This window comes from Salmo salar, chromosome 28 (assembly GCF_965601325.2).
Source record: "Salmo salar chromosome 28, fSalSal1, whole genome shotgun sequence".
In the NCBI taxonomy this organism is placed as follows: domain Eukaryota; kingdom Metazoa; phylum Chordata; class Actinopteri; order Salmoniformes; family Salmonidae; genus Salmo; species Salmo salar.
The window spans coordinates 19,235,390-19,379,568 of NC_138318.1; the positions used below are offsets into that span (position 1 = coordinate 19,235,390).

General features: G+C 42.9%; 2 protein-coding genes across 3 annotated transcripts; both read right to left on the bottom strand.

Annotated features, from left to right (window-relative positions):
• Positions 1–295: 295 nt before the first annotated feature.
• On the bottom strand, positions 296–117,036 carry ttyh2 (tweety family member 2). 2 transcript variants are annotated; one of them, XM_014179816.3, is made up of 15 exons: positions 116,578–117,036; positions 86,518–86,690; positions 59,863–59,974; positions 48,231–48,451; positions 43,894–43,989; positions 33,319–33,391; positions 23,792–23,861; positions 23,579–23,634; positions 5,613–5,705; positions 5,427–5,519; positions 5,118–5,260; positions 4,461–4,652; positions 4,156–4,234; positions 2,779–2,805; positions 296–2,050 (listed from the first exon to the last, which is right to left on the bottom strand). In XM_014179816.3, exons 1-15 carry the CDS (start codon positions 116,704–116,706, stop codon positions 1,970–1,972), a joined length of 1,638 nt encoding a protein of 545 aa, XP_014035291.1. In that variant the 5' UTR covers positions 116,707–117,036; the 3' UTR covers positions 296–1,969. The 2 variants fall into 2 exon arrangements, with proteins under 2 accessions (XP_014035291.1, XP_014035292.1); XM_014179817.3 differs by lacking the exon at positions 2,779–2,805 and having other exon boundaries at positions 116,578–117,035.
• A 3,917-nt stretch (positions 117,037–120,953) lies between these two features.
• rpl38 (ribosomal protein L38) lies at positions 120,954–122,995 on the bottom strand. The gene is given in 5 exon segments (NM_001139696.1): positions 120,954–121,075; positions 121,671–121,793; positions 122,028–122,088; positions 122,753–122,779; positions 122,987–122,995. Coding segments are annotated over 4 exon segments (213 nt in total). The 5' UTR covers positions 122,756–122,779; positions 122,987–122,995; the 3' UTR covers positions 120,954–121,049.
• Between the last annotated feature and the right edge of the window lie 21,184 nt (positions 122,996–144,179).

The following is a 144,179-nucleotide window of genomic DNA, read 5'->3' on the forward strand; positions in this document are numbered from 1 at the left end:
ATTTATTGGATTTCAACCACCGTTAAACCTCATTGAAGAAGAAGCCCAGGACAGAGTTTTGAAAAAGGATGGTTTGCACAGGAGCTCGGTGTAACCCAATGACTATGTAAAATTAGATTTGCCTTGTACACCTGTGTGGCTAACCAAGTCGTCCTTACACTTACCTAAGGCTGATGGTCTTTCACATCCAATTAATTATGCAAAGTGTCAGTCAGGTTAGCCACATTTCATTTTGGGACTTGAAAAAAATATGTGCATAAGGCATTCGTAGAACGAAGATACACCAAACACAACATGAGAATACTCAAAAGTATTTTATTATTAATTCACAATTATATCCCATCTCTGAGGATAGATACACATCAAGCACCACTCTCAATGGTTGTAGACAGCGCTACTTCACATGCATTCAAACGGTAAAAATGAACAAAACAAACAAAATAATATTAGAAAATCCTACAGAATTAAACATTATCTGACGATAGCTCAAACCGGCCTGTTCATTAAGAGTATGATGATATGTTTTCTCAAAATGGAAGAAAATGATCATTAGTAAGGTTAAAACGGCTGTCTAAACACTATTTCTCTCACCATGATAGTTTGCAGCCGCTTCCAAGTCATGACCAAAACTCAAGTCGATATGGTACTATTACAATACACTTCCAACCTAATGCCATCATTTAACAACGGCCTCTGAAAAGAATATCTGACATTATGGCAGAGCAATGCTCTCCTAAGGGCTTTATTGGTTTAAAACAAGCTACAGATATCGCACAACCAGTGGCACATTAGGACAACCCTAAAATGAATGAAAAATACTACAAAATAAGACACAACAATCTGTAAACGTACAAGGTATTTACAGAAGTCAACATACAGTATAGTTTAAATACCAATCAGTTACTGTATGTGGACAAATAACATTTGTAACATGTCTTAGTCGTTGAAATGATGGCTCAAAACATAAAATCCCGTGTCAGACACCGTGCAGGATTTATTGAATGGAGGAGAGCAAACAACACAGAGGGGTATCTGCGAAAGATCAGTGCTGGGCAGGGTCACTATCCCAGGCCCTACCATACAGTCAGGGTTGAGTTTGTGCTTCACAAGGTTTAGGTCTTAACTGTATGTGGAAACATATAACTAATATTATGGCATATGTTGTCTGTTGCCTTGAAGGGAAAAGGAGGACCCTCCGACAGTCGAAATTACAGTATTCAGTTCTAAGAATGTGAAAATGTAATTTCTGATGTCTTTGTGCTTGGCCAATTTCAGATATCAACAGAATGGTATGGTTCCTTCTTTTGATTTGAATAATTAATGTATTGTGGCTGGTTCCTCCAGATAGTTCAGCAGTCCACATCAAGTCTTTGAAGAGGCCAGGTAGAGAATGTCTTTTAGCAAGAGAGGAATAGTCACAAGCAGTCATAGACTTACAGTAGATATACTGTAATTACAGAAAATCTGTTTAGGAGAATAGGGAGTGGTTATATGCCCAAAAACATGCTTCAATTCTTAAAATATGTTTTATAAGACGTTTCACTTCAAAATAGATGGATACAAATCATTCGTTTCTGAACAATTTAGATCATTATTAAAGTAATTTCTTGTAAAAGTTGCTTTTGTCTCGTCAGAGTGAATGAATCAAGCTAGTGTTTTTAAAATAAATCCTTATTACAAATAGAATGAATAGAATCATATAATAGAATATGGGCTGGAGTCACGGTGACTGAGACATACACATTATGCTCTGGGGTTTGGGATGGGACAACTGTGTGTGTGACACCTTTCCTCATATCAGGCCTTGGTCCAGTCCAGTGAGTTGGACGAGGATAGGGTCCGTGCAGCAGCCACAGAGTCACACACTGCTGGAGTAGTTGTTTTTGTGTGTGTGCGTGTTCGCCTGTTTGAGAACCCCTCTCGGAGATGGCAGAAGTGAAAGAGAAGAAAGATCGAGGGAGGAGCAGCTCTATGCCTGGAAATCATTCCCAAAGTGTCTGATCTGGTCCTCAGTCATGGACAGGTAAGTGGCCCTCATGCTGGGGGAGTACTGTAGGGGAAAACATAATATCACAGGACGCACAATTAGAGACAACACCGGGCGACTTATAGTGAATGAAACACACAACAGTATAGAAGAACATAGTACTCTTTCAGATCAGTATCTAACCAGCGAGACAGGAAGGAAGGGTAGGTAGCTAGGGGAGACAATACTGTGTCTATGCCAAACATTGATTGGACTGAGAGTCAGACAACACTGTAGGTCCCTTCTTATGGATCAAGCCTTCTCAGGCGGTAGGTGAGACAAGGGGCATACCATGACTCTAGAATTCTATAGCACCAGACCAAGCATAACGACAAGCCTGACGCTCGGCACCTTATGGCGGTAACAGCTATAGAATTACACAGAGGGAAGGTTTGCGGCATGCACACATAGGGCTGCCGATGTGTCTCTGAAAACATGTCCCAACCCAGGGAGGAGATGTGAGGATAGGGTACACCACCACACTCCCAACAGCACGGGGAAACAGACCTGACTGGGTCAAACATACAACTGGAATGATGACGATGATGATGTCATGAGGATGATGTCATGAACAGTAAGGTTTGCAGTTCAAAGCCATGCCAGAGGTGAAATAGAAAATGCAGTTCCAAAATGAAAATGGAGGTAAATAAAAAAGAGATGATTTTAAACGAAGGCAGGGGGAAAAGCAACTGGGAGTCTAGCTTGTCCTTCAGACAGTAGAGAGGTCCAAAGAGGAGCAGAAAACAACTTACTCTGTTTCTAAATTGCTGAGTGTATACCTCCAAAAGTTGATAAAAAAAATAAGGAAGTAAGAAATTAAATACAAACAAACATATAAACAACAAACAAACAAAAAATATCAAAGAAGCTGTTAGCTGAAAAGGTAGAGTGCACGCTTTGCAGAAAGGTAGATATGGGTCCAGAAAGGCACCACATGACATGACATAATCATCACAGCCAAATGGTAGTAGAGAGAGAGGGCAGGGGAAAGCACAGAGGTAGATACGGTTTAACACTTTAGAGTTCGTCCCAAATGGCACCCTATCCCCTATATAATCCACTGCTTTTAAATAAATAAGATGTGTTGGTGCCATGTGGGACTCAGCATTAGTCTCAGGTAATAAACCTTATTTTCAGTCAAATATAAAAACGTCATCCCGTGGGAAGGATGGCAGGCAGCTACAGTAGATACCCATAATATATGAGATGCGTGATATCTGTCTCTTTATCAAATTTAATTAGGCACAGCAGGCATTTTGAAAGGTTAAGCTTGATGGAAAATGTATTCATCCTAAAAACGTGGCCTGTCTCCTCGACAGGAAATGAGAATAGATCTAAAGAGCTGCCACTACGAGGCAATAGAGGGGGGTGAAAGAGAGAAGGAGAGAGAGAGATACTTTAAGAGAGAAGGAAAGTGACCAAATAAGGACTAGCACCTGTGACATCCTCCCCTGGGCATTGGTCTAAGTAACATGCTATGTCCATGTTAAACTTCTCTTTCACTGTCCTACTACTTCGGTTATGAGTCAGCAATCTACAGTTATGGTAGATAGACAGGTAAAGGCACAGAGTTAGCAGTGTGCTCTCTGATATGTCATCAAAATGATGACCATGATCAAAAGCCTTACTGATGGATTTCAGTATTGGAAATGTATTATCATATGGACGTCATATCTTGAGAAAAACTCTCTCGTCACAACTCGTGAGAAACAAACTACAAGACCAACTTCAAGTCAAAGTAATGCTGACTTGAGAAATTTAAGGAAGGCATCATGCAGAGAGAGCATCATATGGGAAAAGGACTCAAACTAGAGTTAAAGAGCAGTCTGAGCCCCAGCTGTCAGGTCTTTACCAGAGATGACATTGCAAACAGAAAATAAACACAGGAACAAGTCCTACAATTAAATAACAGAACAGAAATCCTGGTGATGAGAGAGAGATCAGTATTACAATGCTGATTGACTTGAGAGTATGTGGGACAGTGGCATCATGGTTGGGATCAATTTCAATTCAGTCAATTCAGAAAGCAAACAGAAATTTCAAATTGAAATTCCAATTCTCCCCATTGGAATTGACCCCAACCCTGAGTGACATCGCAAGAAAGACATGGCCTCTGGGACCCAACGCACCGAGGGGGGAGGTGAGCCTCTCCCGATCAGAGGAACGTTCTCGTACCGCTGGTTCCCCCCGAACAGCGCCGACTGGTTCCTGAGAAGGGAGAGCGAAGGAGAGAGTTAAACAAACATTCCCTATCACCCAAAAAAGTGGCCACAGCACAAGAACATAGCACTTCGGGCCAGTATGTCATCTTAGCGATCATGATGACTACATTTCATAGTTAGCTTTACTTTAGCTTCAGTATGTTCATACGTATAGCACACTAGACTGTGCATTAGCATACACTCCACACCAGGCCAGGGCTGGACTGACTCACATGTACTCTGAAACGGGTGCATTGGACACAGCCTGTGCGGCAGGCGGGTGGAGGCTGCTCTGGCTGCCCATACTGCTGCTGTAGCTGCAGAAGCTGTGCACGTTGGTGGCATGGTTGGGGTTGTGGGTCGTCATGCGTCTGGCCTGAGGGTTAAATGGGTCCTCCTCGTCTATATCATCATAATCCCGCTCCCTGAGAGAAAAGAAAGGCTGGAGGTCAGGGGCATAGATTTTGAGGATGATTTAGTGACTTGGTAAGGTGTATGTACAGTATATAGTTTTACTCCATGTGTAAATCTGTGTTGTTGTTTGTGTCAAACTGCTTGCTTTATCTTGGCCAGGTCGCAATTGTAAATGAGAACTTGTTCTCAACTTGCCTACCTGGTTAAATAGAGGTGAAGTAAATAAATAAATAAATAAAATAAACACAATGGATGTTTACACTCTTGTTCTATAAAAGGGCGATAGAGAGAAAGATAGTAACTGTGATTCTTACTAGCACTGGTTTTCCTATTCTCGTGATCATGATATGTGGTTGTCTTATCTACTTTAGTTGACTGGATTGATTGCAAAATGCTCTGGATAAGAGCGTCTGCTAAATGACTCAAATGTAATGTAAATGTGATGAAAGAGACTCGGTGGGAGGGCCCCTCCTGACCTGCTGGCGATATGTGTCCATGCCCGGGGGATGGCACACAGCATGGCACAGAAGGCACAAATTGCCAGGATAGAGAAGAGGCATAGGTACAGCAGGCCCTCCACCCCGTCATAACACACACCGATCAGCGCATCCAGGTAGTCCTACAGCGTGGAGGGAGGAAACAAACAAACACACACACAAACACATTTGCAGATAGCAGACAATATCTCTCTGAGACATGTTGTGAAGTGAAGAGATGTACACAGCAGAGCCACTGTCACAAGGAACTAGGTCCATGCAGTGGGACTCAGTGGTGGTGTCCTGTACCTTGTTGAGCCCTCTACAATCCAGCAGGGCAGTCAACTGGTGGAGGCTAGCCTCTGAGGAGTTGAGCAGGTGCTGGATGCCCATTAGGTCTCTCTGTGGAGAAGACAAGTGTAGGATTCAGTACTCATAAACTTCTATGCTTACACAGACGGGACGCATTATGCCACAGGAAAATTCAACACTGACCTCAGCGGTGGGGAAGAGAGGCACAGCGAACTGCAGCAGGCCCTGTATTTGGATCTGCATGGTGGTCAGAGACCTTTGGAAGATGGTCAGAGACTGCAAACACACACACACACACACACACACACACACACACACACACACACACACAACAACATGCCAAATTATGGGTAGTGTACATTTAAAGGGATAATCCACCCACAGAAATAACAATCATGAAACTCCTGTCAGGTTGGTAAAAGCCGATGTTCTATCAATGGGTAAAAATGATTTAACTTCTAAGTGGCCCATCTGTGAAATCAGGAAATCGTGTAGAACGCGTCATTGCTACATGGTTCTCCTCACTAGAGATAGGGGATGACACACTATCACATTTCATAACGCTTTTACGACAATTACCTGCACTCCAAGTCGCCAAATCAGCCAATAGATGGTATGGACCTACTTGTATAGAGCACATCCATCAGTTTATATCGTCACGACAAAGTTTATATTTCGCTTGCGGATATTGACTTAATGTGTGTATTTACGTTTGCTAGCTTGCTACCTAGCCAGCCAGCCCAGAGTCTCTGGCAGAGAGCAAGCTGATTTGCAACAGATTTCCACAACTATTTTTCACATGTTGCTACCAACCTTACTATAAAAACAAAATGAAAAATGTGTTAACAAAAAAATATTGTTTTCACATATTAGTGTTATTTAACACTGTTAATCATAGGAATTCATGGTTTAGGATGGATTATAACTTTAATACACTAGTGGGCTTGTCAGTTCAGCTTTTGTCCAGCATAGGGCGACAAAAACCAATCATTAACAGCAAGTTAGTCTCATCCAACAGAATCTGCACACTCTGCCCTGTGCACTCCACCCACCCAAACAGCAAGTAGACTGTAAACCACATTAATTTACCCCTTAGACACTGATCTAAGGAATTTTGGGAGCGTAGTATGAACCCTATGACTCGAACCGTACACAACAAATTCTCCAGTGTTCAAAAACAAACAAAAAAATTAACACAGAGCGTTAAATCAACACTGAAAGTCATGAGTCTGTGGTCTCATATAGACACCAGAACAGTGTTAAATTAACACACTGTGAGTGCCTTGCCTACCGAGTAAATTGTAGAGTTACCACCCATGACTTCATTGGTTAGTGACAGAGACATGGTTGTTGCATTCATCCATTTTCGGTCCTATTGACTATCCCCAAGCGAGATCCTAAGCGAAAATGTTATCATAAAACACTAAATTCTTTAACACAATACCATAGGTATTTCATAAAGCCTTATTTAGAGGGCCTAGTTTTACCTGGAAACAGGGGCCTGAAACTCATACACAATCACATTGAACCAAGACCACAAACATCATTATCATATTTCCCAGCATGCTCTAATGCAGGTTGATTTTGAGAATTGTTTGTTTAAATATATAGGTTTTCACATTTCCACAAACTTCAAAGTGTTTCCTTTCAAATGGTATCAAGAATATGCATAATCTTACTTCACATCCTGAGCTACAGGCAGTTAGATTTGGGTAGGTCACTTTAGACGAAAAAAAGGGAAAAAAAGGGGCGGATCCTTATTAACGATGGATGATCATTTGATTTCCAGTTTTTAAGTAAACTTTTTTTTCTGAAAATGATTGACAAGAAAAGTATATTCTAACCCTTTGGGTATCTAACCATACCCTCATATGCAACGTCTTGAAATGTACAGATGGACGGATTAATCATAAAACTTCTGACATCCAATTTATTAACTCTGCCCATAACTTTTGGACTTTATAGCACTCCCAGAAGGCATGAATTATTTAGTCATTGTTAGTTTTCCACTTAAGACATGTCTCTGCCGTTGTGCTGTAGAATTTGTGAATTTTGTCTCTTGTATTAAACATTAGTTTATACTGGATTAAGCGTACATTTTCGTTAACTGTAAATTTGTTAGTTATGTTCCAACACTCCATCTTACCTTTCATATGACTATCCTTTTCTGACTCAAATAGGATTCCCTCAACATTGTCAAATGTCAAAAAGATTTCAGATCGATATTTCATGATATCAAACTTTTAAGTTGCATTTATAAAATAAATTAAACATTGGTCAGCCCAAAATTGCTTTTTAATTCTGTCATGGAAATAATTGTATTTCCTATTAACAAGTCATTTACGGTTTCTATGCCTTTAGATTTCCATGTGGACCAATTTATCGGTGGATTCTGAAAAGCTGTCCAAGGATTGTTTCATAGGGGTGTGTTTTTAGGGAGTGATATTGGTTGTTGTAGAATCCATTTAATTGTATTCTATATTGGTATAGTGTTCTTAACTATGAAGTGATGTTCTTAGCTTTATCCTTTAAAAATAGACTTGTGAAAAGATTCTGGGGATGTGCATGCACATCTTCAATATGTACCCATTGTTCCTCTTTAGTGGATTTAACAATATTTTGCAGGTAAAAGCCTTGGGTGGCGAGTTGATGCAATTTAGAGAGATGTAAAACGTTCCTTTTTATTCCAATATTCTATGAATTTGATTTGCTCATATAAAGTCTGTTATGACTGTGTCTACTTTTTAAAGAATGCCTTTGGTGGGGTAAATGGCATTAGCGAAAATAAGTATAAAAACCTTGGGAGCCAGGCCATTCTAAAGAGGTTTATTCTACCAGTAAGATTTATGGAAAGATTGATCCATTTCATTAGATCTGCTTTCATGTTGTTGAGTAATAGGATAAAGTTATTTTTATATATTTGTTGTTTGTGTCACTTATTAAGCATCATAAGTATTTCATATTTTTTGTGGTCCACTTAAAGGATTGCTGTTGATCATTAGTTATTATTTTTTATTTTTTCTATTGTCATTATTTTATTTTTTTAAATGTTAGTTTTATACCCTGAGATTTTAAAATATTCAGAAAATAGTTTTTAAAAAGAGGGAATTTAGTTTTCAATATTACTCAGCTATATAATATTCAGACGAGCTATAACCTCCAGACGAGCTTCAATGCCATACAACTCTCCTGCCGTGGCCTCCAACTGCTCTTAAACGCAGGTAAAACTAAATGCATGCTATTCAATCGATCACTGCCCGCACCTGCTCGCCCGTCCAGCATCACTACTCTGGACGGCTCTGACTTAGAATACGTGGACAACTACAAATACCTGGGTGTCTGGTTAGACTGTAAACTCTCCTTCCACTCACGTTAAGCATCTCCAATCCAAAATTAAATCTAGAATCGGCTTCCTATATCGCAACAAAGCATCCTTCACTCATGCTGCCAAACACAACCTCGTAAAACTGACCATCCTACCGATCCTCGACTTTGGTGATGTCATCTATAAAATAGCCTCCAACACTCTACTCAACAAACTGGATGCAGTCTATCACAGTGCCATCCGTTTTGTCACCAAAGCCCCATACACTACCCACCATTGCGACTTGTACGCTCTCTTTGGCTGGCCCTCGCTTCATACTCGTCGCCAAACCCACTGGCTCCAGGTCATTTACAAGTCTCTGCTAGGTAAAGCCCCACCTTATCTCAGCTCACTGGTCACCATAGCAGCACCCACTCGTAGCACGCGCTCCAGCAGGTATATCTCACTGCTCACCCCCAAAGCCAATTCCTGCTTTGGCCGCCTTTCCTTCCAGTTCTCTGCTGCCAATGACTGGAACGAACTGCAAAAATCTCTGAAGCTGGAGATTCATATCTCCCTCACCAGCTGTCAGAGCAGCTCACAGATCACTGCACCTGTACATAGCCCATCTGTAAACAGCCCATCCATCTACCTACCTCATCCCCATACTGTATTTATTTATCCTGCTCCTTTGCACCCCAATATCTCTACTTGCACATTCATCTTCTGCACATCTACCATTCCAGTGTTTAATTGCTATATTGTAATTACTTCGCCACCATGGCCTATTTATTGCCTTAACTTACCTCATTTGCAGTCACTGTATATAGACTTTTTGTTTTCTTTTGTTCTACTGTATTATTGACTGTATGTTTTGTTTATTCCATGTGTTAACTGTGTGTTGTTGTATGTGACGAATTGCTACGCTTTATCTTGGCCAGGTCGCAGTTGCAAATGAGAACTTGTTCTCAACTAGCCCACCTGGTTAAATAAAGGTAAAATAAAATTTTAAAAAAAAATAAATATCAGGAGATTATCAGCAAATAAGTTTAGTTTATATTCAAGTTTACCAATACTGATACCTTATACGTTTGGGTCCTGTCCTAATTCTTTCTGCAAGCGGTTCAATTGCCAGTGCAAACAGGAGGGGGGAGACATCCCTGTCTTGTGCCCCCTTCTAAAGAAAATGTATCAGAAAATATATTATTTGTGTATATTTTTGCTTCAGGATATTTATCAAATATTTTCATAAAATGAATTATTTCAGCTGAAAAGTTGAAGGCTTCCAAAGTTTTTATTTGAAAAGGGCATTCAAGATGGTCAAATGCCTTTTCGGAATCAACAGCTATAATTGATAAATGAACATCTTTATGTTCCATTAAATAGTATGCTTTATTTGAGTTTAAACTGTAGTTGTTGGTTGTTGTCTCTCTTCATAAGTTAAGAAATTGTATTTTCTTCTTTACCTTGTAAAGATTTCTTATGGGCTTTTTCCTAAAATAGTGATTTATTTTTCTTTCATTTTAATTTCTAACTCAGATTTAAGTTTAGCTGAATATGATATTATCATTGCCCTAATGTGTTCCTGAAAAGCATACAGAATTGTGTAGTGTTGACTTTTCTCTGTCCTCTATGTTCACATTTGTAATGGTAAAGGTTTAAAAAAAAATGTTACGTATTTAATACATTCCGGGTCTTGAAGAAGTGCTCTGTTCGTTCTCCATATTCTTCCGCTAAATGTATTTTCTGTTCGTGTAATTAAGCCTGATACAGGAAATTATCCGATATCACTGTCATGGATTTTTGAACCTACTATATTTTTGAGTGCATTTTTGGAAATAAAAATGAAAAAAAGGAGTACTCTTTTGTAATTGGGAATAGTAATCTCCAGCTGTCCTGTAAATGATTGTCTGTGTCTGTCTAACTTGCTGAATGTGTGATTTAGGTCACTTGCTAAAATAATAGTTCCTGTCTGGATTTGATCTAATATAGCTTGAACTATATCTGAAAATACCAGATTTGCCCCTGGGAGGATATACAATGAAATCAATGTGTATTTTCACCATGTACTGTAAGGTATAATTCAAAATGAGAAAACAGCCTTTTTGGTCTGTGTGCTGGGATATAAGGGAAAAGGGTGTATTCTTGTTTATCAGTATGCCTACACCTCTGCTGTTACTACAGTAGGTGGCAGCATAAGCCTCTCCAACCCACCTCCTCTTTAAAGATCCCGAACAGTCATTCTGATTCCAATGCAAAATAGTATTTTGAGAGACTAAGATTTTACCCAGAATATTTTTGGGGATGTAAATGTCCATGGCTAACTACCATGGCTAACCACCAGGAACTTAGATGCAGTGTTGCAGTAAAATCATCTCAAGCTAATTCGGTGATATACAAAGCAACGCAAACAATATTGAAATTGCATCAATTTCAACAACAATTTTTTTTTATGCATCTCCCAATTTGGCATGTCTCTTGTGATGCAGTTCACAGCAGCACTGATGGATGTGTTGACATGAAAACAATGTCAGAGTTTTGAACGACCCTTCTCCCCTTTTGTTCCATGCTGGCTGCTAGCTAACACCAGACACAAATGAAAGGGGAAACATATAAGTATCTTTGCCATAAATGAATAGTGAAAACCTTTCATTATAATTGCTAACATCCTACAGCGTACACCCTTGTGTACGGGTTCGAGCCCCCGTATTAGGGTAAAACTAGGCCCTCAAAATAAGGCCTCATGAAATACTATATGTAAGGTAGTTTGTTAAATAATAACAAAAAAGTATGATAACATATTCGCTTAGGATCTCACTTGGTAAAGTCCATAGGATCGAAATGGCTGAATGCAACCATGTCTCTGTCACTAACAAATAGTCATGAGTGTTAACTCTACAATTTTCTTGAAAGACAAGGCACTCTGGAAATATTTTAATAAGGCTTCACACTAAGCAGTGTGTTAATGTAACACTGTTCTGGTGTCTATATGTGTCCACAGACCAGTGTTCCCGCTGCGTTCATTTAAGTGTGGCGCTGCGCCACGGCAGAATCATTGCTGCCAGACCAAAATAAACATTATATTTCTACCAAACATATATTCAATAAAGTTCTGTAAAGCACATTCACATTTCTTGGTAAATAGATCATCTGTCTGGGTTCAATACCGTTCTGAAGGCTATTTAGTTCTGTGAGCTGTGGCAGGCAGCAAGCAACTCAAGAAACACAGCACGCGAGTTACCAGTATGCGATACAGACGCTCTGCGCAAGAAACACAAATCACTTGAATCATTTCAGAATGCACCTGCGCGCAACTGTGGCGCGAAACACAATTAACTTGAATCACCTCAGAGTGCACCTGTGTGAGAAACTGCAAGAAAGGTACATTAGCTAGCCAACTAGTTAACTACATAAGCTAGCTATAGCCTAAAAACTCTACTAAACTTAATTTAGATCTATAATATTGCTGCCACAAATGTAACGGCAATTAGCTATCCAATATCCACAAGGATGTTGATGATAGAAACATGGTTAACTAACGTTACTAGTTTAGCAAGTTAGCTAGCTAGCTAGATTCATTGGCTGGACAGTCCAGCTTGGACTATATTAACCGGCACCCAGGGACAGAGCATCGAATGGAAAGTGTGAGGGCTCATGCAATGATGGCAAAAGGTAAAGATTGTTATATTGGATACTTCCATTTCTCAAAATGTCTTCTAATGTAAAAGATATCAGATTGTGTACTAACCATGGCTCAATAATAAGGCATTATGTCTGTTGCTGTTCACAGGCTCCTCAGTCATGGGTGCATTCGAGCCAACCACAGTGCTTGAGCATGAGGCCGTCATTGGGGTTTTTAACCTGTTAGGGCTAGGGGGCAGTATTGACACGGCTGGATAAAAAACGTACCCGATTTAATCTGATTACTACTCCTGCCCAGTAACTAGAATATGCATATAATTATTGGCTTTGGATAGAAAACACCCTAAAGTTTCTAAAACTGTTTGAATGGTGTCTGTGAGTATAACAGAACTCATATGGCAGGCCAAAACCTGAGAAGATTCCATGCAGGAAGTGGCCTGTCTGACAATTTTTTGCCCTTCTTGATTATCTCTATCCATTACAGAGGATCTCTGCTATTACGTGACACTTCCTACGGCTCCCATGGGCTCTCAGAAGGCGGCAAAAAGCTGAATCGTGGCTTTGCAGGCTCTGGCTGAAAAAAAGTAGCGCGTTTGGGTAGTAGCTGGTTACAGTACTGTGAGACTCAGGCGCGTGCCCGCGTCGACCCCATGCCTTGTTTTCTTTCGTCTGTTTCCATAAACGCAGATTCCTGGTTGGAATATTATCGCTTTTTTACGACAAAAATGGCATAAAAATGGATTTTAAACAGCGGTTGACATGCTTCGAAGTACGGTAATGGAAAATTTATAATTTTTTTGTCACGAATTGCGCCATGCTCGTGACCCTTATTTACACTTCGGATAGTGTCTTGAACGCACAAACAAAACGCCGCTATTTGGATATAACGATGGATTATTTTGGACCAAACCAACATTTGTTATTGAAGTAGCAGTCCTGGGAGTGCATTCTGACGAAGAACATCAAAGGTAATCAAACTTTTGTAATAGTAAATCGAAGTTTGGTCAGGGCTAAACTTGGTGGGTGTCTAAATAGCTAGCCGTGATGGCTGGGCTATGTACTCAGAATATTGCAAAATGTTCTTTAACCGAAAAGCTATTTTAAAATCGGACACCTCGATTGCACAAAGGAGTTCTGTATCTATAATTCTTAAAATAATTCTTATGTTTTTTGTGAACGTTTATCGTGAGTAATTTAGTAAATTCACCGGAGGTTTGCGGGGGGTATGCTAGTTCTGAACGTCACATGCTAATGTGAAAAGCTGGTTTTTGATATAAATATGAACTTGATTGAACAAAACATGCATGTATTGTATAACATAATATCCTAGGTGTGTCATCTGACGAAGATCATCAAAGGTTAGTGCTGCATTTAGCTGTCTTCTGGGTTTTTGTGACATTATATGCTAGCTTGAAAAATGGGTGTCTGATTATTTCTGGCTGGGTACTCTGCTGACATAATCTAATGTTTTGCTTTCGTTGTAAAGCCTTTTTGAAATCGGACAGTGTAGTTAGATTAACGAGAGTCTTGTCTTTAAAATGGTGTAAAATAGTCATATGTTTGAGAAATTGAAGTAATAGCATTTGTAAGGTATTTGAAAATCGCGCCACGGGATTACACTGGCTGTTGCGTAGGTGGGACGATTTGGTGCCACCTAGCCCAGAGAGGTTAAATATCTGGACCATCTAACAAAGCGGGAGCAGGCCCATCACACAAACTTCCCAGAACTGCTTGCTGAATTGCTGGGTTTGGTACTATTTCACAAAGCTCAAGGTGAATGAGTGCTCCACAATTCTGTGTTTTTGTTCATATTTCTTCACTTGATATTTAAATGTCACCAGACTTACTTCACATTGTACTTATTTACATGAAGATTGGCAAGAACACAAACTACAGGTCGCACATAATAGTGGACGGAATGTTGAAGATTCTGGCCCAAGTTGTGGAGGAGCCTATCCTACATGCCATTCAGACATCTGTAGCCATTGGCCTGGAGGCTGATGAAACTACAGATGTGGCAACTAATAAGCAGCTTGATTTACATGTCAGGTTTTATTTCAATAAGAGTTACAAAATTATTTTGAATAGTGATATTCTACAGTCACACTGCATCCATGAGTAATAATGAAATTGTTTATGGATTTGTGTATGTTTTCTAGATACATGGACCAAGAGGGACACCTTTAAAACCAGTTCCTGGACCTGGTGTCAGTCCCTGATGGCCAGGCAGACACCATCGTTGCCTGGGCACTGATGGGGCTGCGGTGATGACTGGTATGGACACAACACAAAGTCTTATGTAATACCCTTGGTAGAACCAAGTATTGAGTTTATTTGTTAAAATTAATTGGTAATTTACAAGTGAATAGGTTGGTTTACTTTAAGTTTTGACCAATAAGGTCGCTTGTTAGGCTGTGGCCAATGGGAGAGTTGACCTGGTTAACGGAAGACCTGGGAAAAAAGAGAAAGATGTTGAGAAAAAGGATGGACATTACATTATGACCATTGGTGAAGGAAAATGATAAAAGATGACGATAAAAATAGAACAAAACCCATACCTACTGAGTTTAGAAAGGATTTTAAAACTTCAAAAATGTTAAAACTAAAATGGTATTTTATAAGAGAGTTATCATTTTGTTAAGAAAGACTTAGTAAAGACTGAAGCTACCGTTTACACTATGTCTTGTGACATAGTGTATATCGAATCTCCCATTCCTCTCAACATTTTTAGAAAAAGCTGTTGCGCAGCAACTCACTGCCTTCCTGAAGACAAACAATGTATAAGAAATGCTTCAGTCTGGTTTTAGACCCCATCATAGCACTGAGACTGCACTTGTGAAGGTGGTAAATGGCCTTCTAATGGCGTCAGACCGAGGCTCTGCATCTGTCCTCATGCTCCTAGACCTTAGTGCTGCTTTTGATACCATCGATCACCACATTCTTTTGGAGAGATTCGAAACCCAAATTGGTCTACACGGACAAGTTCTGGCCTGGTCTTATCTGTCGGAAAGATATCAGTTTGTCTCTGTGAATGGTTTGTCCTCTGACAAATCAACTGTAAATTTCGGTGTTCTTCAAGGTTCCGTTTTAGGACCACTATTGTTTTCACTATATATTTTACCTCTTGGGGATATCATTCGAAAACATAATGTTAACTTTCACTGCTATGCGGATGACACACAGCTGTACATTTCAATGAAACATGGTGAAGCCCCAAAATTGCCCTTGCTGGAAGCCTGTGTTTCAGACATAAGGAAGTAGATGGCTGCAAACATTCTACTTTTAAACTCGGACAAAACAGAGATGCTTGTTCTAGGTCCCAAGAAACAAAGAGATCTTCTGTTGAATCTGACAATTAATCTTGATGGTTGTACAGTCGTCTCAAATAAAACTGTGAAGGACCTCGGCGTTACTCTGGACCCTGATCTCTCTTTTGACGTACATATCAAGATTGTTTCAAGGACAGCTTTTTGCCATCTCCATAACATTGCAAAGATCAGAAATGTTCTGTCCAAAATTGATGCAGAAAAATTAATCCATGCTTTTGTTACTTCTAGGTTAGACTACTGCAATGCTCTACTTTCCAGCTACCCGGATAAAGCACTAAATAAACTTCAGTTAGTGCTAAATACGGCTGCTAGAATCCTGACTAGAACCAATTTTTTTTTTATCATATTACTCCAGTGCTAGCCTCCCTACACTGGCTTCCTGTTAAGGCAAGGGCTGATTTCAAGGTTTTACTGCTAACCTACAAAGCATTACATGGGCTTGCTCCTAACTATCTTTCCGATTTGGTCCTGCCGTACATACCTACACATACGCTACGGTCACAAGACGCAGGCCTCCTAATTGTCCCTAGAATATCTAAGCAAACAGCTGGAGGCAGGGCTTTCTCCTATAGAGCTCCATTTTTATGGAATGGTCTGCCTACCCATGTGAGAGACGCAGACTCTGTCTCAACCTTTAAGTCATTATTGAAGACTCATTTCTTCAGTAGGTCCTATGATTGAGTGTAGTCTGGCCCAGGAGTGTGAAGGTGAACGGAAAGGCACTGGAGCAACGAACCGCCCTTGCTGTCTCTGCCTAGACGGTTCCCCTCTCTCCACTGGGATTCTCTGCCTCTAACCCTATTACAGGGGCCGAATCACTGGCTTACTGGTGCTCTTCCATGCCGTCCCTAGGAGGGGTGCGTCACTTGAGTGGGTTGAGTCACTGACGTGGTCTTCCTGTCTGGGTTGGCGCCCCCCCTTGGGTTGTGCCGTGGCGGAGATCTTTGTGGGCTATACTCGGCCTTGTCTCAGGATGGTAAGTTGGTGATTGAAGATAACCCTGTAGTGGTGTGTGGGCTGTGTTTTGGCAAAGTGGGTGGGGTTATATCCTGCCTGTTTGGCCCTGTCCGGGGGTATCATCGTCTTATTGGGTGTCCTGTGTGAATTTAAGTATGGTCTCTCTAATTATGTCTTTCTCTCTTTCTTTCTCACTCTCTCTCGGGGGACCTGAGCCCTAGGACCATGCCTCAGTACTACCTGGCATGATGACTCCTTGCTGTCCCCAGTCCACCTGGCCGTGCTGCTGCTCCAGTTTCAACTGTTCTGCCTGCAGCTATGGAACCCTGACCTGTTCATCGGACGTGCTACCTGTCCCAGACCTGCTGTTTTCAACTCTCTAGAGACAGCAGGAGCGGTAGAGATACTCTCAATGATCGGCTATGAAAAGCCAACTGACATTTACTCCTGAGGTGCTGACCTGTTGCACCCTCAACAACTACTGTGATTATTATTATTTGACTATGCTGGTCATTTATGAACATTTGAACATCTTGGCCATGTTCTGTTATAATCTCCAACCGGCACAGCCAGAAGAGGACTGGCCACCCCTCATAGCCTGGTTCCTCTCTAGGTTTCTTCCTAGGTTCTGGCCTTTCTAGGGAGTTTTTCCTAGCCACCGTGCTTCTACACCTGCATTGCTTGCTGTTTGGGGTTTTAGGCTGGGTTTCTGTACAGCACTTTGAGATATCAGCTGATGTAAGAAGGGCTATATAAATACATTTGATTTGATACACATCATTTTTCTCATCTTCAAACAGGACCACATAGTGGTGTGTCAGAACAGCTAAAGGATGCCTTCCCGTGGATGGTGTCTGTGGCTTGTTCTGCCCACCGCCTTGCTCTGGCCTGATTTGCTGACGTCCCCTATATGAACACTTTCAAGGAGCAGCTGCAGCAGCTCCATAGTTACTTTGCCAAAAGCAGTAACAAGACAAGTCTTGAAAGCTGCTTCAGTGACCCTGGGCCTTCAGTACTTAAAAGTGAAGGTGAGATTATGTATCACATTCCTTCGCTTGGCTACTCTGGTCTCATCTTGTTTACCTACTGCATCTATACTCAAAATAAATGTATTTTGCAGGAAGTAAAGGATGTTCGCTGGCTGTCCCAGCAAAACCTCAGCGCAGTGTTTGTGGCATTGGCTGAGGAGGTGGAGGTAAACCGGTGCCCAACTGCTAAGATCCTCTACGCCAGTGATGCAAACTAGTCACCTTCAGCAAAATTCGCAGTTTTTAATCCACAATAGGTAAACTACGTGATTCGTGTAGATCCGATGAGAAAATGTAATTTTTTTTGCGTTTGGGTCACTAATGGCAGTAAGCGAACCAGTGATGTGCGTTTGGAGCAATACGGTCTGTATCCAAGACTCGAGCCTGGGCTCAGCCAGTCGTTCACATAACAGAATGCAGCATGCAACTGAAGAGAGAAGAGACAACCAACTTGCTAGTTACAGCATCAGCGGGCGCTCTGGAAAGACAGCGGAGAGTGGAAAGGCAGTTTGCCAGTTACAACACTAGTGCGTCCCCTGAACAACAACGAAGAGGTAGGTGACAAGCCTAGAGACGGAGGCGAGAAGGTGATGATGCGTACTTCATGAGCTGCAACCGAAAAACAACTGGCATTTGGAAAGTTTGAGGTGAGGGAGCAAGTGTGGTAGAACAAGAATTGTTAGCATTGTTAAGTATCTTTCTACAGTAGCTGGATCAAATTCTCTGTTAGCTAGCCAGAGAAATGTTGAGCAACATTAGCTGATCAAATAATAGAATTTATGGTGTGAAAATTTTCTAAATTAACGTTTTAACATTAGATGAGGTAACGTTAGTAGCGTTAGCTCGAGGAACCAATTAGCTATAGTATTAACTGGTATACGACTCCTTGCAGTTCCTCAAGCTATAACGTTAGTTTCTCACTGGACCCCGGGCAATCTGTGTGAAATGTTAACTAGTTAGCTAGCTAATGAACTAACTACTATCTATGAAACAAATGTTTTCCCTCTATGTGGTTAATTTTCAGAACGAGAGAATTAGGTGAACATTAGGCATTGCTTGTTAAACAAGTGGATTCAGGGATCAAGTGTAGCTGGAGCTGGGCCTAGCTTAAGCTGGATGCCAATAGAGGTGAAAAGGAACACCACACACTTCCCTCTTTTTCAATAAGGTGGATAAAAAGGGGTATGCCAGATGTACTCTCTGCCTGAAAGATCAATTATTCCAACAAAGGGTCTCATGCTCTGCTGCTAGCACATTGTAGTACAGGCAGAAAGTGTACAATGTAATAACACGCAGTGTAGCCCAAAGATATTGCTTTGTGTTGAACTTGACATACTGTAACACTTTTGTGTGAGTGAGGGGGCATTACTTTTTTTGCACACATGTAGCCTTGTGCACTTAATCAATGTCTGCTATAGTTGCCACAATAATAGAGCAAAAATAGAATGCCTGTTTGTTTCATTCTATTTCTACTTTAAGATGTTTTTTTTTTTACCGAAGTGCAATATTTACATGTATGTGGTCACAAGCGTTCTATTATAAAGGCTGTCATGGCTAACTGCAATATTTGTGTATTGTTTTTTCTCTGGACTTGTGTGTCTTTCGCAGTAAAGTTTAGGCAACAAATAACATTGGATTGCTTTCCTTAAGTTTTTGCTATGAGTTTGGTTCACTGTAACCACTTTTTATTTTATACACAGACATTGATCATGTAGATCATATTCTTTGTTGTTTAATTAGTACAGTTAAAACCTGAATTTCAAGATGGGACCCAGCCTAAGAAATTAGATTTTTAAAGCATATATATCATTTTTTGCGTGTTTCAGTGTCCCAAAAATGTGTCACCTTTTAGGGCCCTCACCAGTTTGCATTCCTGCACAACGCTTTCTGTGCCACGTACAGGTAGGCCTAGATGTATTATAGATTATACTCCTCCAAATTAAATAATATACTATGTTGCTATTACTGCTTTCAGTGTCTCAAAATTCTATTTGAGTGGTCCACGATGTGGCTTTTAAAACCTGTTTTGTATTGTCAATTGATGTATCATTGTGGAGTGACAAACTTTTCTAACTCTACAGATTTGTGACAGCACTTTACCTGCTGGCGGACGTGCTGCCTCACCTGACGCGGCTTTCAAAAGTATTCCAATTAGAGGATGTAAACTTCCTGGCCATAAAAGAGCAGGTACATTCTTTTCTATCTTCATGTTCAAATGTGGGCAAATGTCTCAGTTTAACAGAGTCACAGGACAGCACTACTGAATGAAATATTTAGAACTACTGACACTTCATTATAATTACTTCAAGCAAAACAACTCTTTTGCTGCTGATTCCCAGCCCCCGGGGTCATTTCTGAGCTAACTCCACCAGGACTTCGATGTCCCAATGGGTCTGGGCGCATTCAACATCAAGGAGGAGGAGAGGGAGAGGCCAGGTGGAGGAGACCAAGACCTCTTTGGACACTGTGTTAACTAACCTCCAGACGAGCTTCAATGCCGTACAACTCTCCTTCCGTGGCCTCCAACTGCTCTTAAATACAAGTAAAACTAAATGCATGCTATTCAATCGATCACTGCCGGCACCTGCCCGTCCGTCCAGCATCACTACTCTGGACGGCTCTGACTTAGAATACGTGAACAACTACAAATACCTAGGTGTCTGGTTAGACTGTAAACTCTCCTTCCAGACTCACATTAAGCATCTCCAATCCAAAATTAAATCTAGAATCGGCTTCCTATATCGCAACAAAGCATCCTTCACTCATGCTGCCAAACATACCCTCATAAAACTGACCATCCTACCTATCCTCGACTTCGATGATGTCATCTATAAAATAGCCTCCAACACTCTACTCAGCAAATTGGATGCAGTCTATCACAGTGCCATCCGTTTTGTCACCAAAGCCCCATACACTACCCACCACTGCGACTTGTACGCTCTTGTTGGTTGGCCCTCGCTTTATACTCGTCGCCAAACCCTGGCTCCAGGTCATCTACAAGTCTCTGCTAGGTAAAGCCCCGCCTTATCTCAGCTCACTGGTCACCATAGCAGCACCCACTCGTAGCACGCGCTCCAGCAGGTATATCTCACTGCTCACCCCCAAAGCCAATTCCTCCTTTGGTCGCCTTTCCTTCCAGTTCTCTGCTGCCAATGACTGGAACGAACTGCAAAAATCACTGAAGCTGGAGACTCATATCTCCCTCACTGCTTTAAGCACCAGCTGTCAGAGAAGCTCACAGATCACTGCACCTGTACATAGGTCATCTGTAAACAGCCCATCTATCCACCACATTCCCATACTGTATTTATTTATTTATCTTGCTCCTTTGCACCCCAGTATCTATACTTGCACATTCATCTTCTACACATCTACCATTCCAGTGTTTAATTGCTATATTGTAATTACTTTGCCACCATGGCCTATTTATTACCTTAACTCCCTTATCTTACCTCATTTGCACTCACTGTATATAGACTTTAAAAAAAAAAAAAATTCTCTACTGTATTATTGACTGTATGTTTTGTTTATTCCATATGTAACTGTGTGTTGTTGTATGCGTCAAATTGCTATGCTTTATCTTGGCCAGGTCGCAGTTGCAAATGAGAACTTGTTCTCAACTAGCCTACCTGGTTAAATAAAGGTGAAATACATTTGTTTTTAAAAAGGGAGCAGTTCTGAGCTGGGTTTAGAGAGGAGGTAAAAACATTTGTTTTCAAATGTTGTTTTCAAATGTAGCCTTCCCTGTGGCTCAGTTGGTAGAGCATGGTGTTTGCAAGACCAGTGTTGTGGGTTCAATTCCCACGGGGGGCCAGTACAAAAAAATAAAAAAATAAATGCATGAAATGAAATGTATGCATTCACTACTGTAAGTTGCTCTGGATAAGAGTGTCTGCTAAATGACTGTAATGTGATGAAACCAATGTTACATCATGTGTGTTGGATAAACTACAACAAACAGCTCTTAATCACTTATTTTCTGTTTTGTGCTGTAATTAGGTAATGGATCCATATCTTGTTGGCCTCCAGGACAGCCTAGACCGGAGGTTCCAGCACCTGGAGATTCTGGGGGCCTTCAGTGTGTTGGGACCTCAGGCTGCATTACCTAGTGAGAGGATAAACACCTTTAACCTGGCCCTCCTCTCCAGACAGTTTGTGCAAGCGCCAGAGGCTGCTGTGCTGCAAGAGTGACCCTCTTACAAGCAACATGTACTAGTTGGAGCATTCACGGTATCGAATGAGTGTGACAATCTTTTTTTGAAGAGAACATTTTAGGCCAGTGTTGCCCAACCCTTTTTCCTGTTGAACTACCACTCTCTTGGCTCTTCTTTAATGCTGGACATCTTTTTGTTTTTCATGTATTTCAGGGGTTGGATCAGCTGACGGCAATGGCAAAGCTGGCCTCGCAATTTGATGAGTGGGGGCAGCTCTACCCCTGCCTTAGCCAGTTGGCAGCAATCACACTGACTATACCAGTGTCTTCCGTTAATTGTGAGAGGGACTTCTCTGCAATGAAACGAGTAAGAACATTTAAATGTGAAAGTAGATCCTCTTTGTCCCTCTCCCTTCTCTTATTGTTCTTTCTGTTATTGCAGGTCAAACAGACTGTAGGGAGAGCATCTAGCCGCCCGCATGCGGCTCTCCATCAACGCCCCCCCCCCCCCAATCAAGGAGCTCAATTACATGAGGGCGTTGGAAATCTTTTCCCAAAAGCCCAGGAGAATAAAGTGCTCTGACAAAGGCTGTAAACTATGTCAGAACTAGGTTTTTGTCAGAACCTGAAAAGAGATTTCCAACACCCACCCTGATGAACATGAATTAGTGGGCTCTAATTCATTTTCAGTCAAATGTTCCTCTGTTAATCATTTTGTCAAGATAAACTTTTCTATTTCAGAAAGAAGGTTTCTGTTGTGTTTCTTTAGATAGCTGCTGCACTCAACTTTAAAGTGCATCCTGTATACTATAATAATTTTACCAATACGTTATTGAGCTCATTTCTGTGGGTGGAAATTATATTTGAGTTTTCCTTTTAAAAAGTCACCAGAACCAAGCTTTTCAGTACTTATACATATTTTGTTTTAAGGGGGGGGGCGCTAACTTTTCCCCCACAGCTAACACATTTTCCAGAGGAAACACTGCCACAGACGCAACACTTTCAGTGTTGTTTTAACACTCTGTGTTCGTTTTGCTTTGTTTTTAACACTGGAGAATTTGCGGTGTAGATTTAAACCATCAAACAACATCTAACATCATTAATGGGTTAACCTGTCACATCACAGTAAATCAAAACAACAGTTTGAGTGTCCCCAACCATTATAAAATAGACTGGGACAATGAGTGCCCAATGGCACAGACAATCCTTAATTGAAGCGAGACAGTCAATTACCCCAAACCAGCAGCCATAGCAGCAGCCATAATTGATCTCCTTTGATCTAAACATTCTCAGAATTTGTCTCGGTGGCATGTCTATGATCCAATAACTGTGAGTGTACGTGTGTCTCAGTGAGCGATCTCTGCTTCCGTGCTCAGGTGAATGTGTGCTGACTGAGCAGGCTGGGTAACACAACGCCTGCACTCTGTTACTGCATTCTCTTCAACCTTAGGGGCATGTCTACAAGCACAGCATAACAGGATCTGAACTCTTCTGGGTTATGGAGCTAGCTGAGGCTGGAGAGAGAAAGAGACTACTTCTCACTGCCCTGACCTAAAAACCACCTCTCCTTCTGAGAGACTTGGAGACCTTGCTGAACCCCATGAGGGAGGGAGGGAGGAGGAGGAGGGGGGGAGCGACAGAGAAAGAGAGAGACAGAAAGAGGTCAGATAGGAACAGGGAGACAGAAAGGTCAAAGCAGGTATCATTGACCCGATGGTGCTGGTGATGAGTATTACCTGCTGGAATGGGTTGGGGAGGGTCTGGCTGCAGTACAGGTAGTAATGCACTATATCTGTAGAGAACAGGGAGACACCAACAAGTCAGAAAGACTCAGCAATAACATTGATCTCTTTAAGTATAATGTGATTACAGCCCGGGGTGGGTATAAAAACCTTGTAATTACAGGTTCATTAAAGTGACATCAAAAGCATAACTTGTCTTTAACTCACCAGAACTGATCAGGTCCTTGGTCTGGTTCATGATGAACTTGTCTGGGATAACACAGAAGTCACTGGTGCCCTGAACACAAGAAGAAGAGGGATTTTTAAAAACCACAAAACGAGTGTGAAAGTAGTCTATAAAACACACACACCCTCCTGGGTTTAATAGGAATACGTACAGGTCTCTTGGGGTTCAACTAATGAGCTTCTATATACCACAGATGAAAAGCTGTCTATTTTGCCTCTTCTCCAAATCCAACTGTTTGTGAGTACATTGTTCCATAAAGCCTATAGTGTGTGTGTGTGTGTGTGTGTGTGCAGCCTTCATACCGGCCGCTCTGCTCCGTCTATAATTATTCTTGTGAAAGAATTCATTATGCATTCATGTATTATGTGTCCCGGTGTTCTTTTACTTCAGATGGCAGCAGTTTCCCTCCCTTCATTAGTGTCACAACATCACAACAACTGCAGCATCAGCAGCAACACACACACACAGTCGTGTACAGCTAACCTTGTGGGGACACACAATTCAGTCCCATTCAAAATCCTATTTTCCCTAACCCCTACTCCTACCCTAACCTAAACCCTAACATTTCAACCAAAAACCTAATCCTAACCCTAGCTCCTAACCCTTAAACTAAACCTAACTCCTAACAGTGACCCTTAAAGTCATTCTAACCCTAACACTAATTCTAACCTTAATCCTAAACCCCCTAGAAATAACAGTTGACCTTGCTGGTCAACTTTTTGTTTGTTTACTATTCTTGTGGGGACTTCACAAGAATAGTTAAACACACACACACACACACACACACACACACACTTTTTTGGGCCTATAAGCACAAGACTGGTTTGCTTAGAGGCAAACTGAGGTCAGGATGCTTATGTTTGGAACAAATCACAGGGGTGCTCTATAGTGTGCCACTTCCTGATTCTACACCATTCTCTTCACATTGTTTGTTCCAAGATGGTCAGATAGATTCATTCCATTCTTCCATTCCAAGAGAGGGGGGTATGCATGATTACATGGTCAAGGGGGGCCTGATCCTAGATTTGTGAATGCTATAGTATCTACTATATAATCCTTCTCTGTGCCTGGGAGCGTGTGCGCATGCGTGTGTATCACAACCGGCTATAATCAAATCAAACTTTATTTGTCACATGCGCCGAATACCACAAGTGTAGACCTTACCGTGAAATGCTTACTTACAGGCCCTTAACCAACAGTGCAGTTCAGGAAGAGTTAAGAAAATATTTTCAAAATAAACAAAAATACTAAAATAATTATTATAAAAAGTAACACAAGAACATAACAATAACGAGGCTATATACAGGGGGTACTGGTACCGAGTCAGTGCAGGGGGTACAGGTTAGTTGAGGTAATTTGTAGGTAGAGGTGAAGTGACTATGCATAGATAATAAACAGCGAGTAGCAGCAGTGTACACTAACACCTCATTGAGAGGAAGCAGAGTAGGTACTGTAGATCTCATAGAAAGCTATGAGCTGCTGTTTCCAGGCCTGGCTGCATGGTGTGGCCCTGTTAAATGAGCTGTGTGTGTGTGTGTGTGTGTGTGTGTGTGTGTGTGTGTGTGTGCGTGCGTGCGTGCGTGCGTGCGTGCGTGCGTGCGTGCGTGCGTGCGTGCGTGTATGATTAAACCCAGCCTTGAAGTCTCAACCTAAACTACAGCCTAAAATAAAACATGCAATATTGACTTGGAATTTTTCAGTTCTGTTGTAGCCTGCGTTCAGCAACTAGCCCTTTGGCTTATGCACTATGCATTTTCCATGATCCACAGCCCCAAGTCAAATCTGGGGGGAACAACAACAAACAAACTGAAGAGAAAGGGAACACGACGAGCCTTAGGCATGTGGTGACTCAAACACAGCAGCATCTATTCATCTTCCTGTATTCAAACCAGAGATTCACATGCATTCAGATTCTCCAGGATATAAACAGAGATACAGTCATATGAGCAATCACTCTCATTTGAGATGTGATAGAATTTCAAGACCAGAATAGGACCATCATTCATCACATAATCCCTGACAGAACATCATTGACCAGTTAGTTTTATAATGATGACTCATGATCTGGTTTACTGGTTACTGTAACAGCTGTTTAGCAATAGTTATGGGGTTGAGTTATATTTAGTTAATTCACAGCTGATAGGTAGTGTTGATCAAAACTTTTAGGAGAGAGAGAGACTAGTTCCCAGGAGGATGAAGGATGAAACAACGGTAGGCACCAATATCCTTCAGATTTCAAACCTCTGGTAACTAAATGTAACCTGGTTTCTCCTCCATTTCCTGTTGCCCTTTTCTCTCTCTAACTCGTTCTCCTCAATATCTTTTCATACCTGGTTTAATCTGATTTAAGACACAGGCATCCAATGATACCTTTTTAGACAGCAGTAGTACTTGTTTATGTAAATGCAATATGGCTTTATGTTAACACGTTATGGTTATGTATTCAGAGCATATATGAAGGCATATCCCTAAGGATATGACGGAAAGCTATTTCATGTGATTTCTCTCAGACTCACACATGCACACAAAGACACACACGCACTCTTTAAGAACACTTTCAAAGTGAGTGTGAACAATCATGGCCCCCAAAGCAACTCGTCATAGCTGTCAGTCATGGTAAGAATTGATTAGCACAGTAACAGTAACAGTTGGACATGGACATAGACACGGTCCTGAGTTGTTTCCGAAATGGCACCCTATTCCCTACATAGTGCACAACTTTTGATCAGGGCCCATCGGGGCAAAACATGGTCCTCTATACATAGATTTTGTTCGATGACTGTTAACAAGTTGGACAGAGTGAAGCCTGCTGTATATGTAGGCCCATTATCATATCATAACTGCCAAAATAATGGAACCACTTGAGTAAATGAGGGAGACAAAGTATATTGAAAGCAGGTGCTTCCACACAGGTGTGGATCCTGCTTAGATTCATGTTTAAAAATGCTGGGCAGGCCATTATTTTGTCTACCATGGCTATGCCCCCATAGGATGAAAATGACCCCGTCCACAAGGCATGAATGCTCTCTGAATGGTTTGATGAGCATGAAAACGATGTGAACCATATGCCATGGCTCGCTCAGTCAACACAATAGAGTTCCAGACACTTGTAGAATCTATGCCAAGGTGCATTGAAACTGTTCTGGCTCGTGGTGGCCCAACACCCTATTAAGACATTTACAGTTGAGGTTGGAAGTTTACATACACTTAGATTGGAGTCATTAAAACTCGCTTTTCAACCACTCCACAAATTTCTTGTTAACAAACTATAGTTTTGGCAAGTCGGTGAGGACATCTACTTTGTGCATGACACAAGCCATTTTTCCAACATGTTTACAGACAGATTATTTCACTTATAATTCACTGTATCACAATTCCTGTGGGTCAGAGGTTTACATACACTAAGTTGACTGTGCCTTTAAACAGCTTGGAAAATTCCAGAAAATGATGTCATGGCTTTAGAAGCTTTTGACAGGCTAAATGACATCATTTGAGTCAATTGGAGGTGTACCTGTGGATATATTTCAAGGCCTACCTTCAAACTCAGTGCCTCTTTGCTTGACATCATGAGAAAATCTAAAGAAATCAGCCAAGACCTCCACAATCCTGGTTCATCCCAGGGAGCAATTTCCAAACGCATGAAGGTGCTACGTTCATCTGTACAAACAATAGTATGCAAGTATAAACACCATGGGACCACACAGCCGTCATACCTCTTAGGAAGGAGAAGCGTTCTGTCTCCTAGAGATGAACGTACTTTGGTGCAAAAAGTGCAAATCAATCCCAGAACAACAGCAAAGGACATTGTGAAGATGCTGGAGGAAACAGGTTTAAAAAATATCTATTTCCACAGTAAAACGAGCCCTATATCGACATAACCTGAAAGGCCGCTCAGCAAGGAAGAAGTGACTGCTCCAAAACCGCCTTAAAAAAGCCAGACTATGGTTTGCAACTGCATATGGGGACAAAGATTGTGGATTCTGGAGAAATGTCCTCTGGTCTGATGTAACAAAAGTGGAACTGTTTGGCCATAATGAGCATCATTATGTTTGGAGGAAAAAGGGGGATGATTGCAAGCCGAAGAACACCATCCCAACCGTGAAGCACGGGGGTGGCAGCATCATGTTGTGGGGGTGCTTTGCTGCAGGAAGGACTGATGCACTTCACAAAATAGATGGCATCATGAGGAAGGAACATTATGTGGATATATTGAAGCAACATCTCCAGAAGTTAAAGCTTGGTTGCAAATGGGTCTTCCAAATGGACAATATCCCCAAGCATACTTATAAAGTTGTGGCAAAATGGCTTAAGGACAACAAAGTCAATGTATTGGAGTGGCCATCACAAAGCCCTGACCTCAATCCAATAGAAAATGTGTGGGAAGAACAGAAAAATCAGGTGCGAGCAAGGAGGCCTACAAACCTGACTCAGTTACACCAAAATTCACCCAACTTATTGTGGGAAGCTTGTGGAAGGCTACCTGAAGCGTTTGACCCAAGTTAAACAATTAAAAGGCAATGCTGCCAAATACTAATTGAGTGTATGTAAACTTCTGACCCACTGGGAATGTGACGAAATAAATTAAATCTGAAATAAATCACTCTACTATTATTCTGACATTTCACATTCTTAAAATAAAGTGGTGATCCTAACTGACCTAAGACAGGGAATTTTTACTCTGATTAAATGTCAGGAATTGTGAAAAACTGAATCTAACGTATTTGGCTAAGGTGTATGTTCACTTCCGATTTCAACTGTACGTTGGTATTTCCTTTATCTTTTATTAATACAATTTTTTACCCCATTTTCTCCCCAATTGGTAGTTACAATCTTGTCTCATTGCTGCAACTCCCCAACGGGCTCGGGAGAGGTGAAGGTTTAGACATGCGTCCTCCAAATCATGACCCGCCAAGCCGCGCTACTTCTTAACACACTTGCTTATCCCGGAAGCCAGCTGCACCAATGTTTCAGAGGAAACTGACTACTGTTGTCAGCTTGCAGGCGCCCGGGCCACCACAAGGAGTTGCTAGAGTGCGATGAGCAAAAGAAAGCCCACCCCTGCCCAATAGAGTACCACAGTATGAGTCATAATACACATAAAAACTAGCGGTCAAACAAGAAAATGCTTCCAATCGTTATCCCACCATTCAATTTTACCATAGGGGATTTTAGAAACACTTAAAATAAGGGTTGTGTTTAATGTAGGCTTACCCTGGCTTGACGTTTTGATAACCGTGTAAATGTGAGTTGTATCAATATATATTATATTTACCCGCCAAAAATGAAACGCTAATTAGCTGCTAATGTGGCTATCATAACTACAAATGCCATGATGATGTGGACAAGACTGCCGAATCAAGGCAAAGGTAAGAATCTCTGGATGAACTATCAAATGTTAGCTACATTTCGTAATGAATAAATTGGCAATATTTCTTTAAATTGACAATTCTGTGGAGTCTCTTGTGCAAGTTTTAAATTGACATAATATCTGTTAGCAAAAGTGTCAGCTAGAGATGATGTGCAGGAGCTTGCAGGGATTTGTAGTCTTGCATGATGTCTACTTTGATGCCAATTAGCATTTTCGGATCTGAGAGTAAATAGAGCTGAATATATTGATTAAAGTCACCTTGTCTGAGAGAGATTTACATGGTTATCAAAACGCCACGCCAGGGAAAGCCTACAGAAACACAGCCCTTATTTTAAGTTTAAGTTTCTAAAATGAATGGTGAAAAAACTACTGGAACCATTTCCCTGTTTGACTGCTAGGTTTTATGGGTATTATGGCACCTTCACTGTGGGCCTCTATGGAGCTCAAACCCCAGGCTGTAGCGGTGCCTTAGACTGCTGCGCCACTTGGGAGACAGTTACCTGCACATACATAAAAAAAAAAATGCTGGATGAAAAACAACCCAATTTTGGTAAATATTGGACGTAACACAATATGGATTATTTTAAACCAGCCCGTTGGGTCACAAACAACCTATTGTTTACTTTAAAAGGTGAACAGTCAAAATCATGTTTTTCATGAAATTGGATGACATTTGAAGGAAACCAGATCAAAATATGAAAAATGACTGTTGCTTCTATATTGATAAAGTTTGATAATGTCAAACACTTGGATTCATGATTAAGGGGGCAAAGTGTCATCACCTTAACTCTCATTTGAATACACCAATGGTAACATGATATTCTCTTAACTAATTTACCACCTTGTAACCAACATCGGAGAATGCGTGTTCGCAGAGGGGCTAGATAGTAGATAGTTCTCTACTGGTGCAAAAATTTGACTGTCAGCAAATATAACTAAAGTTTACCCTATTCATCTATGACACTACCATTCAAAAGTTTGGGGTCACTTAGAAACTTCCTTGTTTTGAAAGAAAAGCACATTTTTGTCCATTAAAATGACATAAAATTGATCAGAAATACAGTGTAGACATTGTTAATGTTGTAAATGACTATTGTAGCTGGAAACGGCAGATCTTTTTATGGTATATCTACATAGGCCCATTATCAGCAACCATCACTCCTGTGTTCCAATGGCACGTTGTGTTAGCTAATCCAAGCTTATCATTTTAAAAGGCTAATTGATCATTAAAAAACCCTTTTGCAATTATGTTAGCACAGCTGAAAACTGTTGTTTTGATTAAAGAAGCAATAAAACTGGCCTTCTTTAGACTAGTTGAGTATCTGGAGCATCAGCATTTGTGGGTTTAATTACAGGCTCAAAATGGCCAGAAACAAATAACTTTCTTCTGAAACTCGTCAGTCTATTCTTGTTCTGAGAAATTAAGACTATTCCATGCGAGAAATTGGCAAGAAACTGAAGATCTCGTACAATGCTGTGAACTACTACCTCCACAGAACAGCACAAACTGGCTCTAACCAGAATAGAAAGAGGAGTGGGAGGCCCCGGTGCACAACTGAGCAAGAGGACAAGTACATTAAGGTGTCTAGTTTGAGAAACAGACGCCTCACAAGTCCTCAACTCACAGCTTCATTAAATAGTACCAGTAAAACACCAGTCTCAACATCAACAGTGAAGAGGCGACTTCGGGATGCTGGCCTTCAAGGCAGAGTTCCTCTGTCCAGTGTCTGTGTTCTTTTGCCCATCTAAATCTTTTCTTTTTATTGGCCAGTCTTTGCAACTCTGCCTAGAAGGCCAGCATCCCGGAGTCGCCTCTTCACTGTTGACGTTGAGACTGGTGTTTTGCGGGTACTACTTAATGAAGTATAGCAATTTAAATGATCCTTCAAGTGCAGTTCGCAAAAAACAAAAACCACCCCAGGAAAGGAAGATCCAGAGTTACCTTTGCTGCAGAGGATAAGTTCATTAGAGTTAACTGCCCCTCAGATTGTAGCCCAAATAAATGCTTCAGAGTTCAAGTAACAGACACATCTCAACATCAATTGTTTAGAGGAGACTGTGTGAATCAGGCCTTCATGGTCGAATTGCTGCAAAGAAACCACTACTAAAGGACACCAATAATAAGAAGAGACTTGCTTGGGCCAAGAAACACAAGCAATAGATATTGTACAGGTGGAAATCTGTCCGTGTAAGGGCTATTTGACCAAGGAGAGTAATAGAGTGCTGCATCAGATGACCTGGCCTTCACAATCACCCGACCTCAACCCAATTGAGATGGTTTGGGATGAGTTGGACCACAGAGTGAAGGAAAAGCAGCCAACAAGTGCTCAGCATATGTGGGAACTCCTTCAAGACTGTTGGAAAAGCAATTCCTCATGAAGCTGGTTGAGTGAATGCCAAGAGTGTGCAAAGCTGTCATCAAGGCAAAGGGTGGCTACTTTGAAGAATCTAAAATCTAAAATACATTTTGATTTGTTTAACACTATTTTGGTTACTACATGATTCCATGTGTGTTACAGTAAAAATAAAGAAAAACTCTTGAATGAGTAGTTGTATCCAAACTTTTGACTGGTACTGTGTATATATATATATCCACATATATATACAGTAAAAAAGTAAAGTATTCAGTCCCCTTGATCTTTTCCACGTTTTGTTTCGTTATAGCCTTATTCTAAAATTGATTAAATAGAAAAATGTCCTAATCAATCTACACCCAATACCCCATAATGACAAAGCAACAACAGGTTTTTAGACATTTTTGAAAACAGAAATACCTTATTTACATAAGTATTCAGACCCTTTGCTATGAGACTCGAAATTGAACTCAAGTGCATCCTGTTTCCATTGATCTTCCTTGAGATGTTTCTACAACTTGATTGGAGTCCACCTGTGTTAAATTCAATTCATTGGACACCTGTCTATATAAGGTCATTTATCAGAGGAAAAACCAAGCCATGAGGTCGAAGGAATTGTCCGTAGAGTTCCGAGACAGGATTGTGTCGAGGCACAGATCTGGGGAAGGGTACCAAAAAATGTCTGCAGCATTGAAGGTCCCCAAGAACACAGCGGCCTCCATCATTTTTAAATGGAAGATGTTTGGAACCACCAAGATTCTTCCTAGAGCTGGCCGCCCGGCCATGGGGTAGATCTTCTTTGGCTATACTCAGCCTTGTCTCAGGGTAGTAAGTTGGTGGTTGAAGATATCCCTCTAGTGGTTTGGGGCTGTGCTTTGGCGAAGTGGGTGGGGTTATATTCTTTCTGGTTGGCTCTGTCCGGGGGTATTGTCGGACGGGGCTACAGTGTCTCCCGACTCCTCCTGTCTCAGGCTCCAGTATTTATGCTGCAATAGTTTGTGTCGAGGGGCTAGTGTACAGTCTGTTATATCTGGAGTATTTCTCCTGTCTTATCCGGTGTCCAGTGTGAATTTAAGTATGCTCCCTCTAATTCTCTCTCTCTCCCTCTCCCTCCCCTCCCGGAGGACCTGAGCCCTGGGTCCATGCCTCAGTACTACCTGGCCTGATGACTACTTGCTGTCCCCAGTCCACCTGGTTGTGCTGCTGCTCCAGTTTCAACTGTTCTGCCTCTGGCTATGAAATCCTGACCTTTTCACAGGACGTGCTACCTTGTCCCGGACCTGCTGTTTTCGACTCTCTCTCTCTACCGCACCTGCTGTTTCTAACTCTGAATGCTCGGCTATGAAAAGCCAACTGACATTTACTCATGAGGTGCTGACCTGTTGCACCCTCTACAACCACTGTGATTATTATTATTATTTGACCCTGCTGGTCATCTATGAACATTTGAACATCTTGGCCATGTACTGTTATAATCTCAACCCGGCACAGCCAGAAGAGGACTGGCTACCCCTCAGAGCCTGGTTCCTCTCTAGGTTTCTTCCTTGGTTCCTGCATTTCTAGGGAGTTTTTCCTTGTCACCGTTCTTCTACATCTGCATTGCTTGCGGTTTGGGGTTTTAGGCTGGGTTTCTGTATAACACTTTGTGACATCGGCTAATGTAAAAATGGCTTTATAAATAAATTTGATAATAAAATGTGGAAAAAGTCAAGGGGTCTGAATACTTTCCGAATGCACTGTATACGGTTCCATTTGGGACACAGGCCTTGGAGTCACAGTCACTCACCACAGCTGTGGCAAGGTCAACTCCCAGAGACGCCCAGCTCAGGATCAACGTCAGCACCCCAAACACCATCATCCTGCAGGGACACACAGAGAGACAGAATTGTGGGTATTATAACACTGTTAATAACACACTAGAATAACTATAACACTGGCCACAAAACATTAGAAATCTGTGGTCATCAAGGATGTCATTATCTGAGTAGACTGTCATTCTGCCTCGTCAGTCATACAACAAAAAGGTCAAAGGTCCTCTCTCTGGAGACTGAGAATGCTCTGTAGTGAACAGTGTATGAACAGGAGGAGAGATGTCAGGGTGCGTCATCTCTGTTGTCCTCCAGTCGATAACAGCCTCTTTACGAGTACATGATGCAGGCAATGGAACGTTCATCCTTCCTGCTCTCTTCTAACCATCCCCCCTGTGGACAGACATGCATTGCTTTCGAGCGAGTGACATCACCAATTGAATACTGCTCTACATGCACCGCTAGCTAGCTAGCTATTTCACATCATCTATATATGCATGCAAGGGGATCAATACTCATTGGGTCCAATCATAAATTACCACAATATTTCCAAGAAAAGGAAGTTAACTAGTGTTGAGTTGTCCAGCCACCTCTCTGTAACGGTCATCGTATATAGTGGACCAAGGCGCAGCGGGTTGAGTGCTCATTTTAACTTTTATTAGAACACTTAATAACAAAACAACAAAACGAACGCGCGAACAGTAATGCAGGCTACACACACACAGCAGTGCAAAAACAACTTCCCACAAATGACAGGTGAAAACAGGGCTACCTAAGTATGACTCCCAATCAGCAACAACGATGTACAGCTGTTCCTGATTGAGAGCCATACCAGGCCAACACAAAGAAATACACAACATAGACAGAGCATAGAAATACAAAACATAGAACATAACCAAAGACCCCGGAATACTCTAAACAAACACCCATCTACATAAACACATATCCCAACAAACCCCGAACCACATAAAACAAACACCCCCCTGCCACGTCCTGACCAAACTACAATAACAAATAACCCCCTTACTGGTCAGGACGTGACACTCTCTCATCACATTCAATATGAATGTGTGCAGTAAGTGGTTAGGAATACGATGAGCCTATTTGTCTCTCAGATCCGTGTGTGAGTGTATGTCTGTATGTGTGTGCGTGTGTGTGTGGGGTGCATCATTCAGGTCATAACACATCACAGCTCTTCCACTAATCCAATTCACAACTGGCAGCATAATTGGCTTTGTGAGTTCCCACCGCTGTACGACCCTTCTCTCTCTCACACACCTGTCCTCTCGCTTCCTGTGTTTGCATTGACATGTGAGAAGAGAAGCCAGGGTCTTTGTCTGTCAGGACAGTTTGTGAGCACAGTCAGAATGATAAAGGAGTTAATTATTAACAGTAGTAGTATTATTTGTGAGTTGAGAATATGCAGCTTTGACAGCCATATACTGTATATCCCATGAGAAAACTTGAATATATGTGCAATAAAATCCATAATCAATGGTCTTCCTCAAGAACATAACAGCGGTGTGTGTTCTCTGATTTGTGGGTGTGTGCTTGCACACATGTGTGGGCTCTGGGGGGCTACCCAGGCTGTGTGTGTGTATGACCTCTGGGAACTACGGTGGGTGGTTGAAGTCCGTCGTGTGGAAGGATAGGTGCCCGCTCTGCCCTACTGTACTGTAAGTGCTTAATGAGTGGTTATGTGGGTCCACTGGGCCATGGAGGCCTCAATTAAAGTGAGCGAGAGACAGAGAGAGTGTGTGTGTGTGTGTGTGTGTGTGTGTGTGTGTGTGTGTGTGTGTGTGTGTGTGTGTGTGTGTGTGTGTGTGTCCCCCAGTCGGCAGGAATAATAACCCAGCGTGCCTTTATTGAACACACAACACTACACCACTCCACGTAAGGACAGGCCACCCCGGGCCGCCAAGTCAGCTGCAAATCAAGCAAGCTACCATTGGCTTTTGTGCTCAGGCAGGCAGATCACTGATCTATGAGAAGGAGCAGGGACTGGGGGCAGTGGCAGATGAAGCCTGGGTGGTTCATTACATGCACAGACAGATACATAAACAACAAGACATAAACATAAAGCCTGATGCACACACAAACCAACACAGAGAGAGGGCAGCTCTGGGTTGTGTCCTAATGGTACCCTATTCTCTATATAGTGCATAGGGCTGGGCAGGCACGGTTATTTGAATATTCAAATATCTGAACGGATGTCAGTATTCAAATTTTAACAATGAAATGGCGTTGTCTCAGTTAAATAAAATAATATATGTGACATGGCTACACACAAGTATATACCATGACATTTGAAATTCTTAATTTACTAAAACAACAAACTTTTGAATCTAGTTTTTATGACGTGTGCCCCAATTAATCCCCCAAATTCTCCAAGTTTCAGCATCATTGTAAAGCCCTAGTTATTTTGCTGCTTTGACATAGTAATTTATGAAGATTATTATTTGTCATGTGATTAGTGATTAATTTACATCTGTCCCTCATTTTACGGTAAACCCTGTTACGTGAACTGAACTCTCGTTTTAACATGGTTAAACTATTTTAAAAACATCTAATAGTCAAATCATAGAGAAAAGCAGGTGAGCTGGTTGTACACAGCAAATTCCCCAGTGTGAAATTAACACTGAAAGTGTGGACTTGTATAGATATTGAATATTGTTGAATTAACACACTGCTAAGTATAAAGCTTTTGCTACAATTTGAATATTTCCCAGAATGCCTTGCCTTTCGCATGAATTGTAGAGTTACCATGACTGAATTTGTTAGTGACTGAGACATGCTCGTTGCATACATCCAGTTTCAGTCCAAAGACTTCAAGTGAATATGTTATCATTAAAATTTGAATATTTAAAGGCCTTGAACAGTCATTCTGATTCCCATGTAAAATAGCGAAAAACATCACAATAATATTTCTGGGGATTGATATGCTCCAAAATTTTGAAAATGTACAAACAGGCTGAGTGGGTGGGGAGCCTATATTCATGAGCTCGCCTTGACTGACAGCTCTTTGAAACTCCTATTTAAAGAAACTTGGATGTAATGAGCAGTGTTGCAGTAAAATACTCTCAAGCAAATTTGTAGTGATACGTTTTATACCGGAGCATGCATCAAAACCGCTAAGCAGTTTACTTCGAAGCAGTGTGCCGATGCTTGTATCACTTTATCAGACGCAAGTGATCAATAACGTCCGAAGCTTCGCTTTGTTGAACAACCATCTGATTGGTTTGCTATTGGTTTCAGTAGAAGACAAAAAGGCTACCCTGTGCACGCACTACGTTGTGTGCGACGTCATCTATAATAATTTGGCTGTTGTAAATTATTTTGACCAGCAGGTGCCACTGGTGTACAATGTGTTGATCAAAGCCACACGTAAATAACCTATTATTGACAAATTTGTCTGGAAATGCTCAATACTTCATGAAGCTTCGTTTTCCCATCACTACAAAATTGGTGATACACAAAGCAACTCAAACATTGAAATTGCATTAATGATATATATATATTTTTATACATCTCCCGTTTGGCATGTCTCTTGTGATGCGGTTCAAAGCAGCACTGACGGATGTTTTGAACTACTTCCCCTCTTTTGTTCCATGCTGGCTGAAGACCTAGCTAGCCGGTAACTAGCTAACACTAGACACAGATGAAAGGGGAAAAATATAAGTACCTTTGCCATAGATGAATAGGGTAAACTTTATTATATTTGCTGACACCCTACAGTCAAATGTTGGGCTTAACCTTTACTGGTTGAGTGCTTTGCTACGTCCCTAGTTTTTATTTCTATTTTCTATTTTTATTTAACCTTTATTTAACTAGGCATTTAACTTGTTTAGTCCTCTCGAAGTGCTTGTGATATAAAACGCCAAATATTCATAAACTTGCATGCACCAAGACCATGTAATTATAATAAAATACTGTTAAATACCAATATTACAGTAGCATTTACTTTCTTAGAGTATTGTGCTTTATCTTTGCTCTGATATTACAGTCATTTACAGGACACTGGTGGCAAGTTACTGTGAATATTACAGTAACGTACTTGGCACTAGTCAGAGATGGGCAAAGATACATCATTGGTACGTTGTTACAAATATACTGCTCAAAAAATAAAGGGAACACTTAAACAACACAATGTAACTCCAAGTCAATCATACTTCTGTGAAATCAAACTGTCCACTTAGGAAGCAACACTGATTGACAATAACTTTCACATGCTGTTGTGCAAATGGAATAGACAACAGGTGGAAATTATAGGCAATTAGCAAGACACCCCCAATAAAGGAGTGGTTCTGCAGGGGGTTACCACAGACCACTTCTCAGTTCCTATGCTTCCTGGCTGATGTTTTGGTCACTTTTGAATGCTGGCGGTGCTTTCACTCTAGTGGTAGCATGAGACGGAGTCTACAACCCACACAAGTGGCTCAGGTAGTGCAGCTCATCCAGGATGGCACATCAATGCCAGCTGTGGCAAGAAGGTTTGCTGTGTCTGTCAGCGTAGTGTCCAGAGCATGGAGGCGCTACCAGGAGACAGGCCAGTATATCAGGCGACGTGGAGGAGGCCGTAGGAGGGCAACAACCCAGCAGCAGGACCGCTACCTCCGCCTTTGTGCAAGGAGGAGCAGGAGGAGCACTGCCAGAGCCCTGCAAAATGACCTCCAGCAGGCCACAAATGTAGATGTGTCTGCTCAAACGGTCAGAAACAGACTCCATGAGGGTGGTATGAGGGCCCGACGTCCACAGGTGGGGGTTGTGCTTACAGCCCAACACCGTGCAGGATGTTTGGCATTTGCCAGAGAACACCAAGATTGGCAAATTCGTCACTGGCGCCCTGTGCTCTTCACAGATGAAAGCAGGTTCACACTGAGCACATGTGACAGACGTGACAGAGTCTGGAGACGCCGTGGAGAACGTTCTGCTGCCTGCAACATCCTCCAGCATGACCGGTTTGGCGGTGGGTCAGTCATGGTGTGGGGTGGCATTTCTTTGGGGGGCCGCACAGCCCTCCATGTGCTCGCCAGAGGTAGCCTGACTGCCATTAGGTACCGAGATGAGATCCTCAGACCCCTTGTGAGACCATATGCTGGTGCGGTTGGCCCTGGGTTCCTCCTAATGCAAGACAATGATAGACCTCATGTGGCTGGAGTGTGTCAGCAGTTCCTGCAAGAGGAAGGCATTGATGCTATGGACTGGCCCGCCCGTTCCCCAGACCTGAATCCAATTGAGTACATCTGGGACATCATGTCTCGCTCCATCCACCAACACCACATTGCACCACAGACTGTCCAGGAGTTGGCGGATGCTTTAGTCCAGGTCTGGGAGGAGATCCCTCAGGAGACCATCCGCCACCTCATCAGGAGCATGCCCAGGCGTTGTAGGGAGGCCATACAGGCACGTGGAGGCCACACACACTACTGAGCCTCATTTTGACTTGTTTTAAGGACATTACATCAAAGTTGGATCAGCCTGTAGTATGGTTTTCCACTTTAATTTTGAGTGTGACTCCAAATCCAGACCTCCATGGGTTGATATATTGGATTTCCATTTATTATTTTTGTGTGATTTTGTTGTCAGCACATTCAACTATGTAAAGAAAAAAGTATTTAATAAGATTATTTAATTCATTCAGATCTAGGATATGTTATTTTAGTGTTCCCTTTATTTTTTTCAGCAGTGTATAAAATACCTTGAAGATCAATTTGTCCTTAACTACAACAACATTTTTAGTAACAGTTACAGAAATGTTTTACTTGCTATGACTGTGATATGTGTTTGTTTTATCAACCTTAGTTTAATTTAACATTTACATTTTGGTCATTTAGCAGACGGTATTGTCCAGATCAACTTAAAGTCAGTGCATTAACCTGAGGTAGATAAAAAAGAAAATATCACAGTCATAGCAAGCAAAAAGATTATGTTACCATTACCGAGAATGTTGTTTTAGTTAAACGGGCTACTTGAAAGTTTATTTTTGTATTACAAAATACTAAATACATGTATTCTAATTATAATTTTGCAAAATACATAAATTGTAGTTCTGGCTAGTGAATTACAAAATAGTACTGAATTACAAAACAAAGCATCCTGAAGCATTGAACATTTTCAGCAAATTGTTTGAAAATAGGTTCATTACTTGAGGCTTTAGTCAACACATTAGTGGCACCTGGTGGTCAAAAGAATTTAGAACAGCTAAATTACTATAGATGATGTCACACATGCCATAACGCGTGCGCAGTGTAGCATTTTTGTCTGGAGCGCTGGACCTCTGGTATCAAACGTAACGTCACTACAAAATAAGTATTGAAATGGTTGAAATACCTACAGTATATCAAATACATGTAACAGAAATACTGCCCCTTGTTGGCACTAGCTGCCTGCAGTGTATATCTCCAACAGTTTACTAACCACTGTGCTTCCAGTAATGCTCTGTAAATGATAGAAATACAGCATGTTGCTGTAGTCAGGTTTTCCAGTAATATGATGGCAATTTGTGTTTCAGCAAAGGTCCTGTAAATCTAGAGTAATTTACTAGCTACTGTGCTGCCAGTAATTTACTGTAAAAAAGACCTGATATTTTTTTACAGTGTAGACAAGGACGCTGAGTGCAGCAAGATAGCCTCAACAAGCCTAGCTAGCTAGCTAACATCTGGCTTTCTTAGCTAGCTTCTTTACATCAAGTTGATGCAGTAAAGACATGCACAGATAACCTATGGCATTTACAAGTTTTACTAACTAGCGTGAGTCAGGGCTGTTTTTTCTCTCTCTCCCTCCCGTGTCACACACACCACAGGAGGGAGAGAGAGGGTCTGCGGTCCTTTATGGGTTCACGGTCAAACGACCACCCCTCATCACTGTCAAACTCTCCCTAAAACACTTCTGAGAGCAGGCCTTTCTAATCGACCTGGCCCGGGTATCCTGAAAGGATATTGACCTCATCCCGTCAATAGAGGATGCCTGGTTGTTCTTTAAAAGTGCTTCCCTCACCATCTTAAATATGCATGCCCCATTCAAAAAAAATTGAACTATGAACAGATATAGCCCTTGGTTCACTCCAGACTTGAATGCCCTTGACCAGCACAAAAACATCGTGTGGCGTACTGCACTAGCATCGAATAGTCCCCGCGATATGCAACTTTTCAGGGAAGTTAGGAACCAATATACACAGTCAGATTCAAACAGAAATTTGCATCCTGCAGCACTAATTCCAAAAAGTTATTGGACACTGTAAAGTCCATGGAGAATAAGAGCACCTCCTCCCAGCTGCCCACTGCACTGAGGCTAGGAAACACTGTCACCACCGATAAATCCACGATAATCGAAAATTTCAATAAGCATTTCTCTACGGCTGGCCATGCTTTCCACCTGGCTACCCCAACCCCGGCCAACAGCTCTGCACCCCGTGCAGCAACTAGCCCAAGCCCCCCCAGCTTCTCCTTCACCCAAATCCAGACAGCAGATGTTCTGAAAGAGCTGCAAAATCTGGATCCCTACAAATCAGCAGGGCTAGACAATCTGGACCCTCTCTTCCTAGAATTATCCGCCGCCATTGTTGCAACCCCTATTACTAGTCTGTTCAACCTCTCTTTCGTATCGTCTGAGATACCTAAAGATTGGAAAGCGGCCACGGTCATCCCCCTCTTCAATGGGGGAGACACTCTAGACCCAAACTGTTACAGACTTATATCCATCCTGCCATGCCTTTCTAAAGTCTTCGAAAGCCAAGTGAATAAACAGATCATCGACCATTTCGAATCCCACCGTACCTTCTTCTCTATGCAATCTGGTTTCCGAGCTGGTCTCAAGGTCCTAAACGATAACATAACTGCCATCGATAAAAGACAGTATTGTTCAGCCGTCTTCATCGACCTGGCCAGGGCTTTCGACTCTGTCAATCACCGTATTCTTATTGGTAGACTCAACAGCCTTGGTTTCTCTAATGACTGCCTCGCCTGGTTCACTAACTACTTCTCAGATAGAGTTTAGTGTGTCAAATCGGAGGGCCTGTTGTCCGTTCCTCTGGCAGTCTCTATGGCCACAGGGTTCACTTCTCGGGCCGACTCTTTTTTCTGTTTATATCAATGATGTCGCTCTTGCTGCAGGTGATTACTTGATCCACCTCTACGCAGACGACACCATTCTGTATACATCTGGCCCTTCTTTGGACACTGTATTAACAAACCTCCAAACAAGCTTCAACGCCATACAACACTCCTTCCGTGTCCTCCAACTGCTCTTAAATGCTAATAAAACAAAATGCATGCTCTTCAACCGATCGCTGCCCGCACCCGCCCGCCCGACTAGCATCACTACTCTGGACTGTTCTGACTTAGAATATGTGGACAACTACAAATGCCTAGGTGTCTGGCTAGACTGTAAACTCTCCTTTCAGACTCATATTAAGCATCTCCAATCCAAAATGAATGTAATTTAAAAAATAGCCTCCAACACTCTACTCAGCAAATTGGATGCAGTCTATCACAGTGCCATCCGTTTTGTCACCAAAGCCCCATATACTACCCACCACTGTGACATGGATGCTCTCGTTGGCTGGTCCTCACTACATATTCGTCGCCAAACCCACTGGCTCCAGGTCATCTATAAGTCTTTGCTAGGTAAAGCTCCGCCTTATCTCAGCTCACTGGTCACCATAGCAACACCCACCCGTAGCACGAGCTCCAGCAGGTATATTTCACTGGTCATCCCCAAAGCCAACACCTCCTTTGGCCGCCTTTCCTTCCAGTTCTCTGCTGCCAATGACTGGAACGAATTGCAAAAATCACTGAAGTTGGAGACTTATATCTCCCTCACTAACTTTAAGCATCAGCTGTCAGAGCAGCTTACCGATCGCTGCAACTGTACACAGCCCGTCTGTAAATAGCCCATCCAACCAACTATCTACCTCATCCCCATATTTGTTTTTGTTTTTCTGCTCTTTTGCACACCAGTATTTCTACTTGCACATCCTCATCTGCACATCTATCACTCCAGTGTTAATTGCTCAATTGTAATTACTTTGCCACTATGGCCTATTTATTGCCTTACTTCCTTACTTCATTTGCACAGGCTGTATACAGATTTTTCTATTGTGTTATTGACTGTACATTTGTTTATTCCATGTGTAACTCTGTGTTGTTGTTTTTGTCACACTGCTTTGCTTTATCTCTGCCAGGTCGCAGTTGTAAATGACAACTTGTTCTCAACTGGCCTACCTGGTTAAATAAAGGTGAAATAATAAAATGTACAAATGAAAAACCACCATCCCCGCCCTGCTGCATTGCGTACTGTGTCTTCTGAGTCTGGCAGGCTGCGCAGCAAACAAGTGGCCAAGTTTAAACAAAGTTACAAAAAACATGTTTTTAGACTATCCGGACATCCGAAAAAAAATCATGATATTATTCGAATAGTAAAATTATTTAAAATGCACTACTATTATTTCACTACGTATATAGGAAATAGGGTGCCATTTGGGATGTTCTGCACAGCTAGGCCCCACAAACATAGGTGTTGTGTGCTACCTAAAGTTCTCCTCTCTCTATCCCCGGGCACCAAGAATGGGGTTGACGCCCACAAGAACCTCAGTTCACACATCATAAACCCCACAAGCAGGCCTTCACAACTATAATTCATCTCAAATGTGTAAAACGCCCAGCCTAGTGGAATGGAATGAATCGAAACTCCCCTGGGAGGCCTGACTCACTGACTCATATAAGTGTGTGTGTGTGTTAAGGGGGTGTTGGTTGAGGATATAATATAAGCCTGGTTCTCAGCCCAAATGACTGATGGAGAGAGACAGGACGCTATGCGCCTGGGTGAGCATGGAGCACAGAGGGACTGGATGAGTACATGCTTACTATATGCTGTGTGTGTGTGTGTGTGTGTGTGTGTGTGTGTGTGTGTGTGTGTGTGTGTGTGTGTGTGTGTGTGTGTGCGTGTGAGTATGTGTGTGTGCACAGAGTGATGCATTACATGCCCTGTGGAATCCATCTCACAGTACAGCAGGGGCTGGAGTACTTATAGTGGAAATCGTTATTGATGACTATAGATACTGAGATGAGATGGGAGGTTGTATGTGTGTGAAGATGTACATTTAGTAATTATTTTATATAGATAGAAATTCTCTCGCTTCAACATATCCCTTCAAAAAGTTGGTTGCTCTCCTGCTTCCCTAACCCTGCTTGAAACTGCTTCACACAACAAACAAATGAAGAACTAAATAATTCAAGCTATTCCAGACCGGGCCGTGAGGAAGAAAAAAGGCTTCCCTTTTCTATTTCAGTCAAGTGCATTTGTAATTCATGTAAGTTATGTAAGACGCATAAAACAGGTCAAGTAACACTCTTGAAATTCTGTGGGGGGGGGGGGGGGTTCTTGAAATGGCAGTTATGGCACGACTCCAAGTCAATTCAATCAACCACAAATGTATGGGTCTTGGAAATGGGCATGGCAAATCTCCAGCAGCCAATTCAATCAAGTGCATTAACAGACCAAGCAATATAGTAAAGAATTGAACAGAACAGAAATAGGAGCAGTAGGCTACTCACGTGGTCAGCAGCCAGCGAGACTGCTTGGCCAGGCCCAGGCAAGCCGCCAGACATATGACCAGATCTAGGATCAGTAGCAGCAGGTAGGTGAGCCACCTAGAGGACAGAGGGAGAATGACAGAGAGTCCGTCTGTCAGTGAGTCAGACAGACAGCGTAACAGATCTAGGATCAGTAGCAGCAGGTAGGTGAGGCACCTAGGTCCTAGACGACAGAGAGAATGACAGCGTTACAGTCACAGAAATATAACTTCCTTATCTTATCTTCATTGCCTATTCCTATGGGTACATTCAATATGGCTGCCATTCCACCCATCAGAAAACATTGACTTAAATGAAAATACTGTTATAATAATTATATTTCTATGGTTACAGTAATGTGCAGAGCTAGTACTTCTATTTCTATGGTTACAGTAATGTGCAGAGTCAGCTGAGGGAGTAGCCAACCAAGTTTCAACCCAAATGAGAGTCAGCTGGCTGGCTCATGTCCCTAGCTTACACACGACTGGCTGACACTGACCATTTGGTTAACCCAATAGGACACATACCGTCAGACATCACACTGGATGTCTCTGTGTATGTCAGTGGAGGATTGGTTGGACATGTGTAGGGTATTTGTGTGAGTGTATGTCAGTGTCAGACCTGGGATATAAATATGCTTTGTAGAAAGTAACTCTATTTTTGATGGAACAAACAGTTCCGTTGGAGATAACTATTTGAATACAGATCTGAGAAAGCAACAACTTTTAAAAATATTTCAATACAGATCTCAGAAAGTGACTACTTTTTAAAACTATTTGAATACAGAGCTGAGAAAGCGACTACTTACCTTCAACTAATGGTGGGGCTGCATCTGAAACTGCATGTTGCAGATAGAAATATAATGAATAGCGCACACACAACGTCATATAATATTTCAATCTCTCTGACAGTAGATCATATTTGATCTACACAATACATTTCTATTTCTCTGAACATTCTGTAAATTTCTATTCTCCTGAACAGTCCCCCCGTGTAGATACTCAAGTAAAACCAATCAACAAATTATATTGTGTACAGATAATTATAAATAAGTTTTCCAGTGTTAAAACACAAACAAATGAACACTGACAGTGTGAAATCAACACTGAAAGTGTTGAGTCTGTGGACCCATTTAGACACCAGAACTGCATTAAATTAACACCGCTTAGTGTAAAGCATTATTCATTATTTGAGTAAATTGTAGAGGTACCACCCATGACTGTATTTGTTAAGGACAGAGACATGGTTGTTGCATTCATCCATTTTCGGGTCCAATGGACTTCACCAAGTGAGATTCTAAGTGAATAATATGTTATATATAAAAATATATATATTTAACACAATACCATACTATTTCATAAGGCTTCATTTTGAGGGCCTCGTTTTACCCTAATACACAGGCCTGAAACTCATACACATCACTTTGAACCAAAACCACACCCATCATTAACATATTTCCCAGCATGCTCTATTGCAGGTTGATTTTTTAGAATTGTTTGTTTCAATATCTATGTTTGTGCATGTATATTGATTGATTTATTAATTAATCTTATGCAACACAAAGATAAATAACATACAATAAAATACATTTTCTAAACTAATCTAATCAGTTACATAGATTTTTTTGTTTTCAAATAACTTACATTTGGAAAGTATTCAGACCCCTTGACTTTTCCCAGATTTTGTTACGTTACAGCCTTATTCTAAAATGTATTGAAAAAAAAAACATTCACATCAATCTACACACAATACCCCATAATGACCAAGCAAAAACATGTTTTTTAGAAATGTTTGCTAATTTATATAAAAAAAACATAAATACCTTATTTACATAAGTATTCACACCCTTTCATATGAGACTCAAAATTGAACTCAGGTTAATCCGGTTTCCATTGATCATCCTTGAGATGATTCTACAACTTGATTGAAGTCCACCTGTGGTAAATTCAATTGATTGGACATGGTTTGGAAAGGCACACACCTGTCTATATAAGGTCCCACATTTGACAGTGCATGTTAGAGCAAAGACCAAGCCATGAGATCAAAGTACTTGTCTGTAGAGTGCAGAGGCAGAATTGTGTCAAGGGACAGATCTGGGGAAGGGTACCAAAACATCTCTGCTCCATTGAAGGTCCCCAAGAACACAGTGGCTTCCATCATTCTTAAATGTAAGAAGTTTGGAACCACCAAAGCAAAGTACAGAGAGATCCTTGATTGAAACCTGCTCCAGCACACTCAAGACCTCCGACTGGGGCAAAGGTTCACCTACCAACAGAACAACAACCCTAAGCACACAGCCAAGATAACGAAGGAGTGGCTTTGGGACAAGTCTCTGAATGTCCTTGAGTGGCCCAGCCAGAGATGGGACATGATCCCGATCTAACATTTCTGGAGAGACGTGAAAATAGATGTGCAGCGACACTCCCCATCCAACCTTACAGAGCTTGAGAGGATTTGCAGAGAAGAATGGGAGAAACTCCCCAAATACAGGTGTGCCAAGCTTGTAGTGTCATACCCAAGAAGACTTGAGGTTGTAATTGCTGCCAAAGGTGCTTCAACAAAGTACTAAGTAAAGGGTCTGAATACTAATTTACATAAGGTATTTCTGTTTTCTGTTTTTTGTTTTTAATAAATGTCCAAAAAGTTATATGAACCCGTTTTTGGCTTTTCATTATAGGGTATTGTGTGTAGATTGATGAGAGAAAAAAACTATTGAATCCATTTCAGAATAAGTGTCATAACTGTCGGAAGGGACAGGCCAAAGCGCAGCGTGTTGAGTGCTCATCTTCTTTTATTAAAGTAACGTGAACACTTAAACAAAAAATAACAAAACAAGACACAACAGTTCCGTAAGGTAACATAGACTATATGAAAAACAACCACCCACAAAGGAAAAAAGGGTTGCCTAAGTATGGTTTCCAATCAGAGACAACGAAAGACACCTGCCTCTGATTGGAAACCATACTCGGCCACACATAGAAAACGAACATAGAAAATGAAAACTAGAACAAATCCCCTCTAAACAAACCAACCCCAAAACACACAAAAACAACACCCCCTGCCACGCCCTGACCATGCTACAATGACAAATGACCCCTTTTATTGGTCAGGACGTGACAATAAGGCTGTAACGTAACAAAATGTAGAAAAAGTCAAGGGGTCTGAATACTTTTCGAATGCACCATATATTCAAATACCTTCAAATATTATAGTTTTTCTGAGACCTATATTTGAATATCAAAGGAAATAGTTGCCTTTAGTTGATTTTCTATATTCGACTACCTTGAGTAGTTGAATAGTTGGTATTTTCAAATAAACTACAAAATACAACTATTTTCTGCTGAGGTCTGGTCAGTTTAGGAATGGACATGGTGTAGGCTGTATGTGAATGAGTGTGTGTGTGTGTCAGTGTATGAATAGACATGGAGTAGGCTATTTGTGTGCTTGATGTCTTTACTTTTTGCCCTGATGTGTGTTCTGTGCCCTCATCTGAAGGCATCTGCTCCAGTCAGAACAGAATAGAAGCAGTGCTATAATTGTGGTCAGTGGTCTCTGGCTTTAGCCCATGTAGGAACAGATCCAGTCCAGATGGTTTAATAATGGATGAGCTCAAATCCATTCGCATGAATATTTCATTCTCTGAAAGCTATGGCTATGTCCCCCCAACCCTACCCCATCTTATGTCCATTACTCTCTCCCTTCCTTCTCTCACTCTCTTTCTGTTTCTCTCTGTCTTCCTTCTCTCGCTCTCCTCCTCTCTCTCTCCCTCACTCCTCTTTCGCTCTCTGTCTGTCTCACATATCACAGTCTCCCTCTCTCCTCAATCTCTTCCTCTCCTCTCTTCTCTTGGCATTCAAGAGTGTACAGTATAACCAGGATGTAGGACCATGTGCCTGGTGCCTGTTGTCTCTCCAGTGATCACTCTTACTGTGTGCATCTCAGCCAAATTTAGAGTCAAGCTGAACGCCATCACCATGTCCCTGGTGCCTGTTGTCTCTCCAGTGATCACTCTTACTGTGTGGATTTCAGCCAAATTTAGAGTCAAGCTGAACACCATCACAGGGAATTGGATACCTGAGTAATAACTCACAGAATGTGGAGGCTCTCATCTGAACTATGTTTTCATCTGAACTTAATAAGGTCGTATTATTGTTGTGCAAACGTTGTAAAAACGATCTGAACATGCAGAGCACAGGGTGAGATGGGTTACTGATGAGAGGTAGCCATTCATTAACTCACACACACGCCCACAAGCACACACACAAACACGCACGCGCACGTACACACACGGTCTATATGTGGGTTTGTCTGGTCTATACCTGTAGTACTCTACGTATGCGGTTTGGTCTGCGATAGCGGCCAGGTCTACTTTAGCCATGTCCCAGTCAGGAAGGCCCAACAGCTGTTTGATGACATTGTCAGCCATCTGCTGCATGAAGCGTAGGGTCTGTACGTAGTCTCCCCTCGTAGCGAAGATCTCATCCAGCCTCGCCAGGTGCTGCTTCAGACCACTCTCCATGCTACCCATGGTGTTAGTCACCTAGAGGAGATGAGGGAGAGGAGGAGAGGCAAGGAGGAGAGGAGAAGGAGGAGAGGAGAAGGAGGAGGGGAGAAGGAGAAGAGGAGAAGGAGGAGGAGGAGGAGAAGAAGAGGAGGAGAAGTGTGAGTACACACAGAATACTCCATTAATTTCAATTTGAATAACATGATTTAGATTGCATTCTAAATGACACTGTATTCTCTATTTGGTGCACCACTTTTGACCACGGCCCATAGCGGATTTAGGTGAGTATTACAGGGCGGGCTTGACAATGGGCCTTAGTGGTCTTCAGCGCAAGAACTTCGTAAAAGGCATCTAGCAGATCCATGAACACTAATATAATTTCAGATATATCTTAAATGACTACGTTTTGACAAATTTGATGATATAATCGCCAAGCCCATTCAAAAGATTAGGGGACAGGACCCGAAAGTATGATGTAGGACAATTTCACTTGCACAGGGTATTCAGTAGATGTTGGTTCTCCAGGAATGACTTCATTCTGTTATTTTGGGGTCACCATGGTGGTATATATTCTAATTTAATTCTTAGCTAATGTAGAAATAAACTCTACACGGTTTACTACATAATTAAACAGCATAATCATACTGCTGCAAATTAGGTTTAGCAACCCGGGCAAACAGACTCAAATAACTAAACAAACAAGCAAGATGATTATAAACTTCCTTCTACTCACATTTTTCTGTGACACTCTTAGTTACACAAACTTTGCCAAATACACATAACATGGAAGGAGTACCAATACTGCATCCAAAATGGCACCCTATTCCCTATATAGACCACTATTACTGACCAGGGCCCATAGGTCTCTGGTCAAAAGTAATGCACATACAGAGCCATTTAATTGGGACACAACCCCAATGTGGAGCAGGATTACACTATCACTTCGCTTCCCACTTAATTACAACATAGTTCCAGGGAGAGGGTTGTTGACTGGGAAATGTTTTTCAGTCAGTGACATCTTGGTATTTGATAATTAAAAGGGGCAATAAATGCTTCCATTTAGCCCTAGGTACTTGGCATTCAGCAGGCGTACAGACCACACATATTGTTTATGTGTTTGTAGAGGAGGGGACAGCGATGTGGTTTGGTTCTGGGGGGCTGCTGGGTGGAAGTTATGAGGTAGTTTGGTATTCACTATGTGTATGTGGACCCCTCACTCACTAGATTGCCTTTGACTATAGGGAGAGCAGGAGGGAGGGGGGAGAATGTGGTAGAGAGAAAGAGCGAGAGGAATTAAGAAATTATGTGAATTAAGATTGAGAGAGCGAGCGAGAGAGATTGAGCGAGAGAGAGAGAGAGAAGGGAGGGAGAGTCAGAAAGAAAGAGAGTATCTGATAGGGCGAAAGAAAGAAAGTGAGAGGGAGAGTAAGAAAGAGAAAGTGAAAGAGATGAGGAACCAGGGGAAGAAGATAAAGCTAGTCAGAGGGTTGGTTTAGGGAGTTGAGGTGACATGCAAAGGTTTTTGGATGGAATTGGCAAATACGGAACAAACACATTACGCTACAATGATTGTGACAGTGCCACCAAGACCTAATGTACCACAGTCACTTGTACTAGCCAGCCTGGCTGGCTGTCTTCCTGCCCTATAGAAACAGAATATGCAAACCAAATGGCACCCTATTCCCTATTTAGTGCACTAGTTTTGACCAGGGCCCATATGGCTAGGGTATAGGGTGCCATTTGGTAGGCAGACCGAAAGACAGAGTTTAGCAACAACATACGTCTGTCTGGTGTGCTACTGTTATCTGATCCACTACCTAATTTCCACGGCTTTATTTCAACTCCTCAAACCCGGGAGATGAAATCATTGCTGGGAAAGCATGTATCTGAGCTCTGTGGGACTGCATGGGAATGTTATCTGTAGAGCCTAGGGAGTCACTGGATCCAGTTGGTTGCCTGTATCGATTCGTCTGATCCTCATCATCACATTGCTTCAACTGATCCTGTAGATATGGCTGTGGCTCTGCTGTTATCATCCATCCACTATGGGTATGTCACAAAAGTAGTGCACTATGTAGGGAATAGGGTGCTATTTAGAATGTACCTTATGTTTTCATAGCCTGTTGGACAGTGTATAGTGAATCCATCCAATCACACACACACATTTGAGTTTCTCTCAATAGACAATTTCTCAGTTATGGCAAAACTGACCTAAATAACTTGTAGACCTGCAATGCAACTCCATATGATTCAAGGTTGCTGCATTCACGTCAGGGGAACATAGCAGGGGTGAAACTTAGGTGCAACTCCATACGATATATGTGGCTCTGTTCACGCCAGGAGAACTGAGCAGGAGTTAACGACTTCGGTAAAACTCCACATGATTATTGCGTTTCCGTTTTCATGTGTTGCACTTGTATTCCGCAGCATATATTAATCACATGATCATGCATAGTACTGATGTCAAACAGAATAAACCAAGGACACAGATGCTTCCTGATGTTGTGAGATTCTCTCTGGTGTTTACAGAACAACTGGTGCTGTGAGATTGGGATATCAGGATTCAAGGATGCTGTGTGAATAGAATACCATGCTCCTGCTCAAACTAACTCTCTGCTCGATGGAGAAGAGGAGGAAAGGAAGGGAGGAGGAGAGGAGAAGAGGAGGGTTCCTTCAATTAAATTTGAATGGATGAGCTCAGGCGTTAAATGGATCATGGCTCTAAAGTGCTGCAGCCGTCCTCCCACCCAAAGATGAATTTCTCCTCCATTGGTTAAATTGGGTTCATCAAATCTTGAAAAAACCCAGCAATGTGATGGTGACCACAGCTGACGTTTTATATCTCAAAATAGATAGTATGTCCTGGCGGAGGGGTTAAGAGTCATTTTGGTTTGTGGGTTCAAAGGAAGAAAGAATATGAAAGTGACAAAATCTTTCATCGGAAAAAAAGATGATTGACATTGAATGATTGACACATATAGAAAGGAGGTTATGAGAATATCCACAGAATGGTTGTCTATGGTGGATATTGTGGGAAACGATTTGAAAGCTATTGTAGGTCTAAATTCCACAAAGAGACCAGAATTTACTTTTTATGGCATAAGACAATGAAAGTATAAGTGGAGGAGAGGAAGGAAAGAGAAAGTGGCTTAGCAAAAATAAACAACCTTTTGCATGATGCTAGAAGTTTCACTTCACTAAAACATACTTCAACGCACATGTCTGAATAGGGAAGTCAGTGTTGCTCATTAGTCATATTACAGCTGTATTTCTACAAGACTAACAGTACACAACAACCATGCTCTTACATATCCAGACCTTTACCCTAGACTTAACCAATTCCTATCTCTTTACCTGAAGATAACCTTACTGTAAAATGTGCCAATAGGAATAGAATATCTACTTCTTAAATTATCTGATGCTCTCTAGTACCATCCAAATCAATTTGAATCAAATAACATTTTATTGGTCTCGTACACATATTTTGCCAATGTTATAGCAGGTGCAGCGAAATGCTTATGTTTCTAGCTACAACAGTGCAGTAATACCTAACAATACAAAACATTACACACAAATCCCAAAAATAAAAATAAATAATTATCAGAACAAGCAATGTCAGAGACCGGAATATATATATATATATATATATATATATATATATATACACACACATGATGGTGTATAGACAGTATGGACAGTACATTAAAATAAAAGATGTGTACAGCAGCAGTTAGATAGGATGAGCCTTGACTAGAGTACAGTATATACATACGAAGTCGGTAAAACGGTCTGTAAACATTATTAAAGTGACCAGTGTTCAATTACTGTATGTGCAGTCAAATCAGAAAGTATTCAGATACACCGTTGGGATGGTGCCAAGTTTCCTCCAGGCGTGACGCTTGGCATTCAGGCCAAAGAGCTAAATCATGGTTTCATCAGACCAGAGAATCTTGTTTCTCATGGTCTGAGTCCATTAGGTGGCTTTTGGCAAACTCCAAGCGGGCTGTCAGGTGCCTTTTACTGAGGAGTGGCTTCCGTCTGGCCACTACCATAAAGGCCTGATTGGTGGAGTGCTGCAGAGAGGGTTGTCCTTCTGGAAGGTTCTCCCATCTCCATAGAGGAACTCTGGAGCTCTGTCAGAGCGACCATCGGGTTCTTGGTCACCTCCCTGACCAAGGCCCTTCTCCCCCGATTGCTCAGTTTGGCAGGGCGGCCAGTTCTAGGAAGAGTCTTGGTCGATCGAAACTTCTTCCATTTAAAACTTCTTAAGGATCAGCATTCTGTCAACCGGACAGTTGTAAATCATGCAGCGCATTATATCAAGATCGCAGATTTTAGAGAAACAACAAATGTCGGTACATATAAGTGACTTACATCGGCTGAAAGTTTAAGTTCTTGTTAATATAACTGCACTGTCCAATTTACAGTAGCTATTACTGCGAAAAAATGCCATGCTATTGTTTGAGGAGAGCTCCTAACAACAACTGTGACCTTTCTCTTGCATTTCAACGATGGTGGTAGAAAAAGACTGGTTGGTTTTTTCTTTGTATTTTCTTCTACCAGATCTATTATGTTAAATTCTCCTACATTCAATTCACATTTCCACAAACTTCAAAGTGTTTCCTTTGAAATGGTACCATGAATATTAAATGCTGCAGAATTGTTTTGGTACCCTTCCCCAGATCTGTGCCTCAACACAATCCTGTTTCGGAGTTCTACGGACAAGTCCTTCGAACTTATGGCTTGGTTTTTTTCTCTGACATGCACTGTCAACTGTGGGACCTTATATAGACAGGTTTGTGCCTTTCCAAATCATGTCCAATCAATTGAATTTACCACAGGTGGACACCAATCAAGTTGTAGAAACATCTCAAGGATGATCAATGGAAACAGGATGCACCGGAGCTCAATTTCACATCTCATAGCAAAGGGTCTAAATACTTATGTAAATAAGGTATTTCAGTTTTTTTTATATAAATTAGCAAACATTTCAAAAAATTGTTTTTGCTTTGTCATTATGTGGTATTGTGTGTAGATTGATGAAGGCAACTTTTTATTTAATACATTTTAGAATAAGGCTGTAACGTAACAAAATGTGGAAAACGTCAAGGGGTCTGAATAGTTTCCGAATGCACTGTACATAGAGCAGCAGTCTCTAACTTGCAGGGTAGAGTACCGGGTGGTAGCCGGCTAGTAACAGTGACTAAGTTCAGGCAGGGTACTGGGAGGAGGCTGGCTAGTGGTGACTATTTAACAGTCTGATGGCCTGATGCAACTGTACTGTCTCAGCCTTCTAGATGGTAGCATGGTGAACAGGCCGTGGCTCAGGTGGCTGAGGTCCTTGATCTTCTTGGCCTTCCTGTGACACTGGGTGTTGTAGATGTCCTGGAGGGCAGGCAGTGTGCCCCCTGTGATGCTTTGGGTTGACCGCAATTGCAGACAGTGCAATTGTCATTCCAGGCCATAAAGCCCAACAGGATGCTCTTAATGGTGCAACTGTAGAAGTTTGTGGGGTCTTAGGGACCAAGCAAATTTCTTCAGCCTCCTGAGGTTGAAGAGGCGCTGATGCGCCTTCTTCACCACACTGTCTGTGTGGATGGACTATTTCAGGTTCCCAGTGATGTCAAAGCTTTTCACCTTCTTCACTGTGGCCCTGTCAATATGGATGTGCTCTCTCTGCTGTCTCCTGAAGTCCACGATCAGCTCCTTTGTTTTGTTGACATTGAGGGAGAGGTTATTTTCTTGGCACCACTCTGCCAGGGCCCTCCTCCCTGTAGGCTGTCTCGTGATTGCATCATCCGTGGATCTGTTGGGGTGGTATGCAAATTGTAGTGGGTCTAGGGTATCGGGTAAGGTGGAGGTGATAATGATCCTTACCTATCCTTACCTAGCCTCTCACACTGGGATAGGGCGAGATTGAATATGTCCATAAACATTGCAGCCAGCTGGTCTACACTTGCTCTGAGGATGCGGCTAGGAATGCAGTATGGGCCGGCAGCCCTGTGAGGGTTAACACGCTTATATGTCTTACTTACCTGGCCCCTGAGAACAAGAGCTCACAGTCCTAGTGAGCAGCGGTGGCCTGCATCGGCAGCACTGTGTTTTTCTCGAAGCGGGTAAAGAAGGTATTTAGCTTGTCCGGGAGCAAGGTTTCGGTGTCCGTGACGTGGCTGGTTAAATACCGCAAAGTTGGCCTGGAGCTAGAAATAGGGTGACTATGTAAACTACCGGTCAAAAGTTTTAGAACACCTACTCATTCAAGGGGTTTTCTTTATTTTTACTATTTATACATTGTAGAAAAATAGTGAAGACATCAAAACTATGAAATAACACATATGGAATCATGTAGTAAACAAAAAAGTGTTAAACAAATAAATTCTTCAAAGTTGCCACCCTTTGCCTTGATGACAGCTTTGCACACTCTTGGCATTCTCTCAACCAGCTTCATGAGGTAGTCACCTGGAACGCATTTCAATTAACAGGTGTGCCTTCTTAAAAGTTAATTTGTGGAATTTCTTTCCTTCTTAATGCGTTTGAGCCACATGTTTATTCCATGTGTAACTCTGTGTTGTTGTATGTGTCAGATTGCTATGCATTATCTTGGACAGGTCGCAGTTGCAAATGAGAACTTGTTCTCAACTAGCCTACCTGGTTAAATAAAGGTGAAATAAAAAAATAAAAAAATAGTATTGTGACAAGGTAGGGTTGGTATACAGAAGATAGCCCTATATGGTAAAAAAAGTCCCTATTATGGCAAGAACAGCTCAAATAACCAAAGAGAAATGACAGTCCATCATTACTTTAAGACATGAAGGTCAGTCAATACGGAAAATATCAATAACTTTGAAAGTTTCTTCAAGTGCAGTCGCAAAAACCATCAAGCACTATGATGAAACTGGTTCTCATGAGGACCACCACAGGAATGGAAGACCCAGAGTTAGCCCAAATAAATGCTTCACAGAGCTCAAGTAATAGACATCTCAACATCAACTGTTCAGAGGAGACTGTGTGAATCAGGCCTTCATGGTCAAATTGCTGCAAAGAAACCACTACTAAAGGACACCAATAAGAAGAAGAGACTTGCTTGGGCCAAGAAACATGAGCAATGGACATTAGACCAGTGAAAATGTGTCCTTTGGTCTGGAGTCCATTGGAGATTTTTGGTTCCAACTGCCATGTCTTTGTGAGATGCGGTGTGGGTGAACGGATGATCTCCGCATGTGAATTTCCCACCGTAAAGCATGGAGGAGGAGGTGTTATGGTGTGGGAGTGCTTTGCTGGTGACACTGTCTGTGATTTATTTAGATTTCAAGGCAGCATGGCTTAACCAGCATGGTTACCACAGCATTCTGCAGCGATACGCCATCCCATCTGGTTTGGGCTTAGTGGGACTATCATTTGTTTTTCAACAGAACAATGACCCAACATACCTCCAGGCTGTGTAATCAGTATTTTACCAAGAAGGTAAGTGATGGAGTGCTGCATCAGATGACCTGGCATCCACAATCCCCTGACCTCAACCAAATTGAGATGGTTAGGGATGAGTCGGACCACAGAGTGAAGGAAAAGTAGCCAACAAGTGCTTAGCATATGTGGGAACTCCTTCAAGACAGTTGGAAAAGCATTCCAGGTGAAGCTGGTTGAGAGAATGCCAAGAGTGTGCAAAGCTGTCATCAAGGCAAAGGGTGGCTATTTGAAGAATCTCAAATATAAAATGTATTTCGATTTGTTTAACACTTTTTTGGTTACAACATGAATCCATATGCGCTATTTCATAGTTTTGATGTTAGTAAAAATAAAGAAAAACCCTTGAATGAGTAGGTGTTCTAAAACCTTTGTCAGATAGTGTATGTTGACACCATCCTGTGACATTGACATGCTGACCTTCATGTTCGTGTTCTAGCTGCAGCACAGTATGTGTAAGGATGAGAAGGCTGCATCAGCCAGCAGGTTAATGACCTGAGGGATGCCCTTCTGAAATCCCTGATCTGGGACAGGAATCAAACCTAGGAGTCTATAGGCCCAGATCCAGACCCAGGCCCAGGTCCAACTCTCAGTCAGTCACCAGCCATTACACACAGAGGCTGCATCCAAAATGGCACCCTATTCCCTACAAGTACACTACTTTTGACCAGAGTGCTATGGTGCAGTATTATGTGTGCACTATTTTACCAGGTAAGTTGACTGAGAACACATTCTCATTTACAGCAACAACCTGGGGAACAGTTACAGGATAGAGGATGAATGAGCCAATTGTAAGCTGGGGATGATTAGGTGACCATATGAGGGCCAGATTGGGAATTTAGCCAGGACACCAGGGTTAACACCCCTACTCTTATGATCAGTGCCATGGGATCTTTAGTGACCACAGAGAGTCAGGACACCCGTTTAACATCCCATCTGAAAGACAGCACCCTACACAGGGCAATGTCTCCAATCACTGCCATGGGGATTTGGGATATATATTTTTTTGACTTGAGGAAAGAGTGCCTCCTACTGGCCCTCCAACAACACTTCTAGCAGCATCTGGTCTCCCATATAGGGACCAACCAGGACCAACCCCGCTTAGCTTCAGAAGCAAGCCAGAAGTGGGACGCAGGGTAGCATGCTGCTGGCACTATGCAGGGGTTAGGGTGCCATTTGGGATGCACACAGAGACCTCCAACCAGGCAGTTGATCAATGGCTTGTCAACTCCATGCCATACAAAACCATGCTTCCTTCCCCTCAACAATTTTCAAACATTCTCTCTCCAAGAGCCCGATTCTTTGAATTTAGTTGCTTATGCTGGAAATTGTTCTCATGTAAATCCTTAAGTCACATACAGTGTCAAATAACTAATCTTTAATGTCTATTGTTTCCAGACAAAGCCTATTACGATGAGAGCGTGTTTGGTTGAGGGAAATAAGTTTACAGTTATGTCAATGGCCAGGTCCCAACCACGGCCAGAGAACCTTGTTCTCTGACTGACTAATACAAACAACACTGATAGCCTGGTCTGACATCTGTGTGTGCTGTCTTGCCAACTTTTACGGTCATTGGCAGGAGTTGGCAAGACAACACAAACAGATCTGGGACCAGGCTAGAGTTCTGACTGTTGGCTGTCAAAACTTCTCTCTTCATTCACCATCTCCTTCCTCCAAGCCTCAGCAAAGAATATAACAATGTATTTATAGGATGTCTGCAGAGTTCCTAGTTCATATGGGATATCACTTAAAGATTACACAATAGACCAAGCATTCCAAATTCCCGTAATTCCCATTACGCTATCAGCAGCAGACTGTTTTTCTGGCTTCTTCTTCAGAAAAGAATGTCTTCTAACTGTGTGTCTGATTGTTCATTCAGATTCCCAGTCAGGGTTTTCTGTGTGGGGGGCAGATAGAAATCTACACAACCATATGGTCCAGAACTAATTAACTAACTCAACCAAAGCAGGGAAAATTGATGGTGACTGTGAAGTTAAAAAGCAGCCAACTTCCATTGACGGTGACTGTTAAGTGTTTCATTTCCATCCCCTCCTAGTCAAAGAGATCTGCTCTTTGGATGTGAACCGACTTCTGAAGAGTGTGTGGAGAGGGGGAGGAGGAGGCATCTGAGTGGCGGGGGCAGAAGCCAAAGCAGCCATTGTTGTCAGAAAGGAGACTTTAACACTGAAGCAGCCTATCAGGACGCCCGGCCATTGGTCCTCTTCAAAGGTCTTTGCTTCCTGGGTTCACGGCTGATTATGTGAAGGGAGACTGTGGAGTGTGTGTGTGTTTGTGTGTGAGTGTGTGTGTTTGGAGTCTGATTGTGAAGGGAGACTGTGGAGTCTGTCTATAAGACACAGTAAGGCCTTTGTACAGCTGGAAGACCAGGACTAACAGCTCAGATAGGAATCAGGCTAATTGGTTCTATACGCTGTGGGCCAGTTTCCCGGCCATGCTTAGTTGAAAATCTCCATTAAAAGGGCATCTTAGTCTTGGACTAGGCTTAATCTGTGCCCGGTAAACCGGCTATGTGTGTTTTCGGGCTCAGCAGTGTGAGTCACAGCCATGAGAGAGACAGCTAGCTACGGAAACATTAACTTACTCCTTTAACACAGATGGGGAGTTAATCCATGCTCTTTGACAGCGTTCATAGAAGTCATCTGGAGTCTCTCTCTCGCTCTCACGATGATGCACTTCCTGCTTTACTGCTGAGGGAGGTGATAAGGAAGGAGGATAGTGGGTGATGTAATGGTGATGTCATAATAAGCCAGAGAGGCTTATATAATCATCCCAGTCAACAGGGGAGTGTGACATATTGATCAGAGACTTGGTGATTCCCATGGCTCAATCTATTCTTGGTTGAAGCAGGGTTTGATTCCTGCATAGGCCACTTAGACTACACTGAATATACAGTATATAGCGCTATAAGTGTACTAACTGTACTACAAGTGTCTTTGGATAATAGCATCTGCGGCATTTTAAATTGGACCATATTTCATCAAATTCAGAATGAAGGAAATCTGATTCTTATGTTCAACCATTAAGGTCTGTACATCATAAGGGACATACATCACAACATTTATGTGCCTTTTCTGCCTATAAATTGCTGGGATCAAACATAGCTTGCTCCTTTTTAGCACTGAGAGAAAATAGAACTGAAATCCCACTGACAAAACTTCCTGTAGAGTCCTGAGCCTTATTATCTGAGTGATAAAACGCCCCAGAGAGTGTGAAATTGACGTATAAAGCTGGATTTGGGTGCCTCTTTACATGTCATCATCAGCGCTTCTTACCACAAATTGAAAAAATGAGACAGATATAAATAGCCAGGAAGGGCCTCACAGTGTAAAGTAGGGGGCACACCAAGGAGGAGGAGGAGGATGGTTCTTTGTTCATGGGGAGTTTGTCCCCGTGGCATAGGGAGTAGGATTGGGGGGGGGGGGGGGAGAGTATTCTAAAGTACCCACCAGGCTGCCGACGGCTCCCAGGGTGTGATTGGTGTTGTACAGAGTCATCAGCTGTATGGTTATGTAGTGTATGGTAATGTAGTGGTAATGTAGCGAAGTGATAATGTACAGCAAACTTAGAGGTTATGTATTGAGTCTGTAGTGCTACCCACCAGTCTGTCGACCCCTCCCAGGGTGTGATTGGTGTTGTACAGGGAGTAGGTCAGTTGTATGGTTAAGTATTGAGTCTGTAGTGCTACCCACCAGGCTGTCGACCCCTCCCAGGGTGTGATTGGTGTTGTACAGGGAGTAGGTCAGTTGTATGGTTAAGTATTGAGTCTGTAGTGCTACCCACCAGGCTGTCGACCCCTCCCAGGGTGTGATTGGTGTTGTACAGTGAGTAGGTCAGTTGTATGGTTAAGTATTGAGTCTGTAGTGCTACCCACCAGGCTGTCGACCCCTCCCAGGGTGTGATTGGTGTTGTACAGGGAGTAGGTCAGCTGTATGGTTATGTATTGAGTCTGTAGTGCTACCCACCAGGCTGTCGACTCCTCCCAGGGTGTGATTGGCATTGTACAGGGAGTACGTCAGCTGGTAAACCCCGTCGTTGGTCTCGCTGTTGCCATAGAAACCCACTCCCACCGCAGCACTGCACAGAGCGAGAGAGACAGGAAGGAAGATGCAGGTTAGCGTTTCTGATAAATTAATCAGCATAGGACAACGTATACCACATCCAGTACTTAGTACCAACGACTGATCCAATAAATCATTGATCTTCGTTTAAAGGAGGTTGTTTTGCCACAATTATAAACTGTTATCTATTACTCTGTCGTTGCCTTTTGCAGCTCCCAGGGTGAGAGTTGTCAAAAGTTATGGTGAGCTGTCATGACTACAACCCCTAAAATGGCAACATGAAAGCTTGAGCTTCGTTGCACATCCCCACCTTGAGGATATCGTGCAAGCTAGAAGAATACTGTATGTTAGTTTGGTTGATGATTGTGAAACGGTGAAACCATTCTTCGGTTTATTCAGTCTAAAAGGTTTGGTAGATCAAATAGATAAGTGCACAGTAAATAAAAAGAGACAAAGACATAAAACCTCACAGCAAATTAAGAAACACACAGCACAGTTAAGAGATTCACGTGAGTCATATTGGTTGCGTCCCAAATGACACCCTATTCCCTATATAGTGAGATACTTTTGACCAGGGCCCATAGGATTCTGGTCAAATGTAGTGCACTATGTAAGGGATTGGGTGCCATTTGGGATCGCAGACACTGTTATGGAGGTTAATGTTGCTTCACTGGATTTATTCCTCTATTTCAACAGTGTGTGGGTCTCCATCTCTTCCCTGGTCAGTAATAATAGGAACATGTGCTGAACATAGACAGAAAAACAACTGGACAGAGTCACACAACATTCTTCATCCAGTGACTGAGAATGTTCCTATAGTCCACTGTCCACTGTCATACAGAAAAACAGAACTATGCACTATCATAATAAATGGTTCTGTATTACTCCAGGAAACCTTAGATTACTAAGCATTACTAACATGCACTCAGGCAAGCACATACACATTTTAGCAGTAGGCTGAAATTTAGTTATCTCTGAAAAATGTCATTTTGCTCATCCCCTCTTTGAGTTTGTGTGTTACGGACATCAAAATCAAATCAAATTGTGTTTTTATTTATTTTATGTATAGTACTCTGACAGTACTCAGTACTCTCAGTACCACAAGCAGTGGTCCCCCTATCTTAGTATCTCTACTAATAGTTTATCTTCACACTACCGTGCATATCCCTCCCCTCCCCACTCCACCACACTAACACAACTACTGTGGAGATAAACCTCTCTCGGTATCTCTTGATTATTGGAACCTCACACTTTATACAGCCTACCCTTACAGTATATTAAAACACCCACTTCCTCCTGTTATGTCTGGTCCAGTAAAGTGATGTCAGATGAGGACCACAGGTCAGTCCCAGTGGGTAGAACTTAGTCTAGGATCTGAGGAAAACCTCCACATTCGTAACAGTGTCTATCACTGGACGTGTCCCAAATGGGGCCCTATATACACTGACCGTACAAACATTAGGAACACCTGCTCTTTCCATGACCTAGACTGACCAGGTGAATCCAGGTGAAAGCTATGATCCCTCACTTGTTAAATCCACTTCAATCAGTGTAGATGAAGGGGAGGAGACAGGTTAAAGAAGGATTTTTAAGACTTGAGACAATTGAGACATGGATTGTGTATGTGTGCCATTCAGAGGGTGAATGGGCAAGACAAAAGATTTAAGTGCCTTTGAACGGGGTATGGTAGTAGGTGCCAGGCTCACCGGTTTGGTATTTCAAGCTCAACAGTTTCCCGTGTGTATCAAGAATGGTCAACCACCCAAAGGACATCCAGCCAACGGCAGGCCAGTGGTCGAAAACGGGTAACTGATGAAAAAGGACAAAGGAGGCTAACACGAATTGTGGAGAGCAACAGACGGGCTACAGTTAGTCAACTGACAGTCCAGTACAACATTGGTGCCCAAAGACCCATGAAAGAATGCACAACTCGACGTACCTTGATACGAATGGGGTGTGGCAGCCAACGACCTTACAGAGTTCCACTTCTTTCAGCAAAATACTAGAAACTGCGGTTGCAGTGGGCTAAGTAACGAAAACACACAGGAGAATTGGAAATACAATGCCTGGTCTGATGAATCCTGGTTCCTGCTGTTTCAGGCTGATGGGAGGACTAGGGTATGGAGGAAACCACATGAGTACATGCATCCATCATGCCGCATGACAACATTACAGGCTGGTGGTGGTGGTGTGGAGTGTATTTTCATGGCACACATTGGGCCCCTTGATAAAATGGGGCAACTTTGAATGCCACAGGATATCTGAACATCATTGCCAATCAGGTGCATCCATTCACGGCAGCAGTGTATCCATCTGCAAATTGATGGAACGAGCTACTCGGAGTAGAGATCCACTACCAGTCAACTTGACACAACTGTGGGAAGCATTGGAGTCAACATCGGCCAATATCCCCGACGAATCCCTGACATTCCCCGACGAATTGAGGCTGTTTTGAGGGCAAAAGGGGGTGCAACTCAATATTAGGAATGTGTTCCTAATGTTTTGTACACTCAGTGTATATAGTGCACGACATAGCATATAGGTTGCCATTTGAGACACATTCTGTGACTGTAATCCCTCTAAAGAGAAGCTTCCTCTGTCTCCCATTGCGTTGGGAAATGGCATTCCGATTTCCTCCCACACAGCACTCTGCTGTGCTGTTTAGTACGGTAACAGTAATGTGGGTAGTCCTGATGGGGAGTACACAGTACAGGTACATGGACAGGAACAGCAGGAACTATTATGATAATTATAACAGTGGAGAAAAGTCTCCCACACAGCAGAGAGAGAGGGTGGAAGAGAGAGAAAGAGCGAGAACAAGAGAGAGAGAGAGAGAGACTGGGGGAAGGGGGAGAGAAGGAGAAAGAAAGAGCGGGAAAGAGAGAGAAATAAATTGTGATAAATAAAAAAGTATACCAGTTTCAATTAAGGACAAAAACATTGACAGCCCTGCCATATAGATTGTGAAATAGTTGGGAAGAGATTTTTGATGTACCGATTCCATGGCACATGGTTTATGAACTGATACGCAAAACGACGCAGGATTCAAAACGTAGAATTTTTAAATGTAAATTATTATACAAAATTCTTGCAACCAATAGAATGTTATTTATATGGGGGATACAATCTTCCCAGCTCTGCAGATTTAGCTGCGAAGAGACAGAATAATTTGCTAATTTGTTTTGGTACTGTCCATATGTAGCTTGTTTTTGGTCACAGGTCCAGGAAAAATTGCAATATTTATCTGGAGGTAACTCTGCAAATAGCACTACTGGGTGATCTGAAAAGTCATAGTCAATCAATCAATAATATAATAATACTTTTGGCAAAAATGTTTATTTTCAATTTACAATCTGTAGAAACAATGAGAATAGACAAGTTAAGAACTATTGTCAAACATCACAGCACAGTTGAAGATGATATGGCAAATAGAAATCCAATATGGATGGTGTTAAGAGATAGATGGGAGGGGTTGAATGGAGCTGAAGGTTGGGACTAATAACAACAAGATAACTAATGTAAAACATACAGTACTGTGTCCGTAAAACATATATAGGTTCAGAACGTTTGTGAAAGAGCACAGTTTGAAAGATATGGCAAATAGCAATCAAACCGGATGCATATCAGAAATAGATGGGAGAGGTAGAGGAAAGACAGGAGTAAAACAAACAAAATAGAATTATTGTAAAATAGACTGTGTCCATAAAATGTACAGTGAGGGAAAAAAGTATTTGATCCCCTGCTGATTTTGTACGTTTGCCCACTGACAAAGAAAGGATCAGTCTATAATTTTAATGGTAGGTTTATTTGAACAGTGAGAGACAGAATAACAACAAAAAAATCCAGAAAAATGCATGTTAAAAATTTTATAAATTGATTTGCATTTTAATGAGGGAAATAAGTATTTTACCCCCTCTCAATCAGAAAGATTTCTGGCTCCCAGGTGTCTTTTATACAGGTAACGAGCTGGGATTAGGAGCACACTCTTAAAGGGAGTGCTCCTAATCTCAGTTTGTTACCTGTATAAAAGACACCTGTCACAGAAGCAATCAATCAGATTCCAAACTCTCCACCATGGCCAAGACCAAAGAGCTCTCCAAGGATGTCAGGGACAAGATTGTAGACCTACACAAGGCTGGAATGGGCTACAAGACCATCGCCAAGCAGCTTGGTGAGAAGGTGACAACAGTTGGTGCGATTATTCGCAAATGGAAGAAACACAAAAGAACTGTCAATCTCCCTTGGCCTGGGGCTCCATGCAAGATCTCACCTCGTGGAGTTGTAATGATCATGAGAACGGTGAGGAATCATCCCAGAACTACACGGGAGGATCTTGTCAATGATCTCAAGGCAGCTGGGACCATAGTCACCAAGAAAACAATTGGTAACACACTACGCCGTGAAGGACTGAAATCCTGCAGTGCCCGCAAGGTCCCCCTGCTCAAGAAAGCACATATACATGCCGTCTGAAGTTTGTCAATTAACATTTGAATGATTCAGAGGACAACTGGGTGAAAGTGTTGTGGTCAGATGAGACCAAAATGGAGCTCTTTGGCATCAACTCAACTCGCCGTGTTTAGAGGAGGAGGAATGCTGCCTATGACCCCAAGAACACCATCCCCACCGTCAAACATGGAGGTGGAAACATTATGCTTTGAGGGTGTTTTTCTGCTAAGGGGACAGGACAACTTCACCGCATCAAAGGGACGATGGACGGGGCCATGTACCGTCAAATGTTGGGTGAGAACCTCCTTCCCTCAGCCAGGGCATTGAAAATGGGTCGTGGATGGGTATTCCTGCATGACAATGAACCAAAACACACGGCCAAGGCAACAAAGGAGTGGCTCAAGAAGAAGCACATTAAGGTCCTGGAGTGGCCTAGCCAGTCTCCAGACCTTAATCCCATAGAAAATCGGTGGAGGGAGCTGAAGGTTCGAGTTGCCAAACCGAAGCCTCGAAACCTTAATGACTTGGAAAAGATCTGCAAAGAGGAGTGGGACAAAATCCCTCCTGAGACGTGTGCAAACCTGGTGGCCAACTACAAGAAACGTCTGACCTCTGTGATTGCCAACAAGGGTTTTGCCACCAAGTACTAAGTCATGTTTTGCAGAGGGGTCAAATACTCATTAAAATGCAAATCATTTAATAAAATTTTTGACATGCGTTTTTCTGGATTTTTTTGTTGTTATTCTGTCTCTCACTGTTCAAATAAACCTACCATTAAAATTATAGATGATAATTTCTTTGTCAGTGGGCAAACGTACAAAATCAGCAGGGGATCAAATACTTTTTTCCCTCACTGTATATAGTATGTATAAGCTGGAAGTAGAAGCCTAAGCGTTGTTGTTCACTAGCTAGTTTACTCCAATTAGGGGAGGGGTGGTAGAGAGTAATAAAATATATTTTTTTAAATATATTATATATATATATATATATATATATATAAAAGGTATGTATGTATATGTATTTATATGTATGTATGTGTATATGTATGTCTTTATATGTGTATGTATGTGTATGTATATATATACAGTTGAAGTCAGAAGTTTACATACACTTAGGTTGGAGTCATTAAAACTCTATTTCAACCACTTCACAAATTTCTTGTTAACAAACTATAGTTTTGGCAAGTCGGTTAGGACATCTACTTTGTGCATGACAAAAGTAATTTTTCCAACAAATGTTTACAGACAGATTATTTCCCTTATAATTCACTGTATCACAATTACAGTGGGTCAGAAGTTTACATACACTAAGTTGACTGTGCCTTTCAACAGCTTGGAAAATTCAAGAAAATGTCATGGCTTTAGAAGGTTCTGATTGACATCATTGGAGTCAATTGGAGGTGTAGCTGTGGATGTATTTCAAGGCCTACCTTCAAACTCAGTGCCTCTTTGCTTGACATCATGGGAAAATCAAAAGAAATCAGCCTAGACCTCAGAAAAAAATTTGTAGACCTCCACAAGTCTGGTTCATCCTTGGGAGCAATTTCCAAAAGCCTGAAGGTACCACGTTCATCTGTACAAACAATAGTACGCAGGAAGGAAACGCGTTCTGTTTCCTAAAGATGAATGTACTTTGGTGCGAAAAGTGCAAATCAATCCCAGAACAACAGCAAAGGACCTTGTGAAGATACTGGAGGAAACAGGTACAAAAGTATCTATATCCACAGTAAAACGAGTCCTATATCAACATAACCTGAAAGGCCGCTCAGCAAGGAAGAAGCCACTGCTCCAAAACCACCATAAAAAAGCAAGACTACGGTTTGCAACTGCTCATGGAGACAAAGATTTTACTTTTTGGAGAAATGTCCTCTGGTCTGATGAAACAAAAATAGAACTGTTTGGCCATAATGACCATCGTTATGTTTGGAGGAAAAAGGGGGAGGTTTGCAAGCCGAAGAACACCATCACAACCGTGAAGCACGTGGGTGGCAGCATCATGTTGTGGGGGTGCTTTGCTGCAGGATGGACTGATGCACTTCACAAAATAGATGGCATCATGAGGAATGAAAATTTTGTGGATATATTGAAGAAACATCTCAAGACATCAGTCAGGAAGTTAAAGCTTGGTCGCAAATAGGTCTTCCAAATGGACAATGACCCCAAGCATACTTCCAAAGTTGTGGCAAAATGGCTTAAGGACAACAAAGTCAAGGTATTGGAGTGGCCATCACAAAGCCCTGACCTCAATCCTATAGAAAATTTGTGGGCAGAACTGAAAAAGTGTGTGCGAGCAAGGAGGCCTACAAACCTGACTCAGGTACACCAGCTCTGCCAGGAGGAATGGGCCAAAATTCACCCAACATATTGTGGGAAGCTTGTGGAAGGCTACCCGAAACGTTCGACCCAAGTTAAACAATTAAAAGGCAATGCTACCAAATACTAATTGAGTGTATGTAAACATCTGACCCACTGGGAATGTGAATGTGAAGCTGAAATAAATCATTCTCTCTACTATTATTCTGACATTTCTTATTCTTAAAATAAAGTGGTGATCCTAACTGACCTAAGACAGGGAATTTTTACTAGGATTAAATGTCAGGAATTGTGAAAAACTGAATTTAACGTATTTGGCTAAGGTGTATGTAAACTTCCGACTTCAACTGTATATGCAAAATATAAATAATTACATTGATGGAAGCTACAATCTGTCTTTACTTTTTCCACACTACAACATTAGCCCGGTGTCAAAAACATACTGTCGGGAATCTGCCTCTTTCATGTTCCTGTGTTTAAACAAGCTGTATGATGCTACAGACACACAGATATGAGTCCCAAATGACACCCTATTACCTTTATGGTATAGTACTATGTTTACTGTAAAGTTGTAAAGTTGTTCACTATATAGGGAATAGGGTGCCATTTGGGACACACAACAGAGAAACCTCAAAACATCCAGGAAAGAAAGAAGCAAAGCCTAGCAAATAAAAGCAGCCTGAGGAAATAGGTTTCTCTGAAATATCTGAATCATTCTCATTAACAGGATGATTGTAGGGGATTAGAGATAAAGAAGAGAGATGGAGGGAAAGAGAGTTAGTATAACTCCTTAACGCAGATAAATATCTGGTGACCATCAGACAAACTGAGTAGTAGATGGCTCAGGGACCATAGGTGCTGACCTATGATCAAGTCCCTTCTGTCCTTATTCATTGTGATCTAAAAGGAAAAACTGATTCTAAATCAGCACGCCTTCTCGGAGACTCTTGATGTGGCCCCTGGTATACGCATAGCAAACGTCCGTGGTACTGTCATGTCCATGACACACAAACTGGAACAGAGGATGAGAGAAAGCAAATTCACAGAGAGAGAACTGAAATTTAGCCTCTGGCTAAAGAACTCCAACTACAACTTCTGCACACATATTACTCTTTGCAATGATGCATTTACAGTGCATTCGGAAAGTATTCAGACCCCTTGACTTTTTCCACATTTTGTTACATTACAGACTTATTCTAAAATGGATTAAAAAAAATATCCTCATCAATCTACACACAATACCCCATAATGACAAAGCAAAATCTGTTTTTTTTTATGTTTGCTAATTTATTGAAAATCAAAACTGAAATACCTTAATAACATAATTATTCAAACCCTTTGCTATGACACTTAATCATTTAACCCTTATTTTACCAGGTAAGTTGACTGAGAACACATTCTCATTTACAGCAATGACCTGGGGAATATTGACAGGGGAAGAAGGGGGGATGAATGAGCCAATTGTAAGCTGGGGCTGATTAGGTGACCATGATGGTATGAGGGCCAGATTGGGAAATTGAGCTCAGCTGCTTCCTGTTTCCATTGATCATCCTTGAGATGTTTCTACAAATTGATTGGAGTCCACCTGTGGTAAATTCGTTTGATTGGACATGATTTGGAAATACACACACCTGTCTATATAAGGTCCCACAGTTGACAGTTCATGTCAGAGCAAAAACCAAGCCACGAGGTCGAAGGAATTGTCAGTAGAGCTCAGAGATAGGATTGTGTCGAGGCACAAATCTGGGGAAGGGTACCAAAAAATGTCTGCAGCGTTCAAAGTCCCCAAGAACACAGTGGCCTCCATCATTCTTAAATGGAAGAAGTTCGGAACCAACAAGACTCTTCCTAGAGCTGGTCGCCCGCCCAAACTGAGGAATTGGGGGAGAAGGGCCTTGATCAGGGAGATGACCAAGAACCCAATGGTCACTCTGACAGAGCTCCAGAGTTCCTCTGTGGAGGTGGGAGAACATTCCAGAAAGACAACCATCTCTGCAGCAATCCACCAATCAGGCCTTTATGGTAGAGTGGCCAGACGGAAGCCACTCATCAGTAAAAGGCACATGACAGCCCGCTTGGAGTTTTCCCAAAGGCACCTAAAGGACACAGACCAGAGAAACAAGATTCTCTGGTCTGATGAAACCAAGATTTAACTCTTTGGCCTGAATGCGAAGCGTCACGTCTGAAGGAAATCTGGCACCATCTCGACGGAGAAGCGTGGTGGCAGCATCATGCTATGGGGATGTTTTTCAGCGGCAGGTACTGGGAGAATAGAGATCCTTGATGAAAACCTGCTCCAGAGCACTCAGGACCTCAGACTGAGGTGAAGGTTCACCTTCTAACAGGACAACGTAGGAGTGGCTTCGGGACAAGTCTCTGAATGTCCTTGAGAGCCTGGACTTGAACCGGATCAAACATCTCTTGAGAAACCTGAAAATAGCTGTTCAGCGATGCTCCCCATCCAATCTGACAGAGTGTGTAGAGGATCTACAGAGAAGAATGGGAGAAACTCCCCAAATACAGGTGTGCCAAGCTTGTAGCGTCATACCCAAGAAGACTTGAGGCTGTAATCGCTTCAACAAAGTACTGAACAAAGGTGCTTCAGCAAAGGTCTGAATACTTACGTAAATGTCATATTTCCGATTTTTAATACATTTGCAAAAAATTCTAAAAATCTGTTTTTCCTTTGTCATTATGGGGTACAGTGTGTAGATTGATGAGGGGAAAAAACGATTTAATCCATTCTAAAATAAGGCTGTAACATCACAAAATGTGGAAACGGTGAAGGGGACTGAATACTTTCCGAATGCACTGTATATAGTAAGCCTTCCTTAACTATGATTAAATCACTGTGACACATGTTCTCTATGGCAGGGTCAAACAGGAATAGAGATTTAACATCTACTACTGTAGCACACTGGCATCATGATACGCCGGCAGCTAGATAGAAGATGTCTCATTGGGATTCTGTTCAGGCACCACAAATACTACCCCTGGGGTCCTAACACAACTCACTCCAACCAAATGAAATAAAGCTATTTTGTGCATCTAATAACCTCAATTATGGGCAGTATACTACAAAACTCAGTTGATGTACAGCATCCAATATCTGCCCATATACAAGCTTATCCAAAAATAATAACTGCCCATGAAATTTGATCCCAAAATTATTATTTTTACATCCAGTGCCAGAACAAAACAAAAATGATTTTAAAAAGCTGTGGCAGAAAATATAGTGCCTTCAAAAAGTATTCACACCCATTCCCAGCAACTTTTTCCAATTCACAGCCTGAATTTAAAATTGATTAAATTTAGATTTTGTGTCAATGGGACACACACAATACACCATAATGTCAAAGTGGTATTATGTTTTTAGAAATGTTTAAAGGTTAATTAAAAATGAAAAGCTTAACCTTTGTCTTGAATCAAAAATAATTCAACCCCTTTGTTATGGCAAGCCTCAATAAGTTCAGGAGTAAAAATGTGCTTAACAAGTCACATAATATGTTGCATGGACTCACTCTGTTTGCAATAATAGTGTTTAACGACATTTTTGAAGGACTACCTCATCTCTGTACCCCACACATACAATTATCTGTAAGATCCCTCAGTAGAGCAGGGAGGTCCCATGAAGACCAGGGAGGTTTTCCAATGCCTCGCAAAGAAGGACACCTATTGGTAGATGGGTAAAAATAAAAAAACAAGACAGTGAATATCCCTTTAAGCAGGGTGAAGTTATTAATTACACTTTGTAGTCACTGGGTGTATTGATACACCATTCAAAGATACAGGCGTCCTTCCTAACTCAGTTGCCGAAGAGAAAGGAAACCAATCAGGGATTTCACCATGAGGCCAATGGTGACTTTAAAACAGAGTTTAATGGCTGTTTTAGGAGAAAATTGAGGATGGATCAACAACATTGTAGTCTCTCCACAATACTAACCTAAATGACAGGGTGAACAGAGCCTGTACAAAATAAAAATATTCCAAAACATGCATCCTGTTTACAACAAGACACTTAAGTAAAACTGCAAAAAATGTAGCAAAGAACTTAATGTCCTAAAGCGTTATGTTTGGGGAAAATCCAACACAACACATCACTGAGTACCACTCCATATTTTCAAGCATAGTGGTGGCTGCATCATGTTATGGGTATGTTTGTCATCGGCAAGGACTAGGGAGATATTTGTGATAAAAATAAATGGAATAGAGCTAAGCACAGGCAGAATCCTAGAGGAAAATCTAGTTCAGTCTGCTTTCCAACAGACATTGGGAGAAAAATGTACATTTTCAATAGAAAAATAACCTAAAACACAAGGCCAAATATGCATGCTCTTCAACCGATCGCTGCCGGCACCCACCCGCCTAGCATCACTACTCTGGACGGTTCTGACTTAGAATATGTGGACAACTACAAATACCTAGGGTTAGGGTGAGACTGGCTAGACTGTAAACTCTCCTTCCAGACTCACATTAAGCATCTTTAATCCAAAATTAAATCTAGAATTGGCTTCCTATTTCGCAACAACGCATCCTTCACTCATGCTGCCAAACATACCCTCGTAAAACTGACTATCCTACCGATCCTTGACTTCAGCGATGTCATTTACAAAATAGCCTCCAACACTCTACTCAGCAAATTGGATGCAGTCTATCACAGTGCCATCCGTTTCGTCACCAACGCCCCATATCCTCTCTGGGATAGGGGGCAGTATTTTCACGTCTGGATGAAAAGCGTGCCCAAAGTAAACTGCCTGCTACTCAGGTCCAGAAGCTAGGATATGCATATTATTAGTAGATGTGGATAGACACCACTCTGAAGCTTCTAAAACTGTTTGAATAATGTCTGTGAGTATAATAGAACTGATTTGGCAGGCGAAACCCCGAGCACAATCCATCCAGGGAAATGTTTTTTTTTTAGGTCAATCTGTTTTACATTGGTTTCTATGGCAAGCCCGTTTTAATAGAAATATGCTTGCAGTTCCTATGGCTTCCACTAGATGTCAACAGTCTTTAGGAATTGGTTGATGTTTTTCCTTTGAGTAATGAAGAAGTAGCCTTTTCCTTTCTGAGCGTAGAGCCAAGTGTACTTTTTTGTTTGGGGCGCGCGACCTGAAGCTCCCTCCACTTTTATTTTATCCGCTATTGAACACAGTTTATCCCGTCTTAAATTTTATCGATTATTTATGTTTTAAAATACCTCAAGTTGGATTAGGAAATCTGTTTGAAATGTTTGGACCAAGATTACAGGTAACTTATTAGATAATTTGTAGTCATGTTGGGCGAGTTGGAACCGGTGTTTTTCTGAATGAAACATGCCAAATAAATGGACATTTTGGGGACATAACGACAGAATTAATCGAACAAAAGGACCAATTATGATGTTTATGGGACATATTGGAGTGCCAACAGAAGAAGATCTTCAAAGGTAAGGCATGAATTATATCGTTATTTCTGAGTTTTGTGTCGCACCTGGCGGGTTGAAATATGATTGTCATGTGTTTGTTTGATGGGGTGCTGTCCTCAGATAATAGCATGGTTTGTTTTTGCAGTAAAGCCTTTTTGAAATCTGACACGGTGGCTAGATTAACAAGACGTTAAGCTTTATTTTGGTGTATTGCACTTGTGATTGTATGAAAGTTAAATATTTCTAATAATTTAATTTGAATTTGGCTCTCTGCCATTTCACCGGATGTTGTCAAATCGATACCGCTAGCGGGATTTGATCCATAAGAAGATATACCACCCACCACTGAGACCAGTATACTCTCGCTGGCTGGTCCTCGCTACATATCCGTTGCCAAACCCACTGGCTCCAGGTCATCTAAAAGTCTATGCTAGGTAAAGCTCCACCTTATCTCAGCTCACTGGTCACCATAGCAACACCCACCCGTAGCACACGCTCCAGCAGATATATCACTCCAGTGTTAATTTGCTAAATTGTAATTACTTTGCCACTATGGCCTATTTATTTCCTTACCTCCTTACTTAATTTGCACACACTGTAAACAGATTCTTCTATTGTGTTATTGACTGTACGTTTGTTTATCCCATGTGTAACTCGGTGTTGTTGTTTTTTGGCGCACTGCTTTGCTTTATCTTGGCCAGGTCACAGTTGTAAATGACAACTTGTTCTCAACTGGCCTACCTGGTTAAATAAAGGTGAAATAAATATGATAAAAATATACACTGGAGTGTCTTACCAAGACGGCATTTAATATTCTTCAGTGGCCTAGTTACACTTTTGACTTAAATTGGCTTACAAATCTATAGTGGCAAGACTTGAAAATGGCTATCTAGCAACTTGACAAAGCTTGAAGAATTTCAAAAAGAGTAATGTGCAAATATTGTACAATCCAGGTGTGCAAAGCTCTTAGAAACTTAACCAGAAAACACTCACAACTGTAATCACTATCAACGGTGATTCTAACATGTATTGACTCAGGGGTGTGAATACTTATGTAAATTAGATATTTCATTTTCAATACATTTGTTAAAATTTCTAAAAACATGTTTTCACTTTGTCATTATGGGGTATTGTGTGTAGATGGGTGAATTCAGGCTGTAACACAACAAAATGTGGAATAAGTCAAGGGGTATGAATACTGTCTGAAGGCACTGTAGATCCCCTAAAATTGAGTGAACACCACATAAAGGCTATTGATTATACTCTTTTATCTCTGACAGAGGGACATAAAGAGGGAAACGATTGGCCAGTTTTAAATCAGCATCCTTCCATGGTGGTAAAGCTGAACTGTAATAGAACTCTCTCTAAGAGCTCATAAAAGTGCACTATCCTTTGTCTCTCTCTTATATGCCCCATTATGTCACTGTAAATGTATGGTAGAATCAAAGTGAGTATTTATTTAATGTAATTGTTAGATAAATGGCAAGACCTAGCGCTTTGTTTTTTCGCGTTGTTTGTAACTTATTTTGTACATAATATTTCTGTCACAGTCTCTTAGGACCGAAAAGATATCAGAACAGCGATTATTCACCTCAAACAGGATGAAGATGTTTCCTTTAATGAGTTGGACACAAAGGATTTACTGCTGATACAGGACCAGGGTCAAATCCCCATCATTCGCATGAAGAAGAGACGACGATACAGGGGACGCTGGTCCGGTGTGCCTTGTGAGAATTCTTCGGCGAGTGGGTAACCCGCCTTTACCATCCGTCCTATTGGCCAATGTGCAATCATTGGAGAATAAACTGGATGAGATCTGTTCGAGACTATCCTACCAACTGGACATTATGTTTCTGTTTGTCAATAACAGCTGGTGCGCGAAATCTAATATAAAGGAAGTCTCAAGGTTTTGCTTGCCTGAGGTAGAGTATCTCATGACAAGCTGTAGATCACACTATTTACCGAGAGTTTTCATCTATATTTTCCCAAGCTGTCTATTTACCTCTACAAACAGATGCTGGCACTAAAACCACACTTAACGAGCTGTATAAGGCCATTAGCAAACAAGAAAATGCTCATTCAGAGGCGGCGCTCCTAGTGGCCGGGGACTTTTATGCAGGGAAATTTAAATCAGTGTTACCTCTTTCTACCAGCTGTGCAACCAGAAGAAAGAACACTTTAGACCACCTTTACTCCACACATAGAGACGCGTACAAATCTCTCCCTCATCCTCCATTTGGCAAATCTGACCATAATTCTATCCTCCTAATTCCTGCTTACAAGCAAAAGCAGGAAGGACCACTGACTCCCTCAATACGGAAGTGGGCAGATGACGCAGATGCTAAGCTACAGGAATGTTTTGCTAGCACAGACTGGAATATGTTCCGGGATTCATCCGATGACAGTCACCAGCTTCATCAATAAGTGCATTGATGACATCGTCCCCACAGTGACCGTACATACATACCCCAACCAGAAGTCATGGATTACAGGCAACATCTGCACTGAGCTAAAGGGTAGAGCTGCCACTTTCAAGGAATGGGACTCTAACCCGAACGCTTATAAGAAATCCCGCTAGCCCTCCAACCAACCACCAAACAGGCAAAGCGTCAATACAGCTCTGACGCTCGTCGGATGTGACAGGGCTTGCAAACTATTACAGACTACAAAGGGATGCCCAGCTGTGAGCTGCCCAGTGGCACATGACTACTAGATGAGCTAATTGACTTCTATGCATGCTTCAAGGCAAGTAACAATGAAGCATGCATGAGAGCACCAGCTGTTCTGGACAACTGTGTGATCACGCTCTCCGTAACCGATGTGAGTAAGACCTTTAAACAGGTCAATATTCACAAGGCTGATGGGCTAGACGGATTACCAGGACGTGTACTCAGAGCATGCGCTGACCAACTGGCAAGTGTCTTCACTGACATTTTCACCCTGTCACTGACCGAGTCTGTAATACCTACATGTTTCAAGAAGACCACCATAGTCCTTGTGCCCAAGAGCACCAAGGTAACCTGCCTAAATGACTACCGACCCGTAGCACTCACGTCTGTAGCCATGAAGTGCTTTGAAAGGCTGGTCATGGCTCACATCAACACCATCATCCCAGAAACCCTAGACCCACTCCAATTTGCATACCGCCCCAACAGATCCACTGATGACGCAATCTCTATTGCACTGCATACTGCCCTTTCCCACCTGGACAAACAGAACACCTATGTGAGAATGCTGTTCATTGACTACAGCTCAGCGTTCAACAACATAGTGCTCTCAAAGCTCATCACTAAGGTAAGGACCCTGGGACTAAACACCTCCCTCTGCAACTAGATCCTGCACGACTCCAACACCATCGTTAGGTTTGCCGACAACTCAACGGTGGTACTGTAGGCCTGATCACCGACAGTGATGAGATAGCCTATAGGAAGGAGGTCAGAGACCTGGCAGTGTGGTGCCAGGACAACAACCTCTCCCTCAATGTGACCAAGACAAATTAGATGATCATGGACTACAGGAAAAGAGGGCTGAGCACGCCCCCAGTCTCATCGACGGGCTGTAGTGGAGCAGGTTGAGAGCTTCAAGTTCCTTGGCGTCCACACCACCAACAAACTATCATGCTCCAAAGACAGTTGTAAAGAAGGCACGACAACGCCTATTCCCCCTCAGGAAACTAAAAAGATTTGGCATGGGTCCTGAGATCCTCAAATGGTTCTACAGCTGCAACATCGAGAGCATCCTGACCGGTTGCATCACTCCCTGGTACAGCGATTGCTCGGCCTCCGACCGCAAGGCACTTCAGAGGGTAGTGCGTACGACCTAGTACATCACTGGGGGCAAAGCTGCCTGCCATCCAGGACCTCTATACCAGGCGGTGTCAGAGGAAGGCCCTAAAAATTGTATGGCAACTGCTCAGCCTCCAACCACAAGGCGTTACAGAGGGTAGTGCATACAGCTGTCATAGACTGTTCTCTCTACTACCGCATGGCAAGCGGTACCGGAGTGCCAAGTCTAGGACAAAAAGGCTTCTCAACAGTTTTTACCCCCAAGCCATAAGACTCCTGAACAGGTAACCAAATGGATACCCGGACTTTTTGCATTGTATGCCCCCCCCCCCCCCCGACCCCTCTTTTACGCTGCTGCTACTCTCTGTTTATCATATATGCATAGTCACTTTAACCTGTTGGGTCTAGGGGGCAGCATTTGCACGTCTGGATAAAAAAATGTACCCGATTTAATCTGGTTACTAATCCTACCCAGTAACTAGAATATGCATATACTTATTATATATGGATAGAAACCACTCTAAAGTTTCCAAAACTGTTTGAATGGTGTCTGTGAGTATAACAGAACTCATTTGGCAGGCAAAACCCTGAGACAGGAAGTGGATACCTGATGCGTTGTATTGACTTTAAACCTATCCCATTGAAAAACACAGGGGCTTAGGAATATTTTGGCACTTCCTATTGCTTCCACTAGATGTCACCAGCCTTTACAAAGTGTTTTGAGTCTTCTGGAGGGAGATCTGACCGAACAAGAGCCATGGAACGATGATGGCCCATTAGACACCTGGCGCGCGAGTTCATGTTGGGTACCCTCGTTCCAATACGTTATAAAAGAGTATGCATTCGTCCACCTTGAATATTATTCATGTTCTGGTTAAAAAAGGCCCTAATGATTTATGCTATACAACGTTTGACATGTTTGAACGAACGGAAATATATTTTTTCCCCTCGTTCATGACGAGAAGTCCGGCTGGCTTACATCATGTGCTAACGAGACGGAGATTTTTGGACATAAATGATGAGCTTTTTTGAACAAAACTACATTCGTTATGGACCTGTGATACCTGGAAGTGACATCTGATGAAGAGAATCAAAGGTAATGGATTATTTACATAGTATTTTCGATTTTAGATCTCCCCAACATGACGTCTAGTCTGTATCGCAACGCGTATTTTTCTGGGCGCAGTGCTCAGATTATTGCAAAGTGTGATTTCCCAGTAAGGTTATTTTTAAATCTGGCAAGTTGATTGCGTTCAAGAGATGTAAATCTATAATTCTTTAAATGACAATATAATATTTTACCAATGTTTTCTAATTTTAATTATTTAATTTGTGAAGCTGACTTGACTGCCGGTTATTGGAGGGAAACGATTTCCTCAACATCAATGCCATAGTAAAACGCTGTTTTTGGATATAAATATGAACTTGATAGAACTAAAAATGCATGCATTGTCTAACATAATGTCCTAGGAGTGTCATCTGATGGAGATTGTAAAAGGTTAGTGCATCATTTTAGCTGGTTTTATGGTTTTGGTGACCCTGTCTTTGACTTGACAAAACATTACACACAACTCTTGTAAATGTACTGTCCTAACATACTCTAAATTTATGCTTTCGCCGTAAAACCTTTTTGAAATCGTAAAACGTGGTTAGATTAAGGAGATGTTTATCTTTCAAATGGTGTAAAATAGTTGTATTTTTGAAAAATTTGAATTTTGACATTTATTTGGATTCAAATTTGCCGCTCTTGAAATGCACCTGCTGTTGATGGAGTGCACCACGGGTGGCACGCTAGCGTCCCACCTAGCCCCAAGAGGTTAACTATACATTCATGTACATACTACCTCAATTGGCCCGACCGACCAGTGCTCCCGCACATTGGCTAACCGGGCTATTTGCATTGTGTCCCACCACCCGCCAACCCCTCTTTTTACGCTGCTGCTACTCTCTGTTCATCATATACAGTATGCATAGTCACTTTAACCATACCTACATGTACATACTACCTCAATAAGCCTGACTAACTGGTGTCTGTATATAGCCTTGCTACTGTTATTTTCAAATGTCTTTTTACTGTTGTTTTATTTCTTTACTTACCTACACACACACACTTTTTTTTTTGCACTATTGGTTAGAGCCTGTCTTGGTAGTGCATCACCGCCTGGTATGGCAACTGCTCAGCCTCCAACCACAAGGCGTTACAGAGGGTAGTGCATACAGCCCAGTACATCACTGAGGACAAGCTTCCTGCCATCCAGGACCTCTATACCAGGCAGTGTCAGAGGAAGGCCCTAAAAATTGTCAAAGACTCCAGCCACCCTAGTCATAGACTGTTTTCTATGCTACCACATGGCAAGCGGTACCGGAGCACCAAGTCTGCTGAACAGCTAATCAAATAGCTACCCGGACTATTTGCATTGACCCCCCCTGCTACTTGGTGATTCTTATCTATGAATAGTCACTTTACCCCTACCAACATGTCAGTGGAGGCTGCTGACAAATAACATTTCATTTGATTTACTATAACTGCTAACTAGACAACAGAGAAAGAGTATCATGGTGCATTTCCAATTAGGATTTACCCTGGTGTTTTACCCAGAAAGCCTCAGACTTTTGTGTTTCCACCTCCATGGCCCGGCTCCTGGGACTCACTGGGCCTTGAACTCAGTGGACCTGCTCTGACTTGAGGCCAAGGCAAGGCCCTGGGGCTTTTCAGGCAGCATTTACATAACAATGGTTAACTGTGAACATGGGTTTACACCTTTGATGGTTAACACCTTCTCACAAACCAACTGTTTTGATTATGCAGAGTTTGTTGGTTCTGCTCTTCACTGTCAGCCCTAGCTACGGAAACACAATTCCCCCACAATAACATAAGTGTGTATACACTAGTGTAACACTGGTGTTGCAGTTGAAAAGCAGCAGAGCATTAATGAAGGTATCCCCCACTCTCTCTCTCAATTTCAATTTCAATTTAAGGGGCTTTATTGGAATGGGAAACATATGTTTACATTGTCAAAGCAAGTGAAATAGATAATAAACAAAAGTGAAATAAACAATAAAAATGAACAGTAAACATTACACTCACAAAAGTTCCAAAGGAATAAGGACATTTCATATGTCATATTATGTCTATATACAGTGTTGTAACAATGTGCAAATAGTTAAACTACCAAAGAGATAAAAATTACAAATAATTAAAGAGCAGCAGTAAAATAACAATAAGCGGGGCTATATACAGGGAGTACCGGTACAGAGTCAATGTGCTGTGGCACCGGTGTAGAGGTAATTGAGTTAATATGTACATGTAGGTAGAGTTATTAAAGTGACTATGCATAGATAATAACAGAGAGTAGCAGCAGCGTAGAAGAGGGGCGGGGGGGCAATGCAAATAGTCTGGGTAGCCATTTGATTAGATGTTCAGGAGTCTTATTTCTTGGGGTATACGCTGTTTAGTAGCCTCTTGGACCTAGACTTGGCGCTCCAGTACCGCTTGCCGTGTGGTAGCAGAGAGAACAGTCTATGACTAGGGTGGCTGGAGTCTTTGACAATTTTTAGGGCCTTCCTCTGACACCGCCTTGTATAGAGGTCCTGGATGGCAGGAAGCTTGGCCCCGGTGATGTACTGGGCCCTACGTACTACCCTCTGGAGTGCCTTGCGGTCGGAGGCCGAACAGTTGCCATACCAGGCAGTGATGCAACCCGTCAGGATGCTCTCGATGGTGCAACTTGGAACCTTTTGAGGATCTGAAGACCTATGCCAAATCTTTTCAGTCTCCTGATAGGGAATAGGTTTTGTCGTGAAACTCTTCAAGACGGTCTTGGTGAGCTTGGACCATGTTAGTTTGTTGGTGATGTGGACGCCAAGGAACTTGAAGCTCTCAACCTGCTCCACTACAGCCCCGTCGATGAGAATGGGGGCGTGCTCAGTCCTCCTTTTCCTGTAGTCCACAATCATCTCCTTTGTCTTGATTACGTTGAGGGAGAAGGCCTACCACTGTTGTCTCATCTGCAAACATAATGATGGTGTTGGAGTCGTGCCTGGCTGTGCAGTCATGAGTGAATAGGGAGTACAGGAGGGGACTGAGCACACACCCCTGAGGGGCCCCTGTGTTGAGGATCAGTGTGGCGGATGTGTTGATACCTACCCTTACTACCTGGGGGCGGCCCGTCAGGAAGTTCAGGATCCAGTTGCAGAGGGAAGTGTTTAGTCCCAGGGTCCTTAGCTTATTGATGAGCTTTGAGGGCACTATGGTGTTGAATGCTGAGCTGTCAATGAATAGCATTCTCACATAGGTGTTCCTTTTGTCCAGGTGAGGCGGTATGCAAATTGGAGTGGGTCTATGGTTTCTGGGATGATGCTGTTGATGTGAGCCATGACCAGCCTTTCAAAGCACTTCATGGCTACAGACGTGAGTGCTAGTGGTCGGTAGTCATTTAGGCAGGTTACCTTAGTGTTCTTGGGCACAGGGACTGTGGTGGTCTGCTTGAAACATGTTGGTATTACAGACTCAGACAGGTAGAGGTTGAAAATGTCAATGAAGTCACTTGCCAGTTGGTCAGCGGATGCTCGGAGTACACGTCCTGGTAATCCGTCTGGCCCTGCGGCCTTGTGAATGTTGACCTGTTTAAAGGTCTTACTCACATCGGTTGCGGAGAGCGTGATCACACAGTCGTCCGGAACAGCTGATGCTCTCATGCATGTTTTAGTGTTACTTGCCTCGAAGAAAGCATAGAAGTAGTTTAGCTCGTCTGGTATGTTCATGTCACTGGGCAGCTTGCGGCTGTTATTCCCTTTCTAATCTGTAATAGTTTGCAAGCCCTGCCACATCCGATGAGCATCGGAGTAGGTGTAGTACGATTCAATCTTAGTCCTGTATTGACGCTTTGCCTGTTTGATGGTTCGTTGGAGGGCAGAGCGGGATTTCTTATTAGCGTCCGGGTTAGAGTCCCGCTCCTTGAAAGCGGCAGCTCTACCCTTTAGCTCAGCGCGAATGTTGCCTGTAATCTATGGCTTCTGGTTGGGGTATGTACGTATAGTTACTTTCGGGACGACGCCATCGATGCACTTATTGATGAAACTAGTGACTGATGTGGTGTACTCCTCAATGCCATCGGAAGAATCCCGGAACATATTCCAGTCTGTGTTAGCAAAACAGTCCTGTAGTTTAGTATCTGCTTCATCTGACAACTTTATAGACCGAGTCACTGGTGCTTCCTGCTTTAATTTTTGCTTGTAAGAAGGAATCAGGAGGATAGAATTAGGTCAAACAGATTTAAGTTTCCCTGCATTAAAGTCCCCAGCCACTAGGAGCACAGTCTCTGGATGAGTGTTTTCCTGTTTGCTTATGGCAGTATAGAGCTCATTGAGTGCGGTTTTAGTGCCAGCGTCGGGCTGTGGTGGTATGTAGACAGCTACAAAAAATACAGATGAAAACTCTCTAGGTAGATAGTGTGGTCTACAGCTTATCATGAGATACTCTACCTCAGGCATGCAAAACCTTGATACTTCCTTAGATATCGTGCACCAGCTGTTATTTACAAATATACATAGGCCGCCGCCCCGTGTCTTACCAGAGGCTGCTGTTCTACCCTGCCGATAGCGTATAACCCGCCAGATGTATGTTATTAATGTCGTCATTCAGCCACGACTCTGTGAAACATAAGATATACTTATTTATATAAGATATACTTATCTTAATACTTATTTTCCACCATAATTTGCAAATAAATTCATTAAAAATCCTACAATGTGATTTTCAGGATTTTTTTTCTTCTCATTTTGTGTGTCATAGTTGACGTGTACCTATGATGACAATTACAGGCCTCTCTCATCTTTTTAAGTGGGAGAACTTGCACAATTGGTGGCTGACAAAATACTTTTTTGCCCCACTGTAGATCCCCTGAACGCAGCTCACTCTCCAGATCCCAATCACCTGAATTCTGATCACCTGTTCACACACCTGTATGTCATTATTACACACTATTTAGTTCAGTTCTTTGCACCCCATCATTGTGAGGTTTTGTTTGTTTTGTGACACACTTCTAGTCGGAGCGCTGGTTTTCCTGTGATTTAATCCCCCCGTGTATGATAGTTTTGGCCTGCCTCACTAATGATGCCTTTTGCCTATTCCCTGCCTGTACTGTTGCCTTTTTGGACCCCCTGTGTATGACCTTCTGCCTGCCCCTGGACCCAGCTACCTGCCTCCTCCTGTGTATGACCTTCTGCCTGCCCCTGGACCCAGCTACCTGCCTCATCTTGTGGTCCTGTACAAATAAACACCTGCTGCGTCCTGCGCTTGAAACCAGCTCTCTGTCTCCCATCGTGTTCAATACACAATGACTCTCTCTAGAGACATCTATCGCATTTCACACAGGCATTGAAGGAGACAACTAACCAGGATCTGGCCACTGTAATAATATTATGAAAGACTCCATCTATAGACAGCCCAGAGCCGAAGACAGTCCACAACTTGGAGAACCCACAATAAATATCACATTAGCTGCTAGGAGACTTAATTACTATGAGAACATATGGCTCAATTGCTGTTTGTTTGGATGTATCTCAAATATTACCCTATTCCCTACAATGCAAAAAAAATGGCACCCTACATAGGGAATAGGGTGCCATTTGGGTGACACAGTTTTATCACATTTGGAAAAGACGCTTAGCGAATCAGAGAGGATGATACAGACAACTCAAAGCAGTGTCGTCAGAGGAAAAAACACCCTCATGTGTTTGACATTCAGGTATGTGATATTATAAAAAAAGACTAACTGAAGCAACATTTCCATTCATGGAGGTCAGAAAAGGTTGCCGTTTATGTCTTCATTGATATCTGTTGCGACAGTCTTTTTGATGTTGAAAAGTCTTCTAATGAGTGAAGCTAACATGTTCAGCCTTTTGTGTAAAAAATATATTCCTTTTGACATGTTGGGACTCAAGAGCTTAAAGGCACTTATCCTACCTTGTCCAGGCCAGGGCTGATGGCTTTCATGCACCATCCCAAAATAATAATAACTTAATTAATTGTTAAAAAGAGAGGGAGTGGTACAGTTGACCCACTCTCCATTTTAGGCAACAGGCTTAAATAATGCAGTCACACGTAATGAAAATTTAAGTGTCTTTTAACTCAGTATCTTCTGACTGCAGTACAGTTGATGAGACAAAGCAGGAGATCTGAGTAGAGCGAAATCAGAGTAAATGTGTCAGACAACACACTTAACCGTAAACAATTAGGGTATAACTGTTCAGCCTAAAGGGATAATCCACCCCAGAAATAAAAATCATGAATCTCCTGTCAATTTGGTGAAAGCACATGTTCCATCAGTGGGTAAAATAAAATAAAAATCCCCATAATTTATCTTCTAATTGGTCCGTATGTGGAAATCAGATAATCGTGTAGGAACGCGTCATAGTGACAATTCTCATCACTGGAGATAGGGGATAATACACTATCACGTTTCATAACGCTTTTAAAACAATGACTTCCATTCCAGATCACCAAATCAGCCAATGGATAGTATGGGCCTACTTGTGTTGAACACATCCATCCATTTATATCCTCATGACAAAGTATATATTTCGCTTAGATGTGCTCAATCTAAGTGTACCAAATGATTCAACTTCGTTTCTCCTTCAACTACCATGTAGCAATGGGCCCTGTGTCTGTACGAAACAGAGATATTACATAAAGGAGGAGATAGGTATCACATTGGGCAATGAATGGAGAAATGCCCACCCAACTGGCTGTTGACCCATCGCATTCACGTTGTCATGCTGCGTCACGCAGTTGCTAAGCTAATCGTCACGCAATCCCTTCTCAAAGTCAGGGTATGAGTCTAGAATCCTGCCTATTTTCCTCGAAAGTACGTAATGTCATGATTCCAAAGCTATACGATATTACAGAGAACAAGTTAATTATCTCACATCTTGGAAAAGATTTGCAATGCTGTACTTCTTGTTCATGAAATTCATGCTAATGTTTGGTTTTTGAGCTAGTGCTGAATAGTTTCCCATTCACTCAATGAAAGAGAGCTCTCCTTGTCCCAGAATCTTCCAGAATGCACCGTGCGGCCCATTGACAACGCATGGGCCACATACACAATGGGCATTAATACGATTCTAACGGAGTTTCCCCATCTCCTCTAAATATCTCTGTGGGAAAGAAGCATACTCTGCCCTCACTCTGGGCAGAGACTAATTGTAAGCATTGTGGGTTTGAAAAATATTTCACACTTTTAATCAAAGGAATTACTGGTTTGGGTTGGATTATCCCTTTAAGTGGTGTCAGTGTGGTTTAACAATATACCCTAGCCTAGAGACAATGAGATTCATTATTGTGCCTCTGTTTGTGTCTTTATCAACAGCAGTGAACTGAAAGAGTTAAATAATGTATCTGTGAACCTTGATCACCCTACTGCACTTAACGTGTGTGTGTGTGTGTGTGTGTGTGTGTGTGTGTGTGTGTGTGTGTGGTGTGTGTGTGTGTGTGTATATTTATGTACAGTGCATTTGGAAAGTATTCAGACCCTGTGACTTATTCCACATTTTGCTACATTACAGACTTATTCTAAAACTGATTCAGCATTGAAAGTCCCTAAAAACACAGTGGCCTCCATCATTCTTAAATGGAAGAAGTTTGGAACCACCAAAACCCTTCCTAGAGCTGGCTGCCCGGCCAAACTGAGCAATCGGGGGAGAAGGGCCTTGGTCATTGAGGTGACCAAGAACTCGATGGTCACTCTGACAGAGCTCAAGAGTTCCTCTGTGGAGATGGGAGAACCTTCCAGAAGGTCAACCCTCTCTGCAGCACTCCACCAATCAGGCCTTTATGGTAGAGCGGCCAGACGGAATCCACTCCTCAGTAAAAGGAACATGACAGCCCGCTTGGAGTTTGCCAAAAGGCACCTAAAGATTCTCTGGTCTGACGAAACCAAGATTAAACTCTGGACTGAATGCCAAGCGTCACGTCTGCAGGAAACCTGTCACCATCACTACGGTGAAGCATGGTGATAGCAGCATCATGCTGTGGGGATGTTTTTCAGCGGCAGGGACTGGGAGACTAGTCAGGTTCAAGGGAAAGATGAACAGAGTAAAGTACAGACAGATCCTTGATGAAAACCTGCTTCAGAGCGCTCAGGACCTCAGACTGGAGCGAAGGTTCACCTTCCAACAGGACAACGACCCTAAGCACACAGCCAAGACAATGAAGGAGTGGCTTCGGGACAAGTCTCTGAATGTCCTTGAGTGGCCCAGCCAGGGACTTGAACCCGATTGAACATCTCTGGAGAGACCTGAAAATAGCTGTGAAGCGATGCTCCCCATCAAACCTGACTGAGCTTGAAGGGATCTGCAGAGAAGAATGGGAGAAACTCCCCAAATACAGGTGTGCCAAGCTTGTAGCGTCATACCCAAGAAGACGCGAGGCTGTAATCGCTGCCAAAAGTGCTTCAACAAAGTCCTGAGTAAAGGGTCTGAATACTTATGTAAATTTGATATTTCAGTTTAGAATTTTCATAATTTTGTAAAAATTATGGGGTTTTGTGTATAGATTGATGATGAAAAAAATATATTTCATCAATTTTATAATAAAGCTGTAACGTAACAAAAAGGGGTCTGAATACTTTCCGAATGCAGTGTGTGTGTGTGTGTGTGTGTGTGTGTGTGTGTGTGTGTGTGTGTGTGTGTGTGTGTGTGTGTGTGTGTGTGTGTGTGTGTGTGTGTGTGTGTGTGTGTGTGTGTGTGTGTGTGTGTGCGTGTCATGGCTGACGGGAGGAAATGCCAGTGACCAGCATAACTCAATAAGAGCAGAGCACTGGGCTGTGATGATGACTGTCACGAGATGGAGGACACAAGTGCCCACTCCTCCAAACAGATTCAATTAGGGCACTTTGTGAGGACGACCATCTCGGATGAATCCCTGATGACACCCTATTCCCTACATAGTGCACTACTTTTGACCAGAGCCCTATAAACCCCGTCAAAAGTATTTTACTAAATAGGGAATAGGGTGCCATTTGGGACACCTTATCAGTACAGATCAGATGATGTAACCCACATGCCAAGGGGTTCCCCAGCAGGCCCTATTGGCGTCAGATTCTATTAGATAATTCAAGCCTTTGTAAAGTTTTACCACAAAGAGAGTGAGGTAGTGAAAAGTTCTTTGAAGTACATTTTTGTTTGTCTCCTTGTCTTTGATCAAAGGGAATTCTTTCAGCTAATGTCATTCTCAGTACTTCCCTTGATATAAAACAACATTGATGAGGGGAAACAACCCATTGAGCACAGACGTCAGTTGAACTTCTAGTTTTGATTTACATTTGGTTGAGTTGTCAATTAACGTGAAATCAACAAAAAAATTCACCATGTCATTGGATTTAGGTTAAAAGTTGGGTGAAAAAAAATACGAAATTCCCTTACACTGATGACTTTTATTAATTAAACATTTGGAGTGCTGCGGCCACCTATCTACCCTATTGTCTGTGGACATGAGGACTATTTCCTCAGGACTATGAGCCCGCCACTAGTCCCATAACAGACTGCCATGACATAGGTGACTGTACACAGACAGTAGGTCGGTTAATAATTGCAATAGTGTCTTTCTCACCAGCTGATGAGTCCAGCGGCGACGGCGGACCAGGTGACACAGCATGAGTTGGGCCTCTTGCTCTCCTCCTCCTCGTCTTTCCGACAGCAGCACAGACAGCTCAGGTAGATAGCCAGACAGAGCAGATTCAGGCCCAGGCCCGCAGCCGCCACACAGCCCAGGAAGATTAACGACTATTGGGAGAGATGGAGAGATGGAAAGAGAGATTTAAGAGAAAGTGAAAGAGAGAGAGAGGGAAAGAAAGAGATGGAGAGAGGGAAAGAAAGAGATGGAGAGAGAGAGAGAGAGAGAGAGAGAGAGAGAGAGAGAGAGAGAGAGAGAGGAGAGAGAGAGAGAGAGAGAGAGAGAGAGAGAGAGAGAGAGAGAGAGAGAGAGAGAGAGAGAGAGAGAGAGAGAGAGAGAGAGAGGAGAGAGAGAGAGAGAGAGAGAGAGAGAGAGAGGAGAGAGAGAGAGAAGAGAGAGAGAGAGAGAGAGAGAGAGAGAGAGAGAGAGAGGAGAGAGAGAGAGAGAGAGAGAGAGAGAGAGAGAGAGAGAGAGAGAGAGAGATAGATAGATAGATAATCTATCTATCTATCTATCTATCTATCTATCTATCTATCTATCTAATCTATCTATCTATCTATCTATCTATCTATCTATCTATCTATCTATCTATCTATCTATCTATCTATCTATCTATCTATCTATCTATCTATCTATCTATCTATCTATCTATCTATCTATCTATGTCCAAAACAGCACACAGTAAAAGGTATCCTCAACCTCGGGACTCACTCTGCATGACAACTCATTCGCTACAGCTATTTAGATTTCATTTCTTTGAGTATTTGTTCAGTTTGCATACTGATGCATAGGTACATCAAACACACAGCATCAGCATTGGCACTCATCACTCTCTGATCATTTGAGGGTCCAGATAAAGATTGAATGAAGCTTGAGTGACGACAGTCAGAGAACACAGATACACAAAGAATTCGAACAAACCCAATTTTGATAAACTCCCATATCTATTGGGTGAAATGCCAGTGTGCCATCACAGCAGCAAGATTTGTGAAAAGGGCAACCAGTGAAGAACAAACACCATTGAAAATACAACCCATATTTATGTTTATTTATTTTCCCTTTTGTACTTTAACCATTTGCACATAATGTGACATGTGTAATGTCTTTATTCTTGTGGAACTTTTGTGAGTATAATGTTTACTGCCCATTCGTATTGTTTATTTCACTTTTCTTTATTATCTAGTTCACTTGCTCTGGCAATGTTAACATATGTTTCCCATGCCAATAAAGCCATTAAATTGGATTGAAATGTAATTGAATGATGAGAGCAAAGTATTCTGCATAAATGGCACATAATTTGAATGTGTGATTTATGAATGTGTGTGGATAAGAGCCTGAGGAGGAGAAATGTAGTCATGAACCTGTGAGAGGGGATGAGAGGAGGGGAGAGGAGATGAGAGGAGGGGAGAGGAGATGAGAGGGGAGGAGATGAGAGGAGGGGAGATGAGAGGAGGGGAGAGGAGATGAGAGAAGATGAGAAGATGGGAGAGGAGGGGAGAAGTGAATAGAGAGGATAAGAGAGGAGGAGAGAGGAGATGAGAGGTGAGGAGAGAGGAGAAGAGAAGAGAAGAGAGGCGGGGAGAGATGAGTAGAGAGGAGAAGAGAGCTGGGGAGAGGAGGGGAGAGGAGATGAGAGGAGATGAGAGGAGGGGAGAGGGGAGTAGAGAGGAGAGGAGAAGAGAGGAGGGGAGAGGTGAGTAGAGAGGAGAAGAGAGGAGGGGAGAGGAGGCGAGAGGAGGGGAGGTGAGATGAGAGGGGAGGAGATGAGAGGAGGGGAGATGAGAGGAGGGGAGAGGAGATGAGAGAAGATGAGAAGATGGGAGAGGAGGGGAGAAGTGAATAGAGAGGATAAGAGAGGAGGAGAGAGGAGATGAGAGGTGAGGAGAGAGGAGAAGAGAAGAGAAGAGAGGCGGGGAGAGATGAGTAGAGAGGAGAAGAGAGCTGGGGAGAGGAGGGGAGAGGAGATGAGAGGAGATGAGAGGAGGGGAGAGGGGAGTAGAGAGGAGAGGAGAAGAGAGGAGGGGAGAGGTGAGTAGAGAGGAGAAGAGAGGAGGGGAGAGGAGATGAGAGGAGGCGAGAGGAGGGGAGGTGAGATGAGAGGGGAGGAGATGAGAGGAGGGGAGATGAGAGGAGGGGAGAGGAGATGAGAGAAGATGAGAAGATGGGAGAGGAGGGGAGAAGTGAATAGAGAGGATAAGAGAGGAGGAGAGAGGAGATGAGAGGTGAGGAGAGAGGAGAAGAGAAGAGAAGAGAGGCGGGGAGAGATGAGTAGAGAGGAGAAGAGAGCTGGGGAGAGGAGGGGAGAGGAGATGAGAGGAGATGAGAGGAGGGGAGAGGGGAGTAGAGAGGAGAGGAGAAGAGAGGAGGGGAGAGGTGAGTAGAGGAGAAGAGAGGAGGGGAGAGGAGATGAGAGGAGGCGAGAGGAGGGGAGGTGAGTAGAGAGGAGGGGAGAGGTGAGTAGAGAGGAGAAGAGAGGAGAGGAGAAGAGAGGAGGGGAGAGGTGAGTAGAGAGGAGAAGAGAGGAGGGGAGAGGAGATGAGAGGAGGCGAGAGGAGGGGAGGTGAGTAGAGAGGAGAAGAGAGGAGGGGAGAGGTGAGTAGAGAGGGGAGAGGAGATGAGAGGAGGCGAGAGGAGGGGAGGTGAGTAGAGAGGAGGGGAGAGGTGAGTAGAGAGGAGAAGAGAGGAGAGGAGAAGAGAGGAGGGGAGAGGTGAGTAGAGAGGAGAAGAGAGGAGGGGAGAGGAGATGAGAGGAGGCGAGAGGAGGGGAGGTGAGTAGAGAGGAGAAGAGAGGAGGGGAGAGGTGAGTAGAGAGGAGAAGAGAGGAGGGGAGAGGAGATGAGGGGAGAGGAGATGAGAAGATGAGAAGAGGGGAGAGGAGGGGAGAGGTGAGTAGAGAGGATAAGAGAGGAGGAGAGAGGAGATGAGAGGTGAGGTGAGTAGAGAGGAGAAGAGAAGAGGAGGGGAGAGATGAGTAGAGAGGAGAAGAGAGCTGGGGATAGGAGGGGAGGGGAAATGAGAGGCGGGGAGAGGAGATGAGAGGCGGGGAGAGGAGATGAGAGGAGGGGAGAGGGGAGTAGAGAGGAGAAGAGAGGAGGGGAGAGATGAGTAGAGAGGAGGGGAGGAAAGGAGAGAGGAGGGGAGAGGAGATGAGAGGAGGGGAGAGGTGAGTAGAGAGGAGAAGAGAGGAGGGAGAGGTGAGTAGAGAGGAGATGAGAGGAGGGGAGAGGAGATGAGAGGAGGGGAGGTGAGTAGAGAGGAGAAGAGAAGAGAGTACGGGAGAGGTGAGTGGAGAGGAGATGAGAGGAGGGGAGAGGTGAGTGGAGAGGAGATGAGAGGAGGGGAGAGGTGAGTAGAGAGGAGAAGAGGATCCCTTCTTCCTTCAGTTCCATCTGGGGAGCAGGTGCTTTCTCATACCCCTCTCTTATTCCTCCCCCATCCCTCCTCCTTCCCTCACGCCATCCCTCCCTCCTTCAGAGAGAGGTGAAGGGGATGGGACAAGAATAGCTACCCAGACAGCAACCCAAGACAGCAATAGTAGGATTTGTTGTTACATATTATTATGCCTCTTTCTCTGTCTCACCCTTTTTGTCAATCTTACATTTGTCTATCTGTCTGTCCTTATGGCCGTATGTCTGCCAGCCTGCCTGCCAGCCTGCCTGCCTGTATGTCTGTTTGCCTTTCTGCCTGTCTGCCTTTCTGCTTGTCTTCCTGTCTGTCTGCCTGTCTGTCTATAGCCATCTGTCTGTTTACGTGCTGTGATGATGTCACCTGTTCTGTAATACTATTGAGGGCATTATAGTTAGAGCTGTTCTGAATGTAAGCTCATACCCATAATACCTCAATGCGTTCAGTATGCATACATACCAGGCTAGTTATCTTAATTCCTCACGCCTTTTTGCATCGTGATTAATCCCCATTATGCCCCGTCTCCCTAATCCTCCAACCTCACCTCCATCTGTTGAGGAGTGAGGGAGGGATGCCTGATGCCTCATGTCCCATTTTCATGGCTACATGCCTCCCCTGCAGAGAGGGGGAGGTAAGGGGAGAAAGGGCTCATCTGGTGAAATCAATACCCAGCTATAAAACATAGGCTGTATTCCAAATGGCTCCCATTCTGCATGTAGTCCACTATTTTTGATCAGAGCCCTATAGTCCACTATATAGGGGTACCATTTGGGATGCTACCATAGAGGAAGTGTCCAGAGGGGGTCAGTTCAATCAAAAGACCATAGGACCCTCATCACCATCCCCCCTCTTCTTACCCTTCTGTCATACTGCCCACCCATCCCCTGGGCAACTTTGATGGGGGTGGGCACCACAAAAAATCTGAACTCTTCATGAGGGGCCGCAGATGCCCATCCCTACCGTAGAACGTGTTTGATGATAGAGGTGTGAGCATGTGTGTAGAGAGAAACAGTCTGTTAGCTGTAGCACAGATGTTTATTGGTGTCTCTCTCTCTCTGTGTGTGTGTGTGTGTGTGTGTGTGTGTGTGTGTGTGTGTGTGTGTGTGTGTGTGTGTGTGTGTGTGTGTGTGTGTGTGTGTGTGTGTGTGTGTGCGCACAGACAGACAGACAGACAGACAGACAGACAGACAGACAGACAGACAGACAGACAGACAGACAGACAGACAGACAGACAGACAGACAGACAGACAGAGATTAGTAACTAACTAGACACTGGGCCTGATCGGACAGCTCAGAGCTTCTGCTCTTTTCTGTCCATATAAACACATGGATGGGTGGGAGAGGTAACGCAGGCAAGGAACAATGAAGGAGGGTGTGGTCAAAATAAGGCACCCACATGGCTTAAATGGGTTAAAAGGTGCTCTTGGTAAAACAAATCAAGTCGGACCCTGGTTAGGTTAAGGGCGGGGGGTTGGATGGGGGGTGATGACCCTGAGTGCTGGAGTGACTTGGAGGTGGAGAGTTAACCATCCTGGAGTGAGAAGTACTCAAAAGGGGGATGAGAGAAGATGGGGGGGGGGGGGTCCTACAGTGTATTTTAGGTGAGAATATTAGATGAGATGGGAGTACAGGGGGGCTGTTGGGGTGAGATTATGGGGGAGGGATCGGAATGAAACCATTTGGCTGGGAGATGGGAGTTGGGAAGGGGCAAATGAGCTCCACTAACCTTCCCCCCGCCCCCCTTCTAATCGCCATGGCAACGGCCAGGTTTGGTGGTTGCCCTTGGTCTCTGTCGAGAGAGCACTGAGGATGAGTGAAAAGGGGAATTATCACTCCCAGCCTATTTGAATTAAGCAGCATGTGACAGGCAGCCCTGCTGAAGCTACACACACTGCATCTTGTGATTCCTCTTGAGCAAACAGGGAGGTACGGAGGTAAGGAATGAATAGGCCTATGTTGTGGATGACAGAAAATAAAAATGGAGAGAGAGAGAATCTGGAACGTGGTGAGGATAGGGCTAAGAGCTATAAGGCATTAAATTAATAAACTAAAATATTATGAAGAGTTGGAGAGTTGATTCAGTGTCTGCACTCACGGTTTTAACAAAATCACTCCCCACTCTCTCTCTTTCTCTGTCTCCCTTTCTCCTGTAAATTCTCTCATGTAAAAAAGCGGGGTTGGTAAAATAATGGCATACATTTTTTTAATTATAATAGGATCAACTGTATTCTGCACTGAGGTGAGTCAGTGAGCTGGGAAATACACACACACACACACACTGCATATGTTTTACTATCCTTGTAGGGACCTAAAATGTATTTAAATTCAAAATCCTATTTTCCCTAACCCCTAACCCTAAACCTCACTCTAAACCAAACCCCTAACGCCTATCTTTGTGGAAACTTTTGGGGATTATTGGTACCCCCCCACCCCCACACACACACTGAGAGAAGAGACCATCACAAACCACCACAGAGGCATCAGAGTAAAACATCATTTTATAGTAAATAGCTTGATCATTCTCCCTGAAAACACAATTTATCACTCTCAGGCCAGAAACACACACCATTATTCAGACAAAAGATTTTAGACTGATGCGATCATTTTACTCCAATGTGCTACGTATCATCCATCATTTGTAACTTGTTTTACTACAGAAATAAACGCAGAGGTGAGCATCAGTGGGTTTGCTTCGGAGAGCTCAGAGCTGCCCCAGTTTCTACTGGGCTTGGGCTAAGCAGGCAACACCCTCCTTCCTCCACTCACCCACCACCACATCCCCACTTTTTGTTTCTACCTCAACCCTTGATGGGGGGAGGGGGGGACTTGGAGGCAGTGACAGAGGAGAGGAAGATAGGAAGATGTAGCTCAGCAGAAATGAATTCCCAGGGAGAGAGGGAAAGAAGGGAGGAGAGGGGGTGGAGGATGGAGTAAAACAGAACATTGGATGATGAGTATAGAAAAACAACATGGTGTGTGGAGAGATGAGAAAGAGAGAGAATGGGGTAGAGGAGAAAGATAGAGGAAGAGAGAGGAGGGGGGGCAGGAGTCGGCCATGATAAGGATATGGGAGAACAAAAGAGGTGCTGCAGCCACAGGAACGACTAGCCTAACTAACTAATAGCCGATTGCAGTTTCTCAGCATCGTGACCGACAATTTGGATAATGCAGTCCGGTTTCGTCCATTCATTCCTGTCAGGTTAACTGGCTTGACGTCTAGAGCAGTCTTAGCTATACGTACCACTCCCAGTCCCAGCTGAGACAGACAGATAGCCTTTTCAGCCGTCCATCACACACCTTCTTGAATAGCCTCAACCATTTACAGGCTGAGGCTGGAAGGGAACAGGTCGGAGCTTACAAGCACTGGCTCTCACACTGCTGCACCAAGGGAGCATGGGACTGTTGGGACAAAAGAGGCAGCATCATGTGCTGCTAAAAGGCAAGGAAAATAAATATCCAAGGAGACAACGAGGGAGTGGTTTACATTACAACCACAGAGTTTTTAAACCCAGATGCGCAAAATCGCGAGACTTCCGGGAACGCTTGCGAAACAGACCAAGCAGACCAGCCCAGGGTTTGGGGTTTGAGAAGTCAAATCAAATCAAACTTTATTTGTCACATGCGCCGAATACAACAAGTGTAGACTTTACCGTGAAATGCTTACTTACAAGCCCTTAACCAACAGTGCAGTTCAAGAAGAAGAAAATATTTACCAAGTAGACTAAAATAAAAAGTAATAATAAAAAGTAAAAAATAACGAGGCTATATACAAGGGACACTGGTACCAGCTGAGGCAGTGGTAGGCCAGCTGAGGCAATCTGTACATGTAGGTCGGGGCGAAGCGGCCATGCACAGGCAACAAACAGCGAGTAGTCGTGTACTTGCTCACATTGAGGGAGATGTTGTTGTCCTATAGGCCGTTTCATTGTTGTCAGTGATCAGGCCTACCACTGTTGTGTCGACAGCAAACTTAATGATGGTGTTGGAGTCGTGTTTGAACAGGGAATACAGGAGGGGACTAAGTACACACCCCTGAGGGGCCCCAGTGTTAAGGATCAGTGTGGCAGACGTGTTGTTGCCTACTCTTACCACCTGGGGGCAGCCTGTCAGGAAGTCCAGGATCCAGTTGCAGAGGTAGGTGTTTATTCCCAAGGTCCTTAGCTTAGTGATGAGCTTCGTGGACACTATGGTGTTGAACGCTGAGCTGTAGTCAATGAACAGCATTCCCACATAGGTGTTCCTTTTGTCCAGGGGAGAAAGGGCAGTGTGGAGAACGATTGAGATTGCGTCATCTGTGGATCTGTTGGGGGCAGTATGCGAATTGGAGTGGGTCTCGGGTATCTGGGAGGATGCTGTTGATGTGAGCCATGACCAGCCTTTCAAAGCACTTCATGGCTACTGACGTGAGTGCCACGGGGCAGCAATCATCTAGGCAGGTTACCCTCGCCTCCCTGGGTACAGGGACCATGGCGGTCCGCCCAAAACATGTAGGCACTTCAGACTCGGTCAGAGAGAGGCTGAAAATGTCAGTGAAGACACCCGACAGCTGGTCCGCGCATGCTCCGAGCTCCGAGCACACGTCCCGAGCACACGTCCCGGCAATCTGTCCGCCCAGCTGCCCTGCGAGGGCCGACCTGCTCAAAGGCCTTGTCCACATCGGCCACCGAGAGTGCCATCACACAGTCATCCAGAACAGCTGGCGCTCTCGCAGCTGTTTGTTCATCCGCAACCGCCCGACTACATGAGATAAAGTGAAAATTTCCAACATTTTGGTAGACTATTTGTTCTTCAACTTGTCTATAATTAGATAGATATAGCTTCTCTTTTTTTTCTTCTCTTCAATCTAGTTGACATCGGTTAAGTTCTCTCTCTCATCTTTCGCTGAGCAAAGACATTTAGGGACTGGGGAGAAAATACAAAGCAAAACAAAAGGGGAAAGATTTTCTGTGCAAAATGTTCAAATGACATCAGTTTGACCAGTCATAAGGAAAAAAGAAAGCTGTGAAAATGACCCAACGTGTTTCTGATAAGGTTTCAGTTCGGCTTCGATACATATTTTACGTGGTTGAAATACTATCAGCTTTTATTCTGCTTTTATGGTGCAGATAGGACCTTTACAGATGGTATCTAACTGAGCATTGCATTCTCTCAAGATGCATAAATAAGTAAATCATATTTCTCCACTCCTGTTTCCAAGTCCAAATTTTGCCAACATTTGGTGTATAATTTTAATGCAATAAATGCTTAATTCTGCAGGAGTTATTATTAAGGCTATAGTCCTATTCGCACGGGACTAGTATTACAAGAGAATGCTGGTTATCTATTTATTACCCCAGAATGTCCGTTATTCCAGAGGGGCAATATTTTTTTATGATGCATTTGGAGATGTTCAATTCATTCGCACAAAACGTATAAACAAAAGCATTCACTGTGAAAGTTCATACATGTAGGCCCTTCATCTATAGGCTATGGGCAGCACTCGTTCAATTTATCAAATCAGATTGTTTTCTAGCTCAAACCCCGAGCAACACCTGTCAAACTCAGACATTTCTCTCAAAACACAGGGATGTCGATTTGCACAGGACTAGTATTATGAGAGGTCTTTGGAGTTTGCCAAAAAACTGTAAGCTATTCTGGTTAGTCAATGTCCAGATTTCAGTTTCCATTTAACCCATCTAAACAGTAGGCTACAGTTCCCTTGACATGCCAAAGGCCTATTTGAAGTCCGGTCTTGTGACTGTCAAATATGTATAGAGCCTCACAATCATCACACGTAACACTGCTCTCATCCTCTTTTACTACCTCACCAAATCTTTTTCAAACAGTACTTTTCTGGCCCTCCCTTCTCTTTATTTTTTTTACTCTCTTTTCGCAGCTTTTGTCTTACTGAAATAAACTTCAACAATGTCCTTTTTAACTCTGTGGATTGACGTTAACTTTTTCTGCCCATTGGCTGTGTAGGCTGTTTGGCGCACGTACAGTTAAACCCTAAAGTTTAGGCTTAAAATAGCTTAAAATAATAAAAGAAAAACCGCAATGTAGCCTATATAAATTGAACAATAATTATACATTTATGGATTTTTTAAGGTATTGTTTCTCTTTATTCAACCCGCCCTTCAGCCACACAATATTTAATGACCTTAAAACCGTCCACCCCGCGGATATAATCGCATCACTAACCTAGAAACACTGCCTTGAGAACTTGCTCTGGGAGTTTGGATACAGTTGAGGCAGTAAAGATGAAAGAATTACAAGGCAGGTGAGAGGCAACACCCCCTCTCTAAATGCCAATTAAGCAGTCCGCCCCAGTGTCTTCCTTAATTCTCCCAGTCTCTGCCTGTTCCACTCTGACACGTGGAGGGTGTTTCCAGAAGAGTGCACTCGGCTGGGCCTGCCCATAAGGGCTCTACAGCGCAACCATTTTAGGGGGAAGGGGAAAGAGGGATATCTAGTCAGTTGTACAACTGAATGCCTTCAACTGAAATGTGTCTTCTGCATTTAACACAACCCTTCTGAATCAGAGAGGTGCGGGGGGCTGCCATAATCAATATCCAAGTCTTCAGCACCCCAGGGAACAGTGGGTTAACTGCCTTGCTCAGGAACAGAAAGACAGATTTTTACCTTGTCAGCTCGGGGATTTGATCCAGCAACCTTTCGGTTACTGGCTAGCCCACTAGGCTACCTGCCACACACTGGTGTTACTAAAGTAAAATTCCAGGTCGCGCAGCAAAATAAGGAGTCTAAGGATTTATTACCTCAAATATTTTTAATTGTGCTCCTAAATTTCTTTGTGTGCGCCTACTTTGTTCAATTTAGGCACAGATGTGCGTTGAGCCCTGCCCATGTACAGCTGGGACACCATAAAGTCCCTGTAGAGCAGAGGAGAGGGAGAGGAGGGCAGGGAAGAGGAAAGCTAGAGAAGTGGAAAGTGGAGGAGTCATGGGTTATGGATGAGACGGGAAGAGGGGGATGGGAAAGTTCTTCTGTCTCCTCCTCTACAATTCTGCATCACTACTACAACCCAACGCTAAAGGCCTCAGAGAATCTGTCATGCTAGCCTGCACTGTGTTATTCAACACTTACTACGACAAACAGGCCATCTCTGGGGGCAAACGAGGTGGTGTGTGTGTGTGCGTATGTCTGTGGTTGTGTGGGCGCATTCGCACACGCGTGTGTGAGGAGAATAACTTCAGTATTGTCACCAACCTTAGGCTACCCACTGGGCACAGATGTCAATTCAACGTCTATTCTATTTCATTAAAATGACATGGAAACAACATGGATTCAACCAGTGTGTGCCCAGTGGGTATGTTCTTAGTTAGTAAAGCAAGAGTTAATTTGACCATCCCAGCAAAGGCAGGTAGGTAGCTCATCTCCACCAGGGCAACATTTAAGGAGAAAACTAACAAGACCGATTGTCAGTCTGCCGTTCATTCGCTTGCTGTTGGCGTGGTGTGTTATTATAGGGACCATCTGGCGTTGGCGACAACCCCTGTCATTTTCTCCCGTTTCTACACGTAGAATCAGTTTGCAATTACGGCCAGGACTCTATTCAGACGTGCTAAGTACTCTCGCCCGGCAGACGCTCAACAATCCTACCGATCTGTCCATGCCTTTATGCTGTGTACAATCAAGGTTGGAGTGTTTATCCATTTCCCTTAACCCTCCTCCCAGACCCTGAACCCCAACCCTCACCCCAGGGGCCTTGGAGAGGTCAGTGTGTGATACTCCTACCACACAACAAAGAGGAGACCCATCCCCCATCCATCGCAGACCCCCACACAGCCACCCCTGTCCAACACGGTTACTATAGCAGGCATCCACTGTGTTCTGCTGGAGGGAAATTCACTGGCCTGCTGCATGAATCCACTTGTCCTGTCGTCCTAGTTCACAAAACATTGGTGGTGCCGTGCTTGGCAAACAAACACTCTCTCACACACACCTTATAAAGCCTGGTCTTGATAACAAAAGAACAACAGTGTTTGTGCTTTGTTATAAAATGCACAGACAGTAAGAAAATGACAAATACCAATACACACAAGGGAGTCTGTAAAAGTATCCCATTGCTGGTCGCATTCAATTCGCTTTGGTCAAAGGCCTGTTTATGGACATCAGACAAGAATAAACCTTGATGCCTACATTACATAATACAGTAAAGTGACTTGTCTTGTAAGATCAGTACCAGGGGTGGACAGAAGGACAGACAGCCCATGTGAACACAACAACAGAGCATTTGCACCCCAGCTCCATAGATGGAAATAAGGAGAGATGCTAATCAACAGAACCCTATCTGGATGGAGACAGATTGAGGTTAATGACCTTCTGCAGGGCCAGAGGGGGCCTGCTTGCCTGTGGCACTGTTTGTGTGTGTGTGTGTGTGTGTGTGTAAATGTGTGTGTGTGTGTGTGTGTGTGTGTGGTGTGTGTGTGTGTGTGTGTGTGTGTGTGTGTGTGCGTGTCACCACCGCTCACAACGGATTACGTATGAGGCATAGGATGATGATGACTACATGGAATAGACATCTCAACTAGTCAACACAGGAGCTAAGTAGTCTAAAGTGAATCACTGTGAGCTATGACAATTAGGTTACACACTGCTGTTTGGGGGAGAGAGCGAGGGGGAGAGAGAGTAAAGGAGGGAAATGGGGGAGGAGATGAGGAGAGGAGGGAGAGAACAAGAGAGTGAGAGAAAGAAACAGAAAGAGATAGGGGGAGAGAAAACGAGACAGCAAATCTGCAAAGCCGTAAGCCGTATGAGAAGATCGATATGCTTGCGGACAAAGCTATAAAATATCCATCAAATGAGAAGGGTCTTGGCTTTCCTTTACAACTGGACTAACGGTGTTTGTTCATTTTGTAACCGCATTACACATATGGCAAGTGGACTTGTGGGAAGTTATTTTCCTGATATAAAAATGTATTTAATTTAACGATCCTATCATCCATCTGCGGGCCCTTATAGCTAACCTCGCCACAGTTTGAAACCTCAGGGAGAGACAGACCCCACAGAAACAAGGAACATTAACAATCTAAACTCATACCCAGAGGCAGAATCCACTTTATCGACAGCGAAACAAACAAACAAACAGACAGACAAGCCAACAAGAGCAACTTGAGAGAATAGAATGGTCATACTTCAGACAAACCATGCTTAGACCTAAACCGCCAGGCCAAAACTAGCAGCGGTCAGTTCTTCTTTTTCCCAGGAGGATAGACAGGTCAAATGTAGTTCCAAAACAGTAGAGTCATAGTTTTAAACCCTGACCACTGTCCCATTTCCCAGCCCAACCCCATCACACGAGCCAGAGAAAATCTCAGCAATTGAGTGAAAATGTTTCAAATGACTCTGGGCTCTGGCTGGGCCACTCAAAGACATTCAGAGACTTGTCCCGAAGCCACTCCTGCATTGTCTTGGCTGTGTGCTTAGGGTCATTGTCCTGTTGGAAGGTGAACCTTCGCCCCAGTCTGAGTTCCTGAGCGCTCTGGAGCGGGTTTTCATCAAGGATCTCTGTACTTTTCTCTGTTCATCTTTGCCTCGATCCTTTGCCTCGATCTCCCAGTCCCTGCCTCTGAAAAACATCCCCACAGCATGATGCTGCCACCACCATGCTTCACCGTAGGGATGGTGCCAGGTTTACTCCAGATGTGAGGAATGGCAATAAGAAAAAAGAGAGTTCACTCTTGATTTCATCAAAGCAGAGAATCTTGGTTCTCATGGTATGAGAGTCCTTTAGGTGCCTTTTGGCAAACTCCAAGTGGGCTGTCATGTGCCTTATACTGAGGATTGGCTTCCGTCTGGCCACTCTATCATAAAGGCCTGATTGGTAGAGTGCCGCAAAGATGGTTGTCCTGCTGGAAGGTTCTCCCATCTCTACAGAGGAACTCTGGGGCTCTGTCAGAGTGACCATCGGGTCTTTGTCACCTTCCTGACCGAGGCCTTGCTCAGTTTAACATAACAAAATGTGGAAAAAGGGAAGGGGTCTGAATACTTTTGAAATGCACTGTAGATATTCGATTTCATCTCTACATTGGATGGGAAGGAAGGAGAAACACCCCACATGCTTTTCCCTCATAACTCCAGCCACAAGAATACTCATGTCCCATATCGTAGTACGTCTGCTGTTGAATCAACACCATGTTGTTTATTTCAATGGCTCACACACAGTGGTTCTTCATCTATATAAGATGGGGGGAGAGGCAGAGATGAGAGAACCACTGATAAACAGATGAAGGAGGTAGCGAAGGAGGGAGGAAGGAGGGATGAGGACAACAGAAAGGAGGAGGTCTGGAGGAAGGGATTGTTTGCAGGCACTGAAGCGGAACATTATTCCCAAGGAGTCTCTGTAGGCAAAGCCATAAAGCAGAAAAATCGGTGTATGTGTGTGTACTAGTAGTGCGTAAGTGCATAACTGAACGTCTGCTCATTCGGCCTATATCACTCCACGCAGCCACGGCACACTTATAGAACGTGTGAGCGGCCTCTTAAAGTGCTTTTTATAGAAACACGTGTCTGTGGCGTACAACTGAGATTGGACGGCTAGACGTGGTCGGCAGACATCTTTTGTGTCGATGCAAACGATTCTTCTTTCAGCCTGGCTGGCTATCTGAGAGTCTTCACCAAGCCCCGGGGTCAAATTAAACCAAGTTCTCTACAATTAGGCTATGTGGAAGGGGTTATAGAAAACAGTCAGCACACGTATTCTAGCCTGGTTAAACCAGATTAGAGGCTGCGGTCATTCCACATATTCTAGCCTGGTTAAACCAGATTAGAGGCTGCGTTAATTCCATATGTATTCTAGCCTGGTTAAACCAGATTAGAGGCTGCATTCATTCCATATGTATTTTTGCCTGGTTAAACCAGATTAGAGGCTCTGTCCATTCCAGGGATTTTTATGCCATTGAAATTGAAGTCCAAACAGTGTAAAAAAAAAACCTTCAATGACTTAAACCAGATATAAAGTATGTAGAAAAGATAATGGACCTATATATATTTTTCTACTATAATCTTTGAGAACCAGCAATCACCAGTATAAACGCTAGATAGTAGCTAGGATTCCAACCAATTGGTAACAGATGTTCATGCGAATACTCTAGAATCCGCATAAAGAAAATACCGTAAAACTTCAATTAAACATAGAGTCTCAAATAGCAGAGTCTCTTTAATAGCTGGGCAACGGCACACATTTCAGAAAATAAACACCTGTTTCAAATAAACGCTGGGTCTAAATGAATTGTTTACAAGGTTTAATGTTGGATTTGTTACATTACTTAATTCAGTAATGACTCTGCTTTTATAGCCAGTAAAAACGTAGACTGGTCATCAGACTGTTACATAACCATCACTAGCACATAGACTTTAAATCACTGGCCACTTTAATAATGGAACACTAGTCACTTTAATAATGTTTACATATCTTGCATTACTTAACTCATATGTATATACTGTATTCTATTCTACATTACTCATCTCATATGTATATACTGTATTCTATACTATTCTACTGTATCTTAGTCTATGCTGCTCTGACATTGCTCGTCCAAATATTTATATATTCTTAATTCCATTCCTTTACTTTAGATTTGTGTGTATTGTTGTGAAATTGTTAGATAGTACTTGTTAAATATTACTGCACTGTTGGAGCTAGAAACACAAGCATTTCGCTACACCCGCAATAACATCTGCTAATTACGTGTATGTGACCAATAAAATTGGATTTGATTTTGATTTGATTTATTTTAGATGACTTTTGTTGGACACACACCAGAGGCAGCCCCATTCCTCGTCTCCTTCACCCTTTTCAGATTGCGAACATACCGGTTCCAAATCTTTTGCCATATTTCTTTCATGTCAGTATCGATGTTCAAATTTCGTGATATCCGTGATATCTCCCTTTAGCTGTTTTCTTTTGGGTGCTTCTCTGAATACAACCGCATCGAAGGGTTGTAAAAGTTCTCGTACAGTATGTCTCACCAGTTTGGACAGACGCTCCTCGAAACTGGACAGAGACATAGACATAATTGTATGTAGCAAATCTCGAAATAAAAAAATAAAAAAGGAAGCTTGCAAGCAGTAGAAATGAAGTAGCAGAACTTCTTCTTCTTCGATGGGGTTTAACGGCGGTTGGCATCCAATGTTAATGGTGCATTACCACCACCAGCTGGACTGGATATTGAATAAGAAACAAAAAAAACATTGCGGGAAAAGGTGGAAATTACATCATACAAAATTAAACACGTCAACTAAGAAAACCCATCCCACTTCTTCAATCACAGTCCACTCCAAAATACATCCATCCCTACCTCAGGGGCCTGTGATGGCGGTACATTCACCGACAGGATTTATTGCACGGCCTCGGCTGTGAAATCACGAAGACCCAAAAAACGTTCAGCGGCATTCACAATGATTCCAATTTTCTTAGACTTCTTCTCCGATTGTGCTGTACAGTTTATGACCATTGCAATAAATAATACAAAGTCCACATTTTTAACATGTAGCATTTCACTATCCCTCAATGGATGAGAACCCTTCGCTAGTCATGGTGGCTCTACTACCATTGTTTCTTCCCTGCCACTAGTTCCTTCCAATCTTCTCACCGCCTCCATATAGGAGACACGCTGGACATTCCTAACCCCTGCCACCTCATTCTCCTTCACCCTAACAGGGCACTCCAGGAACTCAGAGGCATGTTCACCTCCATAGTTGCAGCATTTCACTTAATACGATACTCTTCCCACTTGACACGCCCAAACGATACAGAAGTCCGCACCTTCAAGCATGGAGTCAGCAGGAGCAGCCGCCACCCCTCTACCATCGATGGAGGAACGGGTCCTCCATCACAGTGGGGTTCAGTTACCCGCTACCTCTCATCGCTACGGCGGTGGAATCATTTCACGGAGCGCGTTTTTTCACGAAACTGGATCTCAGGAGCGCGTATAATCTGGTGCGTATTCGGGAGGGAGACGAGTGGAAAACCGCGTTTAGTACCACATTGGGCCACTATGAGTACCTCGTCATGCCGTATGGGTTGAAGAATGCTCCAGCCGTCTTTCAATCCTTTGTGGATGAGATTCTCAGGGACCTGCACGGGCAGGGCGTGATTGAGTATATCGACGATATCCTGATTTAATACGCCACACGTGCCGAGCATGTGTCCCTGGTGCGCAGGGTGCTTGGTAGACTGCTGGAGCATGACCTATACGTCAAGGCTGAGAAGTGTGAGTTCTCCAAACGAGCCGTCTCCTTCCTGGGTTATCGCATTTCCACCTCGGGGGTGGTGATGGAGTGTGACCGCGTTAATGCCATGCGTAATTGGCCGACTCCAACCACGGTGAAGGAAGTGCAGCGGTTTTTGGGGTTTGCCAATTACTACCGGAGGTTTATCTGGGGTTTTGGCCAGGTAACCCATTACATCACTGCTGAAGGGGGGGCCGGTGCGTTTACAGTGGTCGACAGAGGCGGACAGAGCCTTCAACCAGTTGAAGGCGCTGTTCACTGATGCGCCCGTGTTGGCGCACACGGACCCCTCTTTACCGTTCATAGTGGAGGTGGACGCTTCCGAGGCTGGTGTGGGTGCCGTGCTATCCCAGGGCTCGGGTACGCCACCGAAACTCCACCCCTGCGCTTTCTTTTCTAGGAAGCTCAGCCCGGCGAAGCGCAACTATGATGTGGGGGACCGGGAGCTGTTGGCTGTGGTCAAGGCTCTAACGGTGTGGAGACACTGGCTTGAGGGGGCTAGACACCCTTTTCTCATCTGGACTGACCACCGGAACCTGGAGTATATCCAGGCAGCTAGGAGACTGAATCCGCGTCAGGCACGGTGGGCCATGTTCTTCACCCGATTTCAGTTAGACCAGGTTCCATGAACACCAAGGCCGACGCGCTGTCCCGTCTCTATGACACTGAGGATCGGCCCATCGATCCTACTCCCATCCTTCCAGCCTCTAAGCTGGTAGCACCAGTGGTATGGGAGGTGGACGCAGACATTGAGCGGGCGCTACAGGTGGAGCCTGCGCCTTCTAACTGTCCTACAGGCCGTAAGTACGTTCCGCTTGGTGTCCGTGATCAACTGATTCGATGGGCTCATACACTACCCTCGTCGGGTCATCCTGGGGTGGCGAGGACAGTGCGAGGCCTTAGGGGGAAGTACTGGTGGCCCACCTTGGCTAAGGACGTGAGGTTCTATGTCTCTTCCTGTTCGGTGTGCGCCCAGAGTAAGGCTCCTAGGCACCTTCCTAGAGGGAAGTTACAACCCCTCCCCGTTCCACAAAGGCCGTGGTCTCACCTTTGGTGGACTTCCTTACCAATCTTCCCCCGTCTCAGGGGAACACCAAGGTTCTGGTGGTTGTGGATCGGTTCTCTAAGTCCTGCCGTCTCCTCCCGTTGCCCGGTGTCCCTACGGCCCTACAGACTGCGGAAGCTCGGGGTGCCGGAGGACATCGTCTCTGATCGGGGTCCCCAGTTCACGTCCCGTGTGTGGAGGGTGTTTATGGAGCGTCTGGGGGTCTCGGTCAGCTTGACCTCCGGTTATCACCCCGAGAGCAATGGGCAGGTGGAGAGAGTGAACCAGGAGGTGGGTAGGTTTCTGCGGTCGTACTGCCAGGAGGATTGGGTGCAGCGCTCCAAGGAGACCTGGAGGGCTGTCCAGGAATCCCTTAAGCAAGCAGGTGGACGGCAGAAGAGGAGCGCTGACCGCCACCGCAGTGAGGCCCCTGTATTCGCCCCGGGGGACAGGGTCTGGCTCTCGACCCGAAACCTGCCCCTCCGCTTGCCCTGCCAGAAGCTGGGTCCGCAGCATGTAGGGCCCTTCAAAGTCCTGAGGAGAATAAACGAGGTGTGTTACAGATTACAATTCCCTTCTTATTATCGTATTAACCCCTCGTTTCATGTGTCTCTCCTCAGGCTGGTGGTAGCTGGTCCCCTGCAAGAAGGTGAGGTGCCGGAGGTCCCTCCGCCCCCTCTGGACATCGAGGGGTCCACGGCGTATACAGTACGTGCCATTCTGGACTCGAGACGCCGGGTGAGGGGCCTGCAGTACCTCGTGGACTGGGAGGGGTACGGCCCGGAGGAGAGGTGCTGGGTGCCGGTGGGGGACATACTGGATCCGTCACTGTTGAGGGATTTCCATCGCCTCCACCCGGATCGCCCTGCGCCTCGCCCTCGAGGCCGGTGTCGGGGGGGGGGGGGGGGGTACTGTCACGACTCCTACCGAGGGTGGCTCCTCTCCCTGTTCGGGTGGCGCTCGGCGGTCGTCGTCACCGGCCATCTAGCTGCCACCGATCCCCTTTTCCTTTTCTGTTGGTTTTGCCTTAATTTGTTGCACCTGTTGTCTATTAGGTTGATTAGCTGGGCTATTTAAGCCCGTCTTCCCGCCTGTTCTGTGTGCGAGCTTGTTGGTTCTTTTCCACTGTGTGCTGTGTAGTGGATTGTATTTTGGGACCTTGTGTTTTGGTACGCCCTGCTGTTTTGGGCAATTTCTCTTTTGTGGTGCGTAATAAAGAGCACTGTACTGAACGTTTCTGCTTCCTGCGCCTGACTCCACACCCACGACGCCCAAACGTTACAGTAACTCTTATCACACCGTTGTGCCATCAGACTTTTGATCCCAATATAGGGTAAAAGGGGGCCACAAAATTGTGAACAGCTATAAAGATACGTATTTCAAATACGTCACAGAGATGCTGCCCATCTATGGCTACAGGCTACTATGTTCTACAGTGGGCCATAGACCCAGAGCAGGCCTGTATGGCAGGAGGAGCTAATCTGCGGGATTTTTCAGTGAACTGGGTGGAGTTGAAAGGCCAGTGAGTGTCTGATCCTCTCCTAGTCATCCCTGGGTTATTAACAATGTTGGATAAGGTCTTAACATGTTAAAACCAACAGGTGACTAATGTTTCCATTTGAACATGGGATATTGTTGCATAATGACCACATGTACAGTCTGTAGTAGTACTACTGTGGGCCATGCCCTGTGCCATCTGCACGCCTCTCTAACCGGCTGTGCATAAAACAACCACGTAGTGAGAGTCCAATTGAGCTAAATGATAACTTAAGATGGACCATATTGAGTAGGGCTGGGAATGGCCAGAGACTTCGCGATACGATATTATCACGATACTTAGGTGCCGATACGATTTTACTGTCTGGTGTGAGTCATCCCATCTAATATTAAATACATAAAAAACAAAAGACATGGTGATGACTTTGGAAGGAACGCTACCATGCACACACCATCACTGATAAAAGGTGAGCCCATTGAAATAGTGGAGGAGTACAAATACCTTGGCCTAGTCATTGACAACAAACTGTCCTGGGAACAATGTACTGACGCTATATTTAAGAATGGCCAACAGAGACTGTATTTTCTACAGAAACTGAACTTTTTTTAATGTTGATCTAAGCATCATGGTTCTCTTTTATAAATAATTAATTGAGAGCATTCTGTCCTACTGCTTGACCTGCTGGTTTGGGAATATCAAGGTTGCACAGAAAAATAGATTGGGCAAAGTAGTCAGGACTTGTGGAAAAATCATGGGGCAGCAACAGCAAGAACTGTCATCTCTCTACTTGGGCAGAGCCCTCCATAAGGTGAATAAAATAGTGGTTGACTCTTCCCAGCCACTGCACCCTGAATTCCAGCTCCTTCCCTCTGGACGTAGATACAGACTACCTAAGGTAAAAAATAAATAATATGCAATTCTGCAACTTAACAAATGTTGGACTAATTGCACTTAGCACTTGCACTATGAAATTGCACTTACCCTGCCTATTTGTTTGTAAATATCCATTGCTATTTATTTTACATTTTTAGATGTTATATGTTTTATGACTGCTGCAAGATGATTTGCCTCTTTGAGGACATTGAAGCTTTCTGAATCTGAATATGTATCTTACGATTCTATATGTATTGTGATTCTATATGTTATTTTATTGCGATTTGATGTTCCAAATATATTGCTCACTATACAGTATGTCTGCTCCAGAGAGACAAGAGCGAGCATAAGACAACTAGTTTTGATCAGTCATGGAAATAAAAGTGCTGAAAATGAATTGGATACCCCTATTTCAAAAGAACATGGAAAACAAGCTATGAAGGAAAAATACTGCCGTTTTGGTGCAGATACAGCAAACTAGTGCAAAAATAATATTGCGATATTGTCAACTGTATATTTTTTGCCCCTATCTCAAATATTGAGTCAGTGGGACACATCTTTGGATAGTCTAATCTACATACAGTAGTGTTGGCCACCTGGCAGGATATGACATCAAAGTCAGCTAGCAGGAAGGAAGAACACCAGTGTGGTCAGCCCTGCAGGGTCCTGGTGTGTTTGTGTGTGTCCTGTACCACAGCTGCCCAACCCTGGCCTGTGTTATCACAGTCTCCCAGGAGGGTCTCAACATTACAACTCCTAAAGAACCTCTCCATGGACTGATAGGTTACGACCCAAATATCACCCATAGGTCAATATTTGTGCACTATATAGGGAATAGGGTGCCATTTGGGATGCAGAAATAAACATACAGCTGTAGGCTTGTACAGCTGACTCAACGTTTTGCCTATGAGATGAAGCCTAAGTGTTTCCATACAGTACATTAGCAGCCATTTAGCACCAATGACATTATTTATTTACGAGTTAGGCCTATTACCTGTTGTTTCTGACCATTTGCCAAAAGACTAAGATACAAATAAATAATGTAATGGTAGTAACAACTTGCTTGTCTTGCCTCAGTTGTGGGCCTCTAGTGAAGACTCTGATCCAATTGAATTGCATAATACATACAGAAACCACACCACATCCCTGTTCCCTGTCATGAACAGCTTTGGGTCACAGAGGGAAGGAAGTGGATGAATCATATGGATAGGGAACCTTTGACCTATCCACTCCTCTGTTATGAGACATTTATTCCTCTCTGATGCCCCCCACACACACACACACACACACACACACACACACACACACACACACACACACACACACACACACACACACACACACACACACACACACACACACACACACACACACACACACACACACACACACACTGAGGCTGGCAATGCGATATGAGGAGAAATAGGGCGCTGACCTATTTTTGTGAGAACTCTTTTTGGGCTGTGTCCTCCTTTCTTGTTCTGGTGAGAGTGAGATGAGGAGCAGTACAGATCTTACTACAGAAAACGCAATGCATGCTGAGGCCAAAATGACTAACACATGACTAAAGACATAGACAAATGAATTGTAGCTATCTAAAATTCCTTAGCTTCTACACAGACATCCAACAAAAGTCCAAAGACTCATTCCAAACAGAAGACATGATGCTAAAACAATATAACAATATTTTTGTCCGAAGAGCATTAGGCTAAATTACCATTGAGGAACATTCTGCAGTTCATTAATTTCTCAGGTCAGGTGATTCACATGATCAGCAGTGTTCTTTCTGTCCAATGGAGGGTGAGAATCTACAGGCCAGGCATACTTGAGAATCAGCAATCCTTTCCATAATACACACACATACTAAACCCAACAGAAAGAAAGCAGCCCTCACTAAGACCGTGACCCTTGAATTCCACTTCATTCTTCTGTGGACCACAGCCAACCAGCCAACCGGAGGAATTCACAAACATTGGCTCTGCTCAAACTGGCCAATTACAGCTCATTCTGACATGGAGTCTGAGCCATGCATGGGGAGCCACTCAATAACCTCCCTCTACAGACTGACTGTGTGGAGAGATCAATGACAGCAATATCTTCTCAAACTGAGTAGAGAGAATTGGATACAGTCTTGTTTCCTAATTTGAATTCTTTATCGTCTAACACTAAGCTTTCTACATTGAATAGGCTAATAGTTTGTTCGGTCACCATAGCACTGTCTGTAGAAAGGAATCATATCCTCAACCAACCAGCAGTTCTACTGTATTCAATACAGTACAATACAGTACAATACAGTACAGAGAGGCCTGAACGTGGATACATTTAGACACATTATTGACTTACTCCGGCTCTTGGTGCCAGATAGAGTAGCGCATAACCGATTCCACAATGCATTGGTAGGCTGATTGGAGTCAATTCTCTTTCAATATGGTCACTGACCTGCCATTAAGGGATAATAAAGAGGGACTAGTGATCTTCAGTGTCCATCAGTTCCACTGATTATCACCAGTAATAGCATGATCAAAGCAGCTGTAGTGATCAATAATCCCCATGAGAGCCATAACTTATGGAATGTTATGGTCTGACTACTGTGTCAATTTATTGCCTTCAATTTGCAGCATTAACGCAAGAAGCCTAGTACGGGGATAGATTGAGATAGTAGCGTGTGACCAGCTAGCGTACTGTCTGTGTGTCTGTATGTGTGTGTGTGTGTATGTTCGCGTGCGTGTGGAAGGCTAGTGTAGCATAGTGCTCTAAAGTTCCCCCCCTCGCTATGGGCTATCAGGCTGCATGGTGGTGGTTGATGGTCATACCAGCAGGATTCAGTGGTCTCCCATGGAGATCCTTCATCCTCTCTCCTCCTACCCCTAGCAGCCCTGACTTTCCCCTCTCCCCACGCTGTCACAGCTAATGGAAACAGACAGCTACAGAGACCAGCACTCTCTCCCCCCCTCTCGCTCTCACTCATACCACGGTCAGTTCGGTGCCCTGAGTAGTGGTTTCTCTCCCTATCCCCATCTCTCTCCCCCTCTCTCTTTCTCTCTCTCTCTCATACCACAGCCATTTCCTTCCTAATGTTAAGTGCTCTGTGGATTCACTGACAGTGCGAGGGTGGGAGTCGGAAGGGAAGGGTTGGTGGGTCTATCTGGTCTCAGGAGAAATGAATAGGGATAAATGTACACTACATGACCAAAAGTATGTGGACACCTGCTTATCAAACATCTCACTCCAAAATCATGAGCATTGATATGGAGTTGGTCCGCCCTTTGCTGCTATAACAGCCTCCACTCTTCTGGGAAGGCTTTCCACTAGATGCTGGAACATTGCTGCAGGGACTTGCTTCCATTCAGCCACAAGAGCATTAGTCAGGTCGGGCACTGATGTTGGGCTATTAGGCCTGGCTCGCAATCGCCGTTCCAATTCATCCCAAAGGTGTTCGATGGGGTTGAGGTCAGGACTCTGTGCAGGCCAGTTCTAACACACCGATCTCGACAAGCCATTTCTGTATGGACCTCGCTTTGTGCACGGGGACATTGTCATTCTGAAACAGGAAAGGGCCTTCCCCAAACTGTTGCCACAAAGTTGGAAGCACAGAATCGTCCAGAATGTCATTGTATGCTATAGCGTTAAGATTTCCCTTCACTGGAACTAAGGGGCCTAGCCCGAACCATGAAAAACAGCCCCAGACCATTATTCCTCCTCCACCAAACTTTACAGTTGGCACTATGCATTGGGGCAGGTAGCATTCTTCCGGCATCCGCCAAACCCAGATTCGTCCATCGGACTGCCAGATGGTGAAGGGTGATTCATCTCTCCAGAGAACACGTTCCTACTGCTCCAGAGTCCAATACGGCGAGCTTTACACCACTCCAGCTGACGCTTGGCATTGCACATGGTGATCTTAGGCTTGTGTGCGGCTAATCGGCCATGGAAACCCATTTCATGAAGCTCCTGACGAACAGTTCTTGTGCTGACGTTGCTTCCAGAGGCAGTTTGGAACTCGGTAGGGAGTGTCACAACACTCAGCTGTCCTGATCTGTGAGCTTGTGTGGCCTACCACTTTGTGGCTGAGCCGTTGTTCCTCCTAGACGTTTCCACTTCACAGTAACAGTATTTACAGTTGACCGGGCCAGCTCTAGCAGGGCAAAAATTTGACAAACTTACTTGTTGGATAGGTGGCATCCTATGACAGTGCTACGTTGAAAGTCACTGAGCTCTTTAGTAAGGTCAGTCTACTGCCAATGTTTGTCTATTTTTTCCTCATCAATCTACACACAATACCCCATAATGACGAAGTGAAAAAGTTTTATTTTTTATTTTAGTAAATGTATTACAAATGAAAAACAGAAATACCTTATTTACATACGTATTCAGACTCTTTGCTATGAGACTCGAAATTGAACTCAGGTGCATCCTGTTTCTTTTGATCAGCCTTGAGATGTTTGTACAACTTGATTGGAGTCCACCTGTGATAAATGCAATTGATTGGACATGATTTGGACAGGCACACAACTGTCTATGTAAGGTCACACAGTTGACAGTCCAAGTCAGAGCAAAAACCCGAGCCATGAGGTCGAAGGAATTGTCTGTAAAGCTCAGAGACAGCATTGTGTCAAGGCACAGACCTATGGAATAGTACCCAAAAAAATGAATGCAGCATTGAAGGTCCCCAAGAACACAGAGGCCTCCAGCATACTTTTATTTGTACATTTTTTACCCCTTTTTCTCCCCAATTTGTAGTTAGTCTTGTCTCATCGCGGCAACTCCTGTACAGACTCAGGAGAGGCAAAGGTAGAGAGCCGTGCGTCCTCCGAAACACAACCCAACCAAGCAGCACTGTTTCTTGACACAATGCCGACTTAACCTGGAAGCCAGCCTCAGGAGCTTCAATGTGTCAGAGGAAACACCGTACACCTGGAGACCATGTCAGCGTGCACTGCACCCAGCCCGCCACAGGAGTCGCTAGTGCACAACAGGACAAGGAGATCCCTGCCGGCCAAACCCTCCACTAACCTGGAAGACGCTGTGCCAGTTGTGTGCCACCCCATGGGTCTACCATTCGCAGTCAGCTAAGAGAGAGCCTGGACTTGAACCCAGAATCTCTAGCGGCACATCTAGCACTGTGATGCAGTGCCTTAGACCAATGCGCCACTCGGGAGGCCATCTCCATCATTCTTAAATGGAAGAAGTTTGGAACCAAGATTGAACTCTTTGGCCTGAATGCCTAGCGTCACACCTGGAGGAAACCTGGCACCAACCCTACGGTGAAGCATGGTGGTGGCAGAATCATGCTGTGGGGATGTATTTCAGCGGCAGGGACTGGGAGACTAGTCAGGATTGAGGTAAAGACAAACAGAGCAAAGTACAGAGAGATCCTTGATGAAAATCTGCTCCGAAGGTTCACCTTCCAACAGGACAACAACCCTAAGGACACAGCCAAGACAATGCAAGAGTGGCTATGGGACAAGTTTCTGAATGTTCTTGAGTGGCCCAGCCAGAGCCCGGACTTGAACCTGAGTGAAAATCTTTGGAGAGGTCTGAAAATAGCTGTGCAGCGACACTCCCCATCCAACCTGACAGAGCTTCAGAGGATCTGCACAGAAGAATGGGAGAACTTTCCCAAATACAGGTGTGCCAAGCTTGTAGTTTCATACCAAAGAAGGTGCTTCAACAAAGTACCGAGTAAAGGTTTTGAAAAGGTATGTAAATGTGATATTTCCATTTTGTATTTGTAATAAATTAGCAAACATTTCAACAAACCAGTTTTTGCTTTGTCATTGTGGAGTATTGTGTGTAGATTGACTAGGATTTTTTTGTATCCGTTTTAGAATAAGGCTGAAACATAACAAAACGTGCAAAAAGTCAAGGGGTCTGAATAATTTCCAAATGCACTGTATATACAGTTGAAGTCAGAAGTTTACATACACTGAGGTTGGAGTCATTAAAACTCACTTTTCAACCACTCCACAAATTTCTTGTTCACAAACTATAGTTTTGGCAAGTCGGTTAGGACATCTACTTTGTGCATGACACAAATCATTTTTCCAACAATTGTTTACAGACACATTATTTCCCTTATAATTCACTGTATCACAATTCCAGTGGGTCAGAAGTTTACATACACTAAGTTGACTGTGCCTTTAAACAGCTTGGAAAATTCCAGAAAATTACGTCATAGCTTTAGAAGCTTCTGATAGGCTAATTGACATCATTTGAATCAATCGGAGGTGTACCTGTGGATGTATTTCAAGGCCTACCTTCAAACTCAGTGCCTCTTTGCTTGACATCATGGGAAAATCAAAAGAAATCAGCCAAAAACCACAGAAAAACAATTGTAGACCTCCACAAATCTGGTTCATCCTTGGGAGCAATTTCCAAACACCTGAAGGTACCACGTTCATCTGCACAAACAATAGTATGCAAGTATAAACACCATAGGACCACGCAGCCGTCATACAGCTCAGGAAGGAGACGCGTTCTGTCTCCTAGAGCTGAACGTACTTTGGTGCGAAAAATGCAAATCAATCCCAGAACAACAGCAAAGGACCTTGTGAAAATCCTGGAGGAAACAGGTACAAAAGTATCTATATCCACAATAATAAAACGAGCAAATGGGTCTTCCAAATGGACAATGACCCCAAGCATACTTCCAAAGTTGTGGCAAAATGGCTTAAGGACAACAAAGCCAAGATATTGGAATGGCCATCACAAAGCCCTGACCTCAATCCTATAAAAAAATGTGTCTGCAAAACTGAAAAAGCGTTTGCGAGCAAGGAGGCCGACAAACCTGACTCAGTTACACCAGCTCTGTCAGGAGGAATGGGCCAAAAGTCCCCCAACTTATCGGAGGAAGCTTGTGGAAGGCTACCCGAAACATTTGACCCAAGTTAAAAATTTTTTGGCAATGCTACCAAATAAAAAATAAACTCAGCAAAAAAATAAACGTCCCTTTTTCAGGACCCTGTCTTTCAAAGATAATTCGTAAAAATCCAAATAAAGGGTTTAAACACTGTTTCCCATGCTTGTTCAATGAACCAGAAACAATTAATGAACATGCACATGTGGAACGGTCATTAAGACAGTAACCGCTTACAGACGGTAGGCAATTAAGGTCACAGTTATGAAAACTTAGGACACTAAAGAGGCCTTTCTACTGACTCTGAAAAACACCAAAAGAAAGATGCCCAGGGTCCCTGCTCATCTGCGTGAATATGCCTTAGGCATGCTGCAAGGAGGCCTGATGACTGCAGATGTGGCCAGGGCAATAAATGTCAATGTCCGTACTGTGAGACGCCTAAGACAGCGCTACAGGGAGACAGGGCGGACAGCTGATCGTCCTTGCAGTGGAAGACCACGTGTAACAACACCTGCACAGGATCGGTACATCCGAACATCACACCTGCGGGACAGGTACAGGATGGCAACAACAACTGCCCGAGTTACACCAGTAACGCACGATCCCTCCATCAGTGCTCAGACTGTCCGCAATAGGCTGAGGGAGGCTGGACTCAGGGCGTGTAGGCCTGTTGCAAGGTAGGTCCTCACCAGACATCATTGGCTACAACGTCGCCTATGGGCACAAACCCACCGTCGCTGGACCAGACAGGACTGGCAAAAAGTGCACTTCTCTGACGAGTTGCAGTTTTGTCTCACCAGGGGTGATGGTCGGATTCGCATTTATCGTCAAAGGAATGAGTTTTACCCCGAGGCCTGCACTCTGGAGCGGGATCGATTTGGAGGTGGAGGGTCCGTCATGGTCTGGGGCAGTGTGTCATTGCAGGCAATCTCAACGCTATGCATTACAGGGAAGACATCCTCCTCCCTCATCTGATTCCCTTCCTGCAGGCTCATCCTGACATGACCCTCCAGCATGACAATGCCACCAGCCATACTGCTCGTTCTGTGCGTGATTTCCTGCAAGACAGGAATGTCAGTGTTCTCCCATGGCCAGCAAAGAGCCCGGACCTCAATCCCATTGAGCACATCTTGGACCTGTTGGATTGGAGGGTGAGGGCTAGGGCCATTCCCCCCAGAAATGTCTGGGAATTTACAGTTGCATTGGTGGAAAAGTGGGGTAACATCTCACAGCAAGAACTGGCAAATCTTGTGCTGTCCATGAGGAGGAGGCCACACCAGATACTGACTGTTACTTTTGATTTTGACCCCCCCTTTGTTCAGGGAGACATTATTCCATTTATGTTAGTCACATGTCTGTGGAACTTGTTCAGTTTATGTCTCAGTTGTTGAATCTTGTTATGTTCATACAAATATTTACACATGTTAAGTTTGCTGAAAATAAATGCAGTTGACAGTGAGGACGTTTCTTTTTTTGCTGAGTTGACTAATTGAGTGTACGTAAACTTCTGACCCACTGGGAATGTGATGATAGAAATAAAAGCTGAAATAAATCATTCTCTCTACTATTATTCTGACATTTCACATTCTTAAAATAAAGTGGTGATCCTAACTGACCTAAAACAGGGAATTTCTACTAGGATTAAATGTCAGGAATTGTGAAAAACAGAGTTTAAATGTATTTGGCTAAGGTGTAGGTAAACTTCTGATTTCCACTGTGGGTATTTTAGCAGACGCTCTTATCCAAAGCAACTTACAGTAGTGAGTGTATACGATTCCATATTTGTTCGTACTTGTGCCCCGTAGGAATCGAACCCACAACCCTGACGTTGCAAACGTCTACCAACTGAGACACACTGGACCTACATAACTCCTCTCCCTCTTTCTCTCTCCATCTCTCTACCCCCTCTCTGCTCGCTCACGATCCCTTTCTTTCTTCCTAACGCTTTCCCATTAAACTTGTTCACCCCCAGAGCAAAGGTTCCACAATAACGACTTAATTACAACCAGCAGACATAGAGAGGGTGTCTCACTATAGCTGCTTTGAAAAAGTACTGTATGGTGTCTGTCCCTATTTTAGACTGTCTACTCTACACTGACTGTACACTATAGAAAATAACAGAATCCTTGAAATAAACCCAGTCTTTGTGGAAAGTTACAGCTGAAACATTACTCATCCCAAGGCTTGAGTAGCCATTTAGAGGTTTGATGAAACAATGTGCACGGTCTCTGTAGTTTAACCCAAGCCAAAAGCTAAACAGATTTCTACTATTGTAAAAACTACAAGCATCAACTGTGTTATGTATGTGTGATTGCAAGATACATTTGAAATATACTGAGTCTGATGTTCACACAGGATTACTTTCATTAAGTAGTGCCCTATATAGGAATAGTAGGGTGGCATTTGGGATTAAGCCATAGAAACATGCTGGGGGTTACCAACTTTTTCACCAAGATACTTAAGCAATAAGGCCCGAGGGGCTGTGGTATATGGCCAATTTACCACGGCTAAGGGCTGTTCCTTAGCACGACACAACACGGAGTGCCTGGACACAGCTCTTAGCCGTGGTATATTGGCCATATATCAAAAACCCCTGAGGTGCCTTATTGCTATAATAAACTGGTTACCAACTTAATTAGAGCAGTTAAAATAAATGTTTTGTCATATACGTCTGATATACCACTGCTGTCAGCCAATCAGCATTCAGGGCTCAAACCACCCAGTTTATAATAGACATTTGAGAATAGTCAGCTGAGAGATATAGAGTAGCCCAGAAATGACATGATATTATTTGTAATAACACAGATTAAATGTAATGTTCCAAATAAACATTGCATTGCAGACTGTCCTCTGTCCTATAGGCCTATCAAACTTCTGCTGTTGGCAGAAATGATCAGATTCAGCAATTGGTTAATTTGATAATCCTGATGGAAGGAGATATTTTGGGGGTTTAGACCACATCCAATAACACATCACATATATTTATTTAAACCCTTGTTTTGACCAGAGCTCTATGGATGGTGAAAAGTAGTGCACTAATAAATAAGATTCCATTTGGGATACAGTTTATGAGACTGCACAACTAACCTGCTGGTAGTTCTGATCCTGGGGGGTGAAGGTGTTATCGATGGGCTGGAAGTTCAGGTTGACATGAGGAAAATTGTGTAGCCAATAAGTCCACCAAGGTGCAATATAATCATCCCGTATCGAAGACATCCCGGCACTAGTTTTGTTATCCAAGATCTAGTACAGTTCGTTTGTTGTCTTTAGTAAACAGACAGCTCATCTGCTGTTGGAAGTATCCTCATCAGTCCCGTCTTCTGTAACAAAGCAATAACAAGCTATTATTATGGAAAAGCATGCTGGATAATGTAAACCCGTTGACACGCACAGTAGACAAAAGATGCAGGGAAGTCGTTAAAGGAAAGCATCCCAAGATTATCTGTGAAAAATAAAATTAGCACGTCGTTTTAGCCACGGCCATCCTGTCCGCTGGTCCAGTCTTTCACATTTGAGCGATCCCTCCACAGAGAAGCACTGTCCCTATACGGGAGCGCGCATGAATAAGGGGCACGGGACACGAGGCGAAGGCGCGCAGAACCTGCAGGGACCATAGACATTAGCCAGGAACCTGAATGGTAGTCTAATGAAAATAAGTAAAATGGGAAAAAGTATGGCATGGAAAGATGCAACTTATAGGCAAAAGATAGACATATTTTAATAAGATGTTATTTTTTTCCCTGAATGTAAAAGCAATGTATAAGCAACAAATCAAAGTTTATTGATCATGTACACAGATTTGCAGATGTTATCTCAGGTGCAGCGAAATGCTTGTGCTTCTAACTCCCCAAATTAATGCAGTAATACCTAGCACATTATTTTTTACCCCAAAAAAGTTACATTGAGAAATATCAGAATGAGTAATGTCAGAAACCAGAATATATATATATACGCATACACTGAGTGGACAAAACATTAGGAACACCTGCTCTTTCCATGACATAGACTGACCAGGTGAATTCAGGTGAAAGCTATGATCTCTTATTGACGTCACCTGTTAAATCCACTTTAATCAGTGAAGATGAAGGGGAGGAGACAGGTTAACAAATTATTTTTAAGCTTTGAGACAATTGAGACATGGATTGTGTATGTGTGCCATTTAGAGGGTGAATGGGCAAGACAAAAGATTGAAGTGCCTTTGAACAGTGTATTAGTAGGTGCCAGGCGCACCGGTTTGAGTGGGTCAAGAACTGCAACGCTGCTGGGTTTTTCATGCTCAACAGTTTCTCGTGTGTATCAAGAATGGTCCACCACCTAAAGGACGAATTGAGGCTGTGTACAAAGTCATTGGACTATTTCATAAAATGACCTGAGGGCTACGCTCTGCCTGACCAGAAAGCAAAGACCATAGTCTATGCCCTCACAGCGGGTATGTTCAGCAGGCTTGGCGAGGCGGTGTCCATTCAGAGCGACCAAGGCAGAAACTTTGAGTCCCGTGTGTTCACCACCACCATGTGTGAGCGGCTGGGTATGCACAAGACCCGCAGCACTCTGCTTCACCCACAAAGCGATGGCCTCATGGAGCACTCCAACAAAATGCTTGCACAGAAGCTAGCCATCATCTCCCAAACACCAGCGTGACCGAGACAAGCAGCTGCCCATGGTCCTCATGGCATGCTGCACTACTGTCCAAGACTCCAGCTCCTGCATGTCTGCCCTACCCATGCTGGGGAGAGAGATCCGCACCCCTGCATAGATGGCGTTCAGGGAGTATGCCAGGAGACTCCAGGACACAGCCCACACTTTCGCCAATGACCAGCTTATGAGCGCAGGTGAGGCAGAAAATTAACAATTATGTGCACACCTGGGGGAGGCACTTTGAGTCTGGTGAGCTGGTCTGGGTTTACAGCCCCCTTAGAAAGAAAGGTCGTTGCCAAAAGCTGGACAGTCACTGGGTGAGGCCCTGCAGGAACAAACGTCCTTGAGAGGCCCAGCCAGAGCCCAGACTTGAACCACATTAAAAATCTCTGGAGACCTGAAAATAGCTGTACAGCGACGCTCCCCATACAACCTGACAGAGCTTGAGAGGATCTGCAGAGAAGAATGGGAGAATCTCCCCAAATACAGGTGTGCCAAGCTTGTAGTGTCATATCCAAGACTTGAGGCTGTAATCGCTGCCAAAGGTGCTTCAACAAAGTACTTAGTAAAGGGTCTGAATACTTACGTAGATTTTATATTTCCTGTTTTTTATTTATTTTTTAAATAAATGAGCAAACATGCTTTGACATTTTGGGGTATTGTGTGTAGATTGATGCAGGGGGAAAAAACAATTTAATCCATTTTAGAATAGGGCTGTAAAGTAACAAAATTTGGAAAAAGTCAAGAGGTCTGAATACTTTCCAAATTCACTGTACCTCAGAAAATTGCTTCTGTATAACATTTGCATTTTCAATATTTGGCCTAGTCTTCAGTCTGCAATCAGCTTCTGTACATTGCCCGTGTTGACAGCATCCTTAGTGGGTTCTCCAAAACCAGAAGAGACAATTCCCCTATTGCGAACACCCTATATAGTATGGGGAATAGAATTCTGGTAAAATTGTTTTATATTTGGAGTAGGGTGCCATTTGAGATGTAACACTTTGTATCCAAGCAGATCACAGTGGTGAGGTGGTCTGTCTAGTGTACTTTGTTGTAGACAGTAGCCAATGCTATGGTCATTCCAACAGTGTCCAATAAACTAAAACACTGTACAACATTAATGAGCCTGCTGTAACAAACAACGTGAACGTTCTATGAAGTGGATGAGTCTTATGGAGACCGATTATGATCACTATGCACTGGTCTGACAGCTGGTATAGAAATCCAGTATTTTACCCATACAATGCCTGTTCTCTAGTTAACCATGCTTAAGGAATTTAGCCTGCCAAACTTAGACTTTCAATGAAGGCCACAATTAGCATGTGAACGTTCACTTTCCTTACCACTCTAGCCATCAGAAGAGTACTATAATAGTCTACAGCTATTATAATATTCTTGTCCCTAAGGTATGAAATGCCATTGGGTAAACTAGTGTTTGAAAAAGATGCATGTTAAAACTCATACACCCAAATCCCATTGCTATCAGGAAACCAAGCCCAGGTCAATTCCAGGAACAGCATAACTGTGTGCGAATGCTTTTTTTTTTGGGGGGGGGGGGGGATGCTTCAGCTCATGCTTTTTACTATACTGAACAAAAAATATAAAGTGTTGGTCCCATGTTTCATGAACAGAAATAAATAAGATGCCAGAATTGTCCCATAAGCAAAAGCTAATTTCTTTACATCCTCATTAGTGAGCATTTATCCTTTACAAAGATAATCCATCCACCTGACAAGTATGGCATATCAAGAAGCTGATTAAACAATATCATTACACAGGTGCACCTTGTGCTGGGACAATATAAGGTCACAAAAATGTGCACAACATAATGCCACAGATGTCAAGTTTTGAGAACACGTGCAATTGGCATGCTGACTGCAAGGATGTGTACTAGAGCTGTTGTCAGCGAATTGAATGGTCGGGCCTCCCAGGTGGCGCAGCAGTGCGGCTTGGCAGGGTCGTGTTTCAGAGGACGCATGGCTCTCAACCATCGCCTCTCCTGAGTCTGTAGGGGAGGTGCAGAAATGGGACATGACTAACTACAAATTGGGGAGAAAGTGGCAAAAAATAAAATGGTTCATTTCTACACCATAAGCCGCCTCAGTCATTTTAGAGAATTTGTCAATGCATCTAACCGGCATCACAACCGCAGGTAACCACACCAGCCCAGGACCTCAACATCCGGCTTCACCTGTGGGACCGTCTGAGACCAGCCATACGGACAGCCGATGAAACTAGATCGTCTCTATTAAAGCCCCTTTGTTGGGGAAAACTCATTTTCTTGATCGGGTGGGCCTATGCTTCCCCAGACCCACTCACAGCTGTGCCCCAGCCCGGCAAAATCCATAGAATAGTTCCTAACGAATTTCTTTCAATTGACTGATTTCCTTATTTGAACTAACTCAGTAAAAGCGTTGACATTTGACTTTATATTTCAGTATAAATGAATGCATCTTTCTTTGACGTAAGCACAGGTCTATAAGAGATTGGATAGGTGTAAGCAGTCACCACCTTAGTAGCCACTAATTGCGATCTGATTCCATAATTTCTGGAGTATTGGTACTGGGCCCAACTGTAGTCAGTAACTTTGATTTAACACTGATCCAAGTCATTTCTTATTTTTAGGACCTGTTTTCCAGACAACGAGTAAGCCTAGTTAGTCCTAGACTAAAGAGTATTTTCATTTGAGAATCTTCATTGAAAGCACCCCAAAATCCAGGACTAGGTTTCATCTGTCTGGGAAACCAGCCCTTCAAATTAATCCATAGTATCTTAATTCGGCATACATTCACTAATGCCTTGTTCCAATTACGAGCCACAAAGCATTTAGATAAACAGAATTTACTGTAGTGGCACAACATAACCAAGACAAAATGGTTTTCCTCTTTTTATTACAATTTACTGTACACAAAGATGGTCCTCTACTTGAGCTCCTTCACAGCCAGACCTGAAGAGAGAAATGAGAGATGGTTATAAACTACATGTGCATTATGTCCATCCTCATTGCATACTTTCAGTGGTAAAGTTACAAATGAACTATTAACATGATTAGAAACACTAGTGTTCAGGAAAGAGTAGAATGCTCAATCTTTAAATTTGGTATTGAGATTTGAAAACTTGAGGCAAGCAGTGTTTTTGATCAGAACCCATCCCCCTAAAATAAATGTTTGTTTAAGCCAGATTGACAGCTCAAAACATTTAGGCATACACATGTCAGTGAACCGGTGGAACTCAATTTCTGATAGTCGAAACCAAGCACTAGGCCCATCCTTATTCTAGCAAGCGTGTAAATGCACCACAAGCACCAAGCAGCATGTAGTGTTTGGACAACTTGCAGAGCAACCAATAGGATTACTTCATAACCAAATTCAATTTGTAACCACTATGCATTGACAAGAGATCATCTTTAGACCGGCCATTGTCACTACTTTTCGGGATTCAAGGTCTTTCTAGACATACCTATAAAATGCAAGATGCATCTGTTTTACTAACCCAACACAATTAACCACATTTCATGATGTGATAAAAGATGAGAATCTTACCTGGGGGCAGGGACTGCTTCAGCTTCTCGGCCTTCTCCTTGTCTGTGATGACGAGGGTGTACAGGTACCTGCTGCAACGCACCTTGAACTTGACATTATCCTTGTTCTTCTTGATCTTTACGGCTGTGGATCAAGTAACAATATAGATGAATCTCAACATTCTGGTTGTTTCAACATTCAACACATGGTTTGCAGTTGGAATTTCAATGCAATGTGAGGGTGCAGAAATCAAATTAGTCACATGCTTCGTAAACAGTGAAATGCTTACTTAAATTACTAAGAAATACCATAAGCTTTAGTCCATCAGAAAAGTCAGAAGAGCAGAGTAGCTCAAGTGGGCAACAACGCAACACTTACACTTGGCATCCTTCCTCCTTGCTGTAAGCAGGAAATCTTTTATTTCTTCAATTTTGCGTGGCTAAAATAAAACAGGTAAAGAATAAGTACACAATAGGTACACCATTTTCTGCAACAACTAACCACCCAACCAGAGGTAACCTCCACATGGCATAACTAGCTGTTAGCAATGTGGTTAACTAGCCAAGGGGATAATAACTAAGTAAAAGTAATATGAAGATTGTCAGTGGACCGGTGGAACTAAAGATTCTGGTTAAATCGAAACTTAGCACTAGGTCCATCCTTATTCTGGCAAGCGTGTAAATGCATCACATGCACGAGACAGCCTGTGATGTTTGGACAACTTGCGAAGACATGCTCTGCTGGCTAGTTAAGTTAACATTGGCTAGTTATACTAACTATAACATGGCTGAGTCAGATATGCCTTTCACTGCAAATTATTACTGCTGGATTTGATGACATTTCAGTTCACGTGAACGAAAGACACATTACACCTCAGTTTGTTAGTTAGCGGTAGCCAACGTCAGCACATTGTTAAGGCCGCACCGGCTGTGGCCCGTACAAGCTATTAGCCTACTCTGCTAGCTACCATAACTAGCTGTGACAACACGGCAAAGATAAGTTAGCGGTAACGTTATGCCCATGTTCGTTTATCCACACTAGCTTATTGAAATGTGTTTATCGTGCAATTATAGATATATAAATGTAGCGAAAACGGTCCTCACCATCTTGCCGTGTCTGCGGACTGAAGCCTGGAACACGGACGAAATACAAGGGTTAGTATACAGATATTTAAAGTCGAATAACAATCAATGGAAAACCAAATAACTGTCGAATTATGTTGACTAATGTTCCTAATATCATTGTTTAATTATTTCGTGAACGTATTTGTCAGTTATAAGAAGGATGAATAATGATTTTACTTTCCATTCTGTATGTATGGAAAATGTGCAACTTACACAGCCTGCAAGAGAGGGGATGAAGAGGGTGTAACTTCCGCTGACGCAAGCTTTATAGTCAAGCTACGGCGACTCATGGAGGACAAATGTAATACGGACTACTTTCTCCAAAGAGTATGGATATACTGATATGTCTCTCCGCCCTAACAATGGGAGTTGTTGTCCACAAAGCGACGCTGTCCAGCCCGCCTATCATGTCTTTGGATTGGTGTAAACATCTCATTACTGTAATAATTTCTGAATATTCGATGACGGTTGTTGACGCCGGTATTCAATGGCGAGACGCTATGCAACTAGCCTCATGAAATTAATATGCATAGCCATTTCGAGTCAACTCCTATATAACGTTTTTTTTCTTCTCAGAGTTGCTGTGATGTCACGTGTCCTACTTATATCAGTACACTCGTAACAATTTAAGCATTACGAAACTTCTATGCGACCAAATAAACCTCACGGAGCAAATAAGCCATACATGTTTTTGTTGGCCAAATTCGACACTCTCACATTGACCTCCATACAAAAACTCCGTGATTGGTGGGCGAAACAACGAAAAAACACCACCTGCTGGAAGGAGACAGATTATTTCTGCCAAATTGGGCCTCTCTCTTCTTTTTTGCTTTCTCTTTCACAAATGTATCCTTACCTAAATATTAAAGCGGAGCTGATAGCATTTGAACTACTTTGCAGATATGAAACAAACAGACAATCATAATATCAGTCACATATATCAAATTCCATGTTTATGTTACAAAACCAACTTCATAAGAGGTTTTAAAAATAGGTTATATTTAACTCAACGTTCCATAACGTACACTAAGGCATTGGCAGAATAGATGGATGCAGTTCAATGCATGATTCATATAATTCACCAATACATTTCATGGTAGTCCAAAAAATATTGCTATCAGGTTGTAAATCACAGCTGGCGTGGTAGTTGTTTGCTGCCTCCATCCGGGATTAACTGTTTCAGTTTCAATGACTCAATATTTTGGACAAAAACTGACAAATGTACCTAAGGCTGGGAATGTCAATACAATCAAACTAGCAAGGGAAATGATCACAAGTCAGTCATAACGTGGCTAATATGCTAGCGTATCTATTTATGTAGCACGCTAAAAACACAGAGCCTAACATTAGCTAGATAGCTATGCTGAACGTCCGTTATCCAGTTAGCATATCTCTTTAATTTGCAAATTCACTCTGGCTAGCTATCTACTCTGATTTCAGAGCACTCTTATCTGAGTGTGCCAGAGCACAGAATAAATGATGAATTTACCAACACCTATCACCTGCTGAATATGACCAGTGTCAGTAAACATAGGCAAAAAAGTGGCAGGCAATTATGATGGCCAACTAGCTGAAAAAGTTAGAGAGTTTTTTTCTTATGTTTCTTTGTTAGATTTTAGCTCCTCTTGCTCTGGCTAGCATTAGTTGTTGATGTGCATATAGAGAAATATAGCCCACATTTCTATGGTTGTTTGAGCAATAGTGTAGGCCATCATTGTAAATAAGAATTTGTTCTTAACTGACTTGCCTAGTTAAATAAAGGTCTAAACATAGGACTGTAAAGTTCCCAAATATAAGAGGACTCCCGTGTTATTTAGCTACATATTTGCAGAAATACATTAAAGTGTATTTTGTGGCTTTTGGCGAATGAGTTCTAATGATCTAAAGCCGTGCTGTTGCATCTGAACTGCGTGTAAACACACATTCCAGTTCAAAGTGAATGATGGCAGGCCCTTGTGGCAAATTACTTTTTTGCATATGATTGGCTATGGCGCACCGGTCTGCGTAGACTCCAGTCCTGGATGAGACAGATGTTTTTATTTAGTTGTATTTACTGCAGTATCTATTAATTGTCCAAACGCTAGGCCACTTTCCTCCTCTATAGTGCTATATAATATATATTTTTTAAGTGTCATATTCTTCCTGGAGGTGTATATGAACAGATTTTAATAAGATTTCATGTTTCTAAAATGCTGTCAGTTCCACTTTAATAATTGTGTTCGTAGTGGCATACTATCATACTGTATATTACATACAGTACTATTAGTTATTGTGAGCATACTTCAAGTGGAAAAAACAAACATTTTGGTTGAGTGTACTACTGCTTTGCCAATGTAGAAAGTTGATGCTGTTGCCAGGCAACTTCTTTCTAGCTTGACATTGCGCAAGATAGATAGCTATAACATTGCGCGAGACAGTCATAAAAAGTACACATCAACCAGTTTACCATTATAAGATCAATAGCTAGCACCGTAGTTTGTTTTCTTGTCCATGGTTATCTGTCTGTCTGCGCAACTTCAAGATTTCCACCAAGGACGTTGCCTCTCCGATTATCACTCTCCCTCGCTTGGGCAAGGGACATTTATTAATGCACCCATTGGATGTGACGATGTACAATGTCATTCAAGAGCAGAGGGTTTAGGGCTGAGGGCTGTCTACTTTGAGTTTGGACTGCAGTCGTGGATCATATCCTGTGTTTTACAATGGCACCCAATGAGACACGACCTCTCATGGGAGACGAGGTCAAAGGGGTGGGTGAATGTAGTGGACATGAGTTGGTCATGGTCACGTGATGAGGTAGCCCCGCATGCAAACTTCAAAACCAGTATCTGCCTTCGCCCCAGTAGGGAATTTTGTCTTGGTTCACGGGAGCAAGACATGTATAGCCATTGTGAAGGAAATGTTTTGTGTGTGAACATCTGTTGGTGTGAGTGAGCATAAGTGTATGTCCTCGGAAAGTATTCAGAGCCCTTGACTTTTTCCACATTTTGTTATGTTACAGCCTTATTCTAAAATGGATTAAAAAACCTCAGCAATCTACATACAATGCCCCATAATGACAAAGTAAAAACAGGTTTTTATAAATGTTTGCAAATGTACCTTATTTACATAAGTATTCAGACCCGATTCAAAATTGAGCTCAGGTGCATCCTGTTTCCATTGATCATCCTTGAGATGTTTCTACAACGTGATTGGACTCCAACTGTGGTAAATTCAATTGATTGAACATGATTTGCAAAGGCACACACCTGTCTATATACGGTCCCACAGTTGTCACTGCATTTCAGAGCAAAAACCAAGCCATGAAGTTGAAGGAATTGCCACCGATGCACAGATCTGGGGAAAGGTACCAACATTTTTTTGCAGCATTGAAGGTCCCCAAGAACACAGTGGCCTCCATCATTCTTAAATGGAAGAAGTTTGGAACTACTATGACTCTCCCTAGAGCTGGCCACCAGGCCAAACTGAACAATCGGGGGAGAAGGGCCTTGGTCAGGGAGGTTACCAAGAACCTGATGGTCACTCTGGCAGAGCTCTAAAGTTCCTCTGTGGAGATGGGAGAAGCTTCCAGAAGGACAATAATTTCTGCAACACTCCACCAATCAGGCCTTTATGGTAGAGTGGCCAGACTGAAGACACTCCTCAGTAAGACACATGACAGTCCACTTGGAGTTTGCCAAAAGGCACCTAAAGACTCTCAGACCATGAGAAACCAGATTCTCTGGCCTGATGAAACGAAGATAGAACTCTTTAGCCTGAATGACAAGCATCACGTCTGGAGGAAACCTGCCACCATCCCTACAGTGAAGCATGGAGGTGGCAGCATCATGCTTTGGGGATGTATTTCAGCGGGAGGGACTGGGAGACTAGTCAGGATTGAGGCAAAACTGAACGGCGCAAAGTACAGAGATCCTTGATGAAAACCTACTCCAGAGCACTCTGGTCCTCAGACTGGGGCGAAGAGTCACCTTCCAACAGGACAATCACCCTAAGCACACAGCCAAGACAATGCCGGAGTGGCTTCGGGACAAGTCTCTGAATGTCCTTGAGTGGCCCAGTCAGAGCCCGGACTTGAACACGATTGAAGATCTCTGGAGAAACGTGAAAATAGCAGTGCAGCAATGCTCCCTATCCAACCTGACAGAGCCTGAGAGGATCTGCAGGGAAGAATGGGAGAAACTCCCCAAATATAGGTGTGCCAAGCTTGTAGTGTCATACCCAAGAAGAATTGAGGCTGTAATCCTGCCAAAGGTGCTTTAACAAAGTACTGAGTAAAGGTTCTGAATACTTATGTAAATGTAATATTTAAGTTTGACATTTTGTATAAATTAGCAAACATTTCTAACAACCTGTTTTTTCTCTGTCATTATAGGGTATTGTGTTTAGATTGATGAGAAAAAAAACAATTCAATATATTTTAGAATAAGGCTGTAACGTATCAAAATGTGGAAAAAGTCTAGGGGTCTTAATACTTTCCGAAGCCACTGTAATTCTGAATTACCTGTATCCATCTGGGAATCCTCAAAAGTTTCTCTCTTCACGGCCAGTGAAGTATTAACTGGTGCTGCCGGTAAATTAAGTACCACAGCAGAGGACTACTGTGACTGCAGCTGAACTGGTGGGGGATTCAGATCTAAAAGAGATTCCCAATTTTCTTAACTGACAATCATACAACTAAACAGACTGAAGGAGTGTGTAAGGCCTAGATTCAATTAGGTCAATTGTTAACCAGTGAGATCCGAGACCAACGTAGCTGATGTATTGGAGGTGTCTGAAGTGTAACTGTGTTGGATCTGTCAAATCGGTAAGCAGCTGCTCTTGATCATTGTCATGAAACTACACCGTCCTACTCGCATTACAAGTTCAGAAGGAGAAGTCTAGGTTATATACACATAATTACACTCAACTTGAAAAATCATTAAACTAAATAATGAGGGTTTCTATCATCCTAATGGAGGTGTAGATTATGTCTCACATTCCACTGTTTGAACTTGTAAACAGGGCATGAGATTTCTGTTAATGCGACTCCGTGCAGCCAATACCAATGTCCGCTTTAGGTATAATGCCAGGAGCCGCTTGTGGATTTGACAGCTCAAACACAGTTCCACCTCTACCACAGCCAAAACAACCACCTGAGACACCTACAAAACAACCGCTATGTGGATGTCGGCTAAAGCGGACGTGATTGAATAGAGCTCTAAGTGAGGGAGAGTATGCATGTGTGTATACATGTATGTGATAATTACCTGTACACCTGTCGCGGCCAGTGTAGCAGGTACAGGGGCAGATGACTGCAGCTGTGAGGGCTGTGGTTGAGCTAATAGGGGTGTCGATCTAAAAGAGAGAGGCACAATTTTCTTAAGTGACAATAATTATACAACAAAACAGAATGAGTGATAGAGTGTGTAAACGTGTGTGTGATAATTACCTGGACCACCACACTGCTTCAGGTCTACAAGCCTATGGAAGTCTCAGTGTGCCACTCCAGGCCAGGAACAGCTTGGTGGAAACACGGTTACCGGTCACCCACAGAGCCTGGTTGGCAGATCTGAAAGACAGTCACAATATTATTTTAATAACAAAGCCTTGACTCCACACTAACCTAAATTAAGTGTATGTGTTTGTATGTTCTGTGTTATTGTGACTTAGAAGTGTCAACCTGACCACATCCTTGTAGTTGAACATTCAGTGATTAGCTTCGTAAAAAATGACTATCAACAGTGTACAGTAAAAAGGATATCAAATATTCAGATCTGGATTGACAAGTAGGCTAAATCATGTGAAGTTACAAACCTATAGGGCTTAGTCTACACTTAAATAAAGGATGCAGGACCTGAGCTTTAGGACCATGCCTCAGGACAACCTGGCCTGATGACTCCTGGCTATCCTTGTCCCCAGTCCACCTGGTTGGTTCAGATCCAGTCTCTGCAGTTACTGTCTACTGCTATGGAACCCTGACCTGTTCAGGACACACCGGAAGTGCTACCATGTCCCAGACCTGCTGTTTGATCCTGTCTCTCTCTACCGGACCTGCTGTCTCAACCGCTAAATGCTCAGCTATGAAGAGCCAACTGGCATTTACTCCTGAGGTGCTGAACTATTTCACCCTCTAGACTGTGGAGGCTGTCTCCCTGGCGTATAGCAGCAAGGGGCAAGAGTTACGTAGCGGTGCACGTGCCCACTCCACCAGGGGTCTGGCAGGGTCTTGGCCGTTGTTTAAAGGGTAGACTATAGGAGATATTTGTGCTGCGGCGAGTTGGGCAACACCACACACTTTTGTGAGGTTTTATCGGTTGGAAGTCACTGCTTCCAGTGTAGCCCACAGGGTGCATATGGCTGGGACAGACTGTTGCATCTGGCGGGGTCAGGTCTGGGTGGTCTGCCATGGGCCGTTTTCATTTAGTATACGTTGGGGTTGACTTGGGAAGTGATTATACACTAGATGGACAAAAGTATGTGGACACCTGCTCGTCGAACATCTTGTTCCAAAATCATGGGCATTAATATGGAGTTGGTCCTCCCTTTGCTGCCATAATAGCCTCCGCTCTTCTGGAAAAGCTTTCCACGGAAGAGTTGCGGGGACTTGCTTCCATTTACCCTCAAGGGCATTAGTGAGGTTGGGCACTGATGTTGGGCGATTAGGCCTGTCTTACAGACAGCATTCCAATTCATCCCAAAGGTGTTCGATGGAGTTGAGGTCAGGGATCTGTGCAGGCCAAGTTCTTCCACACTGATCTCGAGAAACCATTTCTGTATGGAGCTCGCTTTGTGCATGGGGGCATTGTCATGCTGAAACAGAGGAGGGCCTTTCCCAAACTGTTGCCACAAAGTTGGAAGCACAGAATCGTCTTGAAAGTCATTGTATGCTGTAACGTTAAGATTTCCCTTCACTAGAACTAAGGGGCCTAGCCTGAACCACGGAAAACAACCCCAGACCATTACAGTGGCTTGCGAAAGTATTCACCCCCCTTGGCATTTTTCCTATTTTGTTGCCTTACAACCTGGAATTAAAATATATTTTGGGGGGGTTTGTATAATTTGATTTACACAACATGCCTACCACTTGATGCAACATATTTTTTATTGTGAAACATGCAAGAAATAAGACAAAAAAACAGAAAACTTGAGCGTGCATAACTATTTACCCTCCCCAAAGTCAATACTTTGTAGAGCCACCTTTTGCAGCAATTACAGCTGGAAGTCTCTTGGGATATGTCTCCATAAGCTTGCCACATCTAGCCACTGGGATTTTTGTCCATTCTTCAAGGCAAAACTGCTCCAGCTCCTTCAAGTTGGATGGGTTCCGCTGGTGTACAGCAATCTTTAAGTCATACCATAGATTCTCAATTGGATTGAGGTCTGGGCTTTGACGAGGCCATTCCAAGACATTTAAATGTTTCCCTGTAAACCACTCGAGTGTTGCTTTAGCAGTATGCTTAGGATCATTGTCCTGCTGGAAGATTAACCTCCGTCCCAGTCTCAAATCTCTGGAAGACTGAAACAGGTTTCCCTCAAGAATTTCCCTGTATTTAGCAGCATCCATCATTCCTTCAATTCTGACCATTTTCCCAGTCCCTGCTGATGGAAAAACATCTCCGCAGCATGATGCTGCCACCACCATGTTTCACTGTGTGGATGGTGTTCTCGGGGTGATGAGAGGTGTTGGGTTTGCGCCAGACATAGTGTTTATCTTGATGGCCAAAAAGCTTAATTTTAATCTCATCTGACCAAAGTACCTTCTTCCATATGTTTGGGGAGTCTCCCACATGCCTTTTGGCAAATACTTTAAGCAATGTTTTTTTTTCTGGTCACTCTTCTGTAAAGCCCAGCTCGGTGGAATGTACGGCTTAAAGTGGTCTTATGGACAGATAGTCCAATCTCCACTGTGGAGCTTTGCAACCCCTTTGGTCTCTTTCTTGCCTCTCTGATTAATGACCTCCTTGCCTGGTCCGTGAGTTTTGTTGGGCGGCCCTCTCTTGGCAGGTTTGTTGTGGTGCCATATTTTTTAATAATGGATTTAATGGTGCTCTGTGGGATGTTCGAAGTTTCTGATATTTTTTTTATAACCCAACCCTGATCTGGAGAGCTCCTTGGTCTTCATGGTGCCGCTTGCTTGGTGGTGCCGCTTGCTTAGTGGCGTTGCAGACTCTGGGGCCTTTCAGAACAGGTGTATATATACTGAGATCATGTGACATGTCATGTGACACAGATTGCACACAGGTGGACTTTATTTAACTAATTATGTGACTTCTGAAGAAAATTGGTTGCAACAGATCTTATTTAGGGGCTTCATAGCAAAGGGGGTGAATACATATGCACGCACCACTTTTCCATTTAGAATTTTTTAGAATTTTTAGACTATTTTGTGTATGTCCATTACATTAAATCCAAATAAAAATCTATTTAAATTATAGGTTGTAATGCAACAAAATGGGAAAAACGCCAAGGGGGATGAATTCTTTTGCAAGGGACTTTATTTCTCCTCCACCAAACTTTACAGTTGGCACTATGCATTCTGGCAGGTAGCATTCTCCTGGCATCCACCAAACCCAGATTTGACTGTCGGACTACCAGGTGGTGAAGCATGATTCATCACTCCAGAGGACGTGTTTCCACTGCTCCAGAGTCCAATGGCGATGAGCTTTACACCACTCCAGCCGACGCTTGACATTGCGCGCGGTGATCTTAGGCTTGTGTGCGGCTGCTCGGCCATGGAAACCCATTCCAATGAGTTCCAGACGAACAGTTCTTGTGCTGAAGTTGCTTGCAGTGGCAGCTTGGAACTCAGAAGTGAGTGTTGCAACTGACGACAGGCGATTTTTATGCGCTACATTCTTTAGCACTCGACGGCCCCATTCTGTGAGCTTGTGTGGCCTACCACTACCCACCGGCTGGGCAGTTGTTGCTCCTAGCCGTTTCCACTTCACAATAACAGCACTTACAGTTGACCGGATTAGCTCTAGCAGGGCAGACATTTGACCAACTGACTTGTTGGAAAGGTGGCATCCTATGACGGTGCCACGTTGAAAGTCATTGGAAATAATTACCTGTTGTAGGTGTCTAATTGGTATTTAGTGCCCAAACTACTGTGGTAATATAAGCATGTTCAATTGAATTATGCCCATAAAATGATAGATAATCTGATATACACTACCGGTCAAAAGTTTTAGAACACCTACTCATTTAAGGGTTTTTCTTTATTTTTACTATTTTCTACATTGTAGAATAATAGTGAAAACATCAAAACTTATGAATAAAATAGCATGAAATACACCTATATGCACCTGTGTACGGTAAATCAAAACATTGTATAAATGGGAACATTACCTGACTAAAGATAGGCCTACATCTGGAAAGCCAATTCTATGTGGACACCTGTGCCAGTGGAACGCGCACTAACTCCATGTACCAGAGCTACACAAACAGTATAGCACAAATGAAAAATATGTTTATTGCATATTGAAATGCTTGCCATGCTTAAGTAGGTTGAATGCACCAATCGTTTGAATGATTTAAGAGGGCAATTATGTTTTATCTTTGTATTAACACAAGTGTCAAGACAGATCATTCACTGGTTTGCAGTCAAAAATAGTCTTCTAGTAAGCCTCAGTCTAAGTGCGGTAGGTACTCATATGGCTGTTGAAAATCTTCATAGTTGAGATGATGAGAGTGAAAGTAATCATATTTTTAGTTTAGAAGCCAGAGTACAGTTTATAGCCCAATCATATAAGCAAAACATATAACCAAATCTGTGCATCAGAACTGCATCATATTTGTCCTGTCTTGTTGGTGTGATTGAATTCCGTTTTCTTCAACTGCTTTCACTTCCTCATTCTGTATAATGAGTTCTGTCCATTGTTTCAATGTATTCATTTTGTCCCTTGCGCTCTCAGTAACGTACTGTATGTATGCAAATGAGCTATATACCTACAAATAGGGCTATTTACATGAATTACTATTTCAGTAGCCATTTATAATTAGCATATTTTAAACAATGGGTTTGTCAAGGAGTTAATCTCGACGTAGCCCTGAAAATCCTGTGAAATTCCCCCCAACCCCAGCTATTCCATAAATCTATTGCATCTAGATATATTAATAAGCCCTACCAGTTCAACGGTGCTGTTCTGTATTCGTGAGATCAAGTATGATGTATGACTCCTCCATACAGACCTTCTCCAGATCCTTCGGGTTTCGGGGCTGTTGCTGGGCAATACGGACTTTCAGCTCCCTCCAAAGATTTTCTATTGGGTTCAGGTCTGGAGACTGGCTAGGCCACTCCAGGACCTTGAGATGCTTCTTACGGAGCCACTCCTTAGTTGCCCTGGCTGTGTGTTTCGGGTTGTTGTCATGCTGGAAGACCCAGCCACGACCCATCTTCAATGCTCTTACTGAGGGAAGGAGGTTGTTGGCCAAGATCTCGCGATACATGGCCCCATCCATCCTCCCCTCAATATGGTGCAGTCGTCCTGTCCCCTTTGCAGAAAAGCATCCCCAAAGAATGATGTTTCCACCTCCATGCTTCACGGTTGGGATGGTGTTCTTGGGGTTGTACTCATCCTTCTTCTTCCTCCAAACACGGCGAGTGGAGTTTAGACCAAAAAGCTTTATTTTTGTCTCATCAGACCGCATGACCTTCTCCCATTCCTCCTCTGGATCATCCAGATGGTCATTGGCAAACTTCAGACGGGCCTGGACATGCGCTGGCTTGAGTGGGGGGACCTTGCGTGCGCTGCAGGATTTTAATCCATGACGGCGTAGTGTGTTACTAATGGGTTTCTTTGAGACTGTGGTCCCAGCTCTCTTCAGGTCATTGACCAGGTCCTGCCGTGTAGTTCTGGGCTGATCCCTCACCTTCCTCATGATCATTGATGCCCCACGAGGTAAGATCTTGCATGGAGCCCCAGACCGAGGGTGATTGACCGTCATCTTGAACTTCTTCCATTTTCTAATAATTGGGCCAACAGTTTTTGCCAAGCTGCTTGCCTATTGTCCTGTAGCCCATCCCAGCCTTGTGCAGGTCTACAATTTTATCTCTGATGTCCTTACACAGCTCTCTGGTCTTGGCCATTGTGGAGAGGTTGGAGTCTGTTTAATTGAGTGTGTGGACAGGTGTCTTTTATACAGGTAACGAGTTCAAACAGGTGCAGTTAATACAGGTAATGAGTGGAGAACAGGAGGGCTTCTTAAAGAAAAACTAACAGGTCTGTGAGAGACGGAATTCTTACTGGTTGGTAAGTGATCAAATACTTATGTCATGCAATAAAATGCAAATGAATTACTTAAAAATCATACAATGTAATACAACCGTCTCTCACAGTTGAAGTGTACCTATGATAAAAATTACAGACCTCTACATGCTTTGTAAGTAGGAAAACCTGCAAAATCGGCAGTGTATCAAATACTTGTTCTCCCCACTGTACATCTTCTGACTCTCTATGGGTTGGAGTGAGAGGGTTGTCTGGAGTGAGAGGGTTTAACTGACACCTTAGTGTGTCTCTGCGGGGACATAACCACTCTGATAGTGCAGAGTGTATGTCCCAAATGACTCAAAAGTAGTGCACTATAAAGGGAATAGGGTACCATTTGGGATGCATTCAGACAACACTGCCTGGTCTACTTAATTAACACAGAGGCTAGTATACTGATATATCAGCCTGTCAGCCCACGTACACAGGTCAGACCCATATACACCCCCCCCCCACTGTTTTTGGTATAAGGAAATTATTTTCAATCTTTTTTCAAATTTACTCCCACCTCTGTGTCAATGCAGGCCTATGTAGGTTGAGATTCATAATCATAGCACAATCAGCTAAATAGCAAACTATTAAAATAATTTCTGGTATTGATGTCTAGCTCCTCACTGTTATTTTCGATTTTTTTACCATTTCGAAGACTGTTGGATTGGATGCAAGTCAGGGGTATTCTATAATTTCCTTCTCATTAAAGAGACTAAACCGATTGTTATCCCAGCAAGACACAACAATTGTTGCCTGCTGAGAAAACAATATCATTTTCATACAATATTTCCTTTAATTCTGTTTTGTCCTCCATTTCTGTTTCACGCTTGGTGAGTGAGACAACATACATGTGCCATGCAGTTCTAGTTAACTAACAGCAGAGGGCACTAACCCATCATGAATGGAGTGACATGATTCTCAATGCGAAACATGGGTGGCACTGTCTACCCATGTACACTGTACCATATCAATGGCTGTGTTTACACAAGCAGCCTAATTACAATATTTTTCCACTAATTAACATTTTTACCAATCAGATCAGATCTTTTGCCAATAATTGGGGAAAATATCAGAATTTGGCTGCCTGTATTAAATACAGCCAATCGGCTTGGTGGTCACATCTTTCTGACATATAATCAAATGTGAAAATGAGATGGATTAATTTTTGAAGGACAGAGGCTGTGTTCACACAAGCAGCACAATTCCGATTTTTTTTTCTCCCACTATTTGGTCTTTTGACCCATCACGTCAGATCTTTTCACATCAGAGCTTTTTCAGAGTTGATGTGATTGGTCAAAAGACCAATCAGTGAAATAAATATCAGAATTGGGCTGCCTGGCCTGGGTAAACACATCCAGACAGTTGGGACTGTTCTTTCAATTCGATATAGGGGATTATCAAGATGAAATCACACCATGCTATTTATACTGTATTGAAAAGAGTAAAGTAATTATAATTCCATCACATCTCAATGTCCAAAGCTACAGTATTTTCAAAGTCCAATGCAATCTTGGACTACAGTATCATTTCGAGATCATTACCTTGAACAATCTGCTCCTATTGGATTCATGAACTGTAAACGAGCCAGTCTTTTAGAAGTGCATTTACAAATAGCGTCTGTGCATACTTTGGAAAAAGCCATTAATTGTGACTTTGCTAATACTCTCAGTAGGCTAGACTGGGTTTACACAGGCAGCCCAATTCTTATATTTCTCGACTAATTATTTCTTTGACTAATCAGATCAGCTCTTTTGCCAATAATTGGGCAAAGGTCTTAACTTTTTTCTCTCCCTTATTTGGTATTTTGAACAATCAGATCAGCTCAGAAAAATATAAAATATGAAAAGATCTGATGTGATTGGTCAAAAGACCAATTAAAGAAAAAATATCAGAGTCTTAGGGCCAGATTCAGATCTTTGCAGTACCTCTCACAGTACTGCCCACCACCAACATATCTTATTGTGAAAACTGGAAATAATTACCTATTGTAGGAGTCTAATTGGTATTTAGTGCCCAAACTACTGTGGTAATATAAGCATGTTCAATTGAATTATGCCCATAAAATGATAGATAATCTGATATACACTACCGGTCAAAAGTTTTAGAACACCTACTCATTCAAGGGTTTTTCTTTATTTTTACTATCTACATTGTAGAATAATAGTGAAAACATCAAAACTATGAAATAACACATATGGAATCATGCAGTAACCATAAATCAAAATATATTTTATATTTGAGATTCTTCAAATAGTCACCCTTTGCCTTGATGACAGCTTTGCACACTCTTGGCATTCTCTAAAACAGCTTCATGAGGTAGTCACCTGTAATGCATTTCAATTAACAGCTGTGCCTTGTTAAAAGTTAATTTGTGGAATTTATTTTATTCTTAATGTGTTTGAGCCAATCAGTTGTGTTGTGACAAGCTAGGGGTGGTATACAGAAGATAGCCCTGTTTGGCAAAATACCAAGTCCATATTATGTCAAGAACAGCTCAAATAAGCAAAGAGAAATTACATTCCATCATTACTTAAAGACATGAAGGTCAGTCAATCTGGAAAATTTCAAGAATTTTGAAAAGTTCTTCAAGTGCAGTCACAAAAACCATCATGAATCTGGCTCTCATGAGGACCGCCACAGGAATGGCAGATCCAGAGTTACCTCTGCTGCAGAGGATAAGTTCATTAGAGTTACCAGCCTCAGAAATTGCATCCCAAATAAATGCTTCACAGAGTTCAAGTAGCAGACACATCTCAATATCAACTGTTCAGAGGAGACTGTGTGAATTAGGCCTTCATGGTTGAATCGCTGCAAAGAAACCACTACTAAAGGACACCAATAATAAGAAGAGTCTTGCTTGGGCCAAGAAACACAAGCAATGGACCTTAGACCGGTTGAAATGTGTCTTTTGGTCTGATGAGTCCAAATTGGAGATTTTTGGTTCCAACCGCCATGTCTTTGTGAGATGCGGTGTGGGTGAACGGATGATCTCCGTATATGTATTTCCCACAGTAAAGCATGGAAGAGGAGGTGGTGTTATAGTGTGAGGTTGCTTTGCTGGTGACACTGTCTGTGATTTATTTAGAATTCAAGGCACACTTAACCAGCATGGCTACCAGAGCATTCCGCAGCGATACGCCATCCCATCTGGTTTGGGCTTAGTGGGACTATCATGTGTAAGGGCTATTTTACCAAGAAGAAGAGTGATGGAGTGCTGCATCAGATGACCTGGCCTCCACAATCCCCCGACCTCAACCAAATTGAGATGGTTTGGGATAAGTTGGACTGCATAGTGAAGGAAAGCAGCCAACAAGTGCTCAGCATATGTGGGAACTCCTTCAAGACTTTTGGAAAAGCATTCTAGATGAAGCTGGTTGAGATAATGCCAAGAGTGTTTAAAGAATTTCAAATATATTTTGATTTATTTACATTTTTGTGGTTACTACATGATTCCATATGTGTTATTTCATAGTTTTGATGTCTTCACTATTCTTCTACAACGTAGAAAATAGTAAAAATAAATAAAAACCCTTGAATAAGTAAGTGTTCTAAAACCTTTGACCGGTAGTGTACACAATGCACTGTATCAATAACACTATCTTATTCATAAGCAGTGACATGGAGTGAGTGATACTAGCTGGGAGGTCCTTCCTTTAACAGTAGACATGTGAAGCGTGGATGATAGAGTTCTTAGTCTCAACCTCCTGTAACAAAGACATTGTAGGTAATGATATACATTATTTCCCAGGCTGTAGACCTACGGGTGGGGTGGGTCCGGGACGGAGACAGCAGGGGGAGTTCTGGATGAGAGGTAATGAGTAATGCTTGGGACGGCTCCGTCATTAATCATGGTTTGGTCACACAGTGGACGACCGACGCCACGACGGCGAATGAGAATAAGGGAAGGAGGTTCATGGAGCCATCATCATTGGATTCAGATTAATTCAGTCATAAATGAAACATAGACTCTGTAAAATAGCGCCAAACCCAAGCAGTCTATTTGGATGAGCGAGAGTGCTTAAAGTTGTGAATGTTCTGTAACCCTCAAGAAAACTTTTACAGTGTTATTTATTAGATATGAGGAGATGAAGGGTGCTGAGTATTAAAAACAACACAGTGCTTCCATGTCATTGAAGTTCTCCTCTAGCTCTGCATACAGGGACTGTTGGAGTAGAGTACCTCACACACTATCCAGCTCTCTCTCTCTCTCTCAACTTCCTTAATCTCTGTAAACATTGATTGAATCGATTGGTCAAATATCGATCCTCTTCCACTGGCCTTATCAGAGGAAAACTAAATTGTAATCAACATTTATAGATGAGTGAGATTACTGAAGGTCTGAGTGACTGATCACTTTGGCAGCATCTCAGTTTGGACTAGCTCTGCTTGTTGTGGCCGGGTTTTGGTTTTTCCAGGTTTCTGTGATTTGAACCAGTAGTCTGTGGTGCTGAACAGAAGAGTTGCATACTACATCCCTAAGTGTTTCCATCCCAAATGGCACCCTATCTCCTATTTGGTGCACTACTTTTGAACAGATGGCCCTTTTGGGGGACCAGAGTGCCCTTTGGGATGCAGTGTTACCCTCTCCCTCACTCTGCTCTGGCTCCTGCCAGATGGGTAATCTTTGTCTGTCTTCCAGAGTATATCTGACTGAGGCCTATAGGTACCTGCCTGGGTTTGGACCTCCAAAGTGCCTGCCTCCCTCCCTTTCTCTCCTCCTTACCCTACCACCTGTCTGCAGTGGCGATTTTAGCATGTAAATCTTGGTGGGGCAAACTCCCCCAAAATATTTTTGATGCATGCCAGCAAAGCCACTACACTAAACAATACATTAATTGTACTATAATGGTGACAAACGGTGCCTACAAACTGTTAGGGCCTATATAAAGCTGTCCCAACAGCAGAACTTTCTTGTCAGCACCATGGAGTGAATCCTTACCACTGCTATGCTAGGCTATAAGTGGAGCCTTGAATGGCTCTTAACCAGAATGGCTACCACAGCATTCTGCAGCGATACACCATCCCATCTGGTGGGACTATCATTTGTTTTTCAACAGGACAATGACCCAACAGACCTCTAGGCTGTGTAAGGGCTAAGGAGAGTGATGGAGTGCTGCATCAGATGACCTGGCCTCCACAATTACCCGACCTTAACCCAATTGAGATGGTTTGGGATGTGTTGGACCACAGAGTGAAGCAAAAGCAGCCAACAAGTGCTCAGCATATGTGGGAACTCTTCAAGACTGTTGGAAAAGCATTCCAGGTGAAGCTGGTTGAGAGAATGCCAAGAGTGTGCAAAGCTGTCATCAAGGCAAAGGGTGGCTACTTTGAAGAATATAAAATATAAAATGTATTTTGATTGGTTTAGCACTTTTTTGATTACAACATGATTCCATAAATGTTATTTCATAGTTTGGATGTCTTCACTATTATTCTACAATGTTGAAAATAGTAAAAATAAAGAAAAACTCTTGAATGAGTAGGTGTGTCCAAACTTTTGACTGGTACCATAGCTGATATGGCTGACTTGCTTAAACGAATGTGGTTTCTACTGACAATGTACAAATGTACAGATGTACAAACTATAGCATAAGAGGATGACAAGAGGATAAGAGGCAATCCGTAATTTCGATGAAGACATTAATGAGCGAGCTAGGATGGAGGTAGACAATATAACTATTTGTTTAGCACTTTTGAAATGTACAGCGACAGAATTCAGAACATGGGCCGTTCTTACAGTATTCTCCCTGTACACCAAGTCAGAACCGTAGGATAAATAAAGGGGGCCTATTAGTAGACAATGAAAGCTCTTACAATATTCAATGATTACATTTCTATAAAATAGGCTATAGGCTACATGTGCACTACCAAGTCAGAACAGTAGGCTAAGTTATGAGGGGGAAAGGGACCAAATTATTAGGGTGAGGCACATGGGCTACTAACAGCTTACTACACAACATACACTTAGTATTACTTTCTTAGCTACAGTATACATATCTACCTGGCATATTACATAATTTATGCAACAGCATTCAAGACTGCCTCTGTAGTCTCTGTCTCTGTCTATCCGTCTTTCTGTCACTCTCTCCCTCTCATTCCCCTCCTCTCTCCCAGCGTCAGCACTGCTTTTCAGTCTTGCTGCCTTTCCTGCCAGTGCTGGTGTGCATCCACTAGGGTTGAATATTTTCCCTATATTTTACAAATGTTCCATCCCGAGCATTATAAAGCATATAAATATGTCTGGATTTGATTAGAGCATTGATCAGCATGAAAATTCAAACTTGATGCTACTTGAGCCTGATGAATCATATATATAAAAAAAATTATGAGCACGACATTAACGACATTTAATAACCAAGCACAAAAAATCCAAAATGATTGTGCCATTATCCAATACATATATGATATAGGCTACTGCACATTACACATTACAGAAAAACATAAAACCCCATAGAACGTCGGAAGTTCATATACACCTTAGCCAACTACATTTCAACTCAGTTTTTCACAATTCCTGACATTTAATCTCAGTAAAAATTCCCTGTCTTAGGTCAGTTAGGATCACCACTTTATTTTAAGAATGTGAAATGTCAGAATAACAGTAGAGAGAATGATTTATTTCAGCTTTTATTTCTTTCATTACATTCCCAGTGGGTCAGAAGTTTACATACACTCAATTAGTATTTGGTAGCATTGCCTTTTAATTGTTTAACTTGGATCAAACGTTTCGGGTAGCCTTCCACAAGCTTCCCACAATAAGTTGGGGGAATTTTGGCCCATTCCTCCTGACAGAGCTGATGTAACTGAGTCAGGTTTGTAGGCCTCCTTGCTTGCACACGCTTTTTCAGTTCTGCCCACAAATTTTCTATAGGATTGAGGTCAGGGCTTTGTGACGGCCACTCCAGTACATTGACCTTGTTGTCCTTAAGCCATTTTGACACAACTTTGTAAATGTTCTTGGGGTCATTGTGAAACAGTCCCTCCTGCAGCAAAGCACCCCCACAACATGATGCTGCCACCCCCGTGATTCACAGTTGGGATGGTGTTCTTCGGCTTGCAAGCCTCCCCCTTTTTCCTCCAAACATAACGATGGTCATTATGGCCAAATAGTTATATTTTTGTTTCATCAGACCAGAGGACATTTCTCCAAAAAGTACGATCTTTGTCCCCATGTGCAGTTGCAAACTGTAGTCTGGCTTTTTTTATGGTGGTTTTGGAGCAGTGGCTTCTTCCTTGCTGAACGGCCATTCAGGTTATGTCGACATAGGACTCATTTTACTGTGGATATAGATACTTTTGTACCTGTTTCCTCCAGCATCTTCACAAAGTCCTTTGCTGTCGTTCTGGGATTGATTTGCACTTTTCGCACCAAAGTACGGTCATCTCTAGGAGACAGAACACATCTCCTTCCTGAGTGGTATGACAGCTACGTGGTCCCATGGTGTTTATACTTGCCTACTCTTGTTTGTACAGATGAACGTGGTTCCTTCAGGCATTTGGAAATTGCTCCCAAGGATGAACCAGACTTGTGGAGGTCTACAATAGTTTTTCTGTGGTTTTGGCTGATTTCTTTTGATTTTCCCATGATGTCAAGCAAAGAGGCACTGAGTTCGAAGGTAGGCCTTGAAATACATCCACAGGTACACCTCCAATTGACTCAAATGATGTCAATTAGCCTATCAGAAGCTTCTAAAGCCATGACATCATTTTCTGGAATTTTCCAATCTGTTTGAAGGCACAGTCAACTTAGTTTCATGTAAACTTCTGACCCACTGGAATTGTGATACAGTGAATTATAAGTGAAATAATCTCTCTGTAAACAATTGTTGGAAAAATTGCTTGTGTCATGCACAAAGTAGATGTCCTAACCGACTTGCCAAAACTATAGTTTGTTAACAAGAAATTTGTGGAGTGGTTGAAAAACGAGTTTTAATGACTCCAACCTAACTGTATGTCAACTTCCGACTTCAACTGTATACCTTTCATAATATTTCCCCTAATGTTTTTAGCCTACCTCCTCTTTCCCTCTGTGTTGTTGCTTAATTCCTTCCATGCTTTCAACAGTTAAATGAAATACGTTTTGTTGGCCTTATCTTCATCATTCTAATGACATCCTTGAATAATATAGGACTATAATTAGATGCAGAAGGCTTTCACTTCTCTTCCGAAGATTGAATGGTTATGGGTCTGAATAAATAACTGCTACAGCCTACTGCCATCGCACGTTCGCTCTTCTTTCAAACTACCTATTGTCAGCTGTATTTAACATTCAGCAAAAAAGAGCTTGCGTCCCTCTTCTTTGAATAATCTATTGGTATAAGAAATACACTTTTTTTTAAATGTCCAGCAAGCTATTCTAGTCTAGCTTTTCCTGCATGGGACTCCAAGAGCTAAGGAGCATTTTTTTTAGGAGATGTCAGCAGAGCACAGGTGAGTGCGTATTGCGCAAGAGACAGAAGCTATACATTTGAAAATTATTTTGCATAACCCATTATTAATTAGCTAAATATAAGGCTAATACTGCATTTAACGTATTACCTGAAAGAGGTGGGCTAGGACATCTATATATAGGGCTATATATAAATCTAGAACAGGATTATATATTTTGGATGCAATTTGAATGGAGTTGATGGAGAGAGAGAAAGACTGTGCTAGAGTGCTCATGTGGGCACTGAGCAAAGGTATTTTGAGTGATAGGCTGTTTTAAAACTCTGCAGCTGCAATAATAATACAAAACGTTTACAATTAAAAAACAAGGTGACCCCCAAAAGCCAGATGGAGATGTGTAAATTAGATGTGCATTCTGTCTTTATATTACTGTAGCATAGACTATTCTGCAGCAAATGTAGGCCTACCTGTCACAAGAAAAAAAGTTACCATGATGAGATGATAGGTCTACATGCATTGTGAACTGCACTCCATACTGAGCTGGGCAGTTTGTCCCCACCCAGATTTAGACATCAGATGTAATTCAACAGTTCCATTTCACTCCATGCTGTTCATATAAATAAATAAATAAATACATTTATTTATTTATTAATTTATTATAAGGGAGTGGTTTTGGGCAGTAAATCCCAGTAAATCTCGGTAACCTGGTTCCTGCCTTTCAACCCTAGTGTCCACCCAAAACGTCACTGGTGGGCAGATAGACAGCAGGGCAGGTTCAGCTGCCTAACCTCTCCTGGCTTCTCTATACATGGGACTACTTAGTAAGATTCAGTCAGCGTTTAATGGTCACATGTACAGGGTTGCAGGTGTGATTGCAGGGTACAATGAAAATGTTAGGCTCCGAGCTCCAACATGCAGGACTAAGTTAAATAAAATAATGAAAATGGTAATAAAAAAAACTACAATAGAAATAGCACCGTATACATCACAACTGTATTAGTGATGAATAAATAAATGTCCATTGGGCAGTGCAGATGTGTTTGTCATTGTCCCCTGTAAATGTAGTTTTTTCGTCTTTTTCTGTATATATTTCAATATATTTCAATCTCTTTTTCCATTTTTAAATTAAATATACCTTCTGGCAACGCGCCTCACCCAATGTGATACGGATCTGCTATTTTTAGACCCTATAGCTAGAACCTCCATCAGAAGCTAGCCATCAGATGCTAACCAGCTAATTAACTACTAGCTATTTAGTCATTGTTAGCCACTGCTAGCGGCCTTTACCTTTAGCTCAGACAACAGCCGCTTTTAGCGTGGATAATACCCGCCAGTCTGCACAGCGCGATATCATCCCTGAGCATACCGGACTGCTTTTCTCCACTACATCACCAGATTCCTGCCGTAAGCTCTGGACCATTACTCCAGATCATCACAACTAGCTAGCTGCTACCGAGTGGCCCAGCCCCGAAGCTAGCCTTGAGCCAGGTCCATCTCCCGGCCTGCTATGATCACTCGGCTACACAGCTGATGCCTCCCGGACTCTTCACTAACACGACTAGAAGCCACTACATCACCGGATTCCTGCCATAAGCTCTGGACCTTTGCATTGGATAATCGCAACTAGCTAGCTGCTACCAAGTGACTATAGTGGCTAATGCCCTTGTCCCGAAGCTAGCACCAGTTAGCCTTGAGCCAGGCGCATCTCCCGGCTAGCAAACAAAATTACTCCAGCTACAATACCTCTTTTGCCAATTGGCCTGGACCCTTTGTCGACACGG

Bases quoted from the DNA above. Each gene is read 5' to 3' on its own strand.
- ttyh2 (XM_014179816.3), bottom strand. From the start codon at position 116,706: ATGTCTTCGATACGGGATGATTATATTGCACCTTGGTGGACTTATTGG. The intron at 23,635-23,791 runs GTGAGTTAAAGA...TGTTCTCTACAG, and splicing joins CAAGGACCTGATCAGTTCTG to ATATAGTGCATTACTACCTG. The intron at 5,520-5,612 runs GTCAGTGTTGAA...TCTTCTCCACAG, and splicing joins CTCTCTTCCCCACCGCTGAG to AGAGACCTAATGGGCATCCA.